The sequence below is a fragment of the Spea bombifrons genome, chromosome 3 (genome assembly GCF_027358695.1).
Source record: "Spea bombifrons isolate aSpeBom1 chromosome 3, aSpeBom1.2.pri, whole genome shotgun sequence".
Taxonomy (NCBI): domain Eukaryota; kingdom Metazoa; phylum Chordata; class Amphibia; order Anura; family Pelobatidae; genus Spea; species Spea bombifrons.
The window spans coordinates 80,352,568-80,484,843 of record NC_071089.1 but is presented as its reverse complement, the minus strand read 5'-3'; the positions used below and the strand labels follow the sequence as shown (position 1 = coordinate 80,484,843).

Sequence of the window (132,276 nt, the reverse complement as noted above, 5' to 3'; positions counted from 1 at the left end):
TATGTAAGATATATATAATATACAGCTGTATGTGTAATCTCATCTGCTCCATAGTATGTCCCTGGATGGCAGAAATAAAATGTGGTCACCCTACCTCTATTACGTGAAATTGAAAGATGTAGATGTATGGGAAAGGGGAGCTGTGAGCCACTAGGATATGTGAAAACAGTACATTTCTTTTTTATGTATTAATTTTCATTTACATTTGAGTTCCTGGAGGAAGTATTCAACAAGTTATAAAATGGTAGCTCCTTCAGATTGAAAAGTGATAACAGTTCCGACACAGCGAAACAACACACCTCAATTAGAGCAGACATGCATCACAGAATAAATATCTCACATAATAGAAAAGGGAAAGTAACAAATAAGAATAAAACAATAACAAAAAAAAAGAGAAGAGAAAGGAAAGGAAAAAAGAAGGATAAAGAATATAAGAAAGGAAAGTAGAGATATAAGATCCCTGATTAGAGCCACTCCAATCAATAAATATCAATTAATAGAAGCTCAACGATGAAGCGTGTTGTTGTATCAAGCTGTTTTCCATGTTTCTTAATTTTTCCACGCTTCATCGCATCTTGTCATTTTGCCCTGGAATTTAAGTTTTTCAAAGTTGTAGATTTTATTAAGGGCTTCTACTACTTCTTCCAAAGTTACTGTTTTTCGTAATAGTAGTCACAGTTAGAAAACTGGAATGTACTGTAAAGTATACCACAAGGCTAAATTCTCAGATCCAGCACCAGCCCCTTACTTTTTGCTCCTCAATTCAAAAAGGAAGCAGGATGAGGCACATTCTCTTTCAGAACTCCTCACATGTGAAATAGCCTCCCAGATTCTGTCAACTCATCCAGCAGCCTAAAAATCCCTAAACGTGAGTGTGTCTCAACTTCGAAAAACAGAATGTACCTGTTACTAGATTACAAACTCCCATTTACGCTGTACGTGTCTTTTGTTGTTTATTACTATTAGCTGTAAAACCATTTCTGGATTTGGTCCCCAGGACATACTTGCACACAAGAGAAATCAAAATGTTGACACGTTATATATAAAAATATAAAATAAATGAAAAAAATGCTTATTGCATTATTGAGCTATATGAAGCAGGTCAACCAATGTGTCACACCTAGGAACCTTTGCAAAGGATTTAAAAAAAAATATGAGAAGGGGCTTTAGAAGGTTCTATCATCTTCAGTGTTTGACATCATTAGTCGTTTATTAAAATTACCTGTTGCTTTTATTTTGCATACAGTGTTTCAAAGCTATTTGGTTCAAAATTAAGGTTTTAAAGGGAAGATAGATAACTACTGGTAGTCAGATGCCTCACCATACTGGAATGTTTTATTTAGTTCTCCCCCACTCTTACAAAGACTGCAGGAACATGGGAGCAGAGTCCGGTGCATGCAGAATTAAATATGCATTCCACCCACGCTGTCCAACGTACTACTTTTATAGCGCAAACCTTTCCCTTGTAAACCTTGCAGAAAGTTTACCCCATTCATACATATCTGGGTATGTTTAATTGACAAGACCCCAAAGCAGGCACTGGTGGGATGTTGCCATAAGAAAAGAAAAGGCTTCTGTTTGTATATTTAGTGGTGATCCGTGGTAACTAGCCTAATAATACAAAAAAAAATGGAATAAATGTTTGGGTAGATCTTCAGCAGAACTGCAGATTCACCTAAAGTACAAGTGTGTCATACAAATGAGTATTTCCCTTGTGATCACTATCAGCCCTGACAAATCTATAGCTTCTCCAACTACAGTAAGAAGAATGGATCAAAAATGAACCCAATATTTAGTGCAAGGCCTTATACCTTATAAGCAAAAAACTGTTTTTTTTCTTTAAAACAGAAATGAATTGATTTTGAGTTTCAATGTTTTAAAATATCAATGAAAATTCAATGTATAATTCGTAATTCATTGATATGCGAGTACTGGTGAGGGGTCTTCATACTTTTGGGACTGTAGATATATTACCTACCTATATATTATTTTAGGCTTATCAGTGCTGGCAATGCCAGACTCCACATTTATCTGTCTTTCTCTCTTGTCCTAGTTAGAGGCAGGACTAATAGAATGGGTTTCTGTGGAACGTTCTCTTGTTATCTGCCTTTAGTTATTGTTTTGCTCTGGTAGCTCCATTATATTTTTATGTGATGAGACAGATGTCCTCACTCGCTACTAAGGTGGGAACTTGTATATGTTACCATCGCTCCATCTTGTGTTACTTGCATGAAATGTGGGGAAGCGTCTTGGAGCAGCCAGCCAGTTGGATTAACAAGGTTAGTGAAATGTACACTTATGTTGGCCGTCTCTGGGTCTGTTCACTAAATGGAGGGTTAACAGGTTTCAAACCCTTTACTTCACTATACTTTATGAAGGTTCCACACCAGTAAGCTTTTGCTGCAGGAAGTCTTTGCTGACCCAATGTAATTTAGTAAATCCGTGAGGTTTCTTCAGTCTCCTCACCCATTGACTTCCACATGATGCAAGTTTCTCCATCATGAAATGGCTTATCTGGACCTGTTAGTATTGACCCTTCTTAATTATTAATAATGATACTACAACTCTCCAGCAAACTGTATTAATAAGTTTCCGCTTAGTGAATAAATCCCTCTTATTTTTTAATGTATTTTTTTCTACTAGTTTTTATGTCACTTGGGTGCCATCATGTGGCCTTTTTATTTATTGCAGCTTTTAATTTTACATGCAAGAGACAATGTAACAAATTATGTAATATACAAATGCAATATTAAAATGCAGCTTCTCTTCTTTTCAGAGGTCTGCTATACTATACTTCACAAAAGCCTACTTGGGCACAAACCGAGAGAAAAAACACAATTTGTAAATGCACATACGGATGATTTTTCTTGCAAGGTATTTTGGATTTAGCAGGGCCCTCCTCATCTGTTGTTTATGAAAGTCAAATTGTTGTGTTATATACTACTTGTTATGTCCTGTCTACCCATTGTACAACGCTACGAAATTTGATGGCGCTATATAAAATAATAAATACCGTATTTGCTCGATTATAAGATGAGTTTTTTTCCAGAGCAAATGCTCTGAAAAATACCCCTCGTCTTATAATTGGGGTCGTCTTATAATCAGACCTCAAATAGGTCTGACTATGAGACTAAGATCCAGATCCCCAGCAGCGATGCAGGGGACCTGGATCCTCCTGTGTTATGCCCCCCCCAACTTACCGGTGCTTCTGAGTCCCCGGTGCTTAGTCTGGGCAGCGTGTAGAGCTCTACGCAATTCGTGTAGACAACTTCCGCTCAGTTGTCTACGTGAATCGCGTAGAGCTCTACACGCTGCCCGGACTAAGCATCGGGGACTCAGAAGCACCGGTAAGTTTGGAGGAGGGAGGGGGAGGGATTGTTAAACGGGGGGGCATAAGGCATTTCTGGAGGCAGAGTGCTCTGTGAAATGCCTTTTAACCCCCTTAATGCCACTCTGCCTCCAGAAATGCCTTTTAACCCTCTATACGCCACTCTGCCTCCTGAAATGCCTTATACCTCCCTATATGCCACTCTGCCCCATAATATGCCTTTTAAACCCCTAAATGCCAGAGTGGCAATTCTGGAGGAAGAGTGGCATATGGGGGGTCAAAAGGCATATCATGGGGCACAGTGGCATTTAGAGGGTTAAAAGGCGTATCATGGGACACAGAGGCATTTAGAGGGTTAAAAGGCATATCATGGGGCACAGTGGCATAATGGGGTATAAGGCATTTCTGGGGCAGAGTGGCAAGCCTGGGGGCAGATGTGCATAACTGGGGGGGCAGGTTGTAAAAAAGGAAATAAAAACAAAATATTTTTCTCAATCATAGCTTTTATTAACAAACAATTGTTCACATAGTTTACATGAATTAACATTTACTGGTAAAACTTTTTTCCTATAGGATTGTCTTATATTCAGGCTTTTTCTTTTTTCCTAAATTAATATTCAGATTTTGGGAGGTCGTCTTATAATCAGGGTCGTCTTATAATCGAGCAAATATGGTAATAATTTAAGTCTGTAAACAATTTCTCATCAACCTAGCTCTGTCCATTTGAGCTTTGCAAAGGATCATCCAGACAAAGGGGTTATATATATAAAAACATGTGCACAGCGAGCAAAATCGACTTGGACGAAATTTTTGTTTTGTTTTTGCTGCGTTTGTTTTTGGGCAACAAATTTCGTTTCCCAGCCATTATCGTCTTGGATGTCATTTGGGGGCCTTTTTGATTTGGAAAGACATCTGGGGGTGTCCCCAAAGGGGGAGGTCCCTGACACCTTCTGGACTAACCTTTTATTATAGAATTTTTTTTTTTTTTTAAAAAGGATCCTCCAGACAGTCAAAAAGGTGCAGCAGCAACAGTGCAGCACTGGGCCCTACTACTACTGACTACAGCAGCCCCATGGAGCAGGACTGAATTTCTACAAAATTATAGAATTTAAAAAAAAAATCTAAGCTAATCTTAGCTAAGCTAACAGTCACACTGTGCGCAAGCCCAGTAGAAAGCCTGGTTTGTCACAATATTTATTTATCAATTAAGAATAATAGATGATATGCTAGAAAGATGATAACAAAAATGTACTTTTCCACAAATTTGGTTTGGCTGGTAGCGTAAATGGGCAACTGTTTTAAACTACACAGGAACAGGTTTTAAATTTTAAAGAACTAAAAGACTGCTACACTATGTGCAAGCCCAATAAAATGTCAATATTTGCCAATATTTATTTATCAATGAAAAATAATAGATGATAGGAAAGAAAGATAATAAAAAAATATATATGATCAACAAATTGGTTTGGTTAGTAGCATAAATGGGCAACTGCCTAAATCAACTAAACACCACTCAGGAACAGAGGAAACAATGTCTGCTGCAGTCCCCTTAATACACTACAATAGTCACTACAGCTTCTCCAATCCAGCCTACAACAGTACATTTTCTGCACTAAAATAAACTATTAATTAACTTCCAGTAATGAGTAATGAGCATTAATCTCAGCCTCTGCTAAGCTAACTGTCACTGTCTCACACTCCCATCCGCCTGTAACTGCTGCTACTGACAAGTTAAAATAGCGTCAGCACATTTACCGTATTTCCCCATGTATGCAACGCTCCCATGTATAAAACGCACCTTCATTTTGGGGCCCGGAATTTGAAAAAAATGTATTACATAAAGTTATTGAACTCAAGTTTTATTCATCATAAAATTCATACTCATCATCCTCATCACTCCCATCCATTAACTGCCCCTAAATTAACCCTAAACAGCCCATCAACCATAAGTGCCCCTAAATTAACCCTAAAGACCCCATCAACCATACCTGGGAACTTCTGGTCTCCGGCCACCCATAGATTTCCCTTGCGGGACGTGGCCAGGACTGCCCACTGACGTTAGCGGGGCGGTCCTGTGACGTCGGTGGGAGTTCCCACTGACGTAATTGAGAGGTCCAGCTGACACCGGGAGCGTTCCCGCTGACATAGTAACATAGTTATATATGCTGAAAAAAGACATGCGTCCATCAAGTTCCGCCTTTCCTTTATCTGTTAATTTGTTGCTGTTGCAAAAAACCCCAGCTTCGCTCTTTCCAATTTTGCACTAACCAGGGAAAATTCCTTCTTGACCCCAAAATGGCAGTCAGATTTTTCCCCATAATTAAAGATTATATCCCCGAATATGGCGTTGGGGGCGTTCCCACTGACGGCAGCGGAAAACACCCCCTTTTAAAAGGAAAATGGGCAGGGAGCGGGGAGTGTCAAGACCCCGCTCCCACAACCCAGGTATGACCAGGTATGACCATAAGTGCCCCTAAATGAACCCTAAAGACCCCATCAACCATAACTGCCCCTAAATTAATCCCACCTCCCCTAACTTTCAGCAGCCCAAATATTAATTTTATACTTACTGAGTTGCTGAGCAATGTGGATGCTACAAGGAAAGGGGCGGGGCCAATCATCAGTGTGACTGCAGGGACGGACTGGGAAGCAGAAAGGGACGGGGCCAGTCATCACTGTGACTGCAGGGAGGGACTGGGAAGCAGAAAGGGGCAGGGCCAATCATCAATGTGACTGCTGGAAGGGACTGGGAAGTAGTAACTGCTGTGGGGGAGTTCGATGGGTGTTTGGGGCAACGTTTTTTGTCGCCCCCCCCTGAAATGTTCCGGCCAAGGCAGTTGCCTTGTCTGCCTTGCAGCAGATACAGCACTGGCGCAAAGACAACAAGCGTGAAAAAGCGGGAAATGTAAGTAACAAAAATCTACAACCACTGAATAAGACCCCAAATTTTGGGAAAAAATGCGTCTTAAACATGGGGAAATACGGTATATATCAAATGCGTGTCCCTTCCCCTTGTAAATGCTGATTGGCCATAGTGAAAAAAAGTAATAGAAAAACTTCCACAGGTTGTTAGGCCCATCAATCACAACCATAACCATCTCGTTTTTACTTTACCTCATCAATGAACGCGAAAAACAGCTTGTAACAAATATTTGGCACTACCGCAATTTGTTTTCGTCAGCTTTGTTGGGGAACGACCTTGTTATCACTGATTCATACGAGCGCAAGAAAAAGGCAACTTTCGTTAAAAATAATGTTCGTACCAAAATGAATTTGTATTATACTCAGAATACGAAGATTTTTTTCCCCTGAAGATGAACAAGAAGACTTGGCAGGCGCCCAAGTCTAATATATAGTACTGTGCAAACATTTTAAGCAGGTGCTGAATAAATGATGTAAAGTAAGAATTCTTTAAAAATAGACAAAACCATTTGTTCTGACCAAATCCCCAACTCCATTTGCAGAAATGCAGCCTCAAACTTGCAAGGAACCCCCACACTCTCCAGCCCTTCAGTAAATAAAATGTCTTCTGCTACAGCCAAATATTTCATATGCCCAGAGCATCTGCTGCCAACAGTTGAGTCACCAGGCCTTGTTTCTATGTCAAAGGTATGGCTTTTTAGCCACAAGACTTCCATGAAGACCACTTCTGACCAGACAATTCTGGCCAGTAGATGGATGTACCAGGGTCCCACTGTTTACTGCCAATACTGAGCTGATGGCACAATTTTCAGATTGTGAAGGGAAGCAAGCATGATGTGTCTTTCATCTGCTACAAGTTTCATTGGCCGACCACTGCGTCTATGGTCCTTAACATTGCCTGTTTGTTTTGAGCTTGGACAGACCCCTGTCTGTCTTGAAATGTCTTCCTGGGAGAGACCGTGCTGATGCAGTATAACTACCCAGTGTCTTGTTGTTGTGCTCAGTGTTGCCATGGTGTATGACTTTTGAGATTAAACTGTGTTCAGGGACTTCACCTTTTTTACAACTTTTGAGTTTGGCTGTTCCTGACTCGGTTTTATTCCTCCTACACAGCTGTTTCTGCTTCAATTAATGTACGTAGAAGAATTGATACTGTTTTGAAGGCAACTATTGATTTGATTTAGGTTTTTTTTCTGTTCACTCATTGGATTTTGTTAAACGATAAAAACAATGTCTATTTATGAAAGCTGTTTTATTTTAACAGTATTTTCACACCTGCCTAAAATGTTTGCACAGTACCGGGGCCCCTAGTTGCATGCTTACATACCTTCACGTACACTAACCCATAAATCCCCTTGCCTAGTGGCTCCTCTTCTGGGGTAAGAGGTACCAACCCACTATAGGCTAAGGGACAATCTGTAGAAACAGTACAAGGGAGGCCTAAATACATGGAGAGAAATTCAGCACCGCAGGGAAGCGTGTATGTAAAGGCACTTCTCCCGTATGTAAGCTGAAGGTGATTCCATTTATTGGGCCAACATAGAAAAATATGTAAAGATTCATAACTTTTTGGGACTTTGGATGTCTCTTCTTTAGATGTTTCCCGGTTAATTTTTTTCTAAATGGCAAGTTGTAGACATATTACTATTGATTTAGAACCCAGCGCTGACCCAGAACCATTAACGTGGTGTATTTGAAACCAGGATTATTGTTTTTCCCTATCCTTTTTTGTAATCAAGCACCTCCAGTTTACATTACTCTTGTCCTTGACTTGTATAATTCATATGAAATTCTTCAGACCTTTGCACTTTATAATCTTACCGTTCGTGCAAATAACTTACAGCAAATAATTTACACGTGAAGCTAATGCCTTCAAATGACTGCCATTAGCTTTTTATTCACTCGGTATCACTAGAGACACTAATTTTTGAATATCTTTATTACCCTATTTACCTTGAAGCACATCCTTTAAATGTAATAAAGTTGTTTTCAAGTCAATAAAAGTATTGCTTTGTGTGAAGTTCTCAGTCATAAGAACTTGACAACCGATAAGAACTACTTGATCTGGGCTTTGCTTTTCTCATCTGCAAAAACTCAAACCTAACGCCCTTGTTTTGCCTTGCCATACCTGGCTCATACATGTTTAAATTCCCTTACTGTGTTAACCTCTACCTCTTCTGCTGGGCAGATATTCCACTTACCCACAACCTTCTCAGTGAAGTAAAAGTTCCTTATATTACATCTAGACCTTTACTTTAATCTTGTACTCCTGAATCTGTCTTGGATCGATTTTTTTGTACAGATCCCTCATCCTTAATGTGCTATTATCACTTTTAATTATTCTCCCCTATTATACAATTCTCACACCAACAAAAATCAGAACTGTTCTCCAGAATAAAATTCTCAGGCAGACTTGGTTACAAGGACACCCACTCATTTCTAATTGAAGCATAAATATGATTATATAATATATATATTTGGCCATGGGTTATTTTAAAAGTTAGAACAAGCTGTTCCATAACAGTCAAATAACTATAAAGATTTTATTAAAAACTGGCAGTATTTCATATTACAAATATAGGTCCAACAAGAAACGAAGTAAACCCAGATTTAATAAAACAAATATTAAGTGAAGGCAGTACATGAGTGTAACATTAGTTTCCTCCACATATATTTGCTTCTGTTTTTTTTCTTCATGAGCATAACCTATAGTTGTATACATTATAAATGAGGGAAAACATTCAGCCAAATAAGAACCGTTTGCCATATCCTAAAATAACAGTATGAGGTCAGAAATCACCCTGGGTATGGATTCCAACATTTCAGTATATACGTACCTGGGAACTCTCTGGCTACCCGGCTGTAGTTATATTTATGTGACAACATCATAAACATCTTACACTTTAACAAGTTAAAAAATTCATAGATTGCTTTAATGAATGTACGGTGTATGTTGCACGCTAAGAGTTAAAGTAGTATTCAGCATCAGCTTATCAGTGTCTTAACAATTATCATGCAAAAGAAAAATGACCAGAAGCTTTTTTAATAAGAAAAAACAATGTAGTTGCTATGACAGAACTGAAGAAAATTTATAAAATTTATAAAAATGGAGACTCTCTTATTTCATTTGTATTTTTACCTGCAATTCTAGTTATGACCACTGAGTGTCCCCTTTATTTAAAAGTAAGTTCCTATTGGTCCCACATTAACAAATGTGATTCAAGTACAACCACTGTACACTGAGACGCGCTCTAACACCATACACAGACAATCCATTCACACACACACAAACCCATTGAAACCCTGTCCATGGACACACACTCATTTTAAACAAGGATAGGCACAGATATTGTTGATGGCGGGTATTTGCCCAGTTGCTGGACTCAGGGAATGACTTAAGACATTTATTTTATTGGGTAAAAATGTGTTAGAAAGCATCATTCTTGTCTGTTTAGGCCAAAAACAGTATTAGTAATGGATGGACTGTCAAAATCTACACATTTACACTGCCCTTACAAATGCCTGCCCATAAACACATACATACACATGCATATTCATGTTTGCCCTTACACACAAACATCCTGGCTCACAGTTGCCCCTACAGCCTGTTTCTTGCTATCTATACTTTTTCTCACTAACATCTCTCCTCTTTCTTGCTATATCCCCCCTTTCTCACTATCTCTTAACTTTCTCCCTCTCATCCTTTCTTTACTTTGCAATCTAGTATAGGAATGTCTGTTCCTAGAGACATCATATCCCGGAGCTCAGCATCAATAGTCGGCACACATTTTGAAAGAGCATTGAAACAGAGGTCATTAGGAACAGACCTGGTGCCTCTTTTATTTTGGACTGCCCACCAGCATTGGGCAGTCCAGTTCGCCTCGGGAGTGACGAGTGATGCCCCCTGGTACTAAGACTGACCCTGAATGGCTTGTCTTGCTACGGTGACCTAATGTAGCACAACATTTCAAACAATCACTTTGGTTTGTTAATAATGGTTACACATATTTTGTCATCATTGTTCAATATCTTCACTATACTTCTGTTCAATAACATGTACGCTGTGTAAATGTCTGTGATGTAATTTATTAACACATATGAGCTTGTGAAATGAGCTAATTCAAAATCATTGGCATTAATAAGGAGTTGCCCCCTCTTTGCTGCTGTAACAGCCTCCTCTATTCTAGGAGGTTGTTCACATACTTTTGGTCATATAGTGTAAATTGACTTTGGAGTGATGATGACTAAATTAGCATTCCAACTATAGAAACATTATTTCACCAAATTCAAATGAATATATATATGTATTTGGGGCAAAGGGGGCAATTGCTTCTTGTGCTACTCTGATTTAAAGACTTTGACACACTGCCTGAAGCTTTATTGTGCTACTGTTATTTGTAATTCCACATCCATCCATCAGGGCGTCTAGCGTAAAAATGTGTCTGCTTTATGTGTTTTTATGCATTCTATTTCTGTTAATGTGTTTTGAATGAAACTTGATAGCAGTCATTAGGCATGTCATCTTCCACATGTCCTTTGGGCTGCTTGCTTGTCCACTTTTCAGTAATCACCCCCAACGCCAGCTGAATTTGCCAGCCCTCTTCTGATTATGGGTATACGTGAAAACTGCTAAATATAAATGCAAAGTGGTGATTCCAAGCACACTTAATATCCCCCAGGTTATCATTATAACCATAGATTTACACACCTACAAACACCAATATTAAAGTGCTGCTACAAAAGTTTTTTTTATGAAAACAAGGAAATTTCTAGCTGTGTAACATAATTGCAAAAGGGTTTTGTAACGATCCATTAGCTTTTTATACTTGAATTAGCTGACACAACGTGTCACTGGAACACAGGAGCAATGCTCGCTGATAAAGGGCCTCTGTACGCCTATGAAGATATTCCATTAAAAATCAATCGTTTCCAGCTACAAAAGACATTTATAGCATTAACAATTTTTAAATGTATTTCTGATCCGTTTGATGTTATTTTATTAGTCAGAATTTGGTTTTCTTTCAAGAATAAGGACATTTATAAATTACCCAAAGAATGTAGAGATCCACATTATGGATCTGTACTCTGTACAGTTAATACATTAGTAAACTGTTTTCTTAAAATTGAAAAATAATAATTGGAAATTGCTGTATAAGCCAAAGATAACATTGAATCTTAATTAAAAATTGATAAATTTTGCTGATCCAAGATAGACATATATTAAATATATATATATATATATATATATACTCTCTAATTTAGATTTATAGACAGTGAATGAAAATGCATCATTAAAATCTCAATGTATTCCTAAAAAATGGAGTTTGCTGTATCCATCATGTAAAAGCATCTGTATGGATAATATTAAAAACATCTCAGAAGGCTCAAAACCAAGAGATCAAGCATCCTATTTATTCAGTGGGAGAGTTTCCCTCTTACTGATCAATGGAGAGGAAATCGGACCATGAAAGGGCATTGCGCTTGAAATCTGGAGTGTCCCTTGAAGGATTTCATGTTTTACACATTTATAACTGTTATGCTAAATTGCAGTACAAAATTCATAACAGTTCCAGTTTGTTCCTAAGACATCATAATTACCCTGTTTGTGTTATGTTCAATTCAGCAAAATACGCATCATTCAAACTACTGTTGAATGTTTAAATGTCCCAGAAATAATTCTTTAATCATGTCAGATTTTGGCTTATAATTGATTTTTTTAGGGAATGCTTAATGGTCATGTGACATAAACGCAGGCGCTGATAGGTTATGGTCATATAAGCTAAATATAGTTTGTGTTTTTAGTTCAGAGGGAATAACAAAATGACATATCTGCTAAGGTGTAATTGCTTTATTTGTTAAAAGAGCTCCATTAAAGTTTTGTGAAACAGCAAAATGAAGGCTTCCTCTCTAAATTCTCAATCTGTTTTTTACTTTAAATTTGTTCACACAAATGTTTTCAGTTAGCTTCATAACCTCTGAAAGGAAAAGGATCACCTGGAAACATCTGGACTAGGAACACAGCGGACAGGGGGATAGCTGCGGTCAAGCCAATGACGTACATACACACCTAAACAAATATATATATAACATCTTTACGAGTAACATATGCTGTCCCACATTAGACCAGATGTCATGTGTTCCAGAGTTAGCTTAGCTGAACATAAATCAAATTACTGTCCATTATGCTAACAATAGTGTTTGGGTTAAAAAAGTTAATTATTATACAAAGTATTCATCGTGCAAGATAATCCAAACATACAAATATCACACTGTTACTTGAAGAAACATGATTTGTATTTCAATGGGTGGTTTAGATTTTATTAAGGACACGGAGGCTCCTATTATAGTGCATTCTCTTTCTTTATTACTACTCCCTCAGCAGCAAAAAAAACAAGGGAAGCAGTTAACTGAAGAGAAAAAACATATATAAAGTGCCATAACATATCAACCAATCAGCATAGATCCAACATATCAAAAGGTGAGAGACACTGCTGCACTTCCTCTTTTCTTGCTGCTCCCTCAGCGGACAGTTAAGTATATTTGCTCTCTGTGGGATTTGATTTTATTGTTGATTATTATTACTTTCATATTAATTTCCTCTATTTTATTTCATATATTAATTTCATATTGATTTCTTACTGCGTTATTTACTGCCTTCTTTGTTTTCTCCGTACACCTTATCTTCCCTTTATTGGTTATTGTGCCTGCGTTTTTTCTCCCTTGTAGGTCCCCTTACCTTTGGGTTCCTCCGTTGCTTTTCCGTGTCGCGGTGCTCTTTCTTTGAGCTGCCGCGTCTTCGGCCGGTTTTGTCGACGGGTGCGTTCGTTCGCACCGCCGCTCTGCCCTTCTGCAGAGCGGCCTCTTTCCTTGGCGCGTATCTGTCGGATTTCTTTGCTGCCGCGTCATCGGCCTTTCAGCCAGCGGCTGCGTCTCGCGCATGCGCCGTGTCTCGTGCGGCGGCCATTTTCTGTTGGCGCGTGTCTTCACATTTCTCCACATTACTGCAGGCGTGTTTCGTCTCGTTTGGCGTTACGGTTCCTCGTTTTTGCTTCCCTACGGGTTACTCAACCCTTCACAGGTTTACTTTGTTGTTTACTGACATTTCTGTGGCTCTAATTTATTATCATGGATCGTTTGAACGATCAGGCTGCCCCTGCTGGTGCTACTGGCTCCTCTAGTAGGAATCATGATGATGATTCCCATCCTCTCTCCTCAGAGGATTTTCAATCATTATTAGATGCCACCATGTCTCACTCTATCACTAAGGCATTGTCTTCTGCCATGGGTGTTATGTCCCATTCAATTTCACAATCTATCCAGCAGGCCTAACTCCAGGTGCCTGTTTCCTCAGCTCCTGTAGCTGTGCCCATCCCTCCTCCCTTGGGCAAAAAGGCCCTTTCTAAGACTAAACATTTATCCCCACTCGTGACTGACAGCCATGTTTCTGTCATGATGGACAATGCTACTGCTCCTGTCCCTGAGTGCGCTGGTGTACCGCGCAAAAGAGTCCCTGACCGGACAAAAGCGGCCAGACATTGGAAAAGAGCTAAGGCTCAAATAGATTCATCTGAGTCTGATGAGAGTGGTGATGATCTTGATTCATATAAAGACCCGGGTTCTGATTTGTCTGATGGGGATGACTCCCCTGGGTTGGCCATGGGTTCTGCTGAGGGTGATGTGGCCCATACCCTGGTCCCTCCTGGGGACACTGATGATAATATCACAGACCCTCACGGCAACCCCCTTTTTGATCCGGATGCCTTGCGTCACCCGAGTGGGATCCACCGGCTCACATTGCGCAGTATCTCGCACTCCGAGTGCGCAAGCCTCTCTCTAAAGAGAGCAGGCGTAAGCTTAGGGCTGAATGCCCTCGGCCTATCGTTCCTGATGAGGTTTGTAAGACCCCCGAGGTGGACCCTCAAATTATTCAGTTCCTTTCTAAGACCGGTTGGAAACCCAGAAAGGGCTTGGAGTTCTCACTCCGTCACTGTCAAGACAAACTCCTGGACAGTTTAGGCCCCATTACCAAACTTTTTGAGCTGCTTGAGGCGGGCAAGGCCTCCCCTGATACCTTTGATTTTGACGAAGCCCTCGGCTGGCTACAACGTCTGGTCTGTTTAACGGGCAATGCGAATGCCGCCCTCTGTGCCGAGAGGCGCAAATCCATATTGATTAAAATCGAGCCCAAGCTCGTCAACATGGCTACTCAGGAACCGGGCCCTTCGGCCAAGGGGCTCTTGTTTGGTGACTCGTTCGTTAAGAACGTCGGTTCCTTCGTTAAGACCTTTACTGCCCTCGATAAGGCCCAGTCTTCCATGAAAAAAGTTTTCGCCCCCAAGGTTTTTGCAGGGGCTGGGCGAAGCAGGGGCCGTTCGTCCGGCCGTGGTTCCAGATTCATTGGAAACTATAGAGGCTCCTTCTCTCAGCGCCAGTTCCCCGAGCAACGTTCGACGCCCTTCTTTCCTTCCAGAGGTCGTCCTGGATCCACCAGAGGTCCCAGAGGTTACTTCCCATCCAGACGCCCTTACGGTAAGTCCTTTTTCCCTTCCTCTCGCGACTGTGGGTGGTCGTCTGGCGCATTTTGTCCACGTCTGGGCTCAGATTACCTCGGACGCTTGGGTGTTAAATACTGTCCAAGGCTATCATTTAGAACTGACCGTTTTTCCTCGACAGGCTCGGCTTCCGCCTTCCCCCCAGTTTCCAACCCTTCAAAGGCGTCTAATTTCGGAAGAGGTAAGATCACTTTGCCGCAAAGGGGCTATTGTTCCTATCCCCATGTCTTCTCCCGGGTTTGTCAGCTCTCTATTTCTGGTTCCAAAGAAGGGAGGAGGTGTCCGTCCGGTCATCAATTTACGTCCCCTCAATGCTTTTGTGGTGTATCACCACTTCAAAATGGAAGGAATCCATTGCCTCAGAGACCTCTTGTTGCCAGGGGATTGGATGGTGAAATTGGACCTTCAAGATGCTTACTTCACGATCCCAATCGCGTCCTCTCATCAGGATTTTCTTCAGTTCCTATGGGACGATCAGAAATGGAGGTTCACCTGCCTTCCCTTCGGTCTCTCGTCAGCCCCGTGGTGTTTCACGAAAGTGATGAAGCCGGTGGTAGCCTTCCTTCGGTCTCGGGGGGTACGGCTGATAATATATTTGGACGACATCCTTATTATGGCTCAGTCCCCTTCTCTTCTCCGTCTACATCTCGATTGGTCTCTCCACCTTCTCCAGTCCTTGGGTTTTCTCATAAATGGAGAGAAATCCTGTTTCGTGCCTTCGCAGACGATAGAATTTCTGGGGTTTCAGGTAGACTCAGTTCAGCAGTCCCTGTTCCTTCCTCAGGCCAAGATCTCGGCTATCCAGAAAGAGATCAGGAGATTGCTGCGCACTTCAGTGGTTACCGTGCGTCAGATTGCACGGATGATAGGTCTGTTGTCCTCGTCCATTCAGGCCATATTTCCAGGCCCTCTCCATTACAGGGCACTGCAAAGACTAAGAACTTCTTCGTTGTCTTCCGTTCCCTCTTACAAAAGCTGTGTATCTCTAGACGACAAATCCAAAGACGAACTGATGTGGTGGTTGTCCCACATGGAGGCCTGGAACGGCAGGGCCATCTTCGGTACCACTCCCGACGTAGTTATCGAGTCGGACGCAAGCTTACATGGTTGGGGAGCGCGTTACGGGACTGTATCTACAGGCGGCAGGTGGTCCTTGGAGGAATCTTACCTCCACATCAACTGTCTGGAGCTCTTGGCGGGTTCGTTCGCCATCCGGAGTCTAGCACCTTCCGATGCCCGTTGTTCCATTCTGCTGAAGCTCGACAACGTAGCTGCGGTGCGTTATATCAACCACCTCGGAGGCACGAAATCCAGACTGTTGGCTTGTCTCGCAAGAGACTTCTGGAGATACTGCCTTCTTCATGGGATCTCCGTTACCGCTGTACACATCCCCGGTCTCTCCAATTTCACGGCGGATTGGAACTCTCGTTTCCTCCGGGATTCCGGGGATTGGCGACTTCACCCTTCTGTCTTTCAGAAGCTTCAGCGCCTATGGGGTCCGATGGAAATAGACTTATTCGCGTCTCGCCTGAACACGCACCTCCCGACCTTTTTCAGCTGGAGACCAGACCCGGAGGCGATGGCCACGGATGCGTTCCTTCAACACTGAAGGAACTTCTTTACGCGTTTCCTCCGTTCAGCATGATTGCCCGGACGATCCTACACATGATTCGTTGCAAGTCATCTCTTGTACTGATAACACCTCTTTGGAAGTCCCAGCATTGGTTTCCCAGACTGTTGGAGACATCGTCAGATTTTCCCAGGATCATTCCGTCCTTCAGGGATCTTCTCCTCGATCCGGACCTTCATCCTCACGACCTGATTCTGCTGGGCAAGCTTCGGTTGGTGGCTTGGCGTGTTTCCGGGGACCTTGGTCTGTCGAGGGTGTTTCACAACAGACTCTCCTCCTCTTGGCCGATGCTTGGGCTCCGGGAACTAGAAGAGCCTATGCCTCTGCATGGCGATCTTGGTCTTGCTGGTGCCTGGGCAGGTCATTGGATCCCGTTTCGGCCCCTCTGAATATGGTTCTGTCCTTCCTTACGGACCTCTTCCATGGCAACAAGGCCTATCGTACGGTCAATTTATATCGCTCCGCCATCTCGGCTGGCCATGTCCCTCTCGACGGGGTCCCTATTGGCCAACACCCTATGGTTTGTAGGTTGCTTAAGGGTATCCGTTTCTCTAGACCTTCTCTCCCACGTTATTCTTCTACGTGGGATATTGATGTTGTTCTTCGCTTTTTGGAGGCTTGGTCCCCTAATCAAGACCTTTCTCTCAAGGAGCTTTCTGCCAAACTATTACTTCTTCTTTGCATACTTTCCTGTAAACGGGTTTCCGATGTCAGGGCTTTGGATTTTTCTGCTAAGGTCTACCGTCCGGATGGTGTCTTGTTTGATATATCTAGGAGGACGAAGACCAATATAAAGTCGGTCTTCTATCCGTCTTTTCCGCTCAGGCCTCTTCTCTGCCCAGTCCTTTGCCTCCGTGAATATGAGTCTCGCACTCGAGTTCTTCGGAATCCTTCCGTTCTCCCGTTGTTCATCTCTTTTAGGCGACCTCATGGTCCAGTCTCTTCTCCTACCCTTTCCAGGTGGCTGCGGTGGATCTTGCAGCAGGCAGGTATTGATATGTCCATTTTCTCCCCGCATTCTGTTAGGAGTGCTTCGGCGTCCAAGGCCCTGGCGGTTGGATGTCGCATGGAGGATATTTTGAAGGCGGCAGACTGGTCTTCGGATTCCACATTTCGGGAATTCTATCTTCGCCCGGTGCAGCATTTTTCTGAGCGTTTGGTTGATCAGCTTTGAACTTGCACTATAATAGGAGCCTCCGTGTCCTCAATAAAATTCTAAGATTTTACTAGTCTCATGACATAAAGTCATGATTTTATTAAGGACACGGAGGCGAGTATTATTCCCTCCCGTTCCCTTCCCTTCATTTGGGTTTCTTGACTGTTATTATCTTCAATGTTTGTTGTGATGTATTTATAATACTGTTTATTTATTGATTCATCTCGGATAGTCCCTATGTGTTTTCTGCTCATATGTTTATGTGGTACTATTGTCTTTCGGTTGACATTGTCTTACCTCATTTAGTGTTAACCATTCCAATTTAGTCCTTGGTTTCTACCGTTATTCTTTTCTTCTGTTCTAGTTTGATGTCTTCTGGACTCTCCTGACCCGTTGTCCAAGGTTTCCGATGTCCATGTTTGTTCGTGTGGAGTCGCTTCTGGGATGATTACGTTCGCAAGAAAAGAGGAAGTGCAGCAGTGTCTCTCACCTTTTGATATGTTGGATCTATGCTGATTGGTTGATATGTTATGGCACTTTATATATGTTTTTTCTCTTCAGTTAACTGCTTCCCTTGTTTTTTTTGCTGCTGAGGGAGTAGTAATAAAGAAAGAGAATGCACTATAATACTCGCCTCCGTGTCCTTAATAAAATCATGACTTTATGTCATGAGACTAGTAAAATCTTAGAATTTTTGCTGCCACTCCTAGGATGTATATTTACACTGTATAGTTGTTACAAAGTATAGTTATTTTAGCTGTTGGACCATGGAGAACTTTGCATTCGTCACCATCCCAATGTCAACAAAAGAGTTAGGGTGGAAACTCAGGTGATGGGTCAAGTAAGATCACAAGAATATAGAGTAGCTCTATCTGTTTGCCAACAGATTACTGCTTTGCTTAGGAGGCCTGGCTATGAAGAGTAAAATACTGCCATTTTCATGCTGACCTCATCCTGCATGTAATAACCCAAACAACAAATTCAGTGGTAATGTAGCATTTCGTAATTTTTACTATGAATTCTTTAGACTGTAATTTCCCTTTTACTGATGATCATGAGGATATGCAGAATCAGGTGACGATGCTGCATCAGTGCAGAAAGGTCTATGTTGGTGGATGCACAAACCTTCATCAATGTCTCACTGCACCATCGCCGATGAAGGGGGTTCTGAGGTATGACTGTAATATATGCATTAGTAAGACATTTGGCTACTTCCCAGGCCCAATGTGTTTATGTTTACTGTTAATCCTAAGGCGCAAACAAAAAAATGATGTTGAATGATACATCTCCTGGAAGTGAACGTGTCCCAATGATCACCTCCACCTATGTGGATATTGTAAAACATAAAAAAAGAGAATATCCAATCAATGTACAACTTCACTGATTAACATTGCACCAATTGCTATAATGAAATTAATAAACATATATTTCAATTGGTTAGGAAAATGTATGCTTTGTTACTATAATCATCTTCAAGTCAAGGTTGGAATGTTGGACAGCAGTTTGGTTGTGTGGAATAGAAATGGGAGGAGTAGGATCAGCTCTCCAAGTAACCCAACCCAAGCAAACGTAGTCACCAAGTCAAAAAAAAAAAAAAGAAAAACTAAAGTTATCCAGACAGGATCAACAGAGATAAACACAAAGCCAAAGGAAGAATTAACAGCCCAAGCTATTAGTATCCAAGCACATTCAACAAAGACAAATGATAAAATAAATAACTAAAAATAATATCTTCCGAATTTATAACAGTGCTTTGGGAAGCCTAGCAAACAATACCAGATCATCCAATCATTTAGTAACATCACCTTAAAGGGACATTCCAGCCTTTCTATAAACTTGAGTGCAATTAATCGAAGTATTTTCACTTTAAATTTTTGTGGTCTCCCCATTGCAAATGCACAGATTCTGCAGCATTTCGCATATGTATTTGTTCTCCCCCCCCCCCCAGCTACATGCAGTGCAAGAAATGTGTTGTGTACATGATGTAGTTACCACAGCTCCAGTGCTGGCTTGGCAAACGCTGTGATTTCAGCGGCAGAGCTTTCCTGCTACGGATTGGCTGCTTCAAGTCAGGTCATGGAGGATGAGTGCAGCTGCAGGGCTGTAGCTTCACCTTCTACTCACAGAATATGTTAATACGCATTCTTAATATGCATTCTTCTTATGACAGGGACAGTATACCGTCAAAGCAAGATTACCTTGGTTACATTGTTGAATATGTCTGTTGACTGGAGGTGTCTGTGATTTGTTCTCTGATTCCTTGTTTCAATTGGCACCTTGTCTTGCCAAACTACTGGATATAACATTTCCCACATGTTATTAAATAAGCAATGTTGCTACTGTAACATTTATATAATGCCTAATAAAACGCTTAGACCCACTGTGTATTGAATTATACTGACCCTAACCCTTGTTTACATTGGTGTTTCCCATCACTGATTTTTAGAAGGGTCACATTAGGTTGACAGTTTGCTTCCTTTTAGGGACATTCTGGCAAGGATTGCAGTTGGCTGACAGTTCATCCGCAGTCCATCTAGGAATCCATGTGTGCTCCTCAGCTTGCATCATATCTTAGCTATGCAAAACTCAGCGGCAACTCAAAATGACTTAAATACATATTGGGGTGTTGTTTGGCAGTGACATATACCAGGAGCTGTAAATTCATACCTGAAGTACAATGTGTGCAAAAAAAAACCACACAAAAATACTACATCAAATATTGATAAAGGCTAATGGTAGAATTAGTGCATGGAAAAAGTTAAAATACTAGTGTTTTGTTTTCAAAAATATATGATTTGATGGGGTAAATTGAATTGGCCGGCTTCAAAGGTGTCCCACATAACCCATGGGGGCAGGATAACCAGATGTCAAAATTCCAAATTGAACATCTGACAAACCCATGCATGGGTGGTACCACTGTACCAGGAGCTGTAAATTCATACCTAAAGTAGAATGTGTGTGAAGAAAACACAAGAAATTGCTACCACAAACTTTGACTGGTGGTAAATTGTATGCACAAAAAGAGTTAAAATACTAGCTGGGGGGAAGGCAAATGATCCAGCTGAATCATTTCACTCATTTGCTGTCATATGCAAAGATCCCAGAGAGGGTTGAATATTTAATTGATCTGTTTCTTTAACCCTCATTCTCCCCATCACCCTCATTATGATGGGCGATGTATTCGATAAATGTCCATAAGCCCATTTTTTTCATTAAAAAAGCTATGATATAAATCTGTTAGTCTTTGTGTGTGCTTTTTTTTAAAAAGTAATAGAGGTTTTTCCAGGGGGGCTGTGATGTCACAGTTACTAATCCTCAGGGGAGGACTGGCCATCTTCCACACTGAGCAAATGCCTGACAGTGCCACACACTCATCCAGTCACTCCGGAGTCATATCAGGTGCTGCTTTTGCGGCCAGTGGCAGGTCATGCCTAGGTCCATGGTACGCGCGCATAAAAACATAGCATGTGGTTGTGCATATCCTGCCGTTGGCCACATGAATGTCATCAGGCTGCTGTCCTTAAAGTGCCGTGGCCAGCCCATCATCTTCAGTCTTGTCCTCCGAATCCCTGTAGGACCAGCTGGTACTTTTTTTTTTGTACTGTATAGTGTTATGGTAGCAAGAGCCATGTTGGCTATGGACCTATAATTGCCTTTTTTTTAAAAAAAAATTGCACATTAAGACTTAATTCTTGAAGAAAAAATATATTGTATTTTTCCATGGGAATTCTTGTTCTTAACTGCAAGGAATCCGTTTCTAATGGAGATCTTGTGTTTACACTTAAACATGCAAGACTTCTGTTGTGTGATGTGAGAACACTTTTTAGTGAGTGCTTCTAGCATCGTAAAGAGGCCTTGAGCACCAATAGTTGGCATCCTGTGCCCACCTTGCCTACTGCTTATGGCATTTGTAGTTGGCACTCCAATGGTTAATGCTTGAGGAAAAATATTAATTTTTTCATGGGAATTCTTCTTTAAATCATACTTCTACAATGCAAGTATTGATGCAGCATCTTTATCCAGGATTAAGGACCCCAATATCTTGATTAAGATATTGCCCTCAAATTTATCGTTTTTTTCTGTGCAAGTTGTTGTGCCCAGCAAGTCTTTCTGGTTTCCTTTGCTCTTCAAGAAGACACTCCTGGAGTTTATTATTTGTCTTCACTATGCTACTGGTCAATAAATCTCTTTTTGTATCAGCGCTCAGTCCATTTACTTATTAAAACAGAGTTTACTTCATTGCTCCCCTGGAAGCCTGTTCTCAGCAAGTGGTAGAATTATCCCTACCTCTATCATCAAGTCCTAGAACCTCTATATAAGAATGTGGACAACGCAAGGACTTGGAGCTGGATTCAGAGGTTCCAAAGGATGCTCTGGAGGCCATTTTCGCTTGCCGTCACATCTGTTTTTACTTTTTCCAGTATAAATCCAGTGCTACAGAATATGATGATGCTATATATAAAACATTAAATAATAATAATAGTAATACAAATATTAATAATAAATGTACAGATTCTGGAAAATCAGCACCTCAAAATAAGGAATTTGCTTTAGTAAACATCAATAAAGTGAATATTCTAGTTGCATCAGTTATTCATGCATTTGGGTTCACAGAGAGTATCGGAAATATTTGCTACAGTACACATGGCAAGGGACCATTGGGATCACAAACTCCTCTCTGTTTGAACTATGGATTTACGTTCAGGAATACCATTCCATAAAATATATGGAGTTTGTGGATTATATTTATTGCGCTTTTTCCATAAATTTAACAATTACAAAATACCAAGAAATACCAAGATATAAAGTCAGATATTTCACTAGGACAGTTTTAGATGCCTCTTCTTGTATCTCTTCCCTAACAAGTATGGAGCTGATAAACATAAATATCTGAACTGCAAACTCAAACTATAGAAAAATAAAAAAGTTTGTCTGGAATGTGGTAAAGTTGAGACTATTTTATCCAGACTTGTGCAGGATTTAAGATATACTTCACAAATTCGTCTTAAATTCTACAAACTTTGACATCTGTCCTTGTCACATACTATCTATTTTTATTACACATTATACAGTGTATGAGGCCCTTGCTACCAGTGTAAAAAGTCCTTGTTTATTAATAATTCCCTTTTTGTAGAAGTGCAGAGGACACAAGCATCCACAGCTGTTCATCTTTCTTATTGTGTAAACCTGTAATTTACTTGCTGATAGCTCTCGGATTCAGAGCAGAAATTCTATCTAAACACAGCTAGCTCTGACGCAAGGACTGGAATAGACATCATCAAGAAAAAAATAAGCAAAAGATATCATTATACATCCCAGTGCTTATTATTACATACAGCTGGAAAGGGTGACACAACCTGACTGCACACCTTTTCTCCTATAGAACTTTGCTTACTCTTCGTTGTGACGCATGTTCCGCACGTATAGTTACCACTTCTTCTAAATACTAACATCTGTGTTATTACGTGAATATAATTGTTTATAAACTCTTTTTACTAGGTTTGTAGATGAAAATGATATCTAGGATGTATATACATACATGGGAGAACATTGGCGGTTACATTACGTGGCATTGAAGGTGAGGTATATATAGAGTTGGATTGGCCATCTGGCAAATGCCACACCAGGGACATGCCATGACTTTGGTTTTACTGTAGTTCTGACCCGGGATAGTGAATACTCCGCTTATTAAAGGGGGACTGTTAGGTTCCTGTGAAGGAAACTATTTCATTGGAGAAGCAGAACTTCATTACCATTGATATAACCAGTCAGCTCAGTGTGGTGGTTAAGCAAGGAAAAGAATGGCTTTTATTGAGACAAAACCATCAATGCTTCAATGCTAATTTGCATTGTCATATAAAGCACTGTATTTAATACTTAGTTTTCCATGGAACTTCCCCTTTAACGGAGTCTTTCCACACAGGTTTAAATCCTGAGATAATGAGTAACCCAGTTACACTTAATCTAGGATGTTTACACCAACGTTTTTTCCCTATTACAAGTGATAACCATGTTATCATTAACAGAGATTATCCAAGGTGCATGTGGTGCAAACATTCTAAATCAGACTTAAATGTGCCCTGCAGTCATTATCTGCACTTTATGGCATATGATAGATGAGCGCCATCTTTTCATTTGGTATGAATCAGTCATGTATTTTCCTTCTTCCCTGACCCCAAAGCCTTCTAATCGATTTCACTTTCCTGTCACTGATTGGCTGGTGTGAAAACAGAATCAAGGAAGGGGCGATGCACTGCAGCTGCAGCTTCTCCTAAGAATGCATATCAAAAAAATCTTACCATGTATTTTAATATGTATTATTTTGTTGGTGATGTTGCACTTGAATCTACACTGTCCCTTTAAGCAATGCATCTGTTCTTGAAATTTAGGACACAAAACACCCAAAGCACAATAAAAAAAAAACAGTTCTGTTAACGATCTTTGCTAGATAAATTGTTGCTATGGTCCTCCTTACGTAAAGATACTTTTCTAGAACTAATCTGCATTTTATTGTTGGAAACTGTTCTTTGCTTCCTGATGAATGCTCGGGAGCATTCAGAAATAGTTTAGCTTGGTATTGGTACATTTAATAACGTCTAGGAACTAAAACGTCTAGCTATTTTAGGGTAGCCACATGGCTTCTTTAGCTGAACACACTTAAAGAAAATATATACAGCGCAGGTTTCCATGAAAATGTGTGCTTCCAGGTACAATACTGTTTTTATATGTGTCCTTGATCAAAGGCGTCATCTATCATCCTAACCTAATTATATGTTAAAATAAGGACCAGTCCTACTATAATGGTGAAATATATTAAAATAAAGACCAGTCCTTCTATATTGGCAAAAAGGATGGCTATCTAGGGTCTTGAGCTAGTGTGGCGTGCCTCCATAAGGACCTTTTCTTTGTTAGCGAGCCAAAGTGGCACCGGAGATAGGTGTGTTTTGTGCTAGGAAGCTTAATGCAGCCAATCATTAAAACACGTGTCCCTAATCTTTAATAACAATAAAATATACCAGGCCACCGAAAACCAACACACATATTATTGTAGCGAAGGAATACATGTATGATTGCAAAACCAGTATGAAACAATTTATTGCTAGTATTACTAACACTAAAAACATAATATTTATGAGCCATAACAATTACGGGCCGTCGCCATAACTGCACATGTGGGTTTTGACAAGCAATTATTAAAATGTTTGTCAGATCTTGAAAGCATTTCAGTGGAATAGAACGCATATACTGCATTTCCCTGTCTCCATGGATACACCCTGAATGTCCCATCAAGTATTATAGAGTTCCACGGAGGACTGCAGCCAGGATCCTATCTGCACGAGCGAGGAACATTTTTCCATGCTTTACAAAGGGCATGGAGTCAGATGTAAGGAAGGTGGCAAAGACGAAGGCTAATTACATGACCCAACTCTGGAGTACATTAAATTCAACTTCTTGAAGACCTAACTCAGAGGTGACATACGTACACTAAAAAAGCCACTAGCTGTCCATTGACGCTGCAGAGCCAAGGGTAGGAGCAGCATTGCAGCTCCTGTGTGTTCAGGTACATGATGTTAGATCAGGAAGCATGGAAGGCCTTGACCAATCTAGAGCATAGACTATGACACCACAGCTCAAACAACATTAGGTATAGCTCAGGCATACTTAGGGGAAGCACTACTCACATCGGTGTGAAGGCCCTGCTGGTAGGCATCATAAATATTTGTGCTGGCTTCTTGGGTTACGAGAATTATAATACATATAGTTATTATACATGTGACTTGCTTCATTATTATATGCATAATATATTCAGTCTGTTTTCAACTACACAGTCTAGAAAGAGCAAACTCTCCAATTTGGTCATTGGTTCAAAAATAATAAATAAAACATGATGTCTTTGGTAAGCACAAATGTATTATCAATTTCTAATATTTTAATCATTTGGGTTTGCCTATACTGCAAACTATTAGTAATACTGAAATCTGTATATGCTTGCTGCATATATAAGTTTTAGAACTGACCATTTTCCAGGAACATATCTACACTTCCCTTGTAGCTGACCGGTGCATAGAAAATGCTGTCCTAACAGTATATGGGATGTATGAACCCAAAAGAGGGACACAATTACCTGATTAAGCAATTGATTCCTTCCTGGAACATCCTATGTAAATGCCATTTATTCTGTCGACAACATGTAAAACATGGTAACCCTACCCCGCAAGTGCCCAACAGTCTTTCCCGTATTCAGAGGCTCAGGTGTGATTGCGATTTCCATGCCAGGTTATAGATACAGGCTCATTGAGCATGGTACCTGTGATATCATACCCATCCTATTATATTAAATGTCAAGCAGGGAACACAGGCCCAGACAAAGTATAACAACCAAAGCTGAGATGACCTGGAACATAATAGCCTTTTTTTTTTTTAAAGAAAATGACCTAGAACATGTAACTCTGCCAGGGCGGGTTAGATCAGTGTTACTCCAGAATTCCAAGAACAAGAGATTGCCAACCAAAGGATGAATAATGTCTGATAAAGTAGCATCCCTGAATTCTTGGCATCTAGTTTAACCACATATCACATCCCAATTTATAACATATAGATTCACACCCTATTACAGGGGCGTCCAAGTTTTTTCTGCAGTGGGCCACTTCATCAGAATTGTATACGTGCGCGGGCCGCACTCATTTTTCACTGTGAGAAAATATGGCCTTTAATAAAATATGCAGATTAAAATAAATTAAATGACACAAAACCTTTACTTTTCCTCTCACTGATTTCTGGGCCTAGAAAGTTTTGTGACTACAAATGCAGGATTCTGTATAAGTAAAAATAAAATAGTTCTATTTATTTTAGCGATGTACTAAAATGAAAATTCTGGACCAAAACAGAAAATTCAGTGTTCACTTAGCCGAAACTGAAAATGACCCCCCCCCCACACTTTTAATAAAAGTAAGTTACACACCAAAATTGTACAAAAAATTATATATTATGATTGTTAACAGCAATCTCAGGCATACCCAGATTCCAGCATGTACTGGTTGGCTGGGCATTGTACCGGTATTTTTTGTCCAATTTTAGTGTGTAACCATGCTTTTATTAAAAGTAACACACCACAATTGGACAAAAAAAAACCAACAATATGACTTGGCATGATAGGAGTGTGATTGCTAACAGCAAACACACTCTTTTTATACCCAGGCAACCAGTAAATGCTGGAACCTAGGCATGATGGGACTGTGATTGCTGTTAGCAGATTGCTGTTAGCTGTTAGCAATCACACTCCTATCATCCCAAGTCAGCCAGTACATGTTGGTACAGGGTGGCTGTAAGTGCAGACCCCATACTGCTGGCAGCATCAATACACAAGGGGGCAGCTAGCCAGGTTTCAGCATGTACTGGCTGACTTGGCATGATAGGAGTGTGATTGCTAACAGCAAACACACTCTTTTTATACCCAGGCAACCAGTAAATGCTGGAACCTAGGCATGATGGGACTGTGATTGCTGTTAGCAGATTGCTGTTAGCTGTTAGCAATCACACTCCTATCATCCCAAGTCAGCCAGTACATGCTGGTACAGGGTGGCTGTAAGTGCAGACCCCATACTGCTGGCAGCATCAATACACAAGGGGGCAGCTAGCCAGGTTTCAGCATGTACTGGCTGACTTGGCATGATAGGAATGGGATTGTTAACAGCAATCACAGTCCCATCATGCCTAGGTTCCAGCACTTACACATCCATGCTATCACACACACAAATCCATTCATTCACAGATTCATTCCCTCAATCAGGCATACTCATTCAAACACACTCCCCCACCCCCTTACCTGCACTACAGCTCTCTCAAAGCCGATCACTGACTTCAGCAGGGGGCGCGGCCTCCCTCGTTCTCCCCACAGAGGAGGCAGGATTGGAACAGAGATTAGACCCTCCCACAAGTAAGCAGCAGGGCTCTTGCGATCCTGGCTGCCGATCTCACGCGGGCCGCACCTCGAGGTCCCGCGGGCCGCATTTGGCCCGCGGGCCGCATGTTGGACGCCCCTGCCCTATTAGGTAATAAGATTTTATATTCAACAAGTGGAGTCTCTGGTGGAAGGTTCCTCTCCCACGCCACGTTTGCCTTTTCAGCCCCCCCACCCCCAGCCTTTGCTTTTCTCTCCATACTCGCAGTTAGTATTCTAGCCCGAGCTATGTCCCTCTTCTCATCAGCTCCTCATAGTTTGGACCCTGCCTTGGCTGATCTCTCTCATCACCCCCTTGTTTTCCATTGTACCTTCTCGCATCTCTCTCCATCAGCCCTCCCCTCCGCTCCCACTCTCCCTCCCATACAATAAGGCAGCAGGGTGTTGCTGTTGATGCTGTAGTCGGGGAAGGGGTGGTGACGTCACAGTCTCTGCTCATCAGCAGCTGCAGCTCCGGGGATCAAATCTACAGAAGGGACAGATACCAGGACCCCCTTCCGGCGCACAGTAACCCACACCCCAATAAGCAGCGCCCGGTTTCCATTTACCGCATCACTCCATCATTCCGTGCACGGCGCTGTACCCCCTTAGTGCAACCCCCCCCCACAGCATACCCAGCTGTCACAACTGGGGTCCTTATATAACAGCACGAACCCATAAACCGAGCCAAGCCGCCCTCATAACCGAGTGCCCCCGACGCGCCCAACAACCGCAGCAGAGTACCCGGCCTCGGGAGCCAAGTGCTGCGAAGATGTGCCCGCACTGGTGAAGATTAATATGGGCTGCATCGGGAGCCGGAGCAGCGGGACCGGTGAGAGCGGGAGAAAGGGAGTGCAGCGAGAGGGATGTATGTATGTATGTGTGTGTGTATGTATATGTGTGTGGCTATACATGTGCATACGAGGCGCACATATGTCTCTGTTACTGCATGCTCGTGTTCAGTGTGCTACCTGTCTGTACTGACGTCTCCTCAGCATGGATTTCTTTCCAGTCACCTCAAGATCAAAACAGCTCTGCCAGCCTCCCCAGTGCAATGCATGTTATGCTGAGTACTGCTCTACCAGCGCTGGGCTAATACTGTGGCATGTTGGGGGAGTCAGTGCTCTCTTGGCTCTTTCATTGATGCTGCTACTGCTCTTCAGGCTTGGGCTAATGTTCTGTGGGTTATGGAGTGGAGCATATGCTGCAAGCTCAGGCATGGATGGGAGAGCAAGCTTGGCTTTACTGCTCCTTTTCCATGGTGTCAGGGCTGGAAGGCTCTGGGGGTGATATGGATAGGTAGGTGTGGGTTTTGGAGGGAGAATATTTTTCCATCATGGGGTTAATGACCTGTGGATGCTGGCGGTGTTGGATCAGTTTTGTTTAAGCTTTAGGGTGTATAGGGGTATTAATGGTTAATGCTGCGTCTACTGTAGGTTGTAGAATTGATGCTCTGCAGGCTTTGGCACTGGTTGTAATGGTGAGTTTGCCAAAGTGTTGATGATCTGTAAACTCCGGCTGTAGACAAGCTGTTATCCGCTCCTACTGGCGCAGATTTAAGCATTGTAAATAAGAGGTGTTGGCATTATGGGCATTTGTGAAAGCAGGGTTTTGATGTAGGCGCATATAGTGGTGGGGGTAGATAGAATAGAAAATGGGGAAGAGATTGGGTTAGTTATACGTAGGCTGAAGGAGTTGGGTTATTGATGCATAGACTGCGGTGGGTGTGGAACAAGTGCTGTAAGGGGATCAGGTAGGGGTGCCATTAGTGGTATGGAGGTTGAAGCCTTGGAAGATTAATAATATGGACCCATAACCATGAGGGGTGTTATGTAGTGGTTTGGAGGCACAGAATTGAGAGAACTTTGAATTAGAAGTATACCAACATGCTCAGGCAGGTTAGGGCTCGTGGTATAGAGTTTCAGTCAGATGGTATTATTAGAAGAATGGTATATAAGGGCATCAATGATTTGGATTATTTATATTATAAATATTGTATATACAGAGAGAAAGAGAGAGGGGCACAGAGACTCTGGTGGTGAGAGTTTGATTTGGGATGATCAGTAAAATAATGTCATAGATGAATTTGGTGATTTCAGGTATAGAGTTGATGTTAGCACTTCAGGCCAAACTGGGGGTAAGGGGGACAATCCTGTCCAAACTACCCCAAAAGAAAAAACAATTACAACACAATGAACTACTCTGTTTTCAAGCTTACAATGCATATGATATGGAGAGCATCATTACTGGTGTGGGAGGTCGGGTAGAATACGCTCTTGGCTTTATTCACTAACGCAGGAGATTTGCAGTTTCATCTTCCATTCTTCCATGTCCAAGGTGACAAGAGTAGGGATAAAAAGAATTAAAGCTGATATGTTGGTGATAGTGTTGTTTTGTCTGTGAAGCCTAAGATTCCTTTGCTGGCGAGGAACATGTGGAATTTGGAAGTGCCAGCTGTTTAAGAACCTGGCTGGCTACCCTGTTGATAACAGAAAAAGAGCATGTGTGGCACAGAGTCTCAGGCAATGTTGCAACATTTACGCTTGCTCATCTGTGGTGTAAATGCTATCTGGTCTCTGATTAAAGCAGGAGTAGTAGCCTGAAGACATATGTACCTAAAGTCTAAAGTGGCAAGTGGATTTAGGAGCATGTAGGCGTTTTTACATTTAATTAAGGATGGGTTTAGTGGGTCTAGATAGCCACTTAGTAGTTGGATTCTCTAAAAGGACTTGTAGTTCATTGTTGCATGTTACCCAAGGAAAATCTATGTTTGTCGAGAGGGTGTTTGGTGAATCATGTATAGTGAATGAGGGCAAGGGTGAAAAGAATCTTAGAATCAGAATATCGCCTTGTGCTGCGGTTTACATAAGGTCAGTATTTCACAGTAAAATTAAATTATACAGCCACGTTTGTAAACCCCGAAGATTGAAAAATGGTGCCGAGTTACACTTTTTCTGTGGTTTAACAAGTGAAAAAGATTAAATCTCACTTACTGGAGACAGAAGATTTGATATGAGTGCTGTGGAGAAAGACGCTAATGGGATGTAAGAAAGGCATTGAACCTTGTTGTAAATAGGCATGTTTGTTCTAAACTCAGCTTATAATGGGACCATGGGAACAATCTTGCAAAAGTGCAGGATTAAAATTTCTTTGTGATGGGGTTAATTGCACAAAAAGGTTAATGCACTGCATGCTTTGGCAGTTGTGGGATTAATGCTATGCTGGTGCTGAGAGGGTGAGGTTAATGCTGTGTATGCTGTGGCAGGATGAGGGTATGTTATAGAATGACAATAATAATGCTATGCGGGCTGTGCTATTATGAGCTTATTATTATTATTTATTATTATTTTGTATTGTTTTTATAGCGTCATCATAGTCCACAGCACTGAAAATAATGTTGTGGTCACTGGACATGGCTTTTGCGCTAGCTTACTTTGCAAATGCGAATACTAAGAACTGATCAATTTTGAACTGTGGCACATTCATGCACATAAAGATACATGGACACACACTGTTATATATGTTATTCAGTTATATTTGTCCCAGCAGAAGCATAGCACCTGGGTCTTTCTCACTCAACTCTCATGGACCTTCATGGCATCCCTTCTTACTTATGGGGATATTGCGGCTCCCTGTTGTGGGCCTCTTCTTAATTTTTATCTTCTTTTCTGTTGTTGAGTATTGTAATTGCTCACGAAAACATAACTAACTTTTAGGTGTTTGCTACTTGTGCAAGACCTACCTTCCCCCTCCTCTCTTTGCCTTATAACCGTCTATGAAGGATGCACTCTCCTCTCTTATTGTGGTGCTTTTCTCACCACAGTAAAGTCCCCACTATCTCCATCTTTTCTTGTTACCTGGCTTTTTCTTTGCAATGGGACTAACATACCCCCTTTTAGTTCTCAAAGAAGCCCTGTTCATTTAGCTCTTCATTTTGTAAATTCCCTGTTTGCTGAGGAACCTTTTCCCACCATGACTTATTGTCACAGTCAAATGAAATCATGGTCCTTTTCTTGCTAGTTGCTTTTTCTATGATTCTTTGTATAGGAACCACAGTCTTCCCCTCTAAAAGTACCTGTCTTCACCATATACTCTTTTTACTATTTTAAACATCATTATTGTATCTGCCCCCTTCGCCCTGCTCTCTCAGTGCCATATTTCACTTAGGGATTCCCAATCTTATGGTACCCTTTTAACTTAAGGCATATTCTCTAATCTTCTCTCGGTACCATGGTATGCTTATGTTTTGGCACCTTCTTGTCTTCTAAAGCCACTTTGTCTGTGGCCCTAGCCTCTAAGGTACTCCAAGGTCTCCAAGGGACTACAGAGTGAAGCATGTTTGTGTGTATCTATTCTAGTGCAGTTTTCTCTTGTGTTGTTTGCTAAAGTATTGTGCACGCTTGTACATGATCGGATCTTTAAAAATAAGAACAAATACCTTCTAGCAATCTTAGTAGTGCGTTAGGGATTGCATTATCAGAAAGAACACCTTGTCTGTAGTAGCGAGTAGTTCATCCATTACATTTCAACTCAAAAGGGACAACGTGAATATTAAAGTACTTTGGAAGAATGGTATGTGCATTCATTACCTGTAAGAAAGAAAATATAAATTCTGTTGCTTTTAGACAAAGCTGCAGACCTTGACAAGGAAAGATATGCCACCCGATGACTAGGTGTGTCTCCCAGTGGCTCAGAGCAGACTGAGCAACCTCCCTGCCAACATGGTAGATATTAATACAGTAAGGGAATTTAAACATGCATGGTCTATGGCCTAAGATGAGATCAAGGACTGATTAAGGTTGGAGTTTTTACAGACTATATGGGCTGCATGGTTCTAGTCTGCCGTCAAATGTACTGCCCCCTCCCACCAACATGTATGTTTTTATGTGCTCAACTTTTTGCACCAGTGTTGTCTGCATAAAGCTGGGGGTGCAAAAGAAGACTGAAGAATCCATCTATGTTTTTGTGCTGGAGACAAATGTTGATCTAACGTTTACTCTTGGCTATCATATGCATTAAAGTGGTCTTAATGTTCTTAATAAATCCTCTGGGGCAGGTCTGGGGTGGCGGCAGCACTTCAGCTGTTAAACCCAGGGAAGATGGCAGTTATATGCGTGAATAGGGGCAGGCCTTTACAGAGAACATGTATGTCACAATTTGACCTCTTGATAGCTCTTTCAGCAATCAAGGCATTTAGAAAAAAAAGAATAATGTATTTTATTTACAGGGCTTAGTTTATAAGCACATTGTCTGCTGTTTATATACACATATTGTAAGATTTACAGGTTTGGAACGATGTGATACATTTATACTGATCAAACATATGCAGCTTCTAGGAAAGGTGGAAACAGGGACTTGGGTGCCAAACAGAGGAAAAAACATCCTAAAGAGGATCCCTTGGAGGTATAATTCAGACAGTGTTATAGTTTTGTAAGCAGTGTTATTGTACATTGCTGCAGGTTAATACCAGTGTCATCAGAGCAAATACATAAGTATGCTTTGTTGCTAGGCAAAGTCAGAGGTTAGAGTGTAACGCTGTGGGACAGAAGAGATTTATACGCAGTGTTACCATGGAGAAATGGTTAGTGTGTGGCGCTATCATAGTTTTAGTTACAGTCAAGTAGAGATGGATTTAATTGTGTATTGTTACACAGAAACAGATTTTTTTCTGATGTAAATCTTGGTGAGACTTTGGTCTCGATTTAGGTTCAGGATTCCGTTATGCCTATACTGTGCATGTTTAAATTCCCTCACTGTGTAAGCTTCTACTACATCTGCTGGGAAGCTGTTCCATTTGTCTACCACCCCATCAGTAAAGTAAAACTTCCTTTATGACCTCTTTCTTTATGAGAATATGAGTTCTTGTTTTAACAGTTCTCCTCTTTTGAAATAAACTTCCCTACTATACTTTGGTAAATTTCCTCCAAGCTATACATATATTCACACTAGATAACTGGGAGCCATTTTTAGAAGGAGGCCAGAGATTTGATGTTCAGGGCTATTAAACTGAATTGGACTGCTCGCTGTACTGTTGGGGGGGCTATGGAAAATTGGTTAGTGGTTTTAGGTTGTGCTAGAAGTTTCTGTTCGATGTTATGGTGGCATGTGGCTGATATATTGGGAAGATTTAGAAATGAGTAGGTAGGGGTATAAAACTCTGTTGGTACAGCTGTGAAAGATAATTGTGTAGTCGAGGGCCATGAATTATTGTGAAGTGCTATGAGACACGGTTGTGTGTGTGGACCATTCTGTTTAAGAACACCGGAGATTGTTTTGCAGCGTTATCATAGAGCAGGAGATTATGGTGCAGTGCAGTCAGAGCGACAGGGATTGGTGTGCAGTGTTTTCATGAGAGTTTGGGATTGTGGTACAGTGTTATGGAACACATTTGGAGGTTTGTTTCCAACATGGAAGAGATAGAAGCAAATGTCCTACTACAAGCAGCAGTAGTACCCAGCTGAGATGGAAAGTATGAACCATCAGAATTCAGTTTTTGTTTCAAGTGTCAGTTTGTCTTCTGTCAAACTCATTAATTGTTGTTTTCTGATGTATCTTACCTTAGATTGCCTTCTAAATATTGCTGTGTTTTTTTTACATATTCCTGACAACAGTCAGTTCTTTATTCATATTATGTGAATTGTTATAGTTATGCTCGCAATAGTTTTGCAGGCATTGCAGGTTAACTTTAAAGATGCTGTAACGCCTTGTTCTCTGCATTCTATAAATCAGCAATATTAGTAGCTGAGAATGTTTCTGCCAAACACATAACATCATATGTCAATATCAGCACAGAAAAAAAGAGATCTGCATAGATCTATGTAGTACCACTGGGACAGTTTCAATAGAGATCTTTAATATCCTCAACCAGCATGTTGTGCGGGATGGAGATTGGACCCCAGTCAATGGAACTACTACAACAAAATAATTCAAATCTATACATATATGCATACCTTATCAGGATGTTTCATTAGACCCATGTATTGCCGTAAATGTCGGACGTGTTCATTTTTGTTTGGCTGAGAGAGGCTGAAAAAAATGAATGTTTGCATGAGAGGTGCAGTTTCATCTCACCTGATCAATTATGCATTATGAAGAGCCGATGCTGAAAAGTTTTTTCTTGGAAATGGGTTCAAATCAAAGAGTAATAGTAGCAGCTACTCTGACGATAAAAAAATGATCCGATCTATGCCTGTAGGCAGGGATCGGTAGATGGAGCCAGCTTGGTGTAGCTGTCAGTTACCACAGTAGCTAGTGTTTTAAAAAAGTACCCATGACCATCAACCACAATGATAATTGTAGTACACAAATAGGGGTGCACCAGAGGTGTAAAAGGGTGTCATACTTTTGGTAAATGTATATATGTCTTGTAGATTGTGTTTAGTAGGATTGTGGCATTTAACCCCATGTTATGTGCTCCTGCTCTTCATCAATACACCTACACAGGCTTTCTGTGCAATCTATACGTATGTACATACACAACTACTCGATACATTTACTAAGGCGTCAGGTGTGAAGAATGCTTTCAACATGTTAAAAGTTTATTTTATCATTTAATAAAATGCAAAGCGAGCTGAATCAAATCAATACAACTCTTTGTATTCAAAATAGCATAAATTTGGCTAGGTACCCTTGCACACAGTTTTTTAAGGAACTCTGCAGGTAGGTTGTTCCAAACATGAAGAACTAACCACATTTCTACTATTGCTTTAGGCAGCATCAGTTGCCTCTCTCTCTTCCAGACAGACTTGACAATGTTGACAGGGGGGGGGGGGCATACCATCACTTCAAGGGCTCCTTGTTCTTCTTTATGCTTAAAATAGTTCTATATTAGTGACTTTGGCTCTATGTTTGGGGTCGTTGTCATGCTGCAGAATACATTTGGGGCCAGGCAGATGCCTCCCTGGTGGTATTCCATAAAGTATCTGCCTGTACTTCAACCATCAATTCTGACCAAATCCCTAACTCCATTTGCAGAAATGCAGACTTGCAAGCAACCTCCACCATGCTTCATTGCTATCTAAAAACACTTGTTCTTGTACTCCTCTCCAACCCTTTTGTAAACAAATCTCCTACAACCAAATCTTTTACATTTTGATTCATCAGTCCAGATGGCGGTACCAGGGTTTTCTGCCAAAGCTGAGCTGATGACACTGCCACTTTCCTTGGCCGACCACTGTGTCTCAACACTGCCTGTTTCTTTGTGCTTCTTCAAAAGAGCTTGTACAGAACATCTGGACTCACATGTCTGTCTAGTAATTCCTGCCTGGGAGAGACCTTGCCGATTTGTGTCTTGCTGCTGTGCTCAGTCTTGCCATGTTGTATGGTGAGTTCCTCACCCAGTCTCCTACACAGCTTTTTAACCTAATTATTGTGTTTCAACCTGCATATTAAATTGATGATCATTAGAACCTGTTTGGTATAATTTTTTAATCATACATCTAAATGTTTGCCTACAAAATCCCCTGACTTTGTGCAAGTGTACCTAGAATAATTGATACTGTTTTGAAGGCAATGGGTGGTCACACAAAATTATAATTTAATTTAGATTTTCCTTCTGGTCACTCAGTTTGCACTCTTACTTTACAGCATGTCATACCACCTGCCTAAAACTTTTACGCAGAGTTGTGGGTGCTTATATATATATATATATATATATATACAAATACATATATGTACACTCTATGTATATATATATTGCAACACAATCTTAGTTTACAAAATTTATTTCATATGCATTACTTCCAGAAAGGCAACCTTTGGGTTTTTTTTTTATGGAAACAGCTGTCTTTCTTTTGTTAAGTAATCCATACTGATAATAGAGGATGACATATGAACATGGAGAAATTAGCTCTTTTGAGTGTAACAGAAAGGATAGAATTTTAGTTGGGCAGAGTTGGACTTCTATACTAAGGCTGATCAAATAAAAACACAGAACTTTTGGGACCCTTTTTTAAGTTTCCATGGTTACAACAATTAAGTGTTCCTAGGCACAAATTCTGAAAGATGGAAGATATTTACACAATTAAGCTATTTCAGGCACATGTTTGGATGTTCAACACTACTAAAATAATGTTTGTTATGCTGCATTTAATTATTTAAGTGTTAAATTCAGCAGAGTAGATATAACAGCATCTTTCTGCATCGTGAGACAAAAAAATTGTTTCCACCTCTGAGATTAGAATATTATAAGTCCCATGGAGTTGTGGGTTATGTAATTTTTTTTTTGCCATGAAAGTTCATTTTAATAAAAAGTTGAAGAGCCCGCAGTCAGCCTGTGCCTTTCAAAGTGTTTCTATGTCAAACATACTCAAATACAACTTGGCATCTTTCCTTTTTAATTTCAGGCACTATTGCTGAATCTAGGGTTACTTGCACCTAGGAGCAGTATTTATTTGGTGCCCCCATCCCTAAACACGCATCCATGTCTGGCATATTATGATTATTTAATGTTTTATATAGCACCATCATATTCTGTAGCAATGTACAATGGGTAGACAGGACATAACAAGTAGTATGACTTATAGAAACAACAGGTAAGGATAGCCCTGCTCAAACAAGTTTACGATCTAGAGGGATTTAGGGTGTATTACACAAGAGATAAAAGTGCCGTTAGGGATGGACCAGCCACACTAGTATAAGTATTGTCCAAAGGCAGGAGAGGGACTTGGAAAGGTAAGCTAAGGAATATGGGGCTAACTAAGGGCATTAACGAGCATCAGAGCACAGAAGGAGATCATTGGATGAGCGGAGAGCAGTGTATTTAGAGATGAGTGAGGAGATGTAGGGAGGGGAACCGATATGAAGAGATTTGAAAGTAAGAGTCAGGATTTTGAAATGAATTATGAAGCCCACGGCCAGCCAGTGAAGAGACACGTTAGTAAAGCGATGGGAGAGGAAGATAAGTCAGGCAGCAGTGTTCATGATGGATTGTAGAGGGGTGAGAAGGGTAATATTAGCTTGTCTGGTGTGCCAGTGGCATTAGAGGAAAATGTAGTAGAATTTTATGAATTCTTGCTCACTTGCAGTGCTTGTGCACATGTGCAGAGACACTGCTGTGCTGTCCAAAGTTTTTTAACTGATCTGACTCTTCTAGAGTATGAATAAAATAAGCTCAGTCTTCTTCACTGATTCATAAAAAGAATGGCTCTAGCAATATAAAGGGAATGGCCTCACAGGAGCCTGTAGCAATTGATTTTTCCCTTTAGAATTTCAGTATAAATTCTGTTTTGGTAAAATATCAGCAATGTTTATTCATTAATTAAATTATTTATAATTTTATTTGATACAAGGCTTCATCAACTCTTGAATATATTTTACCATCAAATGCCATCTCTCATACACCGATCAGCCATTATGACCACTGACAGGTGAAGCGAATAACATCGATAATTTTGTTATCATTGCACCTGTCAGTGGGTGGGATATATTAGGCAACCAATAAACATTGTGTCATCAAAGTGCATGTGTTAGAAACAGGAAAAATGGGCAAGCACCAAGATCTGAGCGACTTGGACAATGGCCAAATTGTGGATGGCTTGAAGACTGGATCAGAGCACCTCCAAAACTGCAGCTCTTGTGGGGTCTGCAGTGATCAGTACCTGTAAAAAGTGGCCCAAGGAAGGAAAAGTGCTGAACTGGTGACAGGGTCATGGGCTGCCAATGCTCATTGATGCACATGGGGGGGAGATGGCTGGCCCATGTGGTCAAATCCAACAAATGAGCTACTCTAGCTAAAATTGCTGAAATAGTTAATGCTGGTTCTGAAGGTGTCAGAACATACTGCAGACAAGTCAGGGTGCTCATGCTGACAACTGTTCACTACTGAAAGCACCTACAATGGGCATGTGAGCATAAGAACTGGACCCAGGTTCGATGGAAGAAGATGGCATGGTCTGATGAATCATGTTTTCTTTTATCATGTGGATAGCCAAGTGCGTTGCTTGGCTGGAAGTCACATGGCACCAGGATGCACCAGGATGGGAAGGAGGCAAGCTGGCGAAGGCAGTGTGATGCTTTGGACAATGTTATGCTGGGAAACCTTCGGTCTTGCCATTCATGTGGATGTTACATTGACACTTAGCACCTACCTAAGCATACTAAGCAGACTTGTTGCATACCATGTATACCCTTTCATGGATACGGTATTTACTGATAGCAGTGGCCTCTTTCAGAAGGATAATGCGCCCTTCCACAAAGTTAAAATGGTTTGATGAACAAAACAGCGAGTTCAAGGTGTTGACTTGGCCTGCAAATTCCCCAAATCTCAATCCAATCACATATCTGTAGGATGTGCTGGATGAACAAGTCCGATCCGCGGAGGCCCCGTAGGTTGATGAAGTGTCAGTAAAACTCTGCCCTGTAGTCTGTATGGGAGATTTATGCGCTGCATTATTATAAAATATGTTTTTTGCTGTTTTTTCTCAGTTCATAAGGAATAGCCAGAAATATAAATCAACCCATTTTTTTTCAAAGCCAGGAGACTTTGAAAATAGCCAGATTTCTCAAATCTGGCTCATTAAAAAGCCAGATAGCAACCCTGCTGCACTGTGCCCAATATTTCTGACGGTGGCCCTGTCAGACATAGCCGGAGACGGGTGTGCATTTTTATAATTCTAATTAATGTAGTGCCAACATTTTATACAGATATTGACGTTTTGGTTTTATCAGGCTGATATGGAGATCATACCTTCTATTTTTTACTTAATAAGTGGCACAGTTTCGCTTTGTGACTAATTCTTTCTTCAGGCTGTATTTCTGGGAATATATTCTGTGAATGTTCGGCAGCCATAAATATCACAATTATAAGTGTAGCACAGAAAATATGCTTATAGATTATTCTTGGAAATACATCATACACACACATATATATATATGCATATATGGTACTGTGCAAAAGTTTTAGGCAGGTGTTGAATAAATGCTGTAAGTTAAAAATGCCTTCAAATTTAGACATATAAATAGTTTATTTTTTATTATTTACCAAAATGCAAAATTAATATTTGGTATGACATACCTTTGCCTACAATAGGTACATTTACGCAGTATTTTTAAGGAACTTAGCAGGTAGGTCGTTCCAAACATCTCGGGGAACTGACCACCGTTCTTTTAGGCACATAATATTAATAATGTACGTATCCGTAGGTTGATGAAGTGTCAGTAAAACTCTGCCCTGTAGTCTGTATGGGAGATTTATGCGCTGCATTATTATAAAGTGTTGCGAGAAAGAGTTGGACATTAGAGATTAATGGGGCAGTCAAGCTCCGTTTACATACACTCACTTTGCATTCCCCAGGAGGCTACCGAAGAGGAGGAGGGATTAGTCCATTAGCATAAACGCTATGCAGAGGCACATAGAACATATTGGGAACTTCAATTACACACTGGAAAAATACTCTGAAAAATGAAAACCACAGCTATTGCATCAACACTTCACGTGGTTTGGGAGCACGGAATGAAAAAGCAATCCATAGTAAAGAAGGTGTAATCGGTAAAACATTTGTACTGTCTGTGAAATAAAAATACATTTATATCACTCCATGTCACTAATGTTATCTTAAAGGGTGTAATTAAATAAAAATATGTTGCCTGGAAGAGATCTTTATAATGCTGTTTATGGTAAGTTTGTTTAATGCCGTTTACAGCAACAAAAAAGGGTCAGAAAAAAGGTACAGAAGACTCAATCAGAGTAGATGGCCAACCCAATGAAAATAAAGACCTGTTTCTTTAATCTGCAGTGTTCCCAGAAAGCCGCTGATGGGCGCGGAGTACTGTCACAGCTAGATATTTGTGTTCTACATAATTAGGCACATGGGAAAGTTACCATTCAATGCAATCAGAAAGCAGAACCAGACATTAGTTTGCACTGTAATTAGTATGAACTGCAGAGGACTGTGCAGAGAGCATCAGCAGACAAACTTGGACACTGATTGGTATACTGTCTCATGAGACACAACTGGAATCTGCTGTTATTATTATTATTTATTCTCATTTATTGATTTATATGGTACAATCATATTCCTCAGTGCTGTGCAATTGATAAACAGGATATTAAGAGTTGTGTATCACATAACAGCTTAGATAAAAAAGGTGCAGTAGAACCTGCGCAAATTAGCGGTATGAGCAGAAAATTTAAAAGGAAGTTTTAATATACTGAGAGGGTGATTGATAACTGAAACAGCCTTCCTGAAAAATGGTAGCAGTAGATACAATTTATTTAAACGTGCATGAGATAGACAGATAGCTATCCTGAATAAAAGACGACACATGACCATAAAAAAAGAAAACGTGCAAATTTATTCTGCTGATTTCTAGACTATAATACAGAACTGATATCCAGTGCAACATGCGATTCAGACATTTAGGTAGAGGTATCAATCAGGGCTGAAGATAATCATGCGATGCTATAAAATAGACCCAGAGATGAATGTCCAATGGACAGATGTAGAAATGAATATACATATTAGATACAGCTGTTGGATAATAGTGTGCAGTGATATCAGACATATCCAGAGATTAGTGAGCAGTGATACCAAACTGACTTGGAGATTACTGTGCAGTGATATTATCCGGATCCAGAGATGAATATGTAGGGAGACCGTACAGATCCAGAGATGAATATGTAGGGAGACCGTACAGATCCAGAGATGAATATGTAGGGAGACCGTACAGATCCAGAGATGAATATGTAGGGAGACCGTACAGATCCAGAGATGAATATGTAGGGAGACCGTACAGATCCAGAGATGAATATGTAGGGAGACCGTACAGATCCAGAGATGAATATGTAGGGAGACCGTACAGATCCAGAGATGAATATGTAGGGAGACCGTACAGATCCAGAGATGAATATGTAGGGGTATCATACAGAGAGGTATCGCACAGATCTAGAGATTAGTTTGCAGTGGTATCAAACAGCCCCAGAGATAAGCGTTCAGTCATACTAGATATTCCCAAAGATTAATGTGAAGTCATCTCGGACACATCTAGAGATTAGCGTGGAGTCATATCAGACAGATCTGGAGATTATTTTGCAGTGATATCAGACAGATCTAGAAATTATTGTGCATTGATGCGAGTGTTCTGTGGTGTCAGACATAGCTGGACATTAAATTGCTACCAAACACCTAAAGTGCATCATCAAACATCTGGAGATAGATAATTTGCAGTGGTGTCCGGCTAAACTGGAGATAGGCGCAGTTTTATGGAACAGCTAAGGAGTAAAGTAGAGTGGTATCAGGGACACAAAACAGTTGCGTTTTGCAAAACAGGCAAATACATGCAGAATGCTAAAATTTCTTGTTGGGATTATAATCAGATGGACAAACTTCTAATATTATAAATAACAAAGCTTATTATAGATAGTTTAACTAGTCTGACTTGAACATCCTAAAGGCTACATGAGAAGTATCCCTGCGTGGACCATGATACTCGTTCCATAAAATGCATGCCTATTCTGATTAATGGTTGAGATGTATTATCTTAAAGTGCTAGTTTGCATAAAATAATACAGTATATGTGGTTTCTGTAGTTGTAAAAACATCCTGTACATTCTGAATGCCCACAAACCTTCCCTAATACATATTTAACTAGAAGCACTTTAATGTGCTGGAAACAGTAGCAGAATTCTGTGGCAATCTAATTATTAGAGAGTGTTGAGAATGCATTATTCTATCGATCTCTAGCTGTGAGCAAATGACCTATAACTTGATTGAGCTAAGAATATCATCACACAGCATTTAAGTGCAGGGCTTGTTTCAGGGCGAAGCAGATGGATGCTTCTTACAGAGACTGAATTCTTTATGTGCTTTATATAAGAAAGCGATATCTAATATTTACATTTAATTATACTAAAGGACACTATCATACTAATCATGCAGTTATTTTTTTACTTATGTCAAACACAGAAAATAAAATACAGTGCAGTATATTCAACATCAAAAATATAAAAAACTTTAATTCTGTACATTTTAAACTCAGCTCTTTTCTAACAGCATGTGGGGAGGGCATCCATGGTTAGTGGATCCTGACTAAGTCACATCTGCTTCCAGTAGGATCAGAAGACAGCAATGTAAGTAAAAGTAATATCTATTCAATAAAAGGAAGAAAAATAGCTAGCATTAATAAAATCAGCAATGATCACCGAGGCCAGTATACAGGAAAACCGCCTCTGTATAAGATCAATTGTTACAACCAATTACAAAATTCCATTCTCAAGGTTCTAAATGCCAAAAAAATGGTAAAAACAAAAATAAAGCTGCTTCTCACACTAATGCATTTCATCCTTTATGGGCTTTTTCAAAGTGTATCCTTAGGAAATCCATGCTTAAAAGATATTTTTAAGGTCAACATAAGGAGTGAGTCTAACATAAGTGAGTCTAACAAAACCATGCACCCCAATCTAACTTTGTAAGAACAAATTTAAAAATCATTTCTACAGAATGCTTCCTACAGATCAGTACGGTACTTTAGAAGGTATTTGGTAATTTGGTTTCTGCAGACATAGAGAAGCTAAAAAAAAATCCAAATTTGATCATCTAATCTCACCAGAGTTTAGAAACAACACAGATATTTTCTTGCCAGGAAATGTGTTTCATGGAGGTAAAAGGGCAGCTGCAGAGCTGCAGCTTCTACATCAGGTGTTTTTTTTTTTCGTTTTGAAGAATGCATATTAAAGTACTCTCGGAGTATTTTAATTTGCATTGTTCCTTAGTGGAGCTGTCGTGAACAGTAAACTGTGCCTTTAAAGAGATTGGAACGTCAATGAGGCAATACCTTGGCTCCTCGATTATGAGGTAAGCCTGAAATAATGTTAGGCTGTTGTTCACAGCTAAGGAGAAGTGACAGCTGCCAGATGTAGAACAGAACAGGATAGAGAAGTTATAAAATCATCACCACCACTACAGAAAACAGCAGCAAAAGGGAGGGAGTATAAAGGGAGTACAGAGGCAAAGCGGGCTAGGAGCATATCAAGTTTGTGTTGTGTATTAAATCGAGCTACCCTAATAAATTGTGTTGCAACATCCCTGATACACTTATCAAAGTATTAAAAATGAAATGCAGCTCTTCTTCAGTGACAGTGGCATAACTCAATGGTAAAGTGGCTTTATTTTTTTTATACACTTAAAGGGTCTCCAAAAGATCCAGGACTAGAGCCCATGGCAGATTTGAAAGCAACTGAGTAAAGAAGCTCACACTCTTGGGCGGACGTACACATGCGCACTAAATACATATGTGCATATATAAGCTAATGATTAAGCAATATTTACACAATGTATCTTTTAGATTTTTACAAACTGCCTCTTTCGGGTCAGCTGCTTTAACTAAATCTAGATTTTCCTTTTGGAACATTTTATGGAATCCCTCTGTTGTGCTAAATCTTGTATGGAACATAAAAAGTAAATTAAAAAAAAACACATAACTTAATTATGGAGGCCTTTAAGACACCCCAGCTATCAGGATTCACATTATATATCACACACGCATGAAAATAATGCATGCTTGCTTATTTAGGTTTTCTACCTGCACTACCTGGCATAGACAGGCAATTACTGCTACTTCAGATGCTAAAAAAACCAGCTATGTCTGTACTTCAATAGAGCTAATCCTGAGAATGTACATGTATTTCCATACACACACTGAAACAAGCTATCATGGGCACTCTACAGGTTTATGGTACACAGAAACATAGAATTTGATGACAGATAAGAACAATTCGGACCACCCATTTTTCCTGATTTAATGACTCTGACCATAATCTTTCCTTGGTCTTAGATTCAGGATAACTTTATGCTTATGCAAACCATTCACCATCTTATCCCTGGTACAGAAACATTTTGACCCCAGATGCCTTGGTACATGAATCACAGCTAGTAGCCATACCTCACCACCTACCAGTTCAATTAACACCCACATCTCATCTATAACAAATACCGAGGGACCCACAGCTCTAGAATCAGCAGTGACTACAGTATTAAGTATTTGTAGAAAAATAGTGGCAATGTACGACCAATGCCCTGACCATCTGATTTTATTAAATCTTTGAATGCCAGTAGGGGAGGCGATACACAATCTTGTGCGTGGAAAGGTAGCATTGTGTGTGTATGTATGCCTAAGTAACGTCTAATGTGTGTGTGTGTGTGTGCATATGTGTGTGTGTGTGTGTGTGTGTTGTTGTTAGATTGCATGTGAATAACAAGTGCAAACCCTGCATTGGAGGTATAGATCAAATGAAACCCACATGGAAAAAGAGATCACTGTAGGTGACATATGTAAGTATGAGACATAACATAAACATTGTGCTAGCGAAAGTGCTAGCAAATGTACCGTATTTGCTCGATTATAAGACAACCCTGATTATAAGACGAACTCTAAAAATGTGAATATTAATTTAGAAAAAAAAGAAACGCCTGAATATAAGACTTCCCTATAAGAAAAAAAGTTTTATTATTAAAAAAGCAGAGCTTCTGTGAAGTACTGTAGGTGGATAGATGCTTTCACATATTTGAAGACCCTCAAGGCTTATGGCCACCTTGATCAGCTGCTAATGACATCAGCTGCTAATGATTCTGTAATTATTCATTACCAGACATGCAGAAGTGTTTTCTTGTGTAAAAGAATTGGCACTTTGCATTTATTTGATCCATAAAGCAGCCCCTCTTGAATACTGATTGCACAGTAGGCACAGTGGCATGCTAAGAGACATTCTGATCCAAAACAGGATACATTCATTTGGGTTAATTCACTGAAAGTCGAGCAAATGCAAATTGGTGATTGAGGCTGGTTTACAGTAGCACATGCTTGGCAAAATATACAGCTTTCTGTTTGGACTTTAATTTGACTTGCATCAGCTCCACGGCAGCTCAGTCCAAACAAGAGCAATGTGGAGATTTATTCACCCCTGAGTTGTTGCTTGTGAATTGAAGATTTGAGGGTCAACAACACTTACATCAACTCAAAAGAAGTTTCAATGTTAATCCATGGGAGATGAGTGATACTTTGTCAGTAGAGTACACCCTTTAACTTGACTTTTACTTAGTTGGCTAATTGAGAGGGTGCCCTTTCACACGGCTTGCAGGGGGACCAACACTACTGACAGCTTTGGTCCCCTGTTTGCTACACATTACTTTTACTATAGGTTACCATGTAGCTCAGATCGCTCTGGGTGTTTAATGGTGATTTATGGACAAAACCTGCAAGGTTGGAGATGTGTGCAGAGTGCTATCACACTTCACTGGTCTTGTGCATGCAGTGCTACCAGATGGCCTTGGATCTCCATGCGCAGTGTTATTGTTCAACAGGACACTTTTTTGTATGATGTCATGAATCCAGATTTAAAATCTTGTTTTACCAGTAACAAAGACATTTACATTCCCCCATTCAAGTGTGTCCTAATTGGATTTTGAAAAATTCACAAAAAGTATATATATATATATATATATATATATATATATATATATATATATATATATAGTAAATATGAAAACAAGAATGTGATACTGTTTTTTTTTTTACATTATTGTCAATACAACCCAGGAAACCCTATGTCCCATAGTCATTATATTTTTTTAATAACATAATTAAATATGCTAAATTCCATTATTAAACTATATAGGTTGTACTAAGTAAAAAACACAATTATATTGCATTATTATATTTATCTACGTTCTATCTGAAAGGACCACAATTATGTTGGCAAATAGGTTTAAGTTACTTCTAGAGTTGAAATGCTGGTCAGATAGGTCTACTACAGTAAAAAGGTAAAAAAATAATAATAATTCAGCTAAACATAAGCAGTGTGACCAGCTCTTTTTTTCTAAATTCAGCCCTGTCCTTTTGGTGACTAGTGGCTTCCGGCTTGGGCACTGAGGTCCATACAGGCAATTAAATCCCAGATCTCTGATTCAGGAGAGACAACAGCACATCCAAACATCCTCTCCAGAGAAAAGCTGTTCTGGAGAGACAAAACAGATATGTATATTTTACAAAAAATATATTTTTTTAAATGTGTAAATTCATGTGTACTGTTAAATATATGGAAAGCAATTATGGAATAAAAAGATTTAAGCTGCACATGTCCTTGGGCAGGGACAAAAAGTACAATGGATTAACAACAAGGTTTAGACAATCTGCACGTGGGCATACAGCGGCAAGAAAATGTAAACTAACCCTTTTAATAATTGCCTGTTTTTTGCATTAATTGCTCATAAAATGTTATCTGATCTACATCTAAGTCACAAGTATAGACAGACACAATGTGCTTAAGCTCATAGCCCACAAACAATGATAATCTTTCATGTCTTTATTGAAAAGAATCACAGTGCTGGTGGAAAAAGTAAATGAGCCCTTGGATTTAATAAATAGCCTCAAACAAACTCATCTGGTAGATGCGGATCAGTCCTGCGCAATTTCAGGAGCAATTTTTGGCTTATAGAACTGCTTAATCTCAGTCATATTCTCAGGATGTCTGGTGCGAACCGCTGTCTTTAGGTCATTCCACAGCATGTCTAATGGGTTAAGGACTGGCCCTCTCCGAAAGGCAGAATTTCTGTGATTTACTTTGATGTTTAGGGTGTTTGTCCTACGGCATCACCCAACTTCTACTGAGCTTCAGCTGCCGGACAGCCATCCTGACATTATCTGGTATGATACCTTGATAAACTTGGGAATTCATTGTCCCTCATTGATGGCAAGGTGTCCAGGGCCCGAGGCAGCAAAGCAACCCCAAATCATAATGCTCCATCAGTCCACAAAACATTTCTCCATTGTGGAGCATCAAGGTGCACTTTGGCAAACTTTTATTTTGGAGAGTAGCAGTTCCTCGGTGGTGTCCTGCCATGGACTCCATTCCTGTTAAACAGATATTTTAACGATCCTTTAGCTGTTACTCAAGGGTTTTTAACCTGATTGAGCATTCTGCATTGTGCCCTTGAAGTCATCTTGGCTGGGCACCCACTTCTAGGGAGAGTAGCCGCAGTACTAAAACTGTGCACTGATGAATATGTAAACTCTTTGAGATTACTGTGTAACCCTTTCCAGCTTTATGCAAATCAATAATTCTTGATTGCAGGTCTTCTGAAATGTATTTTATGTGAGGAGCGGTTCACATCACTAGCTATAAAACACCTCCAATCCTAGTTAATTGATTGGACTCCAGGTTTGCTAACTACTGACTCCAATTAGCTTTTGTGGAAGTGATTAGCCGAGGGGTTCACATACTTTTTCCAACCCACACTGTGAATATTTGAATGATGTATTTAATATGGGCAAGGAAATACAATAACTTGTGAGGTATTAGTTAAAGCAGATTTTGTTTGTTTATTATTGTAGCTTAGGTGAAGATCATGTCATATTTTAAGACACAGTTATACATAAATGCTGGTAATTCCAAAGTTATTTTTTTTCTTGCCACTGTATATGTTTGAATCTTTTGAGTCTACTGTCAATTTTTTTTTGAATTGGCTAAAAATGTAGGTTCTATACAAGGCGTTTCAAATAATCTTTTACTAGCTTTTGGGAAAGCATATGGGAACACAAATCTATGTCCTTGTTAAATGGACAGTTTAGTGAATACTTTAATATGCATTCTATGACAAAAATAAAGCATTTACCTGACCTTGACGTTGCAGGCCCGCTGCAGCGGCTGGCCTCCTTCTCCATGGTTTGACTTTTTTGCCACTTGAAGCCCTTGGCATCACTTTCCACACAGGATACATTCTTAACAGGGGTCTGACTGGAGCTATGTATGTCACGTTCATGGCGTTTAGCTGAGGGGTATGGAAAGGGGCAAATGCAACTGGGGGATTCTGGAGACCACCGTGTTGGCTAGAGTCCAGTGAACATTTACGTAGGATTGTAGGCTTCTTCAGCTTGTGTGTCACTTTATAAATCTATATCACCTTTATAACCATCATAATCAAGTTGTATTTCATAGGAGGAACAATATAATTTTTTTTTTGCATGATTACTCTTCTCCATTAAGCTAACTGACACAAGAGGAAATAGCCCAATTATTTTAAATCAACCCCCCCCCGTTACACTATTCATAAACAGAAAACCATGATTTTAATACGTGAATTGATGCTTCAAAGGTGACAAAGCTTTTTTTGCAAACCATGCATCATTAACCAGATAAGAGAGACAATGGAATTTTGTCTTCACAGAATAGCTTTAAATAAACACGCCATCTCCCTCTCTTGTAAAACGCACGTCGTAGTCCATTTTGTGCATTCCCTTTTTTCTACTGTACTATTAGCTTATTATTTGGGTACGCTTCCTATGCTTGTACTGTATTTCATGACAGCTATGCTGGTAAGCTCCCATTTAAATGAACTTACATCTCTTCTGTTGTTAATTGGACGTCTCCAGTCCACCTGGAATTGTTAAAGTGCATTGCAAACATGGTTTGAATTCAGAATAGCATTCTTCTCAGACATGCCCATATTGGCCACCAAACATGGGGAAAATATTGTTTACAGGCCTGTTATAACGTGGTAAAACTTTTGTGGTTTGCAGTGTGAAACAGACAACATTGATTGCGTGCAGTGTTACCAGGCGATATTGATTGTGTACAGTGATATCAGCTGTTACTGATGGTGTTTGCAAACATTAATGATGGCTTTATGAGCAGGTTTATCTGATCCCTCTGAAAGTTAGCAAACAGCATTACCAGCTATATCTGCTGCTTCCTTAGCATTGATATTCCGCAATAGACAACATAACTGATTTTTTATCAGTAGTAGAATTACCATGCATTAGGAAATAATCTCTCATCCAGATACTGCTAAACATGGAGACATAAAGATTTACTTTGCCCAAATTGTATTTGTTTGCTCCTTGTCTCCGATTCTTATTCCTACACTTTCCCATCTAACAGCTCCGATTTAGCAATGTTTAACCTGGTTTGGTAAAGCCTCTAGTGCTAGACACGTGGGTCTATTCATGCACAGGAAATAATGTGGGGAATTGTTTCCCCATTTGTTACAGATCGTGTGATGTGTGGGGTCTATGAGTAACTCAAGTTGTCCCAAGGAAAATATAGGTTTTACTGGTGTAAGCTGTATAGAAGGTTACCATTACAATATTATAATATCGAACATTGACTTGATGTCCCAAAAATAACGTGTCCGGGCTACTGGCACATGGATGGATTTATATGTTATATATCTTATGCTGTGTGGATTCAGATTGAGGAGAACCTGGAATGTGAGAATTTCCATTTTAATATGATGAGCACTTATTAAATGGCCTAATTAACAGGTGGAAGGGTACACCTGCACTTCACAGTGGCTATGGAGGCTTTTGCACCTGTATTTTATTTGAAATCTGTTTATAAGCTCTTGAAATACCAGGTAATGAAAACATTAATTTATAAGACTCTGTACCATTTACTCATCTCTTGCTGTCACAGTTACACGTTTTGGGTTTATTCACTAAAAGGTGAGCTTTGTTTTAGCTCATTGACTTCACTTTACATTATGAAGACCCAACCCAAGTTAGCTTCTGCTGCAGGAAGGGTTTGGCTGGCACTGGTAAATGAGCAACATTTCTACAAAGTATAACCCTTTAACAATGGACTATACATGTTATGGGGCTACACTAAGCCCAACATAGAGCAGAGCCTCCAGCTGCATTACTTTAAGAAGCGGAGCACTGTGACATCTATGGAGGCTGTGTCGAGCCAGCAAAGTCTCCATAGCGAAAATAGGCCGGTCGACGAGATCAAAGATCTCCCTTGTAACTGGCCCAATGTGCAGCGGGACACAAGAAGGTTATATTATACATTGTTTTATTCCAGGGGAGTTCTGCCTAGTCAGTCTAGGCCAAGATACATCACAGTATATAAGGCCTGCTCTACCCTTCATGCCAGAGAGATTTACTAGTGTTGGCCCTAGCACTAAAGAATCGGGAATTGAGAGAGCTAAAACCCCTGTAAACTCTCCTGGCAACCCTCCTTTTAGTGAATAAACCCCCTTGTCTCTTAAATACTTATTATTTTGTCTAATTAGTTTGTCGAATTGTCTCTCAACCTTTTTTGCTTCCTAGTTCTCATTGCCATCCTTCCCTGACTCTCAATTATCACTCTCCCCCTCTGTCTTGGTCTCACATCCATTTCCTAGTCCCTTTACTGCAATTCATTTTGCTAGTTACCTCCTCCTATTCACCTTATCTCTCCCACGCGCTCTCTTTTTTATTTCCTTACCCCACCACCACCACACTCCCTCTTTGCCCACCCTATACTTTTCTTCTTTCTTTATACCTGCAATTTTCTAATTCTGCATTTGTCTTGAAAATAGCTTTCCTCCCCTACACTGAGCTATTTACAGCTCCCACTTAAGTCTGTTGTATGCTCTCTGTTTTTCTCTCCACAAGCTCTATGTATAATTCACAGAAATTAATGAAAAGTAGTACTCTTACTGTAACAACTGAAAATATGGATTTTGGGGGTAAGCAGCGGTTAACATTTCGGTCTGGTACAATTAACTTTACCAAGTTATTGTATGGAACAATTTGTCCTTTTGCGCCGTCATTGTCCATGTATCAAGAGCAACAGGTGTGGATTTAATGACTGGAACAAAGGGGCAGTTTCCCCATCTTGGTAACGCTGAAAAAATATCCTTGTGATAGATTGTTTATCGTTCTAAGCAGTTGGTGCAAGCAGGGCTGTTGACAGGCCAGCCATTATGAGTAAAAATTAAACAATGATTTATGAACAGTATCCATTTGGGTTTTATATGTTTTTATTTCCCATCAAAGCACCATTTTGGTGCCACATAATATTCCACAGACGTGTATATGACATAGCATTGCGTGTGCCACAACATGCTTCACTGTACCCATGATGTGATAAGTGCACTGGCATAGCACCAAAACGAATGCTTTAGGCAGTGCGAAAATACCAAAGCAGTAAATTGTGTAGTGGAAAAATTCGGATATAAAGTGTAAATTCAGCGCAGTTCATTTAGAATCAACTGGGCAGAAAAGAGCCATATAATTCCATGTATAATGAATACTTGGAAAGGAAACAGTTAGATATAAAAATAGGTTCTTTTCTGCCTAGCTGATTTTAAATGAAGTGCTGCTTCGTGGCCATAGTAAATTTTATGCTAGAAGGAACCGGCACATTATTTGCCTTGCTATATATTATATTTTGGGTTTAAGAGGATTGCGAGGAGGATGTTATAAAAAGGGTGGGAAGGGCAGAGTGTGAAAAACTTAAGGAGGCCCTGGCTCCTAAAATTCTTACTGCTGGCTTTTTCTTCTGTGTACTTTATATAGAAAAAAATAATAAACAATGTCAAGGGGGGGTGAGAGGGAGCAAAAAAAAAAAATTGGATATAATATTGGGTTGACATAGTCTACGTATAGATATAGATAGATATTCCGTAATGGAAGGAAAGTGTTTGTTTTCTTTCGTACCTGGGAACTCTCTGGGTTTGATCCGGAGTCTCCGGATGAAGCATTGCTTGCTTTCTTTTTGCTCTGGGAAGGGGAGTGGCATTTGGCCACGGCCCCTCCCCATCCACACCCACTACCTACTTGCCTTCATCTCTCTTATAAGAAAACCTGGGCTAGCCCTGCCACCCAGAAGAGGGGCAGCTACAGGTGGCCCACACTGGGAAGGTCCCAGGTATGGTTGTTACCGTTAGTTTTAGGTTCTTGATTTCTTATGTATGAATATTTGTACAGATATTTCTCACCTCTGCTCCCATTTATTTTGTGTTATATTGTTTTTATGTCAAAGAGATAGTTCTTTTGTGTTCTTAACATTCTTGTCAACTGCAAGTTTCCTCAACTTGAAGTACTGTCAAGGCCATGGAGTAGAAAAACACACTTTCCAGTGTTCAATGGCAATATTTTTGAAAAAGACCCGTAGGATGCTATCTGCGTAATAGTTGTCTCTCTGATCTGTCACTATGCATGATGGACATGAGACTGCAACTTACAACACAAATGATCCACAGAAGCTTACAGTGCATCACAAATATCACCGACAGTAATGCACATACCAAACTATACATATTAGATTATTCTTTCCTGTCCTAACCAAGGGTTATAGTTACCTCTACGTGTCCTCAGTAATCACTGCATCTCCCCACAGTGGAAGCTCTGCGTGTGGAGTGGCGTGAGGGGAGGTGCATTTACCATCAGAAAAGGCCGTCTATTGTACGAAGGTTTAATCTGCGAATTCCGACGGAAAGCCAGGAGTTCCTGGAGGTGACCAGTCTTCCATTCCTATAACACAAGGCTTCTGCTCCTGCCTGTTTAGCTTTGCAAGTTTGTATTCCCCTTATGTAACCCTCTACATCAGTAATGTCCAGCTCCAACCATCAAGGTTCTCAAATCCAGCAAGTTTTCAGCATGTTGCATAAAACTTTGCTAGTTGACCTCCTGGGTTAACTGTTGGATTACATGCTATATTAGAGAATTCCCAAAAACTTTGGCTTTGATTTCCACCCTTGAGGACAGATCTGGACAACACTGTTCTACATGAAAGGGATGCAGAGTATAATGTTCTGCAAATATTGTTAGTTATAAATTCTATCCTGAGGCTATTTCCTAACTGTACTAATGAACCCAGCCTAAGTAAAGTGAAAATGTCACACATTATTATGCAACTCCTTTTAAATATTCATAGGGCTCTCTCGCTTGATCTGAAGAAGTAACTTGAATTACAACACAACGCAATGCTGAAAGTGCCTTGTCCATTGTTTACCCTATTGGTGACTGAACCTTTTTCAGGCTCTGTGCGCCTGGATTTTATTCTTTACAGATTGCATTTTTCAACAGAGATACTTAACTTTAAAGGGAAATTAAAGTCATCAAATTAAGGGCATACATGAATAAAAGAAGGTTACCCGGTTTCAGGATGCATGTGAAGGTTTGAGTTTCTCTATAATATTTTATCATACAATCTGCCTTTCCTAATCATGAAGACAAAAAGTTAAATATAGCCTTTTGGATAGGTTTCTCAGATATAACAGGTCACAGATATTTTCTAGCTATGTACAAAATTGAGAATTTCCTAGGAATTATGGCATGCCAGTGCCATTGGTGCACGTTAAAGGGACTGGATCTCTGTTGGTGCACAAATGACAGAGGCATCTTGATGGACATGGCTTCCCTTTGCAGTTGGAGCCAATTTGGTTTTAGCAAGAACTTTAGGTTGGCCTTTTCATGTGGTATGTCCCTGCTATGCCCAAAGAATGCCCTAGCCTCCTTGCATGAATATGCTTTCCAGCTCTTTGCTTCATTTCTGCCTGCTCAAACCCCTTCCTATTGAGGGATAACTTTAACAAGGATGCAATGAATTTTCCCACATCCAATGCTTTACCCAAATACTCAACCTTGGAGGTTATGTATGTTCATAGCTCTGCTTTTTCACATTACGCGAGAATTTCTTTTAGTACATAACCCCAGTCCATACATCTCAGGAAAAGGTTGTGGGTGGCCCATAGTACATACAATGAAAACACGATGATTTAATATAGTAGAAAATGTATATATATATTATAAGATACAGTATGTATGTTTGTAGTTAGATATAACATGCAATGGATATAAATGAAAATTTCAGGTGTGCTTTTACTTAAACCTAAATTCCTTGGTTTATACTTTATGTTTTTAAGCACTGCTTGAAATGAAATGGCGTGTTACAAGTGTCAGTATTAAACATATTTTCATCTTTCTTATGCTCCATTCCTTTCTTTCTCTCCCCCATATTTACTTTTCTTCCTCTTACCCACCTGATGTTTTCTACGTCAGTATCCCGGGAGATTTTCTCCATGATGAGGTTTCCATAGAAATTTACCTTGTTGATGCTGGATCGCAAAGAAAAGATGGGGGAGGGTGAAGCAGTGCTGGACTAGGTAGTAGAGGGTATCGGTTGATGATAGGAAAGCGCAGTAGACTTTACATATCCTCCTTTGTCCCCAGCAGAGCATACACAGCCCGCAGCCTCCTTGTGTCTCCCCTACGTAGCCGTGAAGAGCGATGTTTGTGGTTATTTCTCACGCTGGGAAGAATCCTATGTGTTTAGGCTGAAGCTGTTGAGGGCATTTCCAGCAGCAGCACAATACTTAAGCATCAAAAGCCCGCATGTACAGCAGGTCATGTGTGAAGGAAAAGAGGTGCTTTATTGAACACAAAAAATGGCATTTCTGGCTATCAGTTTCCAAAAGTGGCATTTCACTTTCAAGACAGAAATTGGTGAAAAAATAAAACCCTTCCTGGCTGGAAAAACACATTTGCATCATCATACATGATGAAATAAATGAAAATTAGTATAGGGTTCTAAGGTGGGTAAACTCCTTACTCTACAACCCTCATTCCCATAGTAAGGCATACATAGAAACCATCAAAGCGTCACCATAAATATAGCCATTTCTCAGCACATAAAGGTTTAAACCAAAATCTAATTTATTAACAAATGTTACTTATTCCATTACGCAATCCAACATTCCAGACAATTTAACTGCTGTTGTCAATGGTTACAGGCAAAGCAAAACTCTAGAAATCATGAGACCTTTTGTTGAAATATTATATTACACAATTTCTTTAATAATCAAATGAGATGAATTTGAAACAGTTAATTAAAATGATAGTTCAGGAAGAAAGGCATTTATAAGTCATTGAATCAAATATTGGTATTTGTTTGATATTTAATACACATTTTGCTTTTTCACAAGTTTGTAAAGTTTTTTTTTTCTTGGCAAAATGCAAAACAAATATGTGGCACTTACCCCACACCAGCTGCACAAGAAAAAAGTGTATACGCATAAAAGTGTCGATTCACACAGTGCAAATCAGCAGAGAATACTTGAGACAATTCATAACCATAAATAGTATATCATGATGATGCTATTATAGTGCTGTACATTGATGCACTCATATATCTATAGAGATAAGCAGGCTCGTCAAAATAATGGGGTTTTCTTATTCGTCCCCCATGGCTGGCACTCAAAGGCATATAAATAACAGAAATCACCAGACATAATCTTCAACAAATTTGTTATGTATAAAATAGCTTACAGTTTAGTTGTTAGCGTCCTACACCAACAAGCAAAGACTTAGGCATAGAAATCCAAAATATACAAAGATCCCAGCAATAAAAGAAAGAAGCAGAACATGTCTAAATTATCATCGGCGCACATTTAAATAAGTTGCAAATAATGAATTTAAAGAATATGGAAATAATGAATTTATGTAGCTTTTTTATACCCAATATTAAAAAATAATGTGGACAATTTATATCAGTGTGACAAAAACTAATAATTATATTTGTATATTTCAAAATACCGGTATATATTAATATAAAAGCGCATATATATATATATATATATATATATATATTCATGTCTCTCTGATATATTTTGTTTGCAGTCCTGTTAATCATATATTCACCATCCATGATTTTTTGTGTATCAAGTGTCTGCTGCTTGGCTGTTCTGATATCTGCCACCTTCAGCACAGACATCCATACTACAGCTTTTTGTATGTTATATGACCTTAGAATGCTAAATGTAGGGGTATATAGTCATAGTGCTCAACCTCAGTTTGTGATTCATAACAAGAAGGAGTAATAATATGGATATTTCTGCTGATGGAAACACAGAACTCTGATCCATCACACTATGGATTATCTGGAAAGAGATCCATTAATTCTCCAAATGTACCACCTACAGGAGACTACCATCACAGTGAAAAGCTGCAGGTAAAGTCGTTTCTGTGTGCATAAGGGGTTCTGTGCCCTCTTATAGCGAATCCCTATGTTAATTCACAGGTCACACAGTCCCAAGTGCAAGTTTAAGGAACTCCCTGTCCATTGTATCCTCTATAACTAGTGTGCTTCTCGTGCATAAAGGTCTCCATTTAATGTCCACGCAACAAATTGCTTTCTTTGTAGATTTTTATATCATTCAAATCTTGGTTGGGCTTTTTGTTCAATGTACGTATTTTCTGTGAATCAGAATGTCGTTAGATGTTCCACGAAGTGTGTGCTGGAACGGCTGTTCTGGCGGTGGAAATCTTTTGGGGTGCTCATTTATGGATGGGGCTATGTCAATTCTACCCTCTGTTGTAGTGACTCCATATGTTTGTGGTAGTCAGACCTGTGTGAGAACTGAGAAGAAACAAGAAAGTAAAGACACAAGAAACTCCATGGTGTGTTAAGTAAAAGGGGAAAATGTGAAAGTTAAAATAGTTTGGTCATAGCTGTTTACACCAACCTGTCTCTGTCACTGTGTCACCCTACATGATCATACCTGCCTCTCATACCCCCTTTTGTGTTTGTCACTGAGTCACCCTGTAGCATTATAACTCAATGTCTTAATTCCCTTATGTCTTTGTTACTGTGCCTCCCTGAAGGATCACTTGGCTGTCACAGCTCTCTTGTGTCTCTGTCACTACGGTGTGGCATGATACGGTATTGCTTTTGTGTACACTGTTCATTATTGCATACTACCGGCACAACTGCCGTCTAATCACCTGTTTGTTTTTTTTGTGATAGTTAAATGTTGAAGACGCAGGTGAGATGTTGCCCAAGTCTCGACGAGCACTCACCATCCATGAGATCACGGCCCTTGCTCGCTCCTCTCTGCATGGTGAGGACATTCACAATCACACATGCATTGATAAACACAATTGCATAACCTAATGTGAAAACATATACACAATTGTTACAAAAATATACAAAGTTTAGATGTTTCCTGTTGTTTCTTACTAGAATACTAGTTACTGGTCCTCTAAAGTATCTCCAAGCCGCTACATTAACCACTTTCCAGCCTGTGCCCATTCCAGTTTCCTGTAGTTCTCTTCTGAGGTTTGACTTCTGATATTTACTCAGAATCTTGGACGCATTATAATAATCCTACTGTGTCTTTGTCTCTGACTTTCACTTGGATTCAGGCTCTAAGAAAGGAGGCCTTCGCTCAAGTCACAAAACCCCTGTAAAAACACGTGTGTATGTACAAACATAAAGCTGCGTAATGTAGGAACATAATTTACATCAAAATACAATAACATATTTGACATGAAGCCCTTCAGATATTAAGCCCTTCAGATGCTAATGTTATGATTACACTAATCAAGTCATGTGTATCTCCCATATCTTCTTTCCATCTTGAAGGAATCTCACAGGTGGTGAAAGACCATGTGACCAAACCTACAGCAATGGCTCAAGGTAGAGTGGCTCACCTGATCGAGTGGAAGGGTTGGAGCAAACCCAGTGATTCTCCTGCTGCACTGGAAACACATTTCAGCTCATACTCCCACCTCAGTGAGGGTGAGCAGGAGGCCAGGTTTGCTGCAGGTGAGGCAGAAGTAAGGGAAAAGTGAAAAAGATGAAACCGTCTAAAACTCACTCTCCATACCTGCTTCACGCTGCTATTTTTTTGCTCTCTTATATAATGCCGTTTGAGCTGACTTTTTTAACCTTATTTAAACCTGTGTGGTTTAGCTGTTCTCTTATTATCGTTGTGTTTTTGAGCTTGCTCCTTATTATGTCGATGCTATGCTATCATCCTCGCTAGTCCATGTGCCTTATCCTCTCACTGCCATTCTTGGTTTCTCCATATATCTCTACATAGCTTTTGCTGTTTCTCTCTTTCTGTTGGTATTATGAAACATAAACAGGCAATCCTTCAACCATTAACCAACAGTAAAAATAAATAAGTTCTGGGCAAGGCATTGGTGGTATGAAGAGGGACATACATGTGAAGGAGATCAGCATTTAGAGCAGCCCCCTTTCCTCCCACTACACCCCTAAAATATTGGTGCTTCATTGGAACTTTGGCCCTCTTTCTTTGAGCCGTTCCCAGTTTTTGTAGCTCCTTTTTCTACTGCCCCCTGTCTTTTCCCATCCTTTCTCTCAAAGGCTTACTTGCTTTGCTTACTTATCTAATCAACTTATCTAATGTTTATTGTGTTTTACGGCTTTTCTGCTTTTATTGTTTTTGCATTGTGCTTGTTTCAGATCAATTGCTTTTGTATTTCCCGTGGCAGTATTTTGCTGTCATCAATATTGTTGTTAACTGTTCCATCCCCATGTTCTGTATCACTCTCTCTCTCTCTTTCTACAGGAGTAGCTGAGCAGTTTGCTATAGCAGAAGCAAAACTTCGAGCCTGGTCATCAGTTGAGGGTGAAGATTCCACCGACGATTCGTATGATGAAGACCTGCTTCCACCTGTGGAACACACACAGCCCTCTGGTTAGTACAAGGTTAATGTGATATATATACATATATATATATATATATATATATATATATATATATATATATATATATATATATATATGCGACCCTGTATCATACCATGGCTGGTTATGGGCACACAGAAAAAAATTAAGCTCTGGAACAAATGTGTGATCTGCCTGTTATCATGTGACAGGATTTACCATGGGGCAAATATGAAAATAACCAGACCAATCAATTCAATTCCAGTCCAGCCCTATGTCAAACTGTGCATATAGTTTAGTGATATCCTGAGTGAGTCATGAAATCATGGACAATGTGAATTTAATGAATGTGTTGTGAAATTGATTGTGGAAAGCAATATAAAGATGGACCCTGGGGAAATAATAATGGCTGGGGAGTAACCCAATAGTGCAGCTGATTAGCGATTAAAGAATGAAGGGCACTGGAAAAACTAGTAAGGCCAAGGAAGGAAAGAGTATCGAGCCACATAGGGTTAAAAAGACACTGGAATTAAAGAGATGAAGGAGTCTGTCGATGGTGAAGGAGACTTCAGTTTTGAACAGACAAATATGTAAACATGAAAATCTTGAAATGCTGGTGAACATTACCTCCAGATTGTGTAAGAATGATAAGTATAAAATATAAATTACTGGTGAAATAACAAGGGTCCAAATAGGTTAAACTGATAGTCATAATGCCACTGAGCTCCAAATATCGAAATAGCTACCTATAGGGTTGCCAAGCATCATGGGAACTGTAGTTCAGCAACACTTTGTTAACTACCCCAGCTTTAGAATGGTTTTATGCTGTATTCACCAAAATGTTTGGTCCACTCCAGGTTTAGGCACCAACATTGCTCATGATGGACATTTACTGGGTTCTGTGGTGGACCTTTACAACCCTTGCCATGGACACTGGTGTCCTTGTAGGGACGCTTTGCCTATCCCTGGTCCACTCTAATTATGTTATTTATCCATGTGTCTCTGCTACCATTGTTTTCCCGAACTTCTTAATATTAACTTTTAACTTCTCAAATTTCTTAATATCTTCTTAATAACCTTTTTTTCAAATTTTAATCCCACGACAACTGACGTGCCAGACACATTATGGAAAATCATACAGTTGGCAGCAATTGACTGGCATTTTAAATGACCATGGGGTGTCTTGTTTTAAAAAATGTATGATTTAGTGGGGTAAACTGAATTGGCCGGGTTCAAAGATGTCCCAAATATAGGACATGGGCACAGACTGACCAGATGTTGAAATTACAAAAAAAATACACACCTCGCAAAGGTTCTGTGGCCTTTTACCTCCCAAATAACCTGACACTGTACACAGGAAATGTTGCTGAACACATATTGGGGTGTTGTTTGACAGTAACATATACCAGGAGCGGTAAATTCACACCAAAGGTAGAATGCGCATGGAAAAAAAAGCACACAAAAAATACTACGGCAAACTTTGACAAAGGCTGGGGGTAAAATGTGTGTATGGAAAGAGTTAAAATACCAGCATCTGCAATACCCTGGGATTTCTAAAACATATAAATTTGATGGGGGTAAATTGCAGTGGTTGGCTTTAAGGATGTCCCAAATAGGACATGGGGCAGTATGGCCATATTTGAGAAAATAGCAATATGCTACTTGTACTTATTGCCTTATAACATGCAAAAAAAAGCAAAAAAAATTATTACAATCTATTTAGCATGGTTTTTGTAGATGAGTAAAAAGTCATTTTTTCAACATAGTTTGTACTTTTTTATAGTAAATTATATGATCAAAATAATTGTATGTAAAGAAAAAATCTATAACGTGTTCGGGTACCGTGAATGAGAAAGAAGGAAACGACAGCTACACATGAGCACCACCATTGTCACGAAGGGGTTAAATATTGAACCTTTTTACTTCAATTACATTGACATTATTGAAGCAGTGCCTGCATCCATCTCAGACAAACTAGGGAGTACATGTAGCGTAGGCAGAAAAATCTCAGGTTTAAATTACCAGGTCGCATACGCTGATGTTTCCATAGTAACCATATGGGACTTAGCCAAAACTGAACATTTGGATAGCGTGCATTTCTATATATATATACACTTGATTGATAACTTGGTTGAAAAGCACATCTGTTCAGACTAAAAAAGTAATTTAAGAATGTATAACTTTTTCTTCATTATAGCATTTACTTTTTAAAGTTCACAAAACGTACCATAATTTAGTGAAATGATGACATATCTTAAGCAGGGCCAGACTGGCGATGACAGAGCAGCACTACCACTTTAAGGCTAGCTTTGCTTTTATGCTTACTGGATTGGGTCAATTTGTGGCTTTGTTGGCTAGTGGCCCCTTTGGGCCAGATGGCCAATCCAGGCCATCATCCTGCCCTTAAGTAACAATGACTTCCACAATCCATTAAACGTGGTGTCCTTACATGGACCCATTGCCTAGACTATATAGAATGTAAAATCAAATTGATTGTGGGGAATTGGATGTTAACACTTACAGAACTTTGGGAGGCTCCTGTGTATACATTAGTGAATGTCCTCACCATGTAAATTTTGAGAAACTAATCCAATCAGTCTTTGGCAAAAGTGATTTATTGAACCAGAAGCAAATGAAAACCTTAACACAACACAAAGGAGGTATAGAGTACCACCAGTTTTAAACATTCTGCTCTAGAAGAGCCTGTAAAAAAACAATTATTTGGCCAAAAAAACCCAAAGCTTTTGGGACCTTAGTATTTTTTCTTCAGATGATTCCATCTGAAAACATTATTGTTTTGTAGTTCTTTTGAAATCTGATATATATCAGTGGGATTATTCTCAACTAAGAATTCCAAACACTTTTTACTCCACAATATTGTTTTAACCTTCTAATCAAGTTAAATGAATTTGCACAGTTTTAACACAATTGATGTTAGAGCACACATCTGCAACCTTGGGTTTCTAAATGCCTGGTAGCTCTGTGGTTACCGTCCTCCATCACTCTGGTGCAGAAGAGAGGGAGCAAAGGATTGTGCCCCTCCAATGACACAGGTCTCTGGTATGGAGTCTCTCTGTCTTTGAGTCTAGGTCAATCCTCTGAAGAAAGGACTATTTGGAACTGTTTATGATGACCTACACACTCAGGCACCCTGGCATTAATCAGTGTCATCTAAAGTGCACTTCCCTACACTCCCTCTTGCTAGATCTGCCACTGCTGATAAAGTTCTGTAGTCCAAGGCACACAAGATTACTCTACACCTAACGTCAAATTAAATGTAATCTGTTTGCCTGGTTTAGAAGAAGCAGATGTCAAGTTACTGTGATTAGTAGAATGCAGTCCTTTTTAGAAAGGAGGCAATATAATGCATTTATTCTGCTTGTAATGTGGTTGAGTCGATGTTAAACCAACCGATAAAACCAGAGATTAGACGCTGACACACTTCATTGTACCGTAGGGCTGAAGACTTACCTTTATGCCTGCAGATAAGGCTAGATGTCTTTTTTTTCTGCCATAAACATGTGAATTATATTTTCTCTTTTATTTTATTTACTGATTACATAGGTAAAGCATCTAATAAAGTACCTGGTTGAACTTTAAATTACAAATAAATTCATGTACAGTTTAAGGTTCCTTGTTTTAGTTGACAGTTTAGTTCATAGCTTCGAATCAAGTATTTTTTACTGGCATGTAAGAGCAAAGTTGAAGCATACTGTTCTACACATTCATACTGTATGGAGGAATCTGCATTTCCAAATATAGAAACACAGACACATTGAATTTGACAGCAGATAAGAACCATTCAGCCCATCTAGTCTGCCCATTATTTCTGCTGTAAAAACTCAAACCTTTATCAGTCCTTGCCTCATATTATGACCTCTTGTCCTAACATTTTCCTCCTTTGACATATACTTTGAATTATGCTTCCACCCTCTACTTTGTTAAATACATTCATTTAAATGCTGGTGTTACATTTCCTTCTCTCTTCCAAGCTATACACATTGAGATCCCTTAGTCTTTCCTGATAATTTTTAACCATGCACTATTTTAGTAGCCCTTCTAAGGAGACGCATCTATTCACTAAAAGGCGAGTGGGTTATGGTTTTAACTCTCTCACTTTACTATTCATTATGAAGGGCCAGCACCAGCAGGTTTCTCCAGGTAGAACGGTTGAGCTGGCCTGATATGATGCATAAACTAATGGATGAGCAGACTTTGGAGACATCTCACCATATCTAACCATACTATATACAGGACCAGCCAAGCTCTTATTGCCTTCATAATGTAGAGGAGCTGCAAACTCTCATGTCAGCTCTCCTTTTAGAGATTAGACCCCAATAGTCTTCGTGAGGTCTGCCCAGGGTCTGTACAGTATAAACCACAGTTCGCTTGTTGCCACAAATGCCTCTAGCTATACAACCTAGCTCCCTGCTTGTTTTTTTTCTGTCGCTTTAAGACATTGCCTACTTACCTTTAGGTCCTCAGAAATAATTACTCTCAAGTCCCTTTCCTCTGTTATTGCTGAATGCACGGTAACCATGGTGCTATATTTTGTCTTTATAGTTTTGTAAGTTTTACATTTATCAATATTGAGCTGCAGTTGGCACACTGTCAACCATTTTTGCGTAAATCATTAGCCATTCAGCTTATTCCACCTGTGATGTCTACCCAGTTGCAGACCTAAGCTTAAATACCTTTGGTAATATCACTAATAATTTAAACAATGTAGCCTTTTTTCCCACACTACAGATTTATTGGGACCTGTGCAGAAGGATTTGGTATCTTCACGTCTGTGCTGTTGTGACAGTGACTCCTCTCACACCTTGTCGCCTGAAACTCTGTGTTCCAGTCTCTGCAGCTTGGATGAGGAGCAGCTACTCTTGGTGTCCCCTGCTCAGGTGGCCGAGGAGTCATTACTGACCAAGCCTCAGTCAGTTCCAAGTCCCTACGATCGTCTCCATGATCTGGAATGTGAGGACTCTTCATATTCCATGTCCTTTTCAGAGTCCTATTTGAGTCCCAGCGAAGATGGGCTGATTACTTTCCCTGCTATCGGGAGAGGATCTGGGGGTCTTAGTTTATGCAGGAAGGGCTCAGATGTGGTGTCTTCAGGGGTGGTATCTTTGGATGAGGAAGAAGAAGAGGACCAGCCTTGATTTGTCTGTAAACTGCCACTGTCACCCATTCCAACTTTTTCTAAATCTCTACCTCCCTTTTCTTTTTTTCATGTCACTATTATGTGTCATGACCCAAAAAATACTAAAGAAATGAGGGCATTAACTCTCCCAACAAACACAGAACTCAGTTATATTCTTCGTATTATTTTCATCATTTAACATCTTTGCTTTTCTTCACCTTATCTCATTTTTAAGATATATTTTTACATAATCACTTTGTCATACTTTTTTTCACTTTGCACCATTATCATTTTACAACACCTCTATTTGCCTGTTTTCTATATTTCAAGCATTTTGATCTATTTTGCATGATTTCTGCCCTCTGTCACCATGCTGGCTTGGTGGGGGCTTTAAAGCTGTTGTGTGCATGTCTTGCACTCCCTACAATGCCACCAACAATTTCCTGATTCTTGCACTGGTGGTTGGGTCCTCGTTTGGGTTGACAGTGGCAGCACTGCTTAACCCTGTCACTTCCTGGACCTACTTGCAACCCTAAGGTTCCTTCATCTGCTGCACGTGAAAACCAGACATATCAGATGTTTGGAATAGTGGGGTATATTATGGGTTCTATGACTAGTGCAGCCTCAGGACTTTAAAATGACTTGTGGAGCTCCGGTGATACTGTGGGGTCCCTCCTTTCTGTGGGCTCTGGTGGGCGCATGCTTTGTGCAGGGGAGACCCTTCTTTTCTAGCGTTTTGTACATGTCTGTTTGCTGCTCTTGAACGGTCTTGTGCGGTAACATCAATTGTTTGTAACTCAGTTTCTTGCGTCTGTCCAAAGTATATGAACAACTGCTTACTCCATCCCAGTGGCTTGAAAAGACAGTCCTTGAAGAGCTATTAGGAATTTCCTGCTTAACCACTGATTTCACATCAGACAAATGTTAATTGTTGGCCTGTTAGGTTTTCTCCAGCGAGTTAAACATATATTAATGCTTTGCATATATAAAAAAAATGTTGCAAATGAAGTTGGTCAAAAGTCCACTAAGCTCCTATAGATTAAGTTAGACCTAAATGCCCCAATACAGTATACAGTCACATATAACGATGCCCTCTTTAATTAACTATATTAAATTAAATATATAGTACCCATATCATACCTAAAGGGCTACCCTTTAATGCACGGGGCACTTCAACTCCATATTGCAATGCATTTTATTGCATGCAAATTGGTGCATGCATTTTTTATATACTGGAAAAGGAAAATGACTTTGGTCTCATTTGGCTACTCCCCTGGTTATCTCCAATGAAACCATACTTTCTTCACATGCTTAGTAGAATTCACTTTTTAGTCAAGGAAGCCCTTTGAAATCAGTGGGATTAACAGCAACCAATGCCAATAAGTCAAGAATGCATGCACCAAAACTAACGTGCACTTAACATGAAATTAGGGCTGCAGTGGATTTTTAAGAAGCTCTCTACTGTTTTAGTAAAATTGATATCTACATGTTGAGCATACATTGTATGTAAAATCTTGAAAACTGCCTATTACACAGTGCGCACCACAGTCATCCAGTGCCTTGCCTCTCACACACTTCTCCGAAGATGGTAGGCATTGTAACCTCTGCATATTGGTCGTTTCTTCATAGAAGATGCATTTATAGCTCTATATACCACAGCATGGAGGTAGACATGCACAGAAAATTATTGTATACTATTGTTGGGTACAGTGCAAACTGGTTTGCTTATTAACACAATGTGATGCTTAGCTTTGCTGTGAGTGCGGTTATAAAGTGCAGATACACAGTTGTGTCACCCAGGAAGTGGAGACGAAGAAAGACAGAGCCAATTGAGGCAGGGTACAAATATAACTGCCAATCGCTAATAAACAGGCACATAGCAAGTTCTGTTTCCAGTCAGAGGAACAGTTTCAAGGTAAGTGATTCCAGATGACAAGAAGCATCACAACGGAGTTCTTTACACCATGATAGAAGGTCTTTGTTAAAGCAGGGTTATAAAGTTATTTTTTACACTGCTGTCATATTCCACAGCTCTGTACAATGGGAAAACAGGACAAAACAGTGTATAACATAACAATTTGACTTACAGAAACAAGAGGTAAGGAGGGCCCTGCTCAAACGACCTTACAATCTTCATGAATAAAGTTCCATTGGTATTTTTTGGATAACACAAAACCCCGTGTTTTAGATACAAAACATCAACTATTTACTCTGATTTGATAAGAAGTCAGCAACATGATTGTGTAAGGTGACATTAGGCACTCATCAGGTAAAGTATACAAGGTCAAGGAGCCTGTGCGTGTTGGTACATTTAAGCCTACTCCAACACACTATTATTGTTCAATGCATTGGTATAGTAATGTTAAATATCTGTGATTATACCGTAGCCTACAAGGAGATTCAGTACTGCAACTTTCTTAAACATATGGGGAAGATAAGTACCATTGTATTCTTTATAGTGATCACTACCGGTGATGATTTTGATAATGTCCACTAAAAGGTACGCAGATCCTCTAGTATCTGTTATTCTTAACATCAAGAGCTACTGTTGCAGTTTCCATTAGTTACACCAGGGCCTAGGTTCTATATCGTGATTCTGATGTTCCTAAACAGCACACTACTGGAAGATCTGTCTGAGCTTGTGCCACACCTCAACAAGCTTGCCCATCTGTAGATAAAAACAGGTAAGACAAAGATCTACAATCAGGAATAAATACACATGTAGTTCTGGACTCATATTTAATCTAGAGCTTCAAACATAAGCAACCTCACGCAAAAGCTGCCTTTACCAGGGATCTGTCAAATATTCAGAGTAACGTTGGTTCATAAGGTTTCACTTTACCAATCTCCCCTAACGTTATTCCCCTAGTACAGTTAAGCCAAGGAATAGTAAAGGTCCATTAAGCTTCTTATACATCTACTCGCCACCAGCAACTGGAGCCTAGATATCGCCATCCTCTCATCTACCTGTTCTTTCTACTGCCGTGTCTACCACCATGCAGTACCTGTATGTTTCCCCATTCAACTATGATATAGATTTGTTATTTTGTCAAGAAGGAAACAAGACCAGCTTTTTTTTGTATCCCACCACAAAGACGGCATTTGCAAACAAGTTAGGAACAAATGTAAATGTGTACCATGTGTGTCTTTAAACGATATTGATTTATTGACAATATGCAAAACTGGCCATCATTATCGGGAATTATACTCAGACGTGGCGTTTCATTACCTAGTACTGACCAATATGGTATCAAAAGAAACACAAGGTTACTATTCCAGAAAGCCACAATTAATAAAACGCACTGAATATGTCGCTACCCAAACCATTCAGCTAGCCACAGTTTAAGTACAGTGATTGTTGATGAAGTGGGTTCTCTGGAGTTCTTTCTATTCCAACAAATCTTAAATTGTGTTGTAATGGTTAGGGCACTAAACCTGACTAGCATATGTCAGTAGTTCAATTCTTACTGTTGTGAGGAAGTCCAACCATCATCTGAAGCTTAATTTTTTCCCCAACTATATTAACATTTAGATTTTATTGGTCACTTATATTCATAAAACACACAGGGCATGTAGGTAATGCTACAAGACTTTGGAGACTTTTGCCATATAATTCAATTCACATACACTGATGCCCCCACTTTAGCAATAACACAAAAAAATAAACTAAATTATATTAAGACATGATAATGGGGCAATCGCAGAACCATAGGAAATGGAGCTGGGTGAAAACTGGTTCAGTCAATTGAATGTGCAAACGGACTTGAGCATAACACCCCAAAATGTCTTAATTTATGGAATAAAAACCACTACGTATATGGATATATCTCGAATGCTGAGAGTATAATGTAACTGCTATAGTTAAGAATGCACAGAACATTGACCTCCTAGATAAATCCTACTCAGTTCTTCTGTCCATACAAATTACCATTAAGACTGCTCCTTTGTGCTTTTTTTAACCATTTAGAGAATTCTACGTATATACACTATATAACCAAAAGTATGTGAACACACACTTTCATGAGCTTGTTGGGTATCCCATTAAAACCGTTCATATGGAGTTGCTCCCACATTTGCAAACATAATAGCCTTCACTCTTCTGGGAAGGCTTTCCACAAGATTTTGGAGTGTATCTGTGGGAATTTGTACCCATTCAGCCAAAAAAAAAAAGTATTTGAGGTCAGGCACTGATTTTGGATGAGAAGGCCTGGCTTGCACTTCCAATTCATCCCAGAGGTGTTCAGTGGGGTTGAGGTTAGGGCCACTATAGTTCCTCCACACCAAACTCGTCAAACCATATATTTTTGGACCTTGCTTTGTATACAGAGCTGTAGCATTAACATTACTCTTCAATAGAAACCCTGAAAGACAGCCCCAGATCATTATCCTTCCTGCATGAAATTTTACAGTAGGAAATATGCATTCCAGTACATTGTGTTCTCCTGGCATCTGCTAAACAAGATTCTTCCACCAGACTTCCAGGTAGCGAAGCATGATTCATCACTCCAGAGAACACATCTCCACTCTTCCAGAGTCCGTTGGTGTGCTTTTACACCAGCCCAGGTGACACTTGGCATTGGGCATAGTGATCTTCAGCATGCATGCATCTGCTCAGCCATGGAAAACCACTTCAAGATGCTCCCAGTAGGATCAAACTTACACATATGGTAATAACGGTAATAACCCATGCTTTAAAACACATCTCATATCCAAGCTTTGAGGGCTATAGGGCTATATAAACAATCTTAAATAACTCACCTGCTCAATGCAGCAACAGCTATTATACCCAGGCACTGGAGGCAGAATTTGGCCCGCGCTATTTGAGAATGGGTTGAAAGAATGGACCGGATAAAGTGCAACGTCTGAACTCTGGGCAACTGTTCAGCACTTGATTACCCGGATAACCTGGACCTGGACTCTGGATAATCCAAGCAGCCCTGGGGACAAGAGTGGGCTTCCCGAGAGGTGACCAATTTGAAACAATCTACACTCAACAAAAGCAATTTCGGCACAGGGTAGCAAACAAGTATTTTAGTGAGTTGTCACTAATGTTTAATTCTTAAGGTTTTATGTTTACAAATGTATACAAATGTAACAGAGGAGATTTATGTAATGCTAGATAGCAACACTCTTATTGAAGAAACACGGCTTATTTGTCTTGCCCCAACAACCACCCGTTCTGGCGTGGACGGAGGACCTCAAACCTAAACATAATGCTGGACTTGGTCAGTGTTGTCATTTTTGTCAATCGTGATGCTATGAACTGTCAACCTCCATATGCTATAAAATCAATAAAAAGATATTAACCAAAAAAAGGTCCCAGCACACAGCGTTTGTGCTGATGTGGCTCCCATTAGCAATTTGGAACTATAGAGGACAGGGGATTTTTATGCGCTGCGCTCTTCAGCACTTGGCAGCCCCGCTCTGTGAGTGTGCATGGCCTACCGATTCGTGGCTGAGCTGTTACTAATTTTGACCAAACTTTTTTTTTGCTGATTTGTTTCAACATCTGAGAAGAGTGAAAAACATCACTCTTCTCATATGTTGAGACAAATCAGCAAAAAAAAAAAGAAAAAGTGTTAGTGATTTTTTTAACAATAAAAATTAAATCACTAAGATAATACTGTAAATAAAAAAAAAACCAATAAAGCGAGCTATGTGATGTCATTGTGACATCACTGGCATTAACATGTTCAAGAGGTCCCTAAGAGGACCATACTGAAGAAAAAAAAAATACAAAAACAAAAATTAAAAAAACCCTTACATCTCATTGCCCTAGCAACAGGTATAACCCTCCTGTCCCTGTTCACAACCCCCAAACCCCTTAAGCCATAAGTATAAAAAAATACTAAGCAACACAGAAGTGTTCGTGAACAAAAAGCGCAGGAAATAATTTCTGCGGCCACCTTTGACAGGGATTGGTGGCCAAATAGCTGCATTAAGAGTGTTCATGTTTTTTTATGCTGTAAAAGTTTTGATCAAGTCTGCTCTCTTACTGGCAGTGGCATCACTAGAATAACAAGGTTATTCCTTGTCCCCCCCCCAAATTTGGAACCACCCAACGGATTGCCCGGGACAGTCCCGGGCATCCTCAAACGGTTTTCCTTTTTTTTTTTTGACACAGCCTCTACCTCCGTTGCGGGTAAACAGTGAGTAGAGAAAGGGGAGGGAGACGGGTTAGAAAGTAATAAGGGAGGCAGAAGGGCTAGAAAGTGATAAGGGAGGCAGAAGGGGTAGAAAGTGATACGGGAGAGAGAAGGGGTAGAAAGTGATAAGGGAGGGAGAGGGGGTAGAAAGTGATAAGGGAGGGAGAGGGGTAGAAAGTGATGAGGGAAGGAGAAGGGGTAGAAAGTGATGAGAGGGAGAAGGGGTAGAAAGTGAAAAGGGAGGGAGAGGGTATAGAAAGTGATAAGGGAGAGAGAGGGGGTAGAAAGTGATAAGGGAGGGAGTAAAAATATTGAAATAAGTAAAGTGTGAATGAGTAAGTATGAATTAATGTGTAGATGAATTGTCCGAATGAGGGAGAGTATGAATTTATGTGTGGATGAGTTGTCTGAATGAAAGTGTGAATTAATTATGTGACTGTAAAAGTGTTTGTGTGTATCAGATGTATAATTGTGGATAGGCAAAGATGGCACTTAGCAGGGTGTTTAAGCCTTGGGGACCAAGATGGCACAGGCAGGGTGTTTATGGGACAAAGATGGCACAGGCCGGACTGTTTGAGGACAAAGTTGACTTGTGCTGGGCTGTATGGGGACAAAGATGGCAAATCCTGTGTGTGTAATCTGGGTGCTCGTTAGGTTTTATGTGGGCAGTGTGGACGCCAGGGCTGGCTTTGGGGTGTGCAACCTGTGATCTATGCCTGTAATTTAGGGTTTTTTTGTCTATACCTTTAATGCCATGTTTTTATGTGAATTCCAATTAATCTATACCTGCAATGCTAGGTTCTTGTGTTATTCTGTAGAGCCATATCTGCTATGCTATGTTTCCATACATTATTTATGTGTACCTGCAAATACAGGGTTTGTATGTCTTATTCAGCTGATCAATACTTGGAATGTTGTTTCCATGTATTTATTTGATCTATACCCTCAGTGCTGGGTTTGTGTGTTAATGTGCTGATCTATACCAGCTATCGACAGCAGGGTCTAATATATAATATATATATAATCGTCAGCAGGGGCTAATAATATATGTGGGTAGCAGGGGATAGTATTTATATATATATCAGCAGCAGGGTCTGATATTAAAGAAACTGCCAGTTTAGCTGTTATTTTGAAAGTATATTTCAATCATATTCTTTACTTACAAGAGATAAGTACTAATTATGTAGTTAAAAATGCATGTCTAACGCATATATGTGATGGGGCCATCACATAAATCAATAATAAAGGGAGGGGCTTGCTGGGGGCATTAATACAGATAGTGCTGGCTGGAGGCAATCATACAAGGGAGTTGGGGCACCACATTAATCAATACTAAAAGGGTGCTGGCTGAGGCATCAATACACAAGGTGCAAAAACACTAAGGGGAGTATAAACGATTATCCCAATTTATAAAGAAAACAAACCCAAAAACCTCTCATTTATATCATATATTACGTGAAATACATGTGTTTATATGCACGCATAGTAGCAATAAATGCTAATAAATAACTTCATCTACTACAGTTGTTTATATTCTGTTTAATTAAAATGTGCATTAATGCAAAATACATGAAATTCTTAAATGCCTCAAGTCCCAAAAGCATTTGTAGGTTAAATTTTCATTTCTAAGGTGACGTGTGCTTTTGTGTTTTTAGCCACCTGGTTTCAGACATCAGTTTTACCCCAGGACAGGTGAGGTCACAGACTTGGAGATTTGCCACGTCTATATTACAGTCACTATGATTCACATACACATGGCAGATCTTGCATGCTCCGGAGTCAAGTGGCAGGTCCCTTTGTGTCCCCATATTCACGAGGACATGACTGATCCATAGCATTGATAGAATATGCCACTCTTCTTGCATGGCTTTCCCATCTCAGTATACAGAGGCTCCTTTTTACCCCTGCAGTGTCGACAACACATAATCTTCCTATGTCGCTGAGGCAGTGGTGGGGTTCTTCCATCTTCATACCACCAAGGCTGCTTGACAGTGCAATGCAATGCATTCAATTATTTTATTAATCACTATAAAAAAAATTAGTTGCAGTCGTTATGCTTTCCCCATTCAAATAGCTGTATTGTAGGGAGTGTGGAAACGGATTTATGGCAGACCTTCTTCTGTTATGTCACATTGTTCACGAGATAGTAATGCCCCATCTAGTGCTAAATTCCTCTGGTCATCACAAGCTTGGAGTTCACCTCGGTGGGAAGCAATATAGCACTCTAGAAGGTAGATCAAGTAATGGTAACCAAACTATTGCATCCCTCCTGTGCTCCAAGTGGAAGACACTTTGTGACACAGAGGAGCAAGAAGGTCATATCACATCATCATCCTCAATGTGGCAGGGTGGTGAATGAGGTTGAGATCAAGGGGATATGAAAGACACTCTGTCATTTATCATCACTGTCAGATGGACTGGATTCACGAGGAAGGAGATGACGACGACTCCTCTCCCACAGTTTGGTGATATTAGTGGTCTCTGTCTCGCTGCTACTGGTTACGCTGTCTCTGAAGCTTGCAAGAGGAGGGCGCACCTTTGCTCCTTTGACAGTCACTGAACCCTCAATGGCCTTACGGAGCTGTGAATATAAGAATGTACCCTTGAAATATTTACAATATCCAAGCATTAAGTATTACATGTGCATTGCATTTCAGTGACATCACATGGCACAATAGATATACCATTCATGCATATGTCCACCTACTACTTCTAAGACCTTTCACATAGTTACACCGCCTCTTCCATTGCTAAACAGTTATGAAATATTTCCCTTTTCTTCTATGTTTTTGGGCTGAAAGTCATTACCTCTCTCAGTGTCACCATTCCAATAAGGCGTCCTATGCTGGTCACATACGCATGGTCCATCCCAAGTAAGGAGAAAACTGTGTGTGCCTAAGGAAAGGATGACTGTAAGCGAATAATACTGGAGCAATATTTAGTTAAAACGGAGCAGAAGTGAAAGAAACTTGGATTAGGAAAATAGAGAAAATAAAAGGAAAACTACATGTTACAGTGGCCTGTAAGGTTGCAGAAAATATAAAAAGGATGGCGCTGTGAAATTTTAGTACCTTGTGAAGAGAGGTTCTTTCCACCAGCTGGAAGGGTGCCGGGTCTATTTTGCAGTTGTTGAAATTGATTGGTTCATCTAGTTGAACTTCCTCCCATTCTAAAATCTGATTAAAAAAAGCCAAGTGAGAAATCCAAATCCCGCCATTTAAATAACATCCCCTACCAAAGGCATTGACAAAATGCCACTGGCTTCAGTCCTGAGCCCAGCCATGAGTTAAGATATCAGGCAGCATGCTAGTAGTAACCAAGCAGCCCCTTTTTGCTTCAGTATTTGTTAGAAAAACAAGTACCAGTCTAACACACAAATCCCATTGTTGAAATCAGTCCCTAATCAGCAGGCAGTGCCCATGTGGCTATAACTAATGCACAAGCAGAGAAACCTCATCTCACACCAATCACCAAAATTAGCCACATTGAAGGGATTCTTTTAATTGTTCCAATAAATCACTCACCTGTGACTGAGTCATGGTGTCCATCTCTTCCATGTCTTCGCCCTGTAACAGAGTGATCTTAATGCAAGTGTATAGCCATAAAAATGAGCTGGAGATCATCACTTACATGAAAGTACCCCTCCAACCTTCCTATGCTGTGCAGTGTATTCCCGCAGAAAATCTCTGCAGAGACACATGGACTTAGCGCTCTCTAACTGATGGTATGTTAACATGTTAAGCAAGTTATGAACAGAACCTGGTAGGGTTAATTTCTGAACCCTATCACTAGGGGGAATGCATGGAGAACCTGCGCCAGGATTTAGTGTTGCTGCTTGTCAAGATGAAAAACAAGTACAATTTGTGTCACTGATAGCTGGGAAAATAACAGGTGTTACTGACCTTTAAAAGACCACCCAGCCCTAGTTCCAGGTAAAATTAATTTTCCATTTTACTCCACTCATTTATGCATTGGTAATTTTTGGTTATAGTTTTTTTTTTAAAATCAGACTTCTGTCTTTTTCTTTTTTCACCTGTGTGTTCCTACTGGAAAAAGGTAGGATAAGATGTACTACTCAAATTGAAATCATTGGCAGTGTCAGCAACCAATCACATGTATGCCAGCTAAACTTTGATTGGCTGTCATTGATCCTAATTGGAGTTCAGCTGCCACTGACTTCAATGGAAGCGCTACGGCACATGTGCGGGAAGCATACTAAAGCACGCTTCCTGCAATCAGTGGGAAGCACTGAGCTGAGTGCAGTTAAAAATTTAAGAGCCCATAAGAATTTGAGGGACTAAATTCTGCCATTTTTTTCATTTCCTATTTTCCCTAAGGCACGATGTGAAAGGCCACAACACCAAAAATGTTTGCTGAGAAAGCGTCATGGGAGGATGTGGTTCAACAACAGCTGGATAGTTACCTGTTGGCTACCCTGTTATACAGTGCCTTTCACAACTTACCTGCACTACATATGTGTGTGATTAGTTAACTTTTAGTTCATTATACATCCTAGTACAGAATATGGAGCTTTCCAGCACTTACCCCCATGCCAAGATGTGGTCGTTTGGATTTTAATTTTGTGGGAGACTCGGGATTCACAGGAGACTTTTGTGTTAGCAACAATATAGGAGAAAAAAAATGATGGGAACTAAGTTGTGAGTATGAATGAAGAAGGGGCTGTGACGAACAGTGTTAAACTGCAGAAAAACAGAGGATGAAGGTCAAACGGAAGGTATAATGAAGAGCAATAAAAATATATATAGAAGCAATCGGCAATGAAGGGTGAAAGGCATAGTTGTAGGGTATAGGTTCTGACCTCTATCTGATCGCTGAAATCTCTGGCACAGAAGATGCTCTTCAAGGCATTCACAGAGTTTTCTGAATCATCTGTACAGAAAGAAAATCTAATGTTCACTCTCCTGCTTCGTAGTAAGGGTTGGCATGCTTATGCCAAGCCCTATAACATACCTGGTTGTTGGCCAGACATGCTACTGGTGTTTCGCTTAAGAGCTGGCTTTAGAGGTTTTCGACTCTCCCCCCGAGATGGTGAAAATGTGGTCTGCTCTGTTGCTATCTGTGGGACAAAAATGATAATGAAAACATTCTAAATGCATACTTAAAGCTGCTACACATAACTCCTGAATTGGCATTTATAGAATTATATACAGGCTTCCTGAACCAGGTGATCTTTTGAAAGAAGATGAAGCCTCAATAGTTAGGAACTTTTATTCCATAGTGAATTGTCAACACAATGCTCTGGACACCTTCTATGAATAGTGCTTATTATTACCAGGCTTACATTAGCTTTGCCTGTAGTGTGATTTGCAGGAGGTCACTCAAACTACAGAACATATAGTAGATATGTAATGGAATTTCTGACACTTCAGAAACAGTTCACATATATAAATACTCCATTCAATACTGAATATACAGAGCATGCATACAAAAAAATGCAAAAGGGCCCTCCTCATGTAAAAGATCATACAATTGTGAAGAATATAATTCTTTATGCATAGCTCACATTTACTACTAAGAAACATTCACAGCTGACACACACAGAACACGGATGCAGACCTGAAATCGCACAGTGCTCTCAGATGGTTTCTTTCCCCCGTGTTCTATGTCACAAAGTTGCTGCAGGCGCCGTTTTGTGCTGAGCTGAAACCGCAGCAGAGCCATCAGCTGAGAGCGGTCAATGGAGCCCAACAAGATCATGGACTCTAGAATGAAAGAAAAGTGATCCTAGAATTTGATCTGTAGGAAAACAACCTTTCTTGGCTACTAAAAGTATATAAATGTGACTCAATATTTCTCGCTCCCAAATGCCACATACGTTTGACCAGCTCTGCATTTGTCATTAAGTGTTATTTTGAGCTTTCTCCTTGTCCGATGCAACCTTTCATTTCTACTCCATACAAACCATGAGCACACACAGGGCCGGTCTTTGGGGTGTGCGACCTGTGCGACCGCACAGGGCGCCACACCCCAGGGGGCGCCGCCGCGGGGTCCTCCTCCGCTGCCGCCGCGGGGTCCTCCTCCTCCGCCGGGCGGGGGGGGGGGGGGTAGTTTGAAGGGGCAGAGGGGGGGTAGTTTGAAGGGGCAGAGGGGGGGTAGTGTGAAGGGGCAGAGGGGGGGTAGTGAGGGGGGGCGCCAGAGGAGTAGTTCGCACAGGGCGCCGGAACACCTAAGGCCTGCTCTGAGCACACAGAGCAAGCGGCAAAACAAAGTAATCGCAGGAGCAATGGGATGGTGTACCTTATTTTTTTCTTCCACATGCTTACTATGTACTAAGCCAATGCAGGTTTAATCATGGGATACTAAACTGAATGTGTATATATTGCTTTTTATAAAACTAGAAATGCTTTTCCACCTTACAGACAGACAGGAAAACAAAAAATTATGTGAAGCTTTATCTACAGTACAGTTTGTAACTAGAATACTTGCAGGCCCTTAGCTGGAACTGAGATTGAGTTTCATATACTTTATTAATCTATTTAATTGCTGTCTATGCACGTTCTAGTATCAACTGCCTACCTCATCCAAGACCTTTAATTCAATTAGTTTGCACTGTTTACTAGAAACCATTAAATCCTCGAGAGCTATATTTATTACAGAGAACCGTAGATTATTGTTGTCCTGTTACATTTTACAAATCCAACGCAGTACAGGAAATTTCAAAAATGCGATTTTGTGGTTTTCGTCCACGTTATGCTGAAAATAATGAGTACATGAAAATAAATGCTATTTGTTTCCTCATCTAATCCACCTTTCCAGATGTTCCAGAATGTACACTAAAGTCTTCTAGTATGTCTATGTGTAAATGTGCCGTTTAATTTACTTTAAAAAAAAAAAAAGAATTCATGCAACACTACATATTTTTTCCAACTTCAATAAAATGACATAAAAGTAAATAGCAGATCAAATTATTCATACACTAGAGGAATCCCAAATGCAAAACTAACCGCTCCGTTATCGATATTCAATGGTGCGCATACAACGCTAATGAGGCATGTGCTTATGCAGCCTACACACCAATCTCCGTGCCACCTAGGTTGGAGATAATTTGCTTACATCCTCCGTAGTATTATTTTCAGTTCAAAAGTTTTAATATAAATTTCAGCCACACCTCTACTATTCTTACAGAATTTAAGTAAAGCGACCCCACCCCCACACAAAATTGTTATGCCGCACAGCGAGAGGATCACTGAAAAGTATACAACTCTTATTCCTGTTGCTGTGGTGACCAGGCATTTTCAGTTACCATAGTAACAAGAAAACCGGCTGGATGAATAAAAGGAGAATCATCGTGCATAACACCGACACTGTCAGGTCAGAACCGACACTGTATAGAGTCGTATCATTAACATTTAATGTTTTTATAAATATCACAATTTATTTATCTTCAACATAATTAATTAAAATTAGGCAGCTCTTGCTTCAGATCTTAGTCTATATTAACATAGTAATTTAGGTTGGGGGCCATTTCCAATTGTGCCTCAAAAGAGAAAAAAGTAATCTTATACTCAAAAATTACACAATTATTCTAGACTCGATGACCGAATAATTGGAATTTTAATAAAGACAGGAGGCAAATATTTGTCTATATATATTTTCTCACGTTTGTTACTTTGTTTACTCTCTTTTCGTCGTGTGTCAGACGTTAGGGCTTTGGAGGTTGGAGCAATTTCTTTTTCTCCTGAAGGAGTCATTTTTTCTATTCGTAGACGTACGAAAACTTCTTCGACTTCTATTTCTTATCCTTACCTATCCGAGGATCCCAAACTTTGTATCGCTAGATGTCTTCAGACTTACCTTGCTGTTACTCGTCCTCTGCGTCCCGTTTCAGCTTCTCAACTTTTAATTTCTTATTCTAATCCTTTTCTTCCGGTTTCTTCTCCTACTTTGGCGAGATGGATTCGTTGGCTTCTCACGCTGGCGGGTATTGATCTTCATTTTGGGGCTCATTCTGTCCGAGGTGCAGCGGCCTCGGGTGCTTTCTTCGCCGGAGCTTCTCTCTCCGACATTCTCCACACAGCTGATTGGTCACGCGCATCCACTTTTCGGTCCTTTTATTTTCGGCCCTTATCTTCGGCTGTATTGCCTTTATTGGCCCGACGTTAAAAAAGCAAATATGAGCCTCCTGTCTTGCAATAAAATTACACAATTATTCTAGACTCGATGACCGAATAATTGGAATTTTAATAAAGACAGGAGGCGAATATTTCCCTCCCTCCCACCCTTTTTTCTTCAGTGTTCTTAAATATATTTTGCCTGTATTATTGCTTATTGGTGAAATGTTTATACCTTTGCTATATCTATATATATATATATATATATTTTATTTTTCTTGGTATATTGATTATTTTATGCTTATGGCATTCGGATGCTGTCACGTGTCTCTCTTCTTTTTTTTCAGTCTAAACCATTGTGTGGGATCTCCTGGTTCCAGTTTTACCTGATGTCCAGGGTTTCAATTTGATGCTCCGATCAAGTTTCTTCAGATGGTTCTTACCTGTTTCGTCTTCCGTTCCATGGTTCGCAGATTGCAGAAAGAGGAAGTAGGAGGGGCTGCATCCAAGTTTATACTGTTGGACTTTTTTATGATTGGTTACCAATGTTCTATTTTTAACTTTGCTGCTAAGGTGACAGTAAAGAAAGTCAAGATTTTTTTTTTTTTTGCTTGACTTGCTTTACTGTCACCTTAGCAGCAAAGTTAAAAATAGAACATTGGTAACCAATCATAAAAAAGTCCAACAGTATAAACTTGGATGCAGCCCCTCCTACTTCCTCTTTCTGCAATCTGCGAACCATGGAACGGAAGACGAAACAGGTAAGAACCATCTGAAGAAACTTGATCGGAGCATCAAATTGAAACCCTGGACATCAGGTAAAACTGGAACCAGGAGATCCCACACAATGGTTTAGACTGAAAAAAAGAAGAGAGACACGTGACAGCATCCGAATGCCATAAGCATAAAATAATCAATATACCAAGAAAAATAAAATATATATAAAAGTTTGGGATCCTCGGATAGGTAAGGATAAGAAATAGAAGTCGAAGAAGTTTTCGTACGTCTACGAATAGAAAAAATGACTCCTTCAGGAGAAAAAGAAATTGCTCCAACCTCCAAAGCCCTAACGTCTGACACACGACGAAAAGAGAGTAAACAAAGTAACAAGGTAAGTTTTGCCGATAATTGACGTAAAGTCAAAGAATCATTATCGGGCCATTGACGCAAAAAATCAAGGAGAATGGAAACATCCCAGAAGGAATCGTATTTAGCAGTCGGAGGTCGTCGTAAACGAATACCTCTGAGAAGACGACAAACTAAAGGATCCTTTCCAATGGGCCCTTCCTTGGATCCGACATGACCACTGGAAATGGCCGAACGGGACAAATTAATAGAACTATAAGATTTACCAGAAGAAAACATGTCTGCCAAAAAATCTAATATGAAAGCTACAGGGGCAGAATGGGGATCAGTCTGTCGTCCCACACACCAAGCAGACCAGGACTTCCATGCGGCTCTATAAGCCTGGTGTGTACCCGGAGCCCAAGAGTCTCTGAGCAAGTCTCTAGCGTCCTGCGATAATCCCTGGACAGGGTGAAATCCCCGGAAATCGTCCAAGCAACCAAGGAGAGACGGCCTTCGATAATCAGAGGATGGGATTGACCTTCTGGTCCCCTGAGAAGAGATGGGAAAAGAGGGAGAGCTAGAGGATCCTGGATCGACATTTCCAGAAGAGCTGGAAACCAAGGCTGGGAGCGCCACAATGGAGTCACTAGGACGAGAGATATACGCGTCCTGAGGAGGTGTTGGATGACTCTGGGAATGAGAGAAAAAGGAGGGAAAGCATAAGCTCCCGATGGTGGCCAAATTTGTAAGAAAGCATCCGTAGCTAGAGCCTCCGGATCTGGAAGCCAACTGAAAAAATTTGGAGTCTGATGGTTTATGCGGGATGCAAAAAGATCCAGCGTAAGAGGACCTCTGAGTGAATCGAGGGAACGAAAGACACTTCTGTGGAGCATCCAATCGCTGGCATCTCGCCAATTCCTGGAAAACCAATCTGCGGTTTGGTTCTCCACTCCCGGAACATATTCTGCCAACAGGGATATGTTTCTTTCGAAACAAAATTGATAAATTTGTTTCGTAATCTCCGTCAGACCTTTGGAACGAGTTCCTCCCAAACGATTTATGTAGCGGACTGCTGAAAAATTGTCCATACGTAAGAGAAGACAGCAGTCCGAGCGGTCTTTTGCCAGACTGCGAATGGCAAAGGATCCTGCGATCAGTTCTAGATGATTTATGTGTAAAGTACTCTCCTCTCGAGACCATCGACCTCCCGTGGCCTCCGTGAATGATCTCGCTCCCCAACCTAGCATGCTGGCGTCGGATTCTAGAACGAAATCCGGTTGAGCGCCGAAAATCGCCCGGCCGTTCCAGGCTTGCATGTGGAACAGCCACCACTGGAGTTCTTGACGTACCTCTGTAGTGAGATGAACCGGTTGGTCGTAAGATGGTATCCGTCTGAGGTAGGATGCTTTCAGTCGTTGGAGCGCTCTGTAGTACAAAGGACCCGGGAAGATCGCTTGGATCGAAGAAGAGAGGAGGCCCACCATACGAGAAAGTCTCCGTAAGGGGCAAAAATCGATGCGCAAAAGAGCGCGAATCTCCTTCTTGATGTTGGCAATCTTGGATTTTGGAAGGCAAAGAAGAGCGGACACAGAATCGATGTCGAATCCTAGGAAACAAATTTTTTGAGTCGGAATCAACTCTGATTTCTGCATGTTGACCAGGAAACCCAAGAGATGAAGAGTCTCTATGACAAATGAGGTTTGGGATTGGAGAAGTCCTGGATGTTGGGAAAACAGGAGGATATCGTCTAAATAGATTATGGATCTTATGCCCCTGGATCTGAAGAAAGCCATTACTGGCTTGAGGAGCTTGGTAAAGCACCAAGGGGCTGAACTGAGGCCGAAAGGAAGGCAATTGAATTGCCATAATTGATGATTCCAATGGAACTGAAGGAATTGGCGGTGATGAGGATGAATGGGGACCGACAGATATGCATCCTTCAGATCGAGACGAGTGAACCAGTCGTCTGTTTTCATGAGGTCTCTCAATAGATGAATGCCCTCCATCTTGAAATGATGGTAGGCCACGAACTTGTTGAGAGCCCGTAAGTTGATAACCGGGCGGAGATCGCCTGTGCGTTTCTTGACCAGAAAAATTGAGCTGACAAAAACGGGAGGACCGAAGACTCGTTCTATGGCCCCTTTGTCTAGCAGCAACGATAACTCGTTGTCTATGAGGTCGGAAGCAGAAGTGCGTCTGAAAACCGGAGCAGGAGGCTGATCTTGTAGGGGAGGAGAAACAAAATCTATTAGATAACCCCTTACCGTATGAAGAACCCAAGGATCCGAAGTGATCTCCTGCCAATAATGGTAGGAACGGGATATTCTGCCTGCTACCTGTGGAAGAGAAACATGATGATGAGACACAGTACTTACCGGAATTGAAGCGGCCTCTGGAAGATGGTGTAGAACCTCTCCCTCTGTAGCCACCACGGGTGTAGGAAGCACGTGGACGGTATGATCCTCTGTAGAAAGAGGTATTCTGTTGCTGGAAATTCCTGGAGCCTGTGGGTGTGAAGCGGCTGGAGACACGGCCCCTCTGTCGTCCAGCCCTGGCGGAAAAACGGGTGTCTGGGTTGAAGACCTTGCGCATGGAAGACTTGGCTTTTGTCCATGATGTCATGACAGAAACATATCTGTTTAATTCTTTCACGAAAGTATCGCCAAATAAGAGTCCATTGGCAGAAGAGCCCAACTCTTTGGAGCCTAGTTCCGCTAGGCGAGGATCCATTCTGAGCAGTGCCGCCTTTCTACGTTCGGTGGAAATAGCCACATTTGCATTGCCTAGCAGGCAAACGACCCTGAGGGCCCAGTCTCTGATAAGTCGAGGATCTAGTATAGAATCTTGAAGAAGGGCACGGTCCGCCAAAGATAAAATTTGAGTAATGGGACCCACTATATCCAACAGTTTATCCTGCGTGGATTTCAGGCCTTGTTCCAATCCTTTACGTGGGTCACGACCTCTCTGGGAGAGGAGAGAAACCACATTCTGGTCAAATTCAGGAGTGACCGTTACTTTTCCCGGAATGATCGGGCGAGGACATTCTGCTCTTAATTTGTTACGCACCTCCTTATCTAATGGTTTGCGTAGCCATCGTTGTAGGTATAAACTCAGGTGTTCTGGAGGTGCCCATTCTGTAGCCTTAGGATGGCGCATGTTGGATGGCTCAAATAAAATAACCCCTGCAGGGTCATGCACTGGAGTATCAGCAGAAGCGGTTTGGCATAATAAAGACGTCTCATTAGTAGACTTCTGCTGGGGCTCACCCACGGTCGACTCACGTATATATTGTGAGTGACGATCTCTGGACGTAGCCAGAAAATCTGAGTGCTGCGAGTCATCCGAAGATGTCGCTTTCCATTCATCGAGGAGTTGAAGAACACCCCCGGAATTAACGTCCTCGAGCTCTAATGATTGAGATCTGTCCTGAAGCAACTTGGGACGTTTTGCAGGACCTTTGCCTTTGCCGGCAGTTATACTATTCCCTTTCCAGGGACGTTTTGATGTATGGGATACTTCAGATTTTTCTGAATCACCATCAGATATTTCCTGCGGTAGAGAGGGATCTAATGGAGCAGGAGCAGGAGCAGCATGAGCCATTTTAGCTATGAGAGACTCCATGGAGGAAGAGAATTTGGCTTCTAACCATGACAAAATAAAGTCCTGAGAAGGACTAGGATCCTCAGACATAATGTAGAATTAACTAAAGAGTCACAGACTTCCAAATAAAAACAAATTGATAATAAGCAAAATATACTGCTGTGATACGGCAATGAAAGGGTTGTTACAGGATGAGCCTGTCGATAATGTCAGGGAAACACTGAGCAAAATTCCAGTATAGAAAAACAAAGTCTCACCGGAGTAAACTTTTTTTTTTTTTTTTTTTTTTTTTTAAATTGAAGAGAGCCTATACACTGAGGCACTGTCCGGAAGGTAAATAACTCCTCCGGTAGCTGAAACGAGGCGTAGGAGCTCAATAACAGCGCTGAACACGAGGAGAAGAACCTGCACGTCTGAATCCTAAACTACAACTGCGCGGCAACGTTGCCGAGTAAAGAGAAAAACAAAATGGCGCCCGAAGTCTCGCGAGACGAGAACGAGCTGAGAAGATGGCGGCCGCAATAGAAAAAACGGCAAACGGTACAAACGGTAATACCAAAGGAAAAAGGAGTAGACGAGAAAGAAAAACACACTGCTGAGGAGCCAGAGACAAGCTCCCAGCAAAGGATAAAGGTAAGGAAGAACCAAGAGGGGCAAATAATAAAGAAACGAAATGAGGAAAAACGGGAAAGTGCAAAATAAGTGTCTCACAAACGTGAGAAAATATATATAGACAAATATGAGCCTCCTGTCTTGCAATAAAATTATATCTCACTGGATCAATAAATTCTAGCTAATCCTGTCCTTCTAGCCAACTTTATCCCCAAAATCCTATTACTGTAAAGAATCTTCTTGGATGCTTTAAGTGAAAATTCTGTCTAAGTCAGAGTGGATGATCTCTTGTTCTTTCAATGAAAAGGTCTTCAGAGTGGGGCTGGTATTGTCCATGTATTTGTATAATTATGAAAGCCATCAACCATCTTAAAAAAAAAAAAACAATTTAAAAGGAGCAGTCTTGTCCCCCAATTTTTAATCCAAATCACAGTCCAGTTGAATGAAAGACACTAGATTCTACTGCAAGCAAATCTGTGCCGACATTCTTTAATGATTTGAGCTATAAAATTAGACTTCTGCTCCCTGGCTGCCTTTAGTGAAACCAGAAAGTATAAGCAGGAGGCATACGCATGTATGCATCCAGGACGTGTTCTGTAACACTCCTATACTAGTCAATGGCGACTGAGCTCCCACTTCACTTAAAACCTTCATGACATTCCACGGCGTCATGATAAAAGTGGCCCAAAAATCTATCATGACGACATAGAATGTCATCTACTTGCCAGTTCCTGGTGCATGGGACCGCCTTGCACGCAATGCAGTCCTCGGGAGTAGCCACTAACCCTCCTCACACAGGATTCCTTTATGAAAAGATGCATCTCGTTCTCAAGGAATGAGTACTGCTGATTTGTCAGAGGAATGAGAAGCCTCAGAAAAGTTAAAATAAAAAAATTTAAAAAAAAAAGTTAAACAAATGAAAAAGTCTATCAACAGGTTGCCAACTGATCTATACTTTGATCACAACATCTAATTCCTTCTTTTTTAGACACCAACCTTTGCTTTTATCAACCAAGCTGATAATGGCTGATGGTGGTTGTGGCCCAACAAAAAGTGTCATGTAGGGCATCCAGTACATTTAAAAAATATCCAAAAACCGAGGCATGCAGGGTACTTCTGAAATCTGGAGATACAGCTGAATATATTTTTGGTGGGTTTTTTTCTGCAGTAACATGTAATCTGTGCAAACAAAAATTAAATGTTATGGCTCCCTTTGCTTGAGATTGGTGGCCAATTAGCTCCAAAAGCATCTAGTGAAATACCTAGGTTGTCTTCTCTCCAAAAATACATACTTTTGCAGAGGTATTTAGAGTTGGTGAGCTGCAAAACAGTCCCAAATGAGATACAGGCCTCACAGAATTTTAAGATTTCCAGTCGGAATAAGGCAACCGACATGTTTCATTTAATTCCCATGTAACCATAAAAGAAAACGATTAAATATTATGTATTATTCATGCAAAATGTTGAACTTTGTGTATATATATATATATATATATATATATATATACACACACATATATATATATATATATATATATATACACACATATATATATACATATATATATATACACACACACACATATATATTAAGAAATGGTATCAACAGAAAGCTCTGTTTTTGAAGACCCCCCCCCAATATATACATTTGTGTAGGTACCCAAAATTTTTTAAAAGCGGACATATGGTTAAGGAAACAGTGTAAAAATTATAAAGTCTAAAGGTTTTTGGGCACAAAACACCCTGAGTAAATATGGTGTTAAAGCAATCGGAAAAGCAGCAGGCAATTGCACGTATATTAGCTGGACATCAGCCCTTTTATTAATTTTATTTGATGTGAAAATAGGGCTGGTGCGGCCCTTTTTACGTACAAATAAGTGTATATGATCAAACACTAAAATAGAAAGCTTAGCCACAGAGCCATTCCATACACATATTTATAACAGCAGGGCTGCCCTGACACAGTTTATGTTTAGTATCAAATAAGTTGTACAGTTGCTAAAAGCCTCAGAGAAACACTTACAACTAAAGAAATAATAGTTTAGCAAAGGAAGCTCAGCTGCATAAACATCCCCCGGAATTACTTAAACTACATTAAAAAGGCAAAAAATAGCTGTGCAGTCTATATTCCGCCCTTTGCTACAGGTCAAAAGAGGCATCTGCCAGGAGCCAAGGACACATACACAGCGGCCACTTACGACACTTCCGTGTGATGCCCCAATGTATTCAAATTCAAATGCAGGAGAAGGCAATATTAGTTTTAATTAATTACTGTACTTAATACGTTCCAGAGTTTGTATTAGGAATAATTATAAGCCTATTGGTACAGATACAATTTTATTGGATTCTTCTACAGATTCTTCTGCAATCCAAAAATAATTGGATTCAGGTATTCTCCCCAATGTACAGGCCTTTATTTCCAGTAAGCCATGAGACCAGCCCACACGTTTAATGGAGATGTCAACCAGGCATACTGGCCACTGTGTCCCCCTATTCCTAGTATGGCAATATTCAAGCAATCCTTATATCCCGTATAATGGTTTTTATTTCTAGGAAATGGGACATTCCATGGGGTATATCCCTTCCCTCAGAAAAACTGTACCGTAGCCTAGCACCAATCCAAAAGTTGTATGTCCATTACAGTCATGGCCCATGTCATGTAGTGCTAACTATAGAGCAACTCATATAGTCAGAAATTAAAAAAGAGACTTTCCTCTCACAGGCTTACCTTTAGAAACAAACAAAAGAAAAAAAGAAACTTACCCGCAGTCTCCACCAGAGCCAGGCTTTTTAACCGACAGTTTGATAACAGCTCTTGAAGATCCCGGTACTTTGAATTCAGAGTGACAAAGGGGACATTTCTAAGCATTATGTCCTCAACCCGCACATTATACCTCCTGTGGATACAAAAAATATACATTCAAATACATACATACAGTGGTCGGTAGCATCCTTTCTCCCAAATCCTTCGTGGAACATCGCTGCACTAAAGGAGTATTGAGGATACTTTCAGCCAAGCAGAGGACACATTGTCCTGTTTTCTCTCCTGCCTTATTATACATATTTGATTGCCCCATCCACTTCCACCCTTACATTCCAATACTACTCCATCAAGTGCTATTCATCAGCAGTCAGGCCCGCAGTCCTGAAGATAAGGCCCCTCATACCCGCAGCAGTGCCTTGGTGTTCCTGGTCAGAGGTTTACAACCATTAGATGCCACTATTATTTACTCTGTTATTATTTATATGGGGCCTGATCGAGGATCCTACCCTAGTCAGGCCTGGAGGATTGACCAACAACAATTGACCAAACTTGACCAACGATATAGCGCATTGTTTCAAAACGTGAATTCAAAGTTTGGCCTACAGCACCCTTAACAAGGCAGGCTCTCCATAAATCTCACAACACACAAAGTGACAAAACTTTCATTTTCCCTCTCATGCTGGCTCCATTTTAATACAAGGCCCCCAATACATCAGAGCTCTTGCACCCTGTATTAACATGATCAAATCTCTCAAAATCATTGCATCTCAAAAGGATGTACTTACTCTTGATGTCCCCAGCCTAGTTCTGGCAAGTACGGCAATTTTTTTATACGAATAATACTGTCATAGAGTGATGGCTGCAGGCTCTGAGCCACCGCATTTGCCAAGATGACAGCGATCATGACGGGCAAAATGTGAGAGATCTGCCCTGTAAGCTCGAATACAATGACAGCTGTAGACACTGTGTGTGTCACCGCTCCAGAAAGAGCAGCAGCACCTAGTTCATAGAGGGAAAAACAAAGGATAATTAAAAGTGAGAATCCTATAAAATAGGAGAAAATGTATTTTAGCGTAGCTTTGAGTCCTTACCAACAACCGCATAACCCCCAGGTACAATCCTGTATGTGCTTCCATCAGTATGAATACCATCTGGAAACCATACTGCCATACTCTCGCCAACCAACCTGCCAAACGCAGCACCTGCAGGGATGGCAATTTGAGACGGACACTGAGAAATACTGATGAGGGTTCAAAAAGATCAATAAAGCGCAAAACAGATGAAAATGGATCATATTCATCTTTAAATCAAGCACACTAAAACACCCACCATATGAATATACATGTGTTTGTATGTGTGTACTTGTGCTCTGGCCTTGTTGGCTAATCAAAAGGTTAATTCAATTGAGAATGCACATTGAGACATAGAGGGTATGTATTAAGAGCAACCATGGAACAACAGTGGAGCAATTGTCAAGAGCATTCCATTCTCTCCCATGGCAAATGTGTCACTTTTACTACTTTGCGCTGAAATCGCTGGAAAGATACATCTGCGAACCTTTTAACAGAATTAAGTACAGGGGAGAAAGAACATATGATTTCATTACATTTAACCCCAAGACGCCAGAACAATGTTGGAACTAAGGTATCTGAATCTGTGAATCTCCTCTAATAGTGCATATATAGGTGGTACACAGGTATTTGAATGTTCACTAGTCTGCATGTGTGTTATTTGTGTTATGTCCTGATAACTTGGGTCTGTGCACTCTCAAAACATTGAAACAGTCCGATTAAAGATTTACTATTTGGATTCATTGGTACGCAACCACCTTATTCTACATTGCTCCTAGTGCTAAGGAGTGTGCCGGTATCTACCTTATATAAAAGCATACACAGGTGGGACACTCACAAACAAAATCAAAGATTTGAAGAGTCGACCTTGACGTTACCCTTGTCAGGGTTAGTATGCTATGGGGAAAAAAGACAAATTGATTTCTAAACTTTTATATAAAACTAGGTTCTGCTACAATCTGATCTGTGTAGAACTGAACTGATCAGCGCATGTAGACTTTGCCAAAGTGATCATGGATCAAAAGACATGCGTTCACTATATCAGCAAAGCCTGCCATGCCTCATATAAATCTGCAACCAAACCCAAACTACTATGTGGGAGCGGTAACAAGCCCCCTCTTAAATAGTGATGTATAATATAATCTATTTATGGAAGTAGGGAATGTGTTTCTTAGTATTATTACAACAGAAGTTTCACTGTTGCACATTTAAACAGTTTGCACAAATAGCAGAAATAAAATGTTCTGCCAACTCACATCTTGATACAAATCCCAGTTTATCATACATATGCATAACCATCTGTTTTTAAAGTGGAAATCCACAGTGCAATGTAAAGTGTGCCAACATATCTTGGAGCCTGTGGACCAAAAACCCTAATTCCACCCTTACCAAGAATTGTACAAAAAAACAAAACAAAATGATTGCATGGAAAAATAAACTGCAAATGAGGGCATTAATGCCCTTTGGGTGTATAGCCCAGCTTGCTTCACTAGATGAACTGCAAATGTGATGTGTAGATTGTGACATATGGAGGACACTGGCCTGATAATGTTGCATATGAAAAATATGTTACTTTGTCCGGGACTGACAACAACTCACCAATCACAAAGACAGGCATGAATGCGCCACACGGTACAGGAATCGTAGTCGCCAGAGCTGACATCCAAAACTATTAGAGAGAGAATGATTGGTCAGAGAAAAAGTGATATATAAAGTGGATTTAGATGAATGTTTACAGCTACAAACATTCCTAACACTGTTAATCGCGAGTCATACTTTAAAGAAAGTGTGCTTGACATGTGGAATGACTTCGCAGCACAAGGCAAGCCATATGAGGGTAAATAGGGTAACTAGACACACACATTATTAATGATTACGTCTCGGGTTTAGATACAAACATAAGTGGTAGGTTAAATGTTTTACAATAAAACATATCAGTCCACTGGAACACGGCATAGGTGTCTCACTGACCTTCATAACAATGAATACGACCAGAGTGACAAAGACATTGGTTTTCGGGTGTTTCCAGGCGCTGGTGAAACCCTTGTACGTAAAGTCCTCAGAGATGCCCTGCTGAGCCCATGTGCAGTTATCAAAAAGTGTTACCAGTGTCTCCTTCTGTGTTAGCTAAAATGTATGCAAACAGGCAGTTAGGATGTGACAAGAAACGTTGCATCCTTCCCTCTAGCTTTAGCTTCATCCCACCACAGCTAGGCACTGACCTGTCCAGCCATGAATTGTCCAAATCCTGGTGGGAATGTAAGGGACGATATAAGCAGCGTGACCAGAGCAGGATACAGCAGACGCCTAAGGGTGTGAAAGACAAAGATAAAAGGGATGACAGTCAGAAAGCTAATGGACAGAGAGACAAACAATCTAAATGTAGAAGACAGCAAGGGAAGAAACTGCCAACGTAGAATGACTTCAGCTGTTATGTACCCTTTTACTAATGTGGTCCTCGGACTACAACTGGTACAAGGACATCATATAATGGCAAACAAAACAAGCACACTGTACCGCAGTATGTACAGCATATGCAGGCTCCCTTTATCTTGCATATTAGGTCTGTCATAACCTGCCTACACAGTAAAGCTTGGTGCAAACCACCGATGCTACAAGAATAAATAATATCCTTAAAGAGGATCTTTTACTATCTGCTCTGGTCATTCATTTCAGATTCAGTATTGCATTTAAAGAGGCCAACATTTTGAGTTTGACAAATACTAGGTGGTAGGGAGTTCGATAGTTATGGCTGAGTAATTGGGCTTTGGTTCAAGATTTGATAGTAGAGAGGGATCCAACATGAACACAGTGCAGATGATCATGGATTATAAGTACAATGGGGAAGGAAGGCCCATAAATAGCCACCAAAACATAAATGCATCTACACTTATTGACTCAAGAAGCACCATCTCAGCCACCTCGCCAGTTTCATGAAGTTGCCTTTTCCATCTCAATCATATTTTTTTGCCATTCCGGACTAGATTTTGGCTAACAATTTCAAGCAAGGGTTATTTGTACACTGTCCCCAATTTAAAACCATACCATATACATCCTAATTCTTCTCCTGTGCATATATTTCAATGGATGAGATTACGTGAGGTCCTTCGACTATTATCCAAAATAAAATATTATTAAATCACTCAATGTACTCTCTGAATACACTTTCACACAAAGCTATTCCTCATGTAACTCACTTTTTCATTAGAAATTTGTTGATTGTCTTCTGTTTCCTCATGAACTCAACAATCTTCCGATTGAGATACACAAACAAAGCACCGCCAAATCCACTGGCAATCCTGAGGGATTGGAACCGATTTGCAGATTACCAATGGAACAGAAGATCAGTGAAATAAAAAACTACTGGTTAACAATTAGGTGCCAGCTAGCAAAATAGAGAGAGAAAGACGGGCAGAGAAAGATATAGTGTTGGTGCAGCAGGACAGACTGTCAGGGAGGAGATACGTGGCATTTTGACAGTAGATCAGTGGCAATGGACCTAGCTAATCTTCTCATTCACCTTACGTTTTCAAAGTAATTTAGAAAAATGGTGTCAGTTGACACAAGTATATCAGTAGGAAAAATGGGACAGACAGAGATGGATCAGTTGTAGAGAATACCAGTGGAAAGATGAATGTAAAACAAGCAAGGGCGAACGTCACTGTAGAAGGGACAGCTCTATGTTTTGAGGCCACTTGAAATCTTTGCTTAGGGCCCTTATCTCAAGTACAAGTGATAAAAGGGATAACTACACATAACTTAAAAGGAACACAGTTCTGTAAAAGGTCCATTAAGAACCAAATACATTATAGTGATACCAATTAAGGAGGAAGGGACCCTTAAATCAATAGGGGTCCTAAACTGCTGTTCAATCTGTTTATATAGTAGTGCAATCTGTGGCTATAAGGCCAGCAAGGATAGCAACTAAATGACGGCAAGGAGATGTTAGATGATCAATAGAAAAATATGTGTGTGTGATCATCAGGAATAGCAGAACACCAAATTATACGACAACCAGGAGGTAGGAGTAGAACACAAATTGCACAGGAATATTTTATACAAAAAGGACAATTCTAGAAAAAAGTTGAAAAAAAAAGAAATATAGAAAGACATGAAGACCTTGCAATATTTCTAAACTGACATAAGCAAAATAAAAAGTGAAATATGATGTGTTGTGCGTGTCAGAACTAAAAAAAGAGTGTATACAGAGTATGTTGCACAGCTGCTACTTGTGATGTTGTCAAGATTATGTATATATTTCTTTTCTTATCTTATACTGTATATGCAACTGATGCAGCGATGGCTACATTTTCTATTTTTATTTTAATCATATGACCGTGTACACTTCAGTGGCATCGTGTTTTATTGCAGTTTTCACTTAGGACTAAAACATTAAGTCTTCAAGTATCACCCTATAGTACTCACCCAATCACAGCAAAAGCCGGGAGTTCCTGCAGGTCGAATGGGAAGTCGAGACGAAAGCGAGTTTTAAATAGTGCAGTGATTGTCTCTGAGTAGGAAATCACAGAAAAAGAATTAGTCCAAATAGCAACACAAAATAGTGCTAAAATAATCATACAAATAAGAAAATGAGAAGAACCTTATATAGACAAAGAAAGTATATCATGTGCAGATAATAAAGCCCAGAAAATAAAGGAAAGGCATAATAATAAATGACCCAAAGGAAGAATTTAAAAAAAAATTACGAAAACAAAATAACGATGGGAAATCAGCAACAATTGCGAATTTAAGTTTTAATAACAAAGGCAGAACATTAAATAAAAAGATAGTAATAATAAGACAGCAGAAAGTGAACCAGAGAAAGACCTGACAGTGTTCAGCATGATCTGGAGCTGTGTGTACCCTCATCTTTGTTCCACACGGCGAGAACTCGAAATATGAACGCACTAAATGTGGCAGCAAAGAAGCCACGCCAGTAATTTCTTACAGCAAAAAACGTAGAGGTGACTTCAATGCTGAACAGGACACCTAGAGTAAAAGATGTATTGGTGATGCATTACTACAAACATTGTTTCCAGCCAACACCCTTTCCTCTATACGTTCAGAAACTAATTTTAAACACAGACTTGACTTTTTAGATCATTCACATATACACCTCCCTCAAGACCACGCTCAGAAGAACCTCACCTCCGATGGGAGCAGCAAAGCAGCATCCAACTCCTACAGCGCAGGCTGCAGCCAACATCTCAATGTTACGCGATTCATTCTGAGATGACAGCAAGTTATATACAAGTAAATATATAGTATTACCTCATAGTGTTGGACCTACACTGGGGTGTAAGACCTCAATATCTCAATGAAGGAGAGAAGATGATGTGAGAAACATTTATATACACAAAGGGATTTAACAAAGCCCAGGAGGGAAGTTTAATTCAAAGAAGGAGCAGAAGAGGTTGAAATCTAAAACTAGAAGGCTAGATGCTTAGATGTAAGTAAGGATGTTTTACTTTACTTCGGGTGTGGGGGGGGGAGTTAGAACACAACATTTTGAGGACCTTCATCATCAACAAAGACCCTTAACAGAACATATCCATAGCCCTTCACTCGAAAGGATGGTTCTCACTAACTTAGTTCTACATCTGTAAGAGGTGCAATATCCCATTCAACAGGAGTCCGCTCTTTACAGAGATACACACAGTTAGAACTCACCTCATATATTCCTCCAAACAGAGACATGAACTTGCTAAGCAAGGAAGCACACAAACTGGCAATGTGAACAAATGGGCCCTGTGGAAATGAGGTAAGACCATCAGTTTCATTCAAGTTATTCTATCAAATAAAGGGTTTAGATCATTGGTGAATGTGGTTTAATTGGCTTCATGAAATAGATGCAAATTTAGATATTTTGTGGCCATAAAAAGTATAAAGGGCCACTGTAAACCACATTTTTCAAAACAAAAATGAAAATAATTAAATGCGATTTTTAAAGAGCGTTTAACTGGCATACACGTATTTGGCTGCTGTTCAATTCACAAGTATGCAAGATATATACGCAATAAAATGAATTAGTCCAAAATGCATTTTACTTAGCGTTTAGTGATTATATGTACCAATAGAACTTACCTCCTTGCCCAGTGGCATCCCACTGCCAAGGGCACAGGTCAGCCCGATCACTTTGGCAATGAATGTTTTTATAGTGAGGTATTCTTTCAGCACCACCCCACGAAGGATAGTCTTCATTTCTGGAATACCAGAACCTGGGAAAGAGCAGTGAAATCATAAATGGGTCAAGACAAGCCAACAGAACAAGTACAGACCATGAGGAACTGAGAAGGCATGATCTGGTTCTGCCTATGGTACGGTTCATTCTTACAGTTAAACGCCACTAAAAAAAAATATTTGGTTTTCCCACAATCAGCCCTTTCCTGAAGATGGTGCTATGTTTGATTATAGCAGATGGGGAACATGCAAGGAGTTTCCAGGTTGCAGATAAGATTTTCATATCAGAGTCAGAGGAGGTATCAGTTACAATAACCAATGTATAAGATATATTTTTTTAAACCGTCTTTTGTGATTTTGTAAAGTGAGCAATCCGGATGTAAAGTATATGTTGTGGAAAATATAGTAAAACTTGTACTGGGTACTATGGTAATTAGACAATATAAGCAATAGAGTTACCTTTACACATAAAAACCAATGTCGCATTGTAAAGAACTGAACTTATAATGACTGGTTATGGTTTTTTTCCACCTCACTTTTTAAATGAATGTCCAATAGAATGATGCTATACATAGACAACACACTTGCCTACAGCCTGCGGAGCAAGTATCTGTGTAAACCCGGCAGAGAATGTTATCAACACGACAGGATATGTGATCCAGGCCAAGTACTGCAAGAAAACATTATTTTCCAAGCCACCATACATCCACTTGTGAGCTGAGAGGGAAGAAAAAGACAATGGTCAGAACACAAGATTACTAACAGAGAGCAGAATGAAGAGTAAAAAAACATCATTATAGCAACATACGTGGATCGTCTCTAAATTCCAGAGCGTGTAAAGTGCTGTCCTGCAGTATGTATAATCAATTATGAGTTGTACAAGCGGTCATCCTACCTGCCATCCATTCTTATCCCTCAGACAGAGGTTTGCTGAGGACCAAATCTAAGTGGCTAAATATAGGTTTAAGAAAGCGTCTAATAAGGAATATACAGCGTGTCTGCATAGCATATTTAGTGCTTGCACAGGGCAAGTGAGAGTTGTCATATAATGTACCGTACAAACAAGCATTTTGTAGTGTATGAGTTACACTAAATGACAGATTAAATATTGTAGAACAATTTTCATATGTTCAGAAGATGAAATCGATTGGACATCCTCTAATAAATCAAATAAAACTTGGCTTTTAATAAATTACAGCACAAAAAAAAAAACCCACAAGATATATTATAATTACTACAATGAATTGATGCCGGCAAAATAAAAGATAAAAGCATATTAGTATAAAGTAAATAGATATCTAACTAAATCATTACCGCTTTCATCTAATGACTTACAAGAAAAAAAATTATAGAGTATTTAGGATTCATTATGGGGATTATAATATATTTTGTGTAGTTTTTTTTTTTTAACAGTTTTATTAAAAAAGTTTTATTCGATTTATGATAAGGAGTACAACCAATTTTATCTTTTGGCTATATTTCTCTGGATACCCCCATGTTTTCCGATTGGATATTATGATAGTGATGAATTAAAATTAAGTTTGTCATTTTATCTTGAGGCTGGTTCTAGGTAGTAAACAGTTTTGATATACCCTAACCTTCATCTCCTTTTTATTTATTTTTTAACTTTCTGGGTTAAATCTTTATCATGCATGGTCATTTATCATTTAACTATTTTGGTTGCATTGATTAAGACAAATACATTCTGGCAAGCATCAACCTTCCAGATAGTTGTGTAGGACATTCTTGCTGCCGACCACAAGTCTGCTTTGATCACCACAATTCTGATATATTTCAGTTATTTAGTTAGTTGCATGAAATTGTTAAAATTCCAGGGTTGGAATAACCCTGGAACTTAATAAAGGAACCGAAATATACCAAATGCAGTTATTAATACAGCATCATGAGTATTTTGGCACATAACCATTGATTCTCACCTTGGAGGCAAACAGCGATTGTGAAGTCCATGGCCCAGCTCACTAGTGCCATCAGCAAGCCCAGGAGAATGAGGAATATCCAGTCCTCCCCAACACGAGACAGCAGAAGCCGCTGAGAGTGCACACAGCAGACTGAAAAAGCAAGAGCTGCTGAGAGTGCATGTAGCAGACTTAAAAAGCAAGAACCATTGAGTGCATATAGCAGGGAGGAATATCAAGAGCCACATTGTGCAAATCAATGAATGAAGATGCAAAACATGGGACTATAAGGGCAAGCAATACACTAAGAAAGCCCAAGTTGTTGTGCATGTGGATCATTAAGAAAGTATGAGTAACTGGGTACACATGGAAAAGGGGGTAGGCATAGCCAGCTCAGAAGTATACCCAATAAGACATGGAAACGAAAACACTTATGCAAGGTACCAGCTCATGGCAGATCGCAAAAGCCAATCAAAGCGCTTAACACATACAGAGAATGCATGAACAAGTTTCTCACCTCTTTCTTAGTAGATTGATAAAGCAGGAGCCACTGAAAGTGCACACAGGAGACTGAGAAAATAATCACTAAACGTGCACAACTGCGCACCAGGAACAAAAACTAACGGAAGTGTGCAAAGCAAACCTACAATGGTCACAAAGCAAGAAGCTAAAAGGGCACCAAGGAAGTTTACACGAAAAGCTTGGACATATGGAACACAAAATAAGGACCTAAGAACATTTAGGCATCAGACAGAATAAGTTTTCCCTGTTAGAGGATGTCCAAAGGCGTTAAGAGAATAGGGTTATGTCCAAAGGCGTTAAGAGAATGGGGCTATGTCCAAAGGCGTTACAAACTACCAAAAGGAAAAGCAAAATCTTCACTAAAATTAAAACTCAACCTTAAACGGAGCTAGAATTAAAAACAAAAAGTAAGAAAAACACCATTAGTGAAATAAGATGCAAAGTTGAGTTTGATTCAGTATATGCAATATTTTAAATTACAAAAAATGTAGAATGATACTGAATATTAGTTACAAATGAACCCCTTCATTCCACTTTGTTCCGTATCAGGGTACTATTTTTACTAAGGGCATTTCTCTGACTTTTTACTCCACTTCCAGTAAAAGTTAAGTGTCAATTCTAGGGAAGATTATGGTAGCATATAATATTATGGAGGTTTAGTTCTCAATACAAGATACAGACATGCGTGGCTGTGTATTCTGTTATGTACAAAGGTGTCACAATCAAGAAAAAAAAATGGTATTTTGTGAATTATTTTTTATAGACATTCCAAAATTAGGTCTAATTCACAAGACACAAAATTATATTATACAATTCTGGGTGTATTATATATAAATATTTTTGCATCATATTAAATTAATCATCACCACCTAAGTGGCAGTATGATATTTGGCCATAGTCGCAGTATTGCATCTTCAGTTAGAAAGGCCAGTGGTTTATACACACCAATATCCTGCGATCACAGCTTTAGGCATTGCACCTATGCATACTGGCAACACCTTTACACATAATCCTCTATAAGGGTGCAACAGACAGGTAATTCAAATTGAGATTACAAACAAAAAATGGAGAGTGCAAGAAATAATACAAGGGAATGGAGAAAGTGGTTAATGCAAGAACCAATGCACTTAAAAAGTGGAATTTACAGAATATGGAATCTGCAAACAAATTAGATGTACAAGAAACAGCCATAAGCAGCCATGCATGCAAGTGTATAAAAAATTACAGATGTATCTCAGTCTATGTGCTTAGGTAGCGCCTACATACTGCATTCAAATACTTCCAGCTAAAATAAGATACCTTACTCAATACTTCATGTTTACTAAGTAAAATTATTTACGTCTTATAAAAAGAAAATTACTATGAGAGCGGCAAAAATACCAATGTAATACATAACATTTACTAACCTACTACATTAAACTCTCTCTCTCTCTCTATATATATATGTATCTTGTTGTGGTATTGCACAGAATAAAACTTCACCCGTTGGGAAGGATGGAAAGACCCAAAAAACAAGGCGTGAGTGGAAACACTGTCTAACCTTTTAATAGGCAACTTTAAAAAAAAAAAAAAACTAAAGGAAGCCATGCTTATACAGATATATTTTCTGATTTGCCTTGAAAATATCCCTACTCCCATAATCATCCTCATTGAATTCCTATACCTTAAATATAGGGATCAAGCCCCCACATACTATCTTTAACCTAAAAGTATGTGGGGGCTTGATCCCTATATTTAAGGTATAGGAATTCAATGAGGATGATTATGGGAGTAGGGATATTTTCAAGGCAAATCAGAAAATATATCTAGTTTTCACACCAACCATGCTGAACTTTACACACACACACACTTGCGAGGACGCTCATACGTACTTCTGCATTTGGCACATCGACTTTCATCATATTCTCTCAGCTCTGCCCCTCGCGGTTTGTCCTCTAGGCTTGGTTTGCGCAGGTCCTTTTCTAGACGGATCCGGGCAGCCTCCTCTTTGGCGTATACTCCAAGGTCCTGAGTGTATCGACCATACATCTGAAAGACAATACATAAAGAATTGCAAAATTCAGATATTGTTATTTTACTATGACTGCAATCAAGGCATAATCTACAGAATATGTGGTATTATACCTGGGAAAAGACAGTCTGGACTGGGCATTTTCACAGAGATCTTTAAAGCTGGTCCCATGGACTGCCCATTGAAAGGCTATGACAATAAACCGAAAATAAACCATAAAGTATCATCAAAACCCCACTCTTATGAATCAATTCACTACACTGATTTTCTCATCAATGATTGCATAATGGACAATTAAATCCCTTTTTGGAACTCTAAGTGAGAATAAAAGTGCCAGGACTGCCCCATCATTGCCAGTCAAGGGGTATAACAAACAAAAGCTTTTATTATATATATATATATATATATATATATATATATATATATATATATATTTAAAATGTTATACATATTTTATAAATATGCAGTGGATAAATGTATTTTTTTTTATTTCATGACCTTGAATCACTGCTAAAACAAAAATTCACCCAACTGTACCATCAATTTAAGGCCATAATCTCAACACATCCATCACAGCCGCTGTTAGCCTGCATAGTGCAAGATCTCCCTCCAGTGGTAGCAAAGACAATCTTCTTAACTCATTCTAAAAACATGCACAGCATGTGTCCATCTTCCAAATAAACCAATTCAACAGTACTTTTATTTATCGCGGTTATTAAAGTCGTGACAGGAGTTTTTCAAGATAGCCAAACCCCTGTTTTCTGCTCAAACCGCATGCAAGTCTTAAACAAACACCTCCTAAGGAAGCACAAGCTTTGTAACTCACAGCTTGTGTCCACCTACCACATTGTGATTGTCACAGTCTGTAACCAATAGTCCCAACCGTTTGCAGTGATATTAGTAAGAATTATTTCAGTTTATTCTTAAGTCACAAAACCCTGGTTCATTCCCTTATTACCTCTTGCCTTGACTATTGCAACCTATATCATCCATACGAAAAAGTAATTGCCCCCCTAAACCTAATAATTTGTTATGTCATTGCCAGCTTATGATAACCGGCAATGAGTCTTTTAGATCGCTGTGGAGGAATTTTGGCCACTCTTCTTTGGCCACATTGGAGGGTTTTCAAACATTGACTGTCTTTTTAAGGTCTTGCCACAGTGTGCTCAATCGGATTCAAGTAAAGACTTTGACTAGGTCACTCCAAAACCTGATTTTTTTCTTTTCCAGTCATTCCCAGGTGGACTTGCTTGTGTGCTTTGTATATATATCTCCTGCTGCATAACCCAACTGTGCTTGAGCTTAAGGTCACAAACTGATGGCTGGACATTCTCCTTCAGGATTTTCTCATAGAGAGCAGAATTAATGGTTTCATTCCATTGTGGAAGGTCGCCCAGGTCCTGAAGCACCAGAGCTGCCCCAGACCATCACATTACTACCACACTAAATGGCAGTAATTAAAGAAATTAAATTAAATATAGTTCATTTGTGCATTTAGTAACTAAAGGGGCAATTACGTTTTAACATAGAGCCAGCTATTTTCCTTCTATTTATGAAATCATCGTTTTTTTGTTTTTTTTTTTAAATGTGTTTACTCAGGTTGTCTTTGTCTAATATTAAAATTAGTTTGATGATCTGAAATATTTAAGTGTGACAAATATGCAAAACAGAAGAAATCAGAAAGGGGCTAACACTAACTTTCACTAATACAACTCCCACATCCATCGACGACACTCTCTCCCACCTTTCTAAATACATTTATACCTCATTCAGTTTGCCTTAGTTTGTAAATTCTAGTCTTCTCATTCTCCTTGAATATGTTTACTGTAAGAAGTGCCGTGTAAACTGCTGATGCTATTTAAAACAATAATAATCTGTCTAGTATTTAACTAGCATGATGGGTATTATAGTATGTATGGTATAACAGTCTCTCAATGCTCAATGTTCCCCATTTATTTTGAAGTTTCACAACCATCAGTAACACTAACAGGCTAGGTGATGTCCTAGCCAAGAAATCTTGAATAAAATACACAAACATGCAATACGATAATATGTAGTAAGTCATAGGAAAACATTGTACAACACAACATGACCATGTATATGTATATAAACAGCCAATACCGAGCTGTGTTGCCATGTTCTTTTTAGAGAGAATAATATGTCTCCTGGCAACTCTTCCAAACAAGCCATACTTGATTAGTTATCTTCTAATTGTATGGTCATAAACTTTAACATGGTAACTGAGGCCTGTAGAGTGTGAAATGTAACTCTTGAGCTTTGCACAGTCTGACCTTGGGAAGTCCACTCCTGGGAAGATTGGCAACTGTCTTGAATGTTTTCCACTTTTGAATGATCTTTCTCACTGTAGAATGATGGGCTTTAAATTGTTTGGAAATGGCCTTATAACCCTTTCCAAACTGATGGGCAGCAACAATTGCTCTAAGGTCATTGCTGATGTCTTTGCTCCTTGGCATTGGGTTAACACACACCTGAATGCTCCTGACCAGCAAACTGTTAAAATCTCAACTTTTATAGAGGTGGTTACCATTGCTGCTGATCAAATAATCAAGGGAATTTGATTAGCAGCACCTTCTGTTATTTAGCAAATGAATTCCTATGGAAGCAGGATGTACTTAGTTTTTTCACACATGGCTTCTCCATTTTGGCTTTATTTTTGTTGAATAAATCATTACAATGTTTAATATGTCACCAGAATGCACTAGTTAAATGCATTAACTGCATTAGTTAAATCTCTATAAGTGTCTATTACAGACACTGATTGCACATATTTTATGGGTATCTTCTTAATGTATTCCCTTTGGTTATTTAATACATATGGACCTTAATATACTTCTTTATTTGTCACTGGTTTCTTTTAACATCTGCAAGTAGCATTTATTTATTATGCGATGTATACTTTTGAATATTTACTTATGTTAATACATGATTATCAATTATATTACACATGGTGTTAGATTAGATCGGTCTTTTGATTGGCTATCCATTTATTGATATGTGCTATTTAAACTTTTACTTTTTACTTGTGTGGTTAACTTGATAAAGACCTCATCGTGAGGTCGAAACGTTGTTGTTCATCTCTTCCAATAAATCTGCCTGATGGAACCCATGAGTGCCTGGAGCCTTTTTCTACAATGTTTAATATGTCATGTGTTGTTGTTCATCTGATGTTGTATTTACCTAATTTTTAGACCTGCTAAGAAACAGATGATTGATTTTATATGTAAGGAGATAAAGAATTAAAAGAGGGTGTACTTTTTTCACATGACTGCATTTCCTGAAATAAGGAAAAATTGTGGGAATTGTACCCAAGATTTTACAGTATTTGAAGGGTATTTCAATAACAGAGATCTAATAGATACAGTTCAGTCAGAGCATCTGAACTGTATCCATCTATTAGATCTCTGTTAGTCCGGCTAATTTACTGCTGAGCAAATTCCCCAATACCTTTATGCTTACTTTAACGTTTTGTTAATCTGTGAACTGTGCTTTTGTATTTAGAAAATTCTGTTTTAGCTTCATTGATGCCTGAGGAAGGGACCTAAAAAGTTGGTCTTGAAAGCTTGCAATTAAACTCTGTTAGCCAATAAATTGTATCATTTTAAGCAGGGCTCGACAAATCCCAGGTCCTAGGTGTGTGAGACAAACCTATAATTGGGTCCAGATCCCCCGCGGTGCTGCAGGGGACTTGGATCCTCCATTCCGGCAGCAGCGGACGTCTGTGCGATGCAGACAACCCCGCCACTGCTGGCGGCTCCACCCACCCTCCTCACTGAACGGGGCTGTCACCGCTCACAAAGGTCACTGAGTCGCGCTGGCCAGCTGACTCAATTCTATCTCGGATCAACGGGGGCGGCTTCTTAAAATGCCACCTCTGTCGATTTGAAATAGAAGCGAGTCAGCCGGCGCCGCTCAATGACCTTTGTGGGCGGTGTCAGCCCCGTTCAGTGAGGAGGGTGGGTGGAGCTGCCGGCAGCGGGAATTCAGCAGGAATCCAACAGAGTGCACATCGGGGTCTTCGGTCAGGTAAGTTGAAGTAACTGGGGGCATGCTTGGCAGTGGGAGGATGGGACAAAAGATGGCTATGGGAGACTGGGGGCAAAGGCAAACTCTGTCCCCAATTTCCTATAGGCATCTTTGTCACTAAATAGCTTCCCATAGTCTCATGTTTAGCGACAAAGATGCCTATGGGAAACTGGGGGCAAAGGCAAATTCTGTCCCCAGTTTCCCATAGGCCTCTTTGTCACGAAACATGGGACTATGGGAAGCTATTTAGTGACAACGATGCCTATGGGAAACTGGGGACAGAGTTAATTCATGGGATTAATTAATGGTAATTAAAAGTATGCACTCGTGCTTTTTAGTGTGGGTGCAGGGCAAAGTGTTGGGGCAAAGTGTGAGTGCAGGGCAAAGTGCTGGGGCAAAATGTGAGTGTAGGGCAAAAAAAAGTCCTGGCTCCTAACTTTTTTAGCTGGCTCCTAGATTTAAAACAAATTTGTCAAGCCCTGATTTTAACTATACTTTTCTCCTGTTTTTCCAACGTCTAACACGGTACAAACATTTTTATCGTTTTTATTCAATTACAATATACCAGGATTACAAATGTATTGCATCTGTTACTATATATTAAAGAAAGTGTTACTGCTGCTCCCTTATCTGGCCTTAATCCTCAGAGATCCGAAATAGGACTATGAAAATATCGACATGCAAATAAGACTATGGAAATGCTGGCGTCTCCCACACAACTCCAACTCATAAGGATTCAAACAATGTGAACGATTACTCATTAGAACACACATTGGCAGCATACAACTCAGACAAAAAGACTGAAGCACAGAGGGTAGGCGTTGGACTTCCATATGAGATTATTTTAACTTTTTCAGCTCCGGAACACATTACAATCTGGCTAAAGTGAGCTAAAAAACAAACAAGTGACTAACCCCACTATTGTTAATACTGACAACAACCAGCCTCAACTATGTCCTGCACACAGTCTGCCTTGAGAGACAAGTTACTCTGTTAATAGAGGCACTGCCACAACTGCACTGCACACTGTGTGTTATCAGGACACACACACACACATTTTGTTTCCATTGTATAGTCCACCATACAATTAGACTTGATAGTGTTATATGTAGATCCTCAGATACACAAAGCAATACAGAAATACATACATCTGCATTGTTTGGTCTTATATTATAGCCGTGTTTCTAATCCCATGCAATGTCATTAGTTCTACTCATGTTACTTAAGGGGCTTGGTCTCATACAAAAGTCATACACAGGGCATGTTTGCAACGTCCTATAGCACTCTTTATAAGGTCACAGCTGGTCAGCGTAGGCAAACATCAAGCTGGAGAAAACACATTGTATGATAACTACACATTGTTCTCGGGTACCTGTAAAACTTAACCTAGTACCTTTCTAAGCCTATCACAAATCAATCACATTATCACAGTGCAGAAAATATATTGATTTATATAACTCCACCATTGTACAATGAGCTGAAAAAAAGGGGCAGAATTAAGAAGTCATCAAAATTAACTATCTATCTTGATGCTCTCCTTGTACAAGGGCAGACTGAAAATAAATGAATGATGGGGAGATAATATAAATCCTGAACAGGAATTTGGGATGGCTATACATAGAGGATGGTATCTAGCATTACTTCTATTCACCAATGTATGTTACACTACAGATTTTCGATATGGGTCTGAAGTAGACAGATGGTACGTAGAATGAAAATGGGAAAATACCAAGATAATCTGCAACCTCTCTCCCAATACACACACAATTATAAGACAGGAGCAGACAACTAGATAAGATGAAATCATATAGATTAAACTATACACCAAACATTTGATGTTTCAATCTAACAAGGGGCATGTAGTCTCTGGAATTCAAACGCTGACCAAAGCATTATCGGAGTCTGGCTCACAGCAGCTGGACTTCCAAAGGTTGCCTTTCCAAGTGACTTCACTAATATTTTCACAAATATCCCCACAGATCACTTCTTGCATAAAGAACTGAAACCACATTGATGCAGTCATCAGTCTGTAGCTTACATAGCTCTGCAAATCTCGATCACTCCTACACATTTTTTTTATATTATATATTTTATATTCACTGGGTAAATATGGTGACTCAAAAACCGTTTCAAAACCAGAGAATGTAAAAAGGAATGCAGTGACAATATTGTTAATATAAATGTTTTTTTTTTGTTGTGTACTTTAACCTTTATTTTCTATTTATTCTTTGTCACTTAATATTATAGCTTCATATAATATTTTACCTTTTGGCTTACTAATACGCGACCTCTGAAGGCAACAATCCCAAAAATATTTATAGAGCCTTAGTCCTATATAGGAAGTATATATTTCATAGTCCTTACAAAATACTATCCAATATACAATTCAGTATTTTCCACACTATCTGGCATTCCTCTTACATCCCAGGCACAAGAATAATGGCCACCCGTGGTTTTCCAGAGCAGGCCACTTCTCTATTAACACTGGGCTTGGGAATCCAATGCACAGGGTGTGAGGGAATACTCTCAGAACCCATGTCAGTTGAGGAGAGTTAAGCACTATAGCAGATGTTCTAATTTACCCTAAAGAATTTTAAAAGGTAGAAAAAAAAAAGGGAAACAAAAGCTGACCTTTTTTTATTTTATTAACAACAATAATGGAATCTTCCACTTTGTAGGCAGATTAAGTCAGAACCAAAAAAGTTAATTGTTTTAATGGTCTCCAGCAGTGAATCCTTGGAGGATTTAGGATTGAAGGGGTCTGAAGGGGTCTCAAACATGCACGGAATGGCCAGAATAGGCAACTTATTTATGTATTTTTCCTGTCCGCAAACGAAGCAATACCAAGTCTTGTAAACACTCCTAAAGAATATTTTGTTCTATTCCAGGTTTTTTTGCACTCCCAAAGTTTCCCATATTATGCATGCTAAAGCACTGCCACCAGATTCTGCTGTCTAAGCATCTAATTGGTAGATAAATATTTCCCTTACTGAAAAAAAGGCAGCGAGGACACATTTCTAGAGCTGTTGACAAGAATCATTAATGACGGTATTTAAACTACCATTATTGTAAATGCATCTAATCTTTTGTAGGATTCAATTACGATACAGGACTGATTACTTCCATTCAGCTGTGAATGAACTCTAATTCATGCATATGATTCTGCCTAATTTACACTAGTTTCTAGGCAAGGCATGAATACTTTAATTAAATATGCAAGATGCCATAAATATATTATTTTGTGGGTATGGAAGTCCAAACTTGTCCTCAATTAACACAGGACAGAGTTTAAACTTAAAAATAGAAGAAGGCTCCAGGCACGCAGGGGTTCCATCAGACAGATTTATTGTAGGAAACAGACAACAACGTTTCGACCTCACGATGAGGTCTTTATCAAGTTGATAAAGACCTCATCGTGAGGTCGAAACGTTGTTGTCTGTTTCCTACAATAAATCTGTCTGATGGAACCCCTGCGTGCCTGGAGCCTTCTTCTATTTTTGATTTACTGGGGAGCTGGCCCTTCCTGGCACAGCTAAGCACCTGAGTTCCTGTGGGGAGTGAGTGCAGATTCCTAATTCTAGAGTTTAAACTTAGACACAGGTGGGTTAACCAGCTGACATATGCTTAAGAAAGGAGATCAATAATACTGGAACTGGTTTGGGAACCTTTGGTCTTAACATTTTTTCTCATAAAACAAAGTATAGTCTGAGGTATATAAGGATAAAAACATTAAAAAAGCAAAAGGCTCTCCAGGTTGGACATTTCATAGCATCGAGAGTTGTTTCCTTAACATTCTTCTCTTACTTGAAGTTTTGGGAACTTTTTATCAGTGATATTTCACAAAGAATCCTCACCAACAAAGAATGCATATTTAAGTATTTAGCAAGCACTGTAAATGCCCCCAACCTGATATAATAAAAGAGAGTCACTAAACTCTAGTAGAAGCTAAATCTCCAGAGCCGCAGCACGGCCTCCACCTAGGATCCAATTTTTGCCTCATTGTTTAGATAGTTAAAAAGTACCCAATCAATGGCAGAAAAGTGCTTCCACTGAAATCAACGGAAGCACTTTCTATACATGCGCATTTGCCCCACCCCCAAGGAACTACCGCTGAGTCAGTGCTGAAGCTGGCTGGATAGAAATCTGCCACACCAGACAGGGAGTAGGAGATGTGCTTAGCTGCAAGCTTTTGCAAGGGGGACCATACAACATTTTAAAGGGACCACCCAGTTATCATATGCATTATACAAAATGTATGATGGCTGGAGCGTCCCTTCAATACAAGCAATTAAAAAGTTCACCTTTCTAGAGCGTACAGGGAATATATCCTTATCCACACATACTTAAGTATACACTAATTCTGCCTGCTTAAGGCTTTCTGCTGTAGAGAATGATTTGAACATCGTAAGAACTAGAAGGAATGTATATTTTACAAAACGCATACTCCTAAAATTCTTTATTTATATTTTCTCAGAATACATTAAAGGGATGAAAAGGTATCTCAATGTAGATGTAGCCATTTTCGTAGAGTCATCCAATCACTTATTAAAGGATAACCCTTAGATTATATCTTTAAGCTAAGAAACACATGATTGGAATACCCACTAAAAATAAAATCATTTGCTACCCTAAAACATAATTTTTCATATAGTTGTACTGATAGATGGATGCTGGTCAAAATGAGACTAAACCAAGAGAGTGTTGGAATGTCATCCTCGATTGAATACGATAACTACCTAAATGAGTTCGATATTACCTTAAACTAGTGACGTATTTCAATAATAAATTGGGATTTTTACACTTAATATTGTTTAATGTCAAGGTGGCAGACCAAAAGCAAATTAAAATGAGCAGACTTAAAATCCACAACATTATTTTAAGGCAGCAAATGATTAAAAGTTATGTTTTATAAATAAGTGGGTATCCAAATTATGCTTTTCTTATTTTGATTCCGAATAGTAAGAAGTCAACCGTCTACACCTATGTTCGCATTATCAATAGGCAAAAAATGAATATGATAACACTCTTACAAGGTTTATATATATACAGTGGGGCAAAAAAGTATTTAGTCAACCACCAATTGTGCAAGTTCTCCCACTTACAAAGATGAGAGAGGCCTGTAATTTTCACCATAGGTACACTTCAACTATGAGAGACAGAATGGGGGGGGATACAGGAAATCACATTGTAGGATTTCTAATGAATTCATTGGTAAATTCCTTGGTAAAATAAGTATTTGGTCACCTACAAGCAAGATATCTGGCTCTCACAGACCTGTAACATCTTCTTTAAGAGTCTCCTCTGTCCTCCACTCTTTACCTGTATTAATGGCACCTGTTTGAACTTGCTAACAGTATAAAGGACACCTGTCCACAACCTCAAACAGTCACACTCCAAACCCCACTATGGCCAAGACCAAAGAGCTGTCGAAGGACACCAGAAACAAAATTGTACACCTGCACCAGGCTGGGAAGACTGAATCTACAATAGGCAAGCAGCTTGGTGTGAAGAAATCAACTGTGGGAGCAATTATTCAAAAATGGAAGTCATACAGGACCACTGATAATCTCCCTCGATCTGGGGCTCCACGCAAGATCTCACCCCATGGTGTCAAAATGATCACAAGAACGGTGAGCAAAGATCCCAGAACCACACGGGGGGCCTTGTGAATGACCTGCAGAGAGCTGGGACCAAATTAACAAAGGCTACCATCAGTAACACACTACGCCGCCAGGGACTCAAATCATGCAGTGCCAGACGTGTCCCCCTGCTTAAGCCAGTACATGTCCGGGCCCGTCTGAAGTTTGCTAGAGAGCATTTGGATGATCCAGAAGAGGATTGGGCGAATGTCATATGGTCAGATGAAACCAAAGTAGAACTTTTTGGTAGAAACTCAACTCGTCGTGTTTGGAGAAGAAAGAATGCCGAGTTGCATCCAAAGAACACCATACCTACGGTGAAGCATGGGGGTGGAAACATCATGCTTTGGGGCTGTTTTTCTGCAAAGGGACCAGGATGACTGATCCATGTAAAGGAAAGAATGAATGGGGCCATGTATCGTGAGATTTTGAGTGAAAACCTCCTTCCATCAGCAAGGGCATTGAAGATGAAACGTGGCTGGGTCTTTCAGCATGACAATGATCCCAAACACAGCGCCCGGGCAACGAAGGAGTGGCTTCGTAAGAAGCATTTCAAGGTCCTGGAGTGGCCTAGCCAGTCTCCAGATCTCAACCCCATAGAAAACCTTTGGATGGAGTTGAAAGTCCTTGTTGCCCAGCGACAGCCCCAAGACACTGCTCTAGAGGAGATCTGCATGGAGGAATGGTCACAAGAAAACCTTGTGAAGACTTACAGAAAACGTTTGACCTCTGTCATTGCCAACAAAGGGTACATAACAAAGTATTGATATGAACTTTTGTTATTGACCAAATACTTATCTCCCACCATAATTTGCAAATAAATTCTTTAAAAATCAGACAATGTGATTTATGGACTTTGTTGTCTCATTCTGTCTCTCATAGTTGAAGTGTACCTATGGTGAAAATTACAGGCCTCTCTCATCTTTGTAAGTGGGAGAACTTGCACAATTGGTGGCTGACTAAATATTTTTTTGCCCTACTATATATATATATAACATCTGGATTTCCATTCATGATGTCAAAACATAGAACAAACTTCCTTTCCCCAAAGCTCCTAAAGTGTTAAAGGAAATACTTACGATTGATTAGAAAGTAAACAATAATAAGGATAAAAAAAGAATAAAATGAAATAAAAAGTAACTTATAAGACAGGAAAATGTAAATTTTTAAATGTATAGTATTTGCTCGATTATAAGACAAGGTTTTTTTTTTCAGAGCAAATGCTCTGAAACATACCTCTCGTCTTATAATCGGGGTCCTCTTATAATCAGACCTCAAATAGGTCTGACTATGAGACTAAGATCCAGATCCCCAGCAGCGCAGCAGGGGACCTGGATCCTCCTGTCTGGTAATCGCCCCACCCAAACTTACTGATGCTTCTGACTCCCTGGTGTGTAGTCGGGGCAGCGGGTAGACGTCTACGCCATTTGCGTAGGCAACTTCCGCTGCAGCCGGAAGGAAGAACCGTTAGCAGCGGGGGTTATCTCCGTCCATCACGCAGACCTTCCCCAGCTGTCAGAGAGGAGAGTTCCTGCACCGCTGCAGCCGGAGGGTGTATGCATGATGGACGCAGACAACCCCTGCTGCTAACGGCACCTCCTTCTAGCTGCAGTGGAAGTTGCTTGCGCGAATCGTGTAGACGTCTACCCGCTGCCCCGACTACACACCAGGGAGTCAGAAGCACCGGTAAGTTGGGGGGGGGGTTAAATGGGGGGCATAAGGCATTTCTGTAGGCAGAGTGCTCTATGATATGCCTTTCAACCCCCTTAATGCCAGTCTGCCTCCAGATATGCATATAGGGGTATAGGGCATTTCTGATGGCAGAGTGGCACATAGGGGGTCAAAAGGCATATCATGGGGCACAGTGGCATATAGAGGGTTAAAAGGCATATCATGGGGCACAGTGGCATATAGGGGGTATAAGGCATTTCAGGAGGCAGAGTGGCAAGCCTGGGGGCAGATGTGCATAACTGGAGGGGCAGGTTGGAAAATAAAAGGAAATAAAAACAAAACAAAAAAAAAATTTTTTTCAATCATAGCTTTTATTAAAAAAAAAAATAAAAAAAAAGTTTACATAAATGAACATTTACTAGTAAAACTTTTTTCCTATAGGGTCGTCTTATATTCAGGCTTTTTCTTTTTTCCTAAAGTAATATTCAGATTGTGGGGGGTTGTCTTATAATTAAGCAAATACAGTATTATCTTATCATGCCAGAGTTTTTTATTCTTTAATACAGCTTAAAAGACCAGGAGTTAAATTATGTCTCCATGCTGACTAGAGAAATGACATCATATTAGTACATAGCATCAAGTAAATCACACTTTGTTCTTCCATCACAATACATATATCTTGCACTGAAACCACCAACACTGATTTACTGAACTCAATGTAAAGGTACAGGTGCAGCCTGCAGGGATATTTTCTATTACAGGGGGTTATGTGGACAGAATAATATTAACAGAAGTTACACAACCGTCCTCCCTCCCTCGCAACCTTCATCAGCTGCACAATTAACAGCCATGCATTGAATGTTCCTCCTTACTGCACCGTGGGCGCTGCCAAGACAGGGCATGCGGTGCCAGATCAAGCCCTGTGCTGCCAAGTCAGATCCTACACAGCCATGTTGTGACAGCCGCACACAAGTCATATCAAAACAAGCCCTGACCCTGCCAGGTCACATACTGACCATTCAACACAACAGCCAAGAGGAAACACACACACATAACAGTGTCACCCTGGCACAGAGCACATTACAATTGTAACTGCATTCATACACAAAGCCAATGGCATAAAGGGATCTACGGACATTAAATGGTATGGCCCTGGGCTTTAATTTGATTAACAGTCACCTTACTAAAACAAGTCCCTAGCTGGTCCCTATACACACATGGAACAAACAGTAACAGCCTTAACATAACTGGTCAAGAAGCTTATATAAAGAGAAAGAAGGAAAAAGGAGTAAAGAGAGAAGGAGAAGTTAATTCATGAAATGAGCACATTAAACTGTGCTGGAGAATGGTAGAGACTGACAATCTGTTCCAGCTCCAGTCAGCCCAAAACAGAAAACAAACATCTGAAAAGACATAACCCCCCCCCTCCTTCCCACTCAAAACACCACGTGCTCCGCTTACAATAAGACTCTTGTCCAAAGCTGGCACAAATCCAGTTCCAGAGTCAAACTGTTGGGGGAGGAAACCCCTCAGATTAGAACACAGAGAGCTAATTAAACAGAAAGACAATTATATAAACTAAGGAGGTACTAAATCTGTAATCCGGGCCAAGCTCTAAGGACATTCAGAAAGGATACCCAAAATTATGAGTATCCCGGAGCTCTACATTACACACATCTTCAGGTGCAAACACTAGGCCATTTTTCATTATTTACGGTTAACGCCATATCAGGTCCATACATTTGCCATTAACTCAAGTAGTTCTTTGCAGACAGCGAAACAGTGTTTGGAACAGTAGGTAGAAGCTTCAACCTTTCCTTTCGATTACCAAAACAATTTCACCACAGATGAGCCTTGGTGTAGCATGCTGCCATTACACGGTTAGAGTGTGGTGTGTGGGGGTCCTCCCTAAACACGTCCACTGAAAGATCAGATCTTGCTCTGCTTTTGAACATGACCACGAGTCTACTGATCTTTCATTGGGCACATCAGCCACCACAAATGGAAAGTTTTGGTTGTGGCTGTTATGTCAATGACGTTCTGCAAAGAAGACCTATAGCCAATCAAAGCCAATAAACCCTACTGTCCATCACATTTGGTTGGGAATGTATACATTATTATGTGGACTTTTCACAGTGTTGGAGTAAACACTGTGGACCTCTGAAGAGAGAGGAGATACAGCTATAGATACATATTTTGTTGCTTCAGAGGAACATGTGAGATTAGCAATGAAAATATTTCACATGTAAATATGCACGCTTGGATAAAGGCTCTGACATAAAGCTGCCATGAACTGGTTTCTAGATCCACCAACAGCTCAGGATTCAGGGATTATTCAGATGTTCATATGCAAAAATACTTGTAAATCCCAAACCATTAGCATACCAAAGACTTCTGGAAAAGGCACCCGAATGTCTCAGGAAACTAGCTCGGGCTGTCAAACATTTTAGTGGCCACATATCATATGGAATAACCCTTCGAATATTTTACATCATACAAAAAAATGTTCAAAATGGTGTTACAAGTAATCACAAATATGATGGACATGCTCCAATAGCATTTATGCGTTTAGAGTGGAAGAAAGGAGATTTAGTCTAAGGCAGAGGAAAGGGTTTTTTACAGTAAGGACAATAAGGATGTAGAATTCTCTGCCTGCAGAGGTAGTTTTATCAGAGTCTGTACAGACGTTTAAACTGCAACTGGATGGATACCTGGAAAAACATAATATTCGGGGATATAATCTTTAATCATGGGGAAACAGCTTATTGATCCAAGGAGGAATCTGACTGCCGTTTTGGGGTCAAGAATAGGGCTGAAACAACTAATCGATAAAATCGATAATAATCGATAATGAAAATCGTTGTCAACAATTTTCATTATCGATTAATCGGATCGATTTTTATCGATTATAAAAAGAGGTTTTTTTCAGAGCAAATGCTCTGAAAAACTCCTCTCCTTATATAATCCGACCTCAAACAGAGATCGGATTATAACACCGGAATCCAGATCCCCCGCAACGCTGCAGGCGACCTGGATTCCACTCACTGTCGGCCGGTCTCTCACTTCCGTCTCTCTCCCCCTCCCATCTGCCTCCTCCCCCCTCCCATACATCACTCTGCCTCTCTACCCGGCACCGTTACTGACAGGCACTTTCCCTGCAGCTTCATAGAAGCCTCAGTGTAAGTGAAGGTGAGTAACGGAGTCTGTCTGTGCGATGCAGACCCCCACCGGCTGACAGAGAATCATCCTCTCTGTCATCCGGTGAGGGTCTGCATCGCACAGACAGATTCCGTTACTGCCCTTCACTTACACTGTGGCTTCTATGAAGCTGCAGTGAAAGTGCCTTCAGTAACGGAGCCGGGTAGAGAGGCAGAGCGGTGTATGGGAGGGGGGAGGAGTCAGAGGGGTGTATGGGAGCCACCCTCCAATACACCACTCTGGCTCCTCCCCCTCTCATATGCCACTCTACCTCTCTACCCGGCTCCCTGGTGTCTTGTCAGAAACGGAGGTTCACAGGAGGAAGAGTGGAGTATGGGAGGGGGGAGGAGGCAAAGTGATGTATGGGAGAGGGAGGAGCCAACGTGATGTATGGGAGAGGGAGGAGCCAACGTGATGTATGGGAGGGGGAGGAGGCAGAGTGGAGTATGGGAGAAGCCAGAGTGGAGTATGGGAGGGGGAGGAGCCAGAGTGGTGTATGGGAGGGGGAGGAGCCAGAGTGGTGTATGGGAGGAGGCAGAGTGGAGTATGGGAGGGGGAGGAGCCAAAGTGATGTATGGGAGGGGAGGAGGCAGAGTGGTGTATGGGAGGGGAGGAGGCAGAGTGGTATATGGGAGGGGGAGGAGGCAAAGTGATGTATGGGAGGGGAGGAGCCAAAGTGATTTATGGGCGGGGGAGGAGCCAGAGTGGTGTATGGGAGGGGGAGGAGCCAGAGTGGTGTATGGGAGGGGGAGGAGCCAGAGTGGTGTATGGGTGAGTTATAGTGGTGTATGGGGGGTATTATGAATTTTTAGGGCATATAGGGGGTATAAGGCATATGGATATTAGGCATATCAGGGGGGCATAAACATATCTGGGGGTAAAAGGTATATCAGGGGGCTCAGTGGCATATAGGGGGTATAAGACATATCGATATTAGGCATATCAGGGGGGCATAAAACAAATATGGGGGTAAAAGGTATATCAGGGGGCTCAGTTGCATATCACTGGCAGATAAGGAGTATAAGGCATATCAGGGGGCACAGTGGCATATCAGGGGGCACAGTGGAATCTGGCATATAAGAGGTATAAGGCATATATGGGGGCAGAGTGGCAAGCTGGGGGTCAGATGTGCATAACTGGGAGCAGTTTGGTAAATAAAAAATTTAAACAAGGCTTTTTTCTCAGTTTTTATTAAATATGAAAAATAGTTAACCTATGAATTAATATTTACTAATAACTTTGTATTAAAACCTAGTTTGAGAAACACTGTGTTTGGGTTCTTGTAGCTTGTATTATTATGTCAGTAAAATAAGAAGGTGAATAGAGAGAGGCCATTGCAATAAAGAGATGAAAGTGTAAATTGTATGTTTTTTATTGCAATTTTTCTTCAATTTAAAATAATGTATTTTTTTATCCGATTAATCGACAAAATAATCGGCCAACTAATCGATTATTAAAATAATCGTTAGTTGCAGCCCTAGTCAAGAAGGAATTGTTTTCCCTAGTTAGTGCAAAATTGGAAAGAGCGAAACTGGGGTTTTTTTTTTTGCCTTCTTTTGGATCAACAGCAACAAATTAACAGATATAGGAAAGGCTGAACTTGATGGACGCATGTCTTTTTTCAGCTTACATACACATATATATAATATATGCACTTTAATTTATATGTTAAGTGGGTAGTACCTGTAAATTTTCATGTGGTCCATTCTGCAAATGCACGCGAGGATTCTGCAGAATCCCCCACAGCTAAATGACTGCACGTGATATACTCCCCTCAAGTCTGCTTCAGCGCTGGCTTGGTGAATACCGCATGCATGTGTGGAAAGTGCACCCATTCATTTTAGTGAGAGGACTTTCCTGCCAATGAGTGACAGCTTCGAGTATCCAATTGGTGGCAAGGACAGGCTGACCATGGAGAAGGGCTTTAAACAAACTTTTAATTAATTAGACAGCACCTCTGCTAACAGCAGTAGAGGGTACCCCAATACACTAAAAACAATGTCCAGTCTACAAGCCTTGTAGATTTATATTATACATACATATATATAATATATATATATATATAATATATATATATATATATATATATATATATATATATATATACACACACATATACACACACACACACACACACACACATATTTAAGCCCAGAATGGTCACATAATTTAACAGCAGGAGGAAGATGTTTGTCCTGGTCTGTAATGGTCTGATTATATATATATATATATAAATATTTTTTTTTATCCTCAATGGATTAAAGAGGGTAAAGGCCACTGCAAACTCTGTTTATTAAGCCAGAAAAGTAAGTTGTTGATAAAGGAGGATACAATATGAATCTAGTTAAATATAAATTCTTTAAACACTTTTACAGCAGAGTATATATAGCAAATCTAGGTAATGCTGTTCATAGATAAAAATAATCAATGCATATGTGAACTTTATCTCTCAATGCCCGTGAAATCCCTTTCAGGATTTGTAAGCTTATTTTGCTTGATCATTTATTGTAAATTAATTCCGTATTAAAGGTGCTATGATGAATTTTACATTTTTTTTAACTAAATATAGCATTGGAAACATAATTCCTAGTACTGTGGAATAATCAATCCCTTTCTAGAAAAAAATCCTTCGAGAACGCCTGTCACATGACACATAAGAAGGCACTAGAAACTAGAAAAAGTAAAGCTTGCATCTACAAAATGGAGTATACAATAAATGTGTATCTGAAACCCATCATTTAGGTAAAACATGGGAGAATCTACTTTAATATTGTTTCTCCATCATCTGTATGATTATTCCTCCCCACTAAAGGTCTTCTTCTAAGGATGGGGAGGGGGAATTTGATGAGATAATGCTGACAGTGTCACCTTTTGCCATACATCTCAGCTTCTATAAGGCAAAGACATGTTGAAAAACAGAGCTGTAACCATAGGTAGTTTTGATAAATTATTTTACCGAAGCTTACTCCGTGATGCAACATTAATGTAACAAATTTAGATGGAAATATTACCATAAATTCTTACCGCACCTGCCAATGCCTCACCTTGGGCAAAAATATACCCCCCTCAAAGTACTTAAAGTATTAAAGTACTTTAATAATGCTTTATTGAAAAGGTTAAAAAATAATTTTAGTAGAAGCTGCAGGTTCCTGTCTCTTCTATGGTCCAATGATTCTCATCACTGATTGGCTAATCAGTGGCAAGAAAGTGCTCTCTCCGAAATCAACGGTTCACCGATCCACTGGCAGCCAGCGAATCACTGAACACGTCTCCTGCTTGGAAGACAGCTTGGGGGTGGGGAGAGGGGCAAATGGGCATGGAGGGGGGATTCACTACATGTTAAGGGATACCGCAACTGCTTCTAAACTGGCTCTATGAGATGCTAATACACCCCCAAAAAATATTTCCTTGCCGATTTCTAGTGGAGGTGCTCCGTGAAGGAGTAGGAGATTCAAATATTCTTGGAATAGATACAACTCAACTGAGGAGCAGCGTTATATTTTTATATTAATACATTCTTAAAGGATCACCTGTTTTCAAGCAGGGATTTCTACTTCCTGTCAGAAATAAACCACAGCTTCCCATTGAATTAAAAACAAAACATTAGCTTGAAGCGGTGGTATAAAAGGCCATCTGTGAAAATGTAATCTGTGGGGGGCCAACTGCAGTGTCCACATTATAAACATCATGTTACAAACTCACAGCGTGATACAAGTGAAAATATCTGACAGACGAAATGGATTCCATCTCCACGCCACTGCGTTAGCCAACAGCACCTGGTAAGCTTACAGAGCCATATATAAGCTATACATCTTAACTTACCAAGTTTCAGGGGACGTTGTAGTGGTCTAGGCGCCCATAGTTCTCCCAACCAGTACCATCTAAAATACCTTGTGAGTGAAAGTGCCTGAGTCGGCAGCAGTGATTCAGAGTTAAAGGAGCACTCCAGACTGGTTTTCATTTTAAATGCATACAAGACTTCATTTTGCATGAGCTCAGTTGTATTTTACTGCATGCAAATTAGTGGACTCTTTAGTTATCGGAGTTTCAGACTTGTTTAGCCTCTCCCCCAGAAGCCTCTACTGAAAGCAGGTAGCATTCCTTGGTAGCTCTTTGCACATCCTCTTGGGCAACCAGGCCCCCCATTAACCCACTGCTCAATGGGCCGGTTACAACATCCGGCCCATCTATGCTCAGCACAGACTGCATTGGAAGGCCTTTAAATGCAGTGCAGATGTCGAAGAGGAGAAGGCGGCCGGAGGGAGCGCTTTATCTTACAGAGCTCCCCAAATGTGAAATAACATTCCACAATAAAAGACATGAATTTGTTTTACATATGTACCCGTGAATCTCTATTGTAACTATGTCTCTAAATCAGACCTGGAACAATGTGTAGGTGATGGCGACCATTTAAAATGATGTTTAGTCTGCATATGTCATCAAATTGAGGTCCCCAGTTCTTGTACTTACACTTTAATCAGTATGCAGGGGGCCACTGTACAGGGCTATGGAATATGATGGCGCTATATAAAACTAATAATACTATGCATAACCTCATCAATTGTTGCTGTGGAACACGGCACCCATTCCCAGGTCCCGGACTGCAACTTGTGGGTAATCCCACCAAAACATTACCTGTAGATGAAGCCCCTGTCTTCGGTCCTGGACCGAGACGGATGACTGCATGTCGGGCACAGCCGTGGTTATATCAGACCCATAATACATTTCACTTATTTTGTGTATTGGGGATTTTTGTATTTTATGCTTAAACAGCGTGTTTTATGATTTTATGATGTACACACACACATTTGTATATAAAAATACATTATATATATATACATATATATATATATATTTTGGACATATATTCTGTGCAAACACCATCCTTGAAGAACTGTAAAGTTCGCCTGCACACAAACACAATGCTCTGACAGAGCAAAGTCCTTGCCCTTACTCTTGGTGTCACCACCCACTAATTTAAGGGGTCACAGAGAACATCGGGGGGGGCAACACATACTGTGTACATTATTCACAAATCCTCAGATCAGGTCCCTATATAAGAGCACCTGGAGAGAAGCTGTGTGAATATACAGGGTAATGGGCACTGCAGATACAGGGTCTACATATAGGCTACTCACTATGGCATACCAGACAAGTAGAAGTAGCACATAACGGGATAGCATATGTCTTGGCAGGTGTCCTCAGAGAGGCAGGGGTAACGAGGACATGGTGCAGAGAAGTGGGCTGCACAGGGTATATAGCGGGCTGCACAGGGTATATAGCGGGGGTATTATACGTGTAGGTGGAGTATTGGAATCCCAGTGTCCTGGCAGAGCACTCACCAAGGTCTGCTCGTATTTAAGGGCTCGCTGCTCCATCCCGTTGCCGGACATGTCTCCTGCTCTCTGTGTATGTCTCTTGGTGTCTCTCCGTCTCTCCCCTCTCCCGCTGGCTCCGTTTTCCAGCTCTTTCTCATTCAGCGCTAGCCCCCTGTCTGCCCCGCGTCTCCCAGCCTTCTCCTCCCTCTCCCCTCTCAGACTTTGCCTGTCCCCTCCCTCTCCCGCCTTCCGTGACTCCTTTCTGCTCAGTCTTATTTGCTTGCCTTTCTTTCGGTAACCTTCCTATTTTTGTGACTGCAGCAGGGTATGAGTGCAGCTCTATGTCAGCCAGTTACACAAGAACGGCTAACAGAATACAATTTTAGCGTTTCTCTTTTCATTAAAAACGTCATTAGTCAATCAGGGCCCGGAGGTTTTTGTGCTAATTGCCCAAATCCTCAATATTCTGTAAGGACTGCAGATATTTGCAGAGTGGACACACTGCCCTGATGTATAATCGTTAACAATGGGCCCTAAACAAGGATATTTAAGAGCATTTCCTTAATTAAGGAATTCTGTACATATGTTAATTAATGGAATTATTCCATAAGGGAGCTTGGGCATTCTGTGGCATAGAATGTATAAAACAAAAACACGCCGTGTGGGTTTGTGGGGCAACCGAGTGGATACTTTCCCGGGCCCTTTTGGCCAAGGGCCGATCCTGTATAAATCTCGCTGTCTATTCCGACAGTACCCATAAGAATGTTCTGGTTTTTTAAATGTATTTTATATCTTGCATATCATTTTTTATTAGCCAAATGGTACCACTACTACTGGAAAGTAATTACTGGTATCTACTACCCTTTCCCTGACATAAAACTGTAATATTATGGAGGTATCGTAAACATTTACCTTGATGCTATATTTTGAATGCAACTATCTTGTTTTATTTTATACCTTATCCAGTTTACAAGGACAAGGGCATAAAATTACTGACCTATGCTGAAGAAGGGTTATCTTGTTTCCTGCTTGATTGTTCAGTGTGCATTTCTGTATAGAAATGTCCAAATATACACTTTAATTTTTATCAGTGGTATATGGCATTGTTGGGTCCCAAAATGTGGTCTTAGGGGCACGGAGAATAAGATACAACCAGGTGTTCAGCTGGTGTTTCCAATGTTAATGTGTTTGTGGAGACTTTGGCGGCCCAGTACACCCACCTAAGTCCATTGGCAAATGCAGCAAGAAAAGAAGCCAAGGGTCAATGCCTGTCACCGTGATAACAGACTGAAAACCAGCCTCTGTTACACTTGTGGGATTACAGGGACCTGGGTCTCGCTTCGCTCTATGGGAGCCCATGTGAAGTATACTCTAGTGGGATGTTGGCTACATAGTATGAGTTATATGACTGTCTGGGCCAGTCTAACCTTGTTTGTTTTGTAATGTGGCCCATTTTTCATTTGGCCCACCTGGGATTTTTTTTCATAATTGTTAATTATATCATAATTATATATATATATATATAGCAACTAGACAGTGATTTTCTAAGGATCTATGTCGACAGTGCCACCAATGGCACCATAGCCATGTTCAGGTGGTCACTCATACATACATGTAAGCCCTCTGCCGCACACATTCTTTCTCACATCGATGTACTGCACAATGGGAGGCACCTCTGTCAGTTCAGATCATGCTTGCCCTCAGTCCATATCGACCAGAGACACTAGTGAGGCTCTTCTTCATAAAGACATCCATACACACATTTCACTTGATTTCAACTTCCTGATATTTCAATGGTTGCATCCGAACACACGCAGATTCTTCCCAGCTGACTTGTTCCTTGGGGGCAGTGCACTATCCTTTGAGTTGGTGGGGGATCGAATACCCTGGCCTATGACACCCTACTGATATTGATGAGCCCATTCCGCACCCACTTGCCTCTCAGATCTCATTCACACTGTCAGTGTCATATCCCCATACAATGTTCTCAGGTATGTGTATCAGGCTTGGTTCTCCCATTAAACAAATAAAGTACATTGGTAGGTGTGTCTCGGCTGGCCAGGTGTTTGGCTACCCACTGCTACGTTATTCTTTTGCTTCCGTGGGTTTAGTTTGTTCTTTGAAAGCTTTGCATAAGACCACAGCTGTAAAACCTCTGGTATTAGATTGTGTAAAGCCAAAAACATTCTACAATACAATGTTTGAACATCTTCTATATTGTTGTGTTTAGTTCACAACACATTTTTAGCTTAGAGAACAGGATATGCAGGAAAAGGAGAAATCCTCTATGTGGGTATGCATGAGATTCAAATCCAGCTTTGGATTTCACACCAGGATTACCTCATTATTTTTTGGAAACATTACAAATTATATGACCTAGCACAGTTTTGCCTCTAAGACTCTAAAGCTGTGATTAGACTGTCTAGCAGGCCCTATTAACTTGGCATGTTCTTTTAATTATTTTAATTTGTTATTTCTGTTCTCCACTATGTGATCTGTCATAGAGATGATGCAGTAAGACTCTCTCTCTATATACATATATAGATATATAAATATGTATATTTTTTAATTATTTATAGTAGTGTGTGTTTCTCTGATTTGCATCTCATCTTGCTATAAATACAAATATAAATGCCTTTATTTTATTTAAAGGCTAACACGTAGTTTATCATTAACTACATCTTAAAATATGCCTTTCAGTCCCACTGGATTCGTTTAAACTGTCTGAGGCACTTACCTCCCCACGTTTTGTATCATTTCACACAGATGCTTTATTTGGTATACTATAGGAAGGAATAGTCATCCTTTTTAAATCAAATAGTATGTAGCGTTAACTCCTATAATTTCTTAATTGTATATGACATTTCAATGTGAAATGCCATTATGGCATTTACCTACTGCTCACATGGTGCCCCATCATCGATAAGTGCACCAGAGGTACACCGATCAGCTTTAACATTATGTACCAAAGAAGAAAAAAAATTGGTCCAAGGAAGGAAAAGCCAAGAACTGTCCGACAGGGTCATGGATGGTCAAGGCTCATTGATGCACATGGTGGGCAAAGGCTGATCCGTGTCTTCAAATCCAACAGACGAGCTACTGTAGCTCAAATTGTTGAAAAAAAGTTAATACCGGTTCTTATAGAAGGTGTCAGAGCACACAGTGCTTTGCAGTCTGTCACCAGTCACGGTGCCCATGCTGACCCCTCTCCACTGCCGAAAGCGCCTGCAATGGGCACCTGTGCATAAGAACTGGACCATGGAGAAACGGAAGAAGGTGTCCTGGTCTGGCGAATCATGTTTTCTTTTACATCACGTGGATGGTCAGGTGTGTGTGCATCTCTTACCTGTAGAACACATGACACCAGGATGCCCTATGGGAAGAAGGCAAGCCAGGGGAGGCAGTGTGATGCTTTGTGCAATGTTCTGCTGGGTTCTGCCATTCATGTGGATGGTACTTTGACACATACCACCTACCTAAGCATTGTTGCAGACTATTAGATATAATAGATTGTAGATATAGAATGAGCACAAAGCGCATATAGGTGATAGAACACAATATATTGCTGGGTAAGGACACAATACAGCACTTTATATGGATGCTAAAGAAATAATATATAAGTAGAAAATACAAAATATCCATCTTCATTCAAGTACCTGAATGCTCAATTTCCATTAACAACACTACTATCTCCCCAACTAACTAGGCCCTGTGCTGTGCCTTAGGGTTGTTTTGCTTCAGCCCTCACCCACCAGCTGCTTTTACTGGAAATTGGATGGGTAGACAGGGCTCAACTTCACGCTCAGTATCACTCCTGTTGACGTCAATGGGAGTTGAGCTCTCATTAAATTTGGTGGGGTAACAGCAACCAATCACATGCGTGCTAGTAAAAAAATCAGTGTACATACTGTACATGTGATTGGCTGTTGCTTCTCTGCCTTTTGGCTAAGATCAAGTGTAGTACCCTTGGACTGGGGGGGACTTGGTCCTTTAGCCTTAGGGCTGAGGTAGCTTGAAGCTTGGGGTGTCTTATTCAAGCCCCCTGGACGCACTCACAACCTTGCACTATCATTGTTGAGGAGGAGCAAATAAGTGCATCACAAAGAGCACCATGGCCAGCTACACAGCACTCCATCACTCTCTGACCTTTATGGGCTTGTGTGTGAAGAAATTTTTTGAATCCTGACAAGGCTGAATGGCTTTTTTTTATTTATTTAACCTCACAAACACTTGTTTATGTGCACGTGTGACTGTGAGTTTTTTCCTTTTGTAAACAGACGTGTGTGATTTTTCTTTTGATGTCACGGCTGAACAAGAAAATGTATAAGGTAACTGACACTGATTTTCAACGCTGATTTGGATTGAGCATTGCACAGCAGTGAAGCTAGGCTCCAGCTTTTTTGTTGGAAGAGATAGTGGATGCCTTATGGCTTCCTTACAGTTACAGTGGTTCCCCTCCTAGTATTAGGTGGGGACCAAGAAGATCCGGCCCTCCTGCAGGCATTCTGGCCGGGAAGGCAAGGAAGACTTGGCATATCCCTTCGGGGAATGCCAAGTCAGAAAAACAACGGAGGTTCAGACCTCTGCTGTGCTGCGGCTTTCCACACAGAGCACCCCCATGAGAAGCACAACACTCGGGCTTCCAAAAAAAAAAGAAAAAAAAACCTCCAGTAAATTACAATGGGCTAAATTGGTGAGAATTGATGAGAATGGGAGTGCAGAGAGTGTACTGAAGAATGCTTCCTGCTTTCAGTAGAGGGAGGGGTTATATGAAAAGTCTAATTTTCTAACCCCAATAAGTGAACTAAACTGATTTGCAAGCCTTAAATTCATTGGGTTCCGTGCCAAACGGCTGGAGTGGACATTTAGGATGTTACCGCATAAAGTTTAAGAGCTCTGCTGTGAAAAGCAAACATATGTGGAAATCTTTGGCTGTCATACAACCATGTTTTCTTTCAAAGTGGCAGTACAATATAATAAATACAATCTCCAACACTATGACCTTGAATCTACTAATATTGCACTCTACTAATCACTGCACATAATTGTTAATAATTACATGGATGTAACCCTTTGAGTGCCAGGAGATGCAAAACAACATGGGGCATCTTCCATAAAGTTCACAATACACCTTACACGATAATCTGCATAATGGCTACATCAGGCCATATTAAGGGAAGCAAAGACTCTGGAAATTTCCTACAATAAACACCATCAATACAAATATATCTTATCTCTTTCTTACTGAAGGCCACACAACTGTTGTGAAACCAAGTATTCTTTTACCATCCCATGCCAGAATTTTGTACCTTTAATGACAGGCATTCCAAGATGCAACCATATCTTTGTTCTCTAAAGAGCCTTTACAAATCTGCAATCAATATCTGAACTGTACTTGCAACAAAGGCTGTGACTATTTTTGTGACCTCTGTTTTATAACGTAAGGATTATTTCTTGTTCACAAGAAATTGATTTTTCCATTTAGCTGTACTAGTTTTGCTAATGTTAAACATTACACCATAAGATTTTTCACCCATCAGTTCATGCATGCAGCAGGATTCATCACAAGCAGGGGATCCGAAGGAAAATCATGTAAAAAAATGCAGATCCATGTGGCATGCATGTTCTATCTTCCAATAAATTATTTTAGTCACCAGAGCTTTAGTATTCTACTTGGATTTTAAGGTGTTGAGCATAAATGCAGGCTCACCGGGCAGTCTTAATTTTCCTAGCTAAGTGTTGACTTAAATAGGACATTATGTGCAGATTCGTAGATAAAATGCATATTATGCAACCTCATTACAAATGACTTTGTATCAAATACTTTATTCAGATCTTAAAGACTTCTAGGTGATGGTTTCACAAACTGGAGAGATGGCATATCTGACACTTGGCAGGGATACTGCTAATGTAGACTATGAAGTTGGGACAATGAATATGAATATATATATATATATATATATATATATATATATATATATATATATATACAATTCAATTTCTGCAGCAAATTATCAAGAGTAGCACAGAAAAGACAGGGTAAGTGTCATAGCATTGATTGTGGGGGAACATGTGCCCTTTGATCCTCCCATATTACTGTAATAATATCTGGCTATATCAACGTGCAATATCATAACGCCATGTTTATCAGTTATTGATACAATTGCTAGCTAATGATTTGCTATTTTTTTTTGTTTATTAGCAAATATGAAAATCATATGAATGATTTTATGAATTTACACTAAATGTAGTAATTATCGTGGCAGGCTGTTATTTAAAAGTGTAAAATTGTTGGTGTCTGGAGACCTCTTCTTAGCCACTAATAAATAATATCATATTGTAACCAATGCAAATGAGGTTTGGCGTTTAGACTGTGTAGTTGTTCAGTCTTATTTCAATTTTATTTATAGTGAGGTCTCACGATACCCAATCCTTTCTTCTTTTTCTTATTCTTCTTCTGGTCCTTTGTAATGTATAATGTAGTCAGCATCTTAAATTGTTCAACTCTTGTGCAAACTTCATTTTAAGTGAATATATGCCATATACTTTCCGTTTCCATGAAGGCCATAACCAAGTCCACTGGCTGGCATCATATGACGACATGCAACTGTTATCCAAGAGAGAACTAGCCATGGTTATTAGACTTTTACTGCTGATGTTTTTGTTGATCTCTGTGACAATATACCATCTTAAATACCGTATTTGCTCGATTATAAGACGCAAAATGCTCTGAAAAATACCCCTTGTCTTATATTCGAGGCCATCTTCTAATCAGACCTCAAATAGAGGTCTGACTACAAGACTAAGATCCAGATCCCCTGCAGCGCTGCAGAGAATCTGGATCCTCCTCTATGGCAGCCTCTGCTGCTGCTGGCACTTCCTCTGGGGGCTTCTATGATGGAGTGCCGGCATCACATGACCTTCCGGTGCTCCACCATAGAAGTGCCGGCAGCAGTGTAGCTTGTCGGTGAACGTATGCGGGATGTGCACAGACAACCTCCGGTGCTGCTGGGACCTCCGCCAGGGCTTCTGTGGTGGAGCATCAGAAGGTCATGTGATGCCGGTTTCTCCATCATAGAAGCCCCGGCGGAAGTACTGGCCACCAGCATCAGAGGTCTGCATGGCACAGACCTTCACCGGCTGCCCCACTAGACACCAGGGAGTCTGAAGCATGGGTCACAAGTAAAGGGATGCACTGGTAAGTTGGAGGAGGGGTTAAGAGTGGCATGAGGGTTTAATGGTTTTCACTGGCAGATAGGGGGTTACACGACATATCAGGAAGGCAGAGTGGAATATAGGGGTTTAAAAGGCATATCTGGGGCAGAGTGGCTTACTAGGGAGGCAGAGTGGCATATAGGGGGTATAAGGCATTTCTGGGGGCAGAGTGGCATATAAGGCATATCTGGGGGGCAGATTATTATTATTTATTGTTTTATATAGCGCCATCAAATTCCTTAGCGCTGTACAATGGCTGTGTGCATAACTGGGGGCAGGTTGGCAAATAAAAGGAAATAAAAACAGACATTTCCCCTCTCATCACTTTACAAACACCTCTGTCTCTTTACTGGCTGCCTGTGTGCTTCAGGATTCATTTCAAAACTTTTACTTTCAAAGCTGATGATCTCCCCCATTAACAATATCTTGTGTCCTATGACGTCAGTGGGACCGCAAACTAACATCCGCAGGGCCGGCCACAATGTCAACGGGACCTCCTACACAAGGGGGACCCTGGGTAGCTGGAGCCAGAAAGTTTCCAGTTTTGTTTATGCATTGAAGCAAAATTCCAGTATATGATATTTTATTGCAGCGATTTGCTTAGTTAACCATGTGTGATCTGCGACTGAGGTCTGTGCAGCAAAAACACAGCCTTCAATCGATTTTGCGGCTCAGTGGACTGGTCAGGGGACATCTTCTGACCTTCTCAGCAGTGTCATGATCACTTCTGTACGCAAAAGCTGAATTTCCTACTTACAACACTTGGCATGTGTGCACGTTAGAATACCTCAAGCTATGCCATGTGGAACTTGATTCCAGGGGTACAGTCCACAGTTTTAAACTGTACGTGTATTTGCCTGGGCCAATAGACAATGTCTCAACAGATTTTCTTTTATTGATATAGCTTTATAACCCTGAATAAATATGTCGGCTTTCATAACTGAAGGATACAGTACTTGCTTTGATTTGTCTTTTAAAGTTTTATCTTATCTTGGCCCGGAAAATATTATTCCACCAATGCTGCTGTATACACTTTTACGTCATAAATACAAAATTGGAGAAATCATCCTTCTTACTCCTGAATGGCCAAACACTGTCCAGAAATATTTCTTTAATCTTGCCAGATTTTACCCCTTTTTCTTTTTTTCAGTAAATACTCTGCTGTTATTAATAAGTAATTATAAGTAAGTATGGTATCTCATGGTTTGATTCTGGGTTCACTTCATGTATATGACCCATATGACCTAGATGTGGATTTTAAAAGTAAAATATGTATGTTTACAAGTGACACAAAATCATGTGTAGACTGTGCTCAGGGGGTTCATTGCCGACTGATTTGAATAAATAAGGGCACCGGCCGGAAAAATGTCAGATAAGATTCAGCGCTGATAAATGGAAAATAATACACCTCGGAAGCAAAAGCATATATTCTGCATGCAAACTTATTGGACAACAACTGACAAAGATTTGGTGGATAATAGTAGATTTTAATTATAGCATCCAACGTAGCAGCTTCCAAACCAAACAAATTATTAGCATACAAGGGTATTGATACAAGAACAAAAAAATGATATTTTTCCACTATAAAAACACTGGTTACACCTCACTTAGAGTATGCCATATGGTTTAGTCATAGATCCATAAGAAAGATATTTTTGGAATTAGAGAGAATACAGCATAAGGGCTACAAAATTATGGGAATGGGTGTGTTGAATTATGATGATTGTTTGGCCAACTTGGTTTATTTACCTTGGAAAAAAGATGCCTCAGATGTGATCTAATTTTAAGAAAGAGTTGCACTCAGTTCTGACAAGGGAGTGCACCCACTGGCACACCATTTTTAACGAATAAAGGCTTATCCTGGGAGATGTTTTTCTTTGCCTTCTTCTGGATCAACATAGGCAGGGATTTCTTACCCAAGGGTTAGACTTGAGTTTTTCAACCTCTTTAACTATAGAAGGACTTAATGCTATCCGTCATTCATGTGAGTTCATGCTCCTGAATGACGCACTACCTTGTTCTTGTTTTTTTTTACTGAGTTACCCGTGATATCAGATGGCACCACCTCTGGACCCGGGGTTAATCTGCCATGCTAGTTATCGTTGACTACAACTTAATAGACTCAATATTTCTGTGTTGGGACAAGGTCACAGGTAGGAGCAGGCAGGCTGAAGGCAGGAGTAGGGGCGAGGCCACCAATCTTATACAAAGGGTAACTTTGCCAGGCTCATCTTCACATGAGAGCTGCTGTGGAGGTTTGGGCTGCAATAGTACAGCCATCCATTAATTTCACTGTAGCCTAGGCTGGTCAAGAGAGATGAGTGGATCTCTCTAAGGCTTGCAAAAGAGGGATAGTGGGGCAGCTCCGCAGGACAGTGTCCATCAAAACTGGGACACTTAGCAGAAATGCTCTTCTGATGGTCAGCTCGTCCTACTATTGACCATTTGCTTGTACTCCCAGTCTGATGTTTTAGATTTTCTGGTTCCAAGCACCTTTGGCAGTTTACATGGATTTTATTAGAATTTCTGTTAACTGGATAAGCCACTACAGTGTGTTAAACATAAGCTTTCATGATTTCCAGTTTTTATAAAGTGTTCCCTTTAAAGAGCTGTATTAGTACTGTATTTCTAAGGCCTCCTAAATATTAAATTAGTAAAAGTTATTTTACAGCAGTAACGGATTGCTGTACTGGGGATTCTGGGCTGTACATGTTGACCTAGATTTATCAATCCGTGACGAAGGTATTTAACCACAAAAATAATCTTAAATGTCATGTTAACATATATAGCTAATTATCTAAACAAATCTCCTTTATTGAAAGCATGGCTTTTATAGGATTTCCAGAGATTTGCGCTGCTAGAGATTTATTTCTTTTAACCATTTGTGATACATGCTATTGGAACATAGGTACAAAATGGTGAAACTGCCTGTAAATCATTCCTAGATTATATGAATAATGTTGTCCAGATATATATACATGTTTAATGGACATATATCCAAGGCCAGATTAAGGCGGTAAGTGCTATGGAGCACTTATACAAAAAGGGCCCTTCTTTTCTTGTGCCAAACTATTTTTCCACGTCAACTCAAATAAAACATAATTGGTGTCACCCTCTTTTCATACTAAGCACTGGCATCATAAAACGTCCCACCAAGTTTCACTGCGCACATGCAGCCATTGAAGCGCCAATCTGTTATGACATTGGCAAGTGGCACATAGCTCCTAGTCAAAATGTTCCCATTCATACTGGGACAATTAGCAAAAAATATAATTTAGGTCACAACATAATATATATACCAATCAGCCATAACATTATGACCACCTGCCTAATATTCTATAGGTCCCCCTTTTACCACCAAAATAGCCCTGACCCATTGTGGCATGGACTCCACTAGACCTCTAAAGGTATGCTGTGGTATCTGACACCAAGACGTAACAGCAGATCCTTTAAGTCCAGTAAGTTGCGAGTTGGGGCCTCCATGGATGAGACTTGTTTGTCCAGGACATCCCGATGCTCGATTGGATTGAGATCTGGGGAACTTGGAGGCCAAGTCAACACCTTGAACTCGACTATTTGAGGACCCAAATTCACCTTGCAGGAAAGACTGATTGCAGAGCTACAGAGTACCACCTGATCATGCTCTGTAATTGACTTTGTGTTGGCTGCTAAATCACTGTCAGGAAAGCCTGTCCATTGAAATCAACAGGGGCTCATTCTGTGGATGCCCGTGTGGGGTTTCATTAGATCCCCTGGAACTTTTTGCTGGAGCAGACAGGCAGTGAGAATTCAATGCATGCACAATGCTGAGCAGGAGGTGTCTTTGGATCTCCTGCAAGGCAAACTACGGGGTGCCTGAGAATGCATAGACAGCATTTTGACAGATCCCACTATATATTTGCATGAATCGTAAGGTATCCGATGATTTAAAGTACATATGAAGGGTAGAGTATTGCTTCTTTCATCAGCTAATTTTGCCACAGATTATGGCGTTAAACAATTCCTTAGTATTAAAATAGTTGTTTCCAAAAAGTAATTATGTTGATTTAAAGGTAAAAGGGACAAATAATTTAGATTGGGCCCTGACCGAAGACTGCATGCTTTGGAGCTTGTGCCAGCTAAACACTGCCTCCTCAGAGCCTGTAACAAATGAGATCTCTGACTTTTTCAACCAGCCAGCAACCAGTCCTGGGTAACCAGTCCACTTCGGAGTCTAGACACCCAATCAGTTTATTGACCCCAAGCCTGGCCCCCTGGACCTGCCAGCCTAGGCCTAGGACAGAATGCATCATTGGCTATAGGCACTTTTGATAAATTAATGAGTGTGAGGTTACATCATTATGTCATTACAGACCTTGCATTTTTGGATGATCAGGTTGTGCTGCAGTCATTTATATATAGTCTTTATGCCCCCTCTAGTGGCAGACTCTGGTACTACATAAAATTGGTATGAAAGTACGGTACATGCAATATACGGTATATCAAAACTACATACATGTAAGACTTGTTAGACGCTGTCGAACTTTCGCTCAAGTCAGCGCTGGAGCTAGTTGACAATGAGTAAGGGCGCATGCCCACTCCCTTTCAGGAGAAGTATTCAGCAAAATGCATTTTGCAAACTTGCAAACTTTTGCTAAATGCCCTCAAAGCCTGCAATACAAGCCTCCATCTTCCTGACAACAACTGAAGCCCAAGCAAACTTGCAAACATTTGCTAAAAAATTTCACTCGGGCTGCCCCATATCTCTAGAATCTACTCCCACTGAACCTTCAGCATTCACCCTCCCTCCCGACATTCAAGAAACATCTGAAAACCCACTTCTTCAGAGAAGCCGCACCATCTTAGCTGCTACAACTTCCTTGTCATCAATACAACCACAACACAACCTCTCACCCTTTCTCTATGCCTTATGTTTGTCACCCCATTCCCTCAAGATTGTAAGCTTGCGAGCAGGGCTCTCTCCACCTAATGTATCGGTTTGTCTTAGTCTGTCAATTCTCGTCTTGTCATACCCCTTTAACATATGTATTGTATTAAGCGCTGCGTAAATTGTTGTTATCTTTTATATAAATAAAAGATAATAATTTCCTGCAATGTAAATAGCTGCGGGGGAGGGAAATGAGAGTGCATGCATAAGGTGTGAATTCTCATGAATAAATGCATTTCCATGCAAAAACAACCTGTCACTTTAAAGGTGGCAGCTGTTATATGCATTAAAATGCATATGATAGCTGGAGTATCGCCTTAAATGCAGTCTTTCATGGTATAGTCAAATGTTCACATACATTTTTAATTTCCCCGTTAATTATACATTATTCTGGATCTCACTAATATATTATGAAGGCACATGGAGCCAACATGCCCTTATTGTCTGAGATAATCACTGATGCTGAAATGACTTTCATAACTATAGAACACGAATAGCCAACATATACTCCTAGAAAAGAAGCACATTGGGCTAGGGAAGAAGCACAGAGGGATTTGTCCGTCCTAAACAGGGATCATTAGGACATGTGGATAATCGGGAGAATGTTTTTTTGTTTGTACTTTTACCATCATATCTTAAACTGCAAACTTGTATACCTGTCTGTATATATATTATTTATGCACTATAAGGACAAAAGTATTGGGACATCTGACCATTATACCAACAGAGATTTTTATGACATTGCATTCCACATTCATAGTTATTAATATGTAGTTGGCCCCTCTTTGCAGTTATAACAGCTTCTACTCTTCTGGGAAGGCTTTCCACAAGATTTTGGAGCATTTCTGTGGGAATTTGTGCCCATTCATCCAACAGAGCATTTGTGAGATACTGATGTTGGACGAGATGGTCTGGCTCGCAATCTCCGTTTCATTTCTTCCCAAAGGTGTTCGATGAGGTTGAGGTCAGGGCCCTGTGCGGACCAGTCAAGTTCTTCCACACCCCAACCATGTGTTTATGGACCCTGCTTTGTACACTGGGGCACAGTCATGCTGGAATAGAAAAGGGCCTTCCCTAATCTCGTCCCACAAACTTGGAAGCAGAGCGTTGTCCGAAATGTCTTGGTATGCTGAAAAGGACATACCAACACATTTTGACAACGGAGGAAGGATAAGTGTCTTGGGCTGCTTTCCCGGGTTTTGGCTTGGCCCCTTTGTTTCAGGATAATGTTGAATGGTAATGTTAACGTCATGGCATGCAACACACATTTTAGACAATTGTATGCTTCCAACTTTGTGGCACCAGTTTGGGGAATAACCTTTCCTGTTCCAGCATGACTGTGTCCCTGCACAAAGCAAGGTCCCTAAAGACATGGTTTTACAAGTTTTTGTGAAGGAATTCCAGTGGCCTGCACAGATCCCTGACCTTAACCCCAATGAACACCTTTGGGATGAATTGGAATGCAGATCACAAGCCAGATCTTCTTGTTCAATATCAGTGCCTGACCTCACAAATGCTGTTTTGAATGGGAACAAATTCCCACAGAAACATTCCAAAATATTATGGAAACCTTCACAAAAGAGGGGAGTTATGGCTACAAAATAGGAACCAATTCCATTTAAATGGACATGGTTTTAGAATGTGATGTCCAACAAGGTCATATAGGTATTATGGTCAAGTGTCCACATACTTTTGGTCATACTTTTGGTGTATTGTCTAAATGCAGAACCTGAACTAGATATCCCCTCACTGCTGTCAAGACTAGAGAGAAAAGAACCCTGAGCTCATTGGTGCCAATTTTGATATTAATTGTGTTTGTATGAGAAAACAGACCATTCAAAACATATCATATACCCATTGTCCTACTAGAATAAATAACTGTAGCAATCAGAAAACTCCATGGTCTTACAATTGCTTCATGCCACTTTGACACAAAGTACCGGTAATACAACTATTCAGTCTCAAAGAAAAGTAGAGCTTCTAACAAAACATAACTATCTTAATAAGTTGTAGGCTACTGAATTCCACTGGACCCAGCTTTGGGGATACCATCTGCAAAGTTATACCATGGCCTTCAGCTGGGTACATCTGAATGTAATCAGAGATGGCCCAAGGGAAGAAGTGTTACACACCTGCATACACAGACAGACCCAACACACATGTGCCTTTAATCTTATATGGAATCTCCTAAATTAAAAGTGTTCTATAAACTGCAATTATGTGAAAAGTTATATGTGTGCACAGTGTCTTCTGAATTATGCGTAGCAGATGTTTTGATCTTTCATGTTGTATTTGTACAATGTATATGTACTTTATACACTTTTTTGTTGTATAGTTTTGTATAAGATGAGACTTGTGTGCTCCGATATGCATACTCTGCATTTCATATTGTACAGTGGGTTTGCCATCTGGTAGCTTTTCAGCTGTTGTGGAAAAACAATTCTTATTGGGCCTTCAGCTGTCAAAG

At 40.1% G+C, this 132,276-nt stretch overlaps 2 protein-coding genes across 3 annotated transcripts; one reads left to right on the top strand and one right to left on the bottom strand.

Annotated features, from left to right (window-relative positions):
- The first annotated feature begins 27,963 nt into the window (after nt 1-27,963).
- FAM131A (family with sequence similarity 131 member A) lies at nt 27,964-65,387 on the top strand. The gene is made up of 5 exons (XM_053459389.1): nt 27,964-28,360; nt 57,032-57,125; nt 57,650-57,832; nt 58,602-58,730; nt 63,449-65,387. The coding sequence occupies exons 2-5, from the start codon at nt 57,056-57,058 to the stop codon at nt 63,853-63,855; spliced, it is 789 nt and encodes a 262-aa protein (XP_053315364.1). The 5' UTR covers nt 27,964-28,360; nt 57,032-57,055; the 3' UTR covers nt 63,856-65,387.
- Nucleotides 65,388-71,506: 6,119 nt separating this feature from the next.
- On the bottom strand, nt 71,507-117,855 carry CLCN2 (chloride voltage-gated channel 2). Of its 2 annotated transcripts, XM_053459637.1 has the most exons (24): nt 117,692-117,855; nt 97,658-97,814; nt 95,286-95,417; nt 93,937-94,065; nt 93,253-93,386; nt 92,839-92,916; nt 92,317-92,395; nt 92,032-92,157; nt 91,594-91,678; nt 90,366-90,467; nt 89,391-89,475; nt 89,140-89,295; nt 88,768-88,837; nt 87,190-87,300; nt 86,884-87,097; nt 86,098-86,231; nt 75,560-75,705; nt 74,954-75,059; nt 74,802-74,872; nt 74,528-74,590; nt 73,507-73,548; nt 73,054-73,158; nt 72,791-72,877; nt 71,507-72,563 (listed from the first exon to the last, which is right to left on the bottom strand). In XM_053459637.1, the coding sequence occupies exons 1-24, from the start codon at nt 117,740-117,742 to the stop codon at nt 72,375-72,377; spliced, it is 2,652 nt and encodes an 883-aa protein (XP_053315612.1). In that variant the 5' UTR covers nt 117,743-117,855; the 3' UTR covers nt 71,507-72,374. The 2 variants fall into 2 exon arrangements, with proteins under 2 accessions (XP_053315612.1, XP_053315613.1); XM_053459638.1 differs by lacking the exons at nt 71,507-72,563; nt 72,791-72,877; nt 73,054-73,158; nt 73,507-73,548 and having other exon boundaries at nt 74,555-74,682.
- Nucleotides 117,856-132,276: the final 14,421 nt, after the last annotated feature.

Coding starts and splice junctions, on each gene's coding strand:
- FAM131A (XM_053459389.1), top strand. CDS start 57,056: ATGTTGCCCAAGTCTCGACGAGCACTCACCATCCATGAGATCACGGCC. Junction 57,126..57,649: donor TGCTCGCTCCTCTCTGCATG/GTGAGGACATTC, acceptor TCCATCTTGAAG/GAATCTCACAGGTGGTGAAA. Junction 57,833..58,601: donor GGAGGCCAGGTTTGCTGCAG/GTGAGGCAGAAG, acceptor CTCTTTCTACAG/GAGTAGCTGAGCAGTTTGCT.
- CLCN2 (XM_053459637.1), bottom strand. CDS start 117,742: ATGTCCGGCAACGGGATGGAGCAGCGAGCCCTTAAATACGAGCAGACC. Junction 91,679..92,031: donor CGTGTGGAACAAAGATGAGG/GTACACACAGCT, acceptor TTTCCTACTCAG/AGACAATCACTGCACTATTT. Junction 72,878..73,053: donor AAAGAACCTCTCTTCACAAG/GTACTAAAATTT, acceptor TCCTTTCCTTAG/GCACACACAGTTTTCTCCTT.